Source organism: Rhineura floridana, chromosome 4 (assembly GCF_030035675.1).
Source record: "Rhineura floridana isolate rRhiFlo1 chromosome 4, rRhiFlo1.hap2, whole genome shotgun sequence".
Lineage (NCBI taxonomy): Eukaryota > Metazoa > Chordata > Lepidosauria > Squamata > Rhineuridae > Rhineura > Rhineura floridana.
Window position 1 is genome coordinate 10,604,441 of NC_084483.1, and position 130,755 is coordinate 10,735,195.

Sequence of the window (130,755 nt, forward strand, 5' to 3'; positions counted from 1 at the left end):
CATGGGGAGGAAACCTGGTGAGAACCCTCCTATGGTGCTGAAAGAATTAAGACTGAGCATATTTCATATTTGTATGCGCTTATCGTTTATTTTATGAAGATTTTATGTACAGCGCTTTGCGATTTTTCTTCTTGATTTAGTGGTATAGAAATGTATGTATAAACTAGGGGCTCTGCCCTGTGTGCATCACACACCAACCCCAGGTCACCAAGGCAACTTTCCTCTCCCTCTCCCGCAGGTTGCCAAGACAATTCTCCCCCTCCCCAGGTTTCTAAGAGACCTCCCCCTCGACCTTCTCCCTTGGTGCAAAGTAAGCAGCAAAGTAAGACTCTTGCTGTGGAGCTGGTCTGGCATGTTGCTCTGTGGTTCACCCAGACTTGCTCACTCAGTTGGTCTCTTGCTCTATGCCCAGTGTCACCTCCTTGTCTGCCCATCCTCCCTCCTTCTCCCCCCCCCCCGCCACATGGCCTGGAGGAAAGGGAAGTCTCACAATAGAGACACCAAGGCCTCCTGGAGCTGCCCCAAACTGTTGTTCTGAGGCTCTCCCAGGCTGCCGCCCACTGCTACCCACTCACTCACTTGCTCTCCTGATCTCCAACTGCTTGCTTTATCACTTCCACTTTGTCTGGTGACGCCTCCTCGCTTGCCCTCCCTCCCTCCTTCCTCTCCATCATCACCACCACCACATGGCTTGGAGCAAAGGAAGGCCTTGCAGCAGCAACACCAAGGCTTCCCAGACCTGGCCTTGCATTCGACAGCTTGCCCAGGTTGCTGCCCACTCACTCGATCTCTGCCATGGGATGCCAGATCATCATGATGTAGTTTCCAGTGCCACTTCTCTGTGGCCAGGCAAACTCCAGTGTGACACTCTCAATGCTTTCAAAAATATTATATAGTTAGAGCAATACTCTGTGTTTAGTTTTTAGGTACCAGCTTGAAAGGTTTCTCTTTACTCAGGCTTCCCTTGCCACTTTACCCAGTTTTATGTTCTTCACATTATTGCTTTTAAGGTGTTTATCTTTGATTTTATGTACACCACTTGAGATTTCTCTCCCCCCCCCCCGATTTAGCAGCATAGAAATGTCTGTCTGTAGAAATAAATAAATTTGTTTTGAAATATTGTAATGGACTATTGCCACATGTGTTGTATCAATATTCATATTATTTGGAACTATCATTGTGTGAATTGTTTTATACATAGAAATTAATAAAACATAGTTATCACAATCTTCATTATTTCCAAAGACATTATTAGCTATCCTGCCCTTTCAGTCACCTTAGTGGTTGAAACTGTGCTTGCTCTGCAAAACAGCTCAGCTCCTCCAGATACGTTTAAATTAATTCATTTGCCATTTTTGTCAAATAATTTGTTGGAAACAGAAGGGGTTGTCATGTCTTATGTGACCAGCTCCAGCTGTTTAACTCTGTCTTCAAGGGCACTAATTTATCCTTGAAGTCTTTTCTCTAACTTGTAAGGCTGCTGTTGTTTTGCCATGCTGGAGATCCCTTTACACTCTGCTCACAGAGACACTCTTCTTAACATACCAAGCAATGAACCCATGTTGAACTACACTCAACCCTTGCCTATCCTTGAAAGCTCCTCCTATCTTTTCCTCACGTCCTGTGGCAAAAGGAGCCCCTTCCGGCCTTACATATGGGATTCTTCAGAGCCACTTTTTCTAGTCATGCATGGCAGAGGCGGGGAAGCTTTGGGCCACGTTCCTTTGTGAGCAACTTTTCGGGGGTCCCATGCCAGTGGTGGGTGGGATCAGAAGCAGCATAGATACAGCCATGGATTTGACTCTCAACCTTTGTTCAGGACGCTGCATTCCTGCCATGTAAGTTAGGACTTTCTACACTCTCTCTCTCCCCCCCCTCCCACCCCCATTCGGGCAAGCAAGAAGCACTATTAAAGTTCAAGGACACTTTCCTTTATTAGAGAGATTGTGTGTAATAGTTCAGGATGGATGGGTGAATGTTTCCTTAATGGGAGCTACAGGCTGGAGATATATAGAGACAACTGGGACCTGCAAGAATATGTTGCGGTTTGGAGTGCTCCTCTCCAGCTAACCCTGCCCTTTTCCAAGATACTCCATTCCATTCACCTTCCTCCCCCAAGTTTTCTATTTCTTCTGTTCCAACACTCATTCTTCACCCACTGAGCATGCTCAATTATCTTTGGGCTATTTTGGGGGTCCACCCCCTCATGGTTCTCCCAAGCCGGCTGATATTTCCCACTTATGCACAGGTGGTGCTATTGTGGCTACATAAGGATTTATGCCTGCAGAATGAGTGTGCTGTATTTCTGCAGGGATTGCATGTAATTGTCTAGGATGGCAAGGGGGATGTTTCCTAAATAGGAACTCATGGTTGGGAGATATACAAAACTAATCCCTGGAATTGCTGGAATGTGGAATCCATCTGTTTTGAAAAGGTCACACACACAAAGTACTGAGAAGAGGAGTTGATGGTCTGTGCATACCTGTGGAGACAGTGGAAAGCAATTTTGGGTTAGAAAATGTTATGTTATCCTGTTTTAAATGTTAACTTTTATCACCATCTTTAAATGAAATCACCTTTCCTCCAGTGAGCGCAAGGTGGGTTATGTGGTTCTCTCCCTCCCCATTTTATCCTCAGAATAACCCTGTAGAATAGAATAGGCTCACGGTCACCAGTGAGCTTCATGGCTGAGTGGGGATTTGAACCATGGTCTCCCAGGTCCTAGTCTAACTCTCTAACCACTACACCACAGTGTATTTTAGATTGTCCTTTGTAAACCACTTGGAGATCTTCTGTTGAGTAAGCAGTATATACTTTTTTAAAAAAAATAGAAGCAGAGAAAGCAAGACAGTGAGTTAGCTGCAGGCTGAAAGCATACTGGGGTGCAAGGCCTTCCTCTCTGAAGATTCCATGTGAATCAGAAGAACTACTGCCTAGCTAGAGCGTGTATACTGCTTGCTTCCATGCATACTCTACTTCAGGGAAAGCCAATGTGGTGCCCTCCAGATGTTTTGGACTACAACTCCCATCATCCTTGTCTATTGGCCATGATGGCCAGGATTGATGAGAGTTGTAGTCCACAGCATCTGGAGGGCACCAGGTTGCCTATGCCTGCTTGGCTCTTACAAAAGTGGCATAAGTCTCCAGTGATCTCTCCTCCAAAAGGAAGCCCAATTCAAGTAGCACTGCCCCCAGCATGTCTCACCCCTACTCAGGAAAGTGGAGAGTTGTGCAACTGTGGGTATATCTTCTAGGGATGGGCGAGAAATTCAATTCAGTTTGCATTTCAAGCCAAATCTATCAAATGTGCAGTTTCCAAAACAATACAAGAACTGAAACACAGCCATCCTTTGAAATTTGCACTTATCCAAATTTGGTAATGCAGTTTGCCAATCAAACAAGGTTCACAAAATGCATATGTTAGGGGAAAGTGTGCATAAAAAGTGAAAATCACATACAAACCATGCATTATAGGACAAGAAACTGCCAACAAAGATGTCTTTACTATGAGAAATTCACACTAGAATGGTGGAGAATTTTCATGAGGATTTTTTTTTTAAAAAAACTTTGCAAATTGCTGCAGAAATGTGGAGAACTGAATTTAAGATTGGAAAAATAAGAAACTGGGCAAATTGAAATTGACAGAACTTTCCATCCCCATTGTCCTCCTGGTATTTATATCTGCCAGCACACCTCAGATGACTTCAATATGAACCATTCAAACTACAAAAATTAACTTACCAACAAAATCAGCAGCAGAATAATCCCTCCACTGAAATAACAGACAATTAAGCAATCAATAAAAGGCTAAAAAGTTTAATAAGTTGGAACGAGTAAAACGATTATTTCAAAAAACCATCCTGACATAATAAACAGGCAAAAAAATAAATAAATGAAAGGCTGCAGCATAATCAACCACAACAGTATGAGCAATAAACTAGCACAGCAGGACCATAAAATATTAGGGATTTTACTAGGGCTTGGTTGGAAATGGGAAATAGGCAGCTATTGTCATCTTTCTAAAGATGTCCCCAGATATCATGGTTTGGAGTCCAAGTGTCTCGATGCATTGCATGCAGGGTTCAGAGGAGGGCCTTTTCCATTGTGGCACCCCCTTTGTAGGATGAGCTCCCTGCGGAGATAAGGCGAGCGCCAATGAGAGGGTGATTTCACAGACAGCTGAAGATCTTCCTGGTTACGCTGGCATTTCCTTACCTTTGATACAGAGGGCTTTTTCCCAGTTCTGGCTGCTGCAGTTGCTGAAATGATGTATTATGACTACGTGGATGTTTTCATTGTTATACTTTATTTCTTATCATGGCTTTTATGTATATTATGAACCACTTTGAGATTTATAAATGAAAAGCAGTATATAAGTTGGGTTTTTTTTAAGGGGGAGGGAGAATATATAAATAAATAAAATAACTGTAGAGTACTTCCTTTTCCTTCCTTTCACCGCTTTGGACAATGCAACCAGAATGCCTCTCAGTGTCGACCTCTCTCACCTAAGAGTGGCTGCTTTTTGTCTTTAGAGGAAGATTTTTGCTTTCCAGTTTTAAGCACCCCAGTTAGCGGGAGAGGGTTGTGTGTTTGGTGAGCGCTTGTTCTAGCTTTGCATGTTTTGCTATTGTCATGTGTTCTGTCAACGCAATTGCTCTGACCACTGTTTTCTGCTTCGGTTCTGTTTGCCTTCACCAGGGACCAAGCCTTTGGTGTGGCAGGCCCTGCGCAGTGGAACTCCCTACCAAAGAGGTTTGGTAGAAACCATCTCTCTCTTTTTTCAGACATCTTTTGAAAATTATATTGGTTGGATAGGCCTTTGCAATCGGAATTTTCTCTTCGTAACCAATCTGTATTTATTGATGTTTGACTGAAGCTTTTAAATGTTGCTTTTATGCCTGTTTTATTGATTTTTATTTTTATATGTTGTGTTGCACCTCGATATATTCTTATGAAAGTGCGGATTACAAATATGAAATAAATAAATACTTCTGTTCTTAAAGTTCCAAACTTTTATCCTTAAAGCGATAGTCCTTTCTGCTGAGCTTGTATATTTGGGGCTGAATGTTGGTGTTGCACAAAGAAGGTCTTCCGTTCTGAAAGGTTAATACTTTCTGCACAATTTTTTTTTGTCAAAAAAGATTCTTGCACAGATGCCAATAATTCTCTTTTGCCTCCTGTAACTGCTGTCCTACGGGTCCTCCAGGAAATTGTGCATTCATCCTGATTTGCTTACGTAAAAGTGATATGTCTTCCTTTCAGTTAGGAATGGAGGAGAAATTTGATTCAGTTTGCATTTACAGCTGATTCTATCACATTCACACTTTCCAAAACGATATGAGAACCAGAACAGAGACATCCTTCAAAATTTGCACTTCTCCAAATTTTGTCATGCAGTACTCCAACCAATGTTTGCAAAAATGCATACATTAGCCGGAAATGTGCATAAAAATGAATATATCAGCAAAAGTAACTTACAAAAATGTATTACATTAGAAGCTGCTTGCAAAATGTCTACATTAGTCAAAACTGCATAAAAATGCGTTTATTAGGAGAAATTTGCACTAAAATGCTGAAGAATTTTCATGAGGATTTTTTTTTTTTTTAAAGCAAATTGAGGTAGAAATGTGGAAAACTGAATTTAAGACTGGAGAAATGAGAAATGAAGAGAACTGAAATTGTCAATCAGTTATTTATCCCATACTTTTTAGTGTATTTCCCTGTCCCTTCCTTAACGGCAAGAAGCCCGTTGTTTTTTAAAGTGGTTTGTTCTGCCAGACCACTTTAATCCACTTTAATTGCACACACCTAAATTTCTGGCAGGTGATTGAATCCCTCCTGCAAACACTAACAGTCTGCAATTGACCCCATTCATTCTATTTGAGGAAGACCATCTGGTACTTTTCCATCCCCTAGTCAACATCCTTCCAAATTCTGTCATCTCCCTGGAGAACATTGGTAATTGCACACTGACATTGTACTCCTGTGTTCCTCAGATCTCCTGTACCATTTGTCCCTCACTGTTATGAAAACATAACCTGCTCAGTGCGATGAAAGAGAGGATGCCAGACCATTGGATTTGGTCTAGAGATGCAAGTTTTGGCATTAATGACTTGCATTCGCGTGGATCTGCCCTGCAGCCTTGTACAAGGCAAACACTTTTAAAACAGCCCAAAGGAATATGTTGACTTTCAGTGGAAGATAAAATCCATAAACTGTCAGTCCCTTTTAAAGTTAAACTCCTTCTGCTTCCTTCATCTCTTGCACAATCCCTGAAAGTGTGCCATGATATCATTTTAGTCACTGTGCAATATCCTTACTGGTGACTTGTCACAGTAACGACATCCCTTCTGCACATGACAGATGGAGAACAGTCTGGGCAGTGGGAATATCTAGCTGCTGTTTTCTCCAGAGAGAGAGAGAGAGTACACGTACGTAGTTGTTTGGACCCATCAATTCCTGCATAGCAACAGTGCAGCTGGAGAGAAATCAGCCCCCAGAAAATTAAACAAATAAAACCAAACTGTATTATTGGCATCAGTATACATGGCACAGGTCTCTGACTCCATGGAGCATACACTCTCAGAAAGTGGTGCAAACAAAGAGTGAAGGGAAGTGTGGTCCTTGTCAGTATTTGTGTCATTTATTTAAAATACCTATACAGTTTTTCAAGGTAGAGCTTGACCTTTTGTAAGTCACTTACTAGTCTGTACTACTAAGTCACATAGATGAATAATAATTGCCCATTTCATGAGGCCACTGAGGCTATTATGCAATTAGCACTGGATCAGAGTTAATACTCATACAGCACTTTTAATCAAAGCAAATTAACACCTAGATAATTTTCTTTTTTCACGGGCCATTTGGATGGCCATGTGACCTATTCCACAGAGAACAGTACTCTCACTCTGAAGGCATCTGGTGACTTTCTCCTAACATTCAGTTCACTGCAGGGTGAGAGCCTGTGCTGTGAACTGAATGATGGGAGAAAGCCACCAGATGCCTTCAAAGTGAGTTTGTAACTGGCAGAAGGCTGGCCCTCCCTGGGTGTGAGATGGGGGGCCAGATGTGCCCCATGTAAAATATATTGAGTGGGTCTAACTGTTCCCAATTTTCACAGAAGCCTATTGGGATACCTGGTTCTGGTAGGTTTTGTTGGTGGGCTCTTTTTGGGTCCATATCAGGTGTTTAGGAGGAGTCTTAGTAAGGAGGAACATGGGTGATGCCACCCCAATTTCAGTGATCATGGGTAGAGGGATGTATAGCCAGGGCCGGATTAAGCTGAGGAGGGCCCCTAGGCTGATTGGTGTTTGGGGGCCCCTTCTGCTCTTAGCAGGGCCGGCTCCAGGCAAGACGGGGCCCTTGGGCACCAGTGTGCCCTGGGCCCCTCTGATCCCTTTCGGTGATCCGTGGAAACAGCCACAGGAGGGATCGCAGGACAGGAGATTCTGAGCCGCCCGCCGTCCCGTCCCATCCCATCCCCCCTGCTTCACCTACCTTTCCGCTTTTTTTGCGGCTGCGTGCACTGCACGCGCAGGTTTGCCATCAATCAAGATGGCAGCCAAGGTTTCCCTAAGGAGCTGAAGCCTCTGCCGCCATCTTGGTTGATGGCAGCAATGCGCGCGTGTAGCACGCATGCGTGCAATCAACCAAGATGGTGGCAGAGGCTTCAGCCCCTTAGGGAAACCTCGGCTGCCATCTTAACTGATGGCAAACCACAAAAAACAGCAGAGAAAAAGGTAAGTGAAGTGAGGGATGGCTGGCGGTTCGGAAGCTCTTGTCCCACGATCCGTGGCTCCTGTCCTGCTTCCGCAGATCGCAGAGGGAGAGCAGAGGGCCCCTTATGCACGGGCCCCCAAGAGCTCCGGGCCCCTAGGCTTCAGCCTACTAAACCTAATGGATAATCCGGCCCTGATTAGCCATGGTGAGGAGGTAAACTATCACAGAAGACAAGGGCAAGGCTATCTACACTTTGTTCCTCACTCCCACTCCTCTCATGGATGGGTTCCTCGTTGCTCGTCTGCTGTGCCCACTGGCCTGTGTGTGTTGTTTAACGCCAGATTAGTACACAATAAGACCACAGTCATCCATGATCAAATTTGTGCCAATTGTGCCAAAAGGTGCCAATTTGGTGTGCATTACTGAGACCTGGGTGGATGAGCTGGGAGGAGTTAATCTGACCAAGTTTTGGCCACCTGGATACTCAGTGCAACACCAGCACAGGCTGCAGGGACAAGGGGGCGGAGTTGCTGTGGTCTACAGAACTTCCATCTCTGTCATCAGGAAACCACTCTGTCTTGGAGCTAGCTGTGAGGGCCTGCACCTGGTGTCGGGCTGAGGAAACAGTAAACTAGGGTTGCTGCTGGTGTACTGTCCCCCCTGCTACCCAGCAGCGTATCTGACTGAGCTGGCAGAGGCCATCTTGGCTGTGGTATTGGAGAAGCTCAGAATGATAGCCCTGGGTGATTTCAAAGTCCATGCTGAGGCTGCCTCTAGTGTTCTGGCTTGGGACTTCATGGCCTCCATGACAACCATGGGGCTATCTCAAGTTGTCACCAGCCCAATACATAGGGCAGGGCACACCCTCGACTTGGTTTTAGCTCAAGATGGAGGAAGGGGTGGTCTGGAGATGGGGGGTGGATCTTACCCCATTGTCATGGTCAGACCACTTCCTGGTAAAGTTTAGACTTATGGCTCTGATCCTTCCCTACAGGTGGGGTGGACAGATTAAGATGGTCAGCCCCCAGAGACTAATGAAATGCACTGGATTCCTGAATGCCCTGCAGGAGTTCCCAGTAGATAGAACAGATGACCCTGTTGAAGCCCTTGTCACGCTGTGGAACAGCGAGGTGCGTCAGGCTCTTGACAAGGTTGCCCCTGAGCGCTCTCTCCGGCATTGTAGAGCCTGGTTTCCACCTTGGTACACCATTGAGCTAAGGGCAATGAAACAGGCTGGATGACGGCTAGAGCGCAAGTGGTGAAAGACATTCTGTGAGGCTGAGCAGGCACGAGTAAAACATCATAACCATGCCTATTGTGTGGCCCACTTCTCTGCCACCATCGCATCCCCAAGTAGCCATCCAGTGGAGCTTTTCCGTATTGGCCAGGGTCTGTTGACATCATCTCCAGGAAATGGAGTTTCAGACCCTTCGGAGGCCCACTGTAAATTGTTTGCAAGGCACTTTGAGGGTAAAGTTGCTCGCCTCTGTAGCAATCTTGATGCCCCATCCACATCTACTGTAGTCCCCAGTAGGGATGAGGGAGAATATCCGACAAAATGGACCTTGGTACTGGATCCCACCTGAATTTGCTAGTTCACTATCCCTTCGGAGCGGCACTGATCTCTTGCTGTGGGCCGCAGCTGTAATCAGCATGGATTTGGTGGCTGCAACTGCAATTGGCAAGAATTCCCCCCCAATCCTCCCCCTATATTGCTATTCTTTTTCCCGTAATTAAGGTGTTGTGTCAGCCACAGGATTTCCATTTGTCCATCATATATTGCGGGAAAAAAATCATTGTCATCTCAATATAGTGCAAAAAAAAAATTGGCTATATATGTCTTCAATGTTAATTGTCAAATCACCCTGACATGTTTTTCAAACAAGATATCTCAGAGTATTCTGAATCTCTTGCATGTGAAACATTACTATGATGAGACTGACTGCCTCGCCCTGCCCCCGCCCCTCTTTTGTTGCTGCTGTCCTGAGCTAAAGAAGGGGTATCTCTTGCCCTTACTCTCTCTGTGCTAAATGTGTGTGTGTGTGTCACTGTCTGACTGACAGTGACAGACAGTGTCTGTGCGGTGCGGAGAGGCACCACCATCATCTGCCTGCCTGTGACTCTCCCACACTCTCTGACTTGTGTTTTTTAACTTTCTACTGCCACCACTTGCGAGACCATTGTTGATGTTCAGTCATTGGTGCTGTTCCTGGTGCCCTGTCTAAGTGTGAGAGTTAAACGATTTAGATAAACCGGAAATTCATTGCTTAAACCACATCGTAAAGCAACCTGAACATTACGCAATGTTTTTCTCTGCCACCAAAAAACTACATGGAATGCTGTCATTTGCATAAGTATCTATGAAAGCAATTATGTACTTTTTGCAACCCGAAAAAAAAAACCATCTGCGGAATCGGCAAGTGCCAGAGAAACAGAAACAGAAAAAGGACAGACTGGTAAAGAAACAACGGACTATCGAACTGCACGCAGATCGGCACTGTGCAATGAACCCCATCCCTGGTCCCCGGTGAGGTGTCCAGTGCAAGGTCTGCTGCAACTTCTTAGGAATGGTTTCCGTTGACGTGGCCTGATAACGTCGACAAGGTGCTTGCAACAATGCAGCCAGCAACGTGTCCTTTCAACCCTTGCCCTTCTTGGCTTTTTAAAGCTTGCTGAGGGGGTTTGACCAAGTGGATCCAGGGTGTGGTCAACACATCATTGTGGGAGAGAGTGGTTCCAGCTGCCCTGAAAGAGGCGGTGATCCGACAGCTCCTGAAAAAGCCAACCCTGGACCCACTGATTTGCAACAATTACCAACTGGTCGCAAATATCCCCTCTTAGGGAAGATGATTGAGAGGGTTGTGGTGCAGCAATTGCAAGTACTCTTGGATGAAACAGATTATCTGGACCCGTTCTAGTCTGGGTTCAGGCCTGGTTATGGGACTGAATCGGCCTTGGTCGCCCTGATGGATGACCTGTATCGGGAGAAGGACAGGGGGAGTGCAACCCTGTTACTCTTACTTGATCTTTTGGTGGCTTTTGATACCATTCACCATGGTATCCTTCTGGATCAACTTGGTGAGATGGATATTGGAGGCACTCTTTTACAGTGGCTCCAATCCCATCTGCAAGGTCATTTTCAGAGAATAGCATTGGGTGATTATCTTTCGGCCTCCTGGCAGTTGTCCATGCACTGGTAACCCCCAGGCTGGATTGCTGTAATGTGTTCGATGTGGGGCTGCCCTTAAGGTTAGTCCGGAAGCTGCAGCTGGTACAATATGTGGCAGTGAGACTACTCACTGGGGCAGGGTATTGGTAACATGTCACCCTGTTGCTGAAAGAATTGCACTGGCTGCCCATGTGCTACCAGGCCAAGTTCACAGTTCTAGTTTTGATGTATAAAGCCCTATACAGCTCAGGACCAGGATACTTGAAAGACCGTCTTATCCCTTATATACCCAGTCGATCACTGCACTCTTCAAGTGAGGGCCTCCTGCAGCTGCAGATATCATCTTATCAGGAGGTCCATTCCGCACAACATAGGAAACGGACCTTTAGTGTGGTGGCACCTACCCTGTGGAATTCCCCTTAAATATTAGCCAGGCGCCATCTCTGTTATCTTTTTGGTGCCTGCTGAAGACCTTCCTCTTTCAACAAGCTTTTTAAGTAGAGACCTTATCCCACTCTGCATCTGTGTTGGGATTGCTTTTTAAGATGTTTTTAAACCTTTTCTTTAAAAATATGTTTTTAAAGCTTTTTTGAAAAAAATATGTTTTTAAAGCTTTTAAAAATGTTTTTAAAGATGTTTTGTTTTAATATATTCTTAAGTCTGTATTTATGATGTTTGCAAGTGGTTTTTTTTGTGCTTTTGTTTGCTGCCCTGTGCTCCTACTGGGAGGAAGGGCGGGATATAAATCAAATAATTAATAAATAAATAATATTTGAAAGGCTGTCTGGTCCAAGCCCATTTTAAAGGTGAAGAACCATAAGAAAGGGAGAGAAAGGTCCTTGACCTTGCCCATCAGCAGTTCACTTTTGAGCAGCAGACTGAGGAATTGCACAGGTCACCTGGTCACAGTCTTCTTAACTAGGGTGAGATGTATTGTATTTCCATTTACATTACAGAAATTCTTTCTAAATGTGCATCCGTGCACATTGAATAGCTTATGCAAATTTTATATAAATCAGTGTCCTCTTTTAGTGATGCATTTACCTTTTTTGGTGATGTGTAAGTAGTAACCTTTTGGGACATGAGCAACTTTCCTGATAACTGGTAAAATGGCTTTAAAAGAAGATTAGACAAATTCATGGAGGACAGGGCTATCAATGGCTACTAGCCGTGATGGCTGTGCTCTGCCACCCTAGTCAGAGGCAGCATGCTTCTGAAAAACAGTTGCCGGAAGCCTCAGGAGGGGAGAGTGTTCTTGCACTCGGGTCCTGCTTGCGGGCTTCCCCCAGGCACCTGGTTGGCCACTGTGAGAACAGGATGCTGGACTAGATGGGCCACTGGCCTGATCCAGCAGGCTCTTCTTATGTTCTCATGTTAAAATGTTTTCTGGGGCAAGAATTAGGCCTGGAAAACATGTGTGTGTGTGTGTGTGTGTGTGTGTGTGTGTGTGTGTGTGTGTGTGTGTGTGAGAGAGAGAGAGAGAGAGAGAGAGAGAGAGAGAGAGAGAGATGTGATTTATTCTCTATTCAACCATGACTAGGGCTTGTCACTTGCCATGATAAAAAAATGTACATTTATGTAGAAGTACAATAAAAACATTACATTTGATTAGGAGAAGAATGCAATAAATTCTGTATCAAAGCTTTGAGTAGCCAAAGATGAAACGGTGATGCTTAAAAAGCAAGCAAACAAATTACCCTCCTCCCCTCCCCCAAACAATCCACTGGCTGGAAATCAGGCTTTCAACCCTGGCAATATCTCAGGCACCTCTTTCATATTGTGATGAGACTGCATTGGAACATTTAAATGATCTGTAAAGGGTAAACTGGAAAGCTCATTTGTCAGTGTCTTCAGTATCAGCATCAAGGGCTGATCTTCCATTTATTCCATTGTGTGGTGGAAAGGGGAGAAGAGCAACCAACCAAAATGTGGAGGACAAACAACGCTAGCTCAGGCCTGTTCCGACTCTTGCAGCTCATTTCCATAATGATACTAAAGAAACCATGCAAATGAGCTGCTTATTCTTGTCAGAGATGGCTTGGCATAGAGCTCCCATCAAGCTAGCTTACCCCCCCTCCCCTCAGAGCTTCGTCAAAATTACAGTTTACCCTATAAATGTAAACAATTCCTGTGATTTATCAGCAGCTTCCTAGCTCGTTCAGTATACATAGCACAAGGTTTCCAGAGTGCTGCTAAGAATGCTTTGCTTCATCTGACTTTTTGTCTTTATAGCCTGACCACTATAGTCCATGCACTGGTAACCTCGAGGCTCAATAACTACAATGTGCGCTCTGTGGGGCTGCTCTTGGCCTGGTCTGGACATCCCAGAATGTGATGGCTATACTGCCGATGGGGGAACAGAGTAACAGCACTGTTAAAACATCTGCACTGGCTGCCCATCTACTACCGAGCCAGGTTCAAGGTCCTTGTATTAATTTACAAGGCCCTGAACAACTTAAGCCCAGGGTACTTGTTCCCTTCTGCATTTAAGCACACTGTTTTTCCTATGCTCAAAAAGCCTCCCCTTGACTCGTCCTCCCTCTCTAATTATCGCCCTGTTTCTTTGTTGCCCTTTGCCTCAAATGTCTTGGACCTTGCTGATTATTCAACTTTTTCTCTCGTACCTCTGTTCTGGATCCCTTTTGATCTGGATTCCATCCTTTGCATTCCACTGAGACGGCCCTGACACAGATCACAAATGATCGTATTGCCAAGTTACAAGGTCTTTATTCATTTCTTATTCTTCTTGATCTTCTGTGGCCTTTGACATGGTTGACCATGATCTTCTGCTGCACTCCCTTCGTGATCTGGGGTTTGCTAACTCTGTCTTTGGTTTACTTCTTATCTGTTGGTTCATTCATTTAATGTGTTGGCTGGAGGTTGTGCATCATCTTCTTTTCACCTCTCAGTTGGGGTTCCACAAGGCTCAGGCTGGACCCGTTGTTGCTTTCCCTGTATATACTACCCTTGAGTAATCTCATTTGATCTCATGGCCTTCACTATCATCTGTATGCTGATGAATTACAGTTTTATCTCTCAACCCCAGAAATTTCCTCTATCTAATGTCCAATATCACATTATGGTATGTCTCTTGAACATCTTAGCATGGGTGTTTCATCGTTGCCTGAAATGTAATATGGTGAAGACAGAGCTACTCATCTTCCCTCCCAAGCCCTCGTCCCAATATATATTTTCTATTACTGTTAATAATGTCCCTCTCCATCCCATTGAGGAAGCACGCAGTCTTGGTTTCCTTTTCAACTCTTCTCTCTCTTTTGTTTCTCATATCGCGTCTGTAGCAAAGTCATGTTGTTTTTCCTTCATAATCTTGCCAGAATCAGCTCTTTCTTGTCTATTTCTTCTGCAAAGACTCTAGTTCATTCTTTCTCACTTTCCCTATTGCAATCTCCTTTTTGACTGGTCTTCCACTAACTCGTATTAGTTCCCTAGTTTCTATTCAGCATAGAAACTGCTAAAACTTTAGGACTTCCCAGGAGGATCCCTCCGCCTGTGCAGCCTCTGAGACGGCTCCCGTCTTGGATGAAACTTTTTCAGTTTTAAATCCAGTCAGAAGGGTCTTTTTTGACTGGGGATAATTTCTTCCGGATAACGAAGAAACGTGAGATTTTCCACACAGCTTTGTTGTGATTGTTGGAGACTGGAATTCGTCAGAATTGTCTGTGAAAGAAGGTCTTCCAGCAGCTCGGACGGAGTGAGGATTTATAGCTAGCTCAGCTGAAAAAGTGACCCTTTTTTTTTTTAAAGAAAACGGTTTAACAGGCAAGTATCCTCCTGTCTACGCTTATTACTTTCTTATCTACACAGCTAAAGGGATTTGTCAAAGAATCAGCAATTAAGAAAACCTGGGTGAGCCAAAACTTTCCTTCTCTTTTACTCACGGAACTAAGGGGGAAGAAAATAAAAATAGCCTATCTTTTTTTTATCGCAAAAAGCTGACATGGAAAATAGCATTATAAAGATTACAACGGATGAGGGTTTTCTTTTTGACTTATAAGACTTTGGTGTAATATATGTCTGGGACTATTTTCTCTGATCTACTTTTTTTTTTTGACGAATCTGCTCATTTTTTCTGCTACTAGTTTTTTGGACGCTGTGAACTAAAGCTGTTTTTGCACTTCTGGGCATATAAGAGATACGGGCTGTCTAGAGTGTGACGCCAGTTGGTTTGAAAGATTAACTCCTTTGTAACTGGATAAAGAAATAAACTGCTCTTTGCTTGGGACATTGAAAATTGAAGGAGTTTTGTTCCTTTGGCTTTAAGAATGACAATTAAGAAGATCATGGATGTACAAGAAGGGACTTTATCTTTAGACATGTTTCAGAAAATAATGAATGGGATTAACTCAATAAAACAAGAACTGAGAAATAATAGTCAAGCGTGGAGAATTGAATTTGACAAAATGAGACAGGAGCTGAAAGAAATTCAGGATTCTATGAGAAAGGAGAATAAAGATGGATCTGGAAAACCAAAAAAGGCTGAAAGAGAAATTAAAGGCAAGGTTCAAACTATGGAGATTGGATTAAATATGGATATGGAAAAAGATTTGGATTTCCTGGTTGTGATGGATTCTGGAGACAAATATTACGGTTTGGAACTCAGCGCTGTCACTGAAGGAATTGAAGAGATTGGAGATAAAGATATTATCGGTTCAAAAAAATTCCTGGACTGGAAGGATTTGATGGAACTTGAAATGGAGAAAGCTAACAGAATTAATCCCTGTTTTGTGTCAATGGAAAAATTTTCAAGAGATGTGCTAGTGTATCATATAAAAAAGAGGAACAGAGATGCGGCTTTGCAACAATACTTCAGTGATATGTTCGGAACTGATGGCAAGAAAATATCTGTGAAAAAGGAAATTCCTATCAGACTCTTATTATATGACTATGACAGCAAGATTATTGGGCGCGTAAAGATGGAAGATGGAAGATGGAACCAATACGGATAATGGAAGGAGCGATTTGAAATTACTGGACTTAGTAGACTTGATGAGTTGGATTAATTGACATGTTTATCTAAAAAAAAGTGATGGACATATATCTTAAGGATTGGAAACTTCTCTTTGACTTTTTGTGGAAGAATAAAATGATATGATGTTAATGAGATTTGTAACCAAGTAAGATAACCGCTGGAGGAAGGTGATTTTATAATCTATAAGTTACAGGCTTGTTATATATTATAGACCTATAGCTGAACTATGACAAATCGGAAGTCAATTTTTTAATATGTTTTTTCTTTTTATTGTATTAGTTATGGATTTGTGTTTTTTCTTTTTGTATTGTTTTGGTTTTGAAAATTTGAATAAAAATTAATTGGAAAAAAAAAGAAACTGCTAAAACTTTATTCTGCTGCTAAAATCATTTATTTGGCCCATCCCTTTGATCACGTTTTGAAGTCCCTCTATTAGCTCCCTATTCATTTTAGGATTCAGTATAAACCTTTTGTTCTAACTTTTAAAACTCTGCAAGATCTGGGTCCCCCTTATCTCTCAGACCTTATTTCTCATTATAACTTTGCTTGGGAGCTTCGTTCATCAAATTTTACGCTTCTTACCTGTCCTAGGGTTTTGTTCACAGTTCTGCATATCCTGAGTATGTGTACCTGAAGTGTTTGTCTTGCTCCTTACCTGTTCTAGTCCCTTTCTTCCCTCTGGGTTCCCTTTTATTTTTAGTTCAATTGTACGCCTTTGTGATAGGGATGTGTTTTTATTCCTTTATTTTTTTTCCTGTAGGGTGCCATGTGCATTGATGACACTATATAAACAAGCAACAAGAACAGCAATACCTTAGGGACCGCCCAAGTCCTTATATCCCAGCTCAGTCACTGTGTTTATCTGTAAGAGTGTTGCTGGTTTCCTCCAAGTTGGTGAAGCTCATTTGATATCAATATGAAACTGAGCCTTCAGTGTGAATGGCCCAATCTTGTGGAATGCTCTTCCAATAAAGATTTAGCAGGCGCCTTCTGTATTAACTTGAAAGTGCTTGCTGAAAATGTTTGTTTGCTGCCAGGCTTATGTAGCTGATTAAGAAAAATATTTTCTGTAACAGTCAGCTAGTGATCTGTTTTAATTTTTGTGTGTGTGGTTTTTATTGTAATATAACTTTTGTAATTTTGTGTGGCTTTTATTATAATTGCTGTAAATCACTTTGATATTTTTTATGAAACTGCAGTACACAAATATTTTTATAAGTAAAAAACAAAATCAGGATCAGAATGTCTCTGAACACCAGTTGCTGATCCTGGCTATGCCCAGGGCTGACCAAAGACAGGGATCACCAACAATGCACCTGTGGGTGCCAGTGTGCCCACCAGTACTTCCTATAGCGCCTATGAAATATCCCTTCAAAACCTCACAGTTCCTGAGAGACTGTTTCCTCTTCCTGCTCAGCTTGTCCCCACCTATATTAAATATGTCCCGTTAAACATGTCCCCATTTCATTGGATGCCAGGATTGGACATCCACCCTCCCTCCCATTCTGAACAGAGGCGAGGTGGAAGGAGACTGTCTTTCCAATGAGACTTTCCTACCCCTACATCATAAACAGTTGAGCAGCAAGGGAAACTTTTTCAAGCTGAGAGCTTCTGTAGTCTAGTACGGGGCAATACACAGTTCTGTGATATCACTTGCATGTTTGCAGTCCATCCACCTGATTCTCCATGGTCTTCCCACTGAGAATACAATAAAGAGTCCAAGACCCTTGATATAATACAATTTTTGTGACCCACTCTTGTGATGAGATGGCCCATGGCTTTTCGTACAACCTGTGGCATCCAGACTGTCATCAAGTGCATCTCTGAGTGTTGTGTGTTACAGCAGTCTAGCCTTGAGGTTAATGAAGCTATGGATGCCAGGAACTGACAGGGTAGGAAAGGCTGTGGCCTGATAGCACGAGATGGCCCCTTCATTAGCTCTGTCTTGTGAGGCTTGATGAACCTCTGATCTCTTGCAGCAGGACTGGCCTGTACCATGTTGCCATTTCCTATCTGAAATGGCACAGGAGGTTCCTTTACAACCAGTGGGTCATCAAGCCCAACCCTTACATTTGTCGAGATGGTCCTCCACTAATCAGCACCCCATAAACACAGCAACTCAAATATCTATAGTGTATCATAAGAGGAAAACAAAAGCAAAATGCATCTGACCACACATTTCCTTACTTGATGTCTAAAATGTCCAGATAGATTTGGGGCTTTTTGTGCTACCTTGAAGTTCTTCTAAAAGGGCAGGCAGAAATCTTTTTTAAAAAATTATATATATTCATCTACAGCTTTCCAGAATGTTTTATTTCAGTTTCTCAAAACCCAGTGAGCCTCTTCACTTCCAAATGCTTAAGCTTTCCTCACTGCCTCTGAAACAGCAGCTTTCTGCCTTAAATGCCACATTAAAATTACTTCTGTGACTTCAGATGTCTATTTTATTTCCTGGCTTAGAGAAGTTTGAAAGTTTCGGATGTTACAAATTCAGATGTCTTTCAAAATTGTTCATTTGTGGAAACCAGTCTTCTTATAAAGTAATAAACGGAGAACTTATGAGGGAGAGGAGAGAAAGGAACCAGAACAGAAGGACGGTTAAAAGCTTTATCAAAGTGTCACAGATGGGCAAATATAAACTCAGACAAAGGAGAGAACGAAATGAATTTTTGGTGATACAAAATTAAGGTAGGGAGGAAGAGCAGGCTTCTGCTTTAGAAAAAGAGTTTCTAGACAAATGAAGGCAATGGGAGATGTGATTCCTATGTCTTCATATCTGCCTCCATTACTATATCACTACATAGTTAACTTTACAGCCCATTTCTATGTGTTTACTGGAAAGGTAAAGACCCACTGAGCTCAATAAAACTTATTGCCAAGTAAACATGAGTAGGATGGTGGTGTCAGTTAGCGCCCATGTGATTCCTGGAGGACACTGTTATGATTCCTCCAAATTCACAAGAACTGGATGAGCCTTCTCAAATTACCATTTTACATAAAATTCTAATATCTAAGGAAAGCCTGCTACATATCTGAGCCAGAGGCTGCCTTGCTTTATTCGTAGAGTACTAAGCCTGGTTGAACAATACATTTAATTTATAACTTCTACAGTAACCAAGAACTTACGTCTTGCTTTTCAGCCTACCTAGATTAGGTCAGTCCAAGAACAGGCATTTTTAAAAAATAATTTCTAAATGCATGAATCTTATGCTTTGTCTAGCTTTCCTTGGATATGTATGTTGATTTAGTTAAGCACCTCTTCAAGTTCTGCCTGGGTCATTCTTTAAAAAAGCATTTTTTTATTGATTTAAAAAGAACAGAAATAAACAATTATTTGGATCAGATCTGCAAGTAGAACATACAGTTTATGTCCACATCAGTTTAAAACAGCCAAGACAAAAACAGAAATTATTTTCAAATTATGTAAGTACCAGAAAGAGTACTGGAAAGTCATGGAATGCATTGCACTGCCTGGGTCATTCTGGACCATTCTGACTACAAGATTGTTGATTACCCCTAAAGTTTTATCATTTGGGTTACATTTAAGCTACAGGAGTGGGGTGAGTATTTTACAAGAAGGAATGGATGAATCTCAGTTTTGGTTTCTCTCTTGTTTTTCTACTCTTAAGTTCAGCTCTCCACATTTCCACATCAGTTTGCGATATATATGTCATCACGAAAATTCATCAGCATTGTAGTGGACATTTCTCCCAATATACCCATATTTGTATAAAATTTGGCCCAAAATACACATTTTAATGCATATTTTACCTTAGTATATACATTTTTGTACACATTATTTGGCTGGAGAACTGCATTGCAAAATTTGGAGAAGTGCACATTTTGAAGGATGACTGAGTTTCAGTTTGTGTTACTGTTTTGGAAAGTGCTAATTAGGTAGGTTTGCCTTTAAACGTGAACGGAATCAAATTTCTCCACCATTCCTACTCATGAGTAAGTATACTCAGAACAGGAGTGGAATGATTATTTTATGCTTAGGAATGAGCCTCAGGAGTTGAAGGACTTTCATACACTTTGAAATACTCTTTGAATAGAATAGTTCAGGAGCAAATCTTTATCATCATTAATTTGTTTACTGCTTCAAACGGAAGTATCTAAGCAGTTTACACATATACAACATGTGATAATATCCAGTTAGGGTAGAACTTTGAGGTCGCCACTCAGAAGCATGGGGAGGGGCCCCAAACCTAGTGGGGCTGCTTTACTACATTTTAAAATTAAGGGCTCCTCCAAATGACCTTCTTAGTGCACATTCATCCTTATTCGCTTGCACAAAGCTTACGCAGTGGTTAAACTGGGTCTGGTCTTTATTGAGCATTTGTTCCGATTTGTTTCTGGGGCAGTTATATGGCAATGAGCATTCATCCCAATTTGCTTGTGGAGTGTTTACACATCTTCCTATTTAATCATTCATTCAACCCACACTTTTCAGTGCATTTTCCTGTCACTTTCCAAACCACAAAAAAAAGTCCTTTTAAATATAATAATAAATGGATTTGTTGTGCCGGAGTGACAGAGTGGTTTAATCTACTTTAAATGCACAAATCTAAAGTCCTGAGGTGCACTTGAATCCTCCTGCAAAATACTGATAGACTGGAGGCACCCAAAGTGATATAACACGTTATCTTATGGTGTGTGTGTGTGCTCCATAAGACAATTATGTTGAAAGTCTAAAATTACTTAATTATTCCACTGCTCATCATCATAGTTTCATGCTTTAAAAAAAAACAAGATTGTGCCCCCTCATTCAAAAATAAATGTATGTTCTAAGAAACAATTTTTGGCTGAGTGAAACACTAAAATGAGAACAGTGATTGATTCCTTTTATCTCTTCTTACCTTGGAACTAATACTATTCATTCTGAACTGAAGTATTTCATGTCTGTTATTTAGTTTAAAATAGCTGCAGTGGATGCTTTATATTCTACCCCAAAGTGTTAAAAATGTTAAACCCATTTTGCTGACATTTCTGCACTTTTTATCACGGCACTGATCTATGTTTATCATTTCGAAGAGCAAATAAAGGATGGGATACATTATAAATCTATTAAATATGGTTGCAGAATAATTTCTTCAATTACTTTCATATTTTTCTGTTTACAGTGTGTAATTTCCTTGTGTTGACACATTCAGAAACACTCATGAGTCACAATCATTTTCTAACAGCTTCTTGGAAGTGTTTGAAATTCAATATTGGACATTTCCAGCTGTTTTGATTATTATTTTTGTTTTCTGAATGAAGCTGCTGGCACTAATGCACCCATTCAGAGGCAAGTGCCTGTACATATTTACCCAATATGAATTTGGAATATATTGGAGGCCTGTTTTTTCCCCATTTAAAATAATAGTAGTAATCCTGAAAACAATTTCTTCTTCATCAGTACTGCCTGTCACTCTGATGCAACCCTAAGCATGTTTTTAGTGGTATTTATGCATGACTAACTGCTTGCACCAGAAAGGAGTTGGAAAGGCACACAAATAGTAGTGTATTGGCAAATTCAGAAGTGCTCGGTCCCTTCATGGGTAGTCACAGCCACACCCCTCACCCTTTTTCTTCTTTTGCTGCTTGGTTGAGAATGGCATCCTTCTTAATGCCTTCTTTCACAAAAACAGATGTCCCTAGGAGCCAATCAGCACGGCTGTCTCACCGCCTTTCACTCTGAATCAGCAGGAAAGAACAAGCAAGTCATAAGACTTGTCTCGATGGGTAGTTACTGTAAACCGCCCAGAGAGCTTCAGCTATGGGGCGGTATATAAGTACAATCAATCAATCAGTAACAGACTCCCATTTCATGCTGATTGGCTCATAGGATGCTGAAGACATAGGGACCCTGCTCCCCAAAAAGGAAGCAATCTAAGACCTCCTGGGACCCTGGGCAACTACACCCCTGCACAGGAATATGGGAAGCTGTCTTATACTGAATTGGTACTACAATAAGAACAATAAAGACCCTTAATGTACAAAAGGATCTGTATTGAATTCAGTAATAATAATATAAAGATAAAAAGTGCAATGAAGTCCAAAAAAAGAAATAAAAGTCTATAAAGTGGTAATGAATAACAGTTGTACACTAGTAGATATAAATCCATTTCGACTAGATCTCTTCCTCAGATCTTGTTAAAAATGTACTGTCCTTGGCAGGAGGGACAATAAGTTCTTTTAGATGTGTAGAATTCCTCTTTTGGTTGATATATACAGCTGCTCCCATATGATGATTTGTTTTTGCAAATGTTAAATCCCTGTAACAATCAATGTACGAGGCTGCTTCCAACAGACTGTTTCTGGATGTAAATACAAGTTACTACATTACTGAAACATTCTTACATCAAAGTTGTAACAATATCAATTAAAACTTACCCAATAAAGAATTTTCGGCAAGAGTATCTTTCAAACACTCTTCCAAGAAAAACGCACCCATGAACAACTGTAGAATTGGACACAGGTGTTATAAATACAAAGACAATCATATTTCTCATTCAAACCATGAGGACAAACTGAATTTAAATGCCCCCAAAGCTTCACGTTTACATAATAGCAAATGTGGATCCTCTCCTTTATTTTTATTTATCTATTTATTTATTTGATTTATATCTTGCCCTTCCTCCCAGCAGGAGCTCTTTATAACAAAACATATTCATCTGCTCTGTAGCAAAAAGTCATAATTCTTCTGGAGACTGTTTATATTCAACAAAATGTGCAATAAGTGGAGCTTCCATAGTAGATGTGTGAATATTGCTCTTATGTTCATTAGCATGAATTCTTAATGGTCTACTTGTTTGTCCTATGTATAATGTAAGTAAACATGGGCACAATGAAATAATAATGTTTAAACTACATTAGAGGATTGACAATAAGTAAAATTATTTAATATGAATTTCCTCCCATCGTGTGGATAAATTTTTTGTTTGTATTGCTTGAGGGCAACATGAACATTTACCACATTTAAAATAACCTGTAGTACCCAAGGATCTAATCCTGTAATTACTTAAATCAGAATGTACTACCTTATCTTTAATATTAGATGTTCTCTTAAAGCCTGTAATTGGTGGATCCTGACTTCCAGGAATGTCTTGTATTAAATGGCAATGGCATTTTATTGTATTCTTTGTTTTTTAATAAATCATTCCCATGGCATCTGTCTGCTTTATATATAGCTTTTCTGATGACATCTTGAGGAAATCCTCATTGTTTTAGTTGTTGAGCGTATCTATCTTCCTGCTGAATATATGTATTTCTATAAGTACAATTCCTTTTTAATCTTAAAAACTGTTTCTCAGATGAGCAGGATGATGACTATTATAATGCAAAATCTTGGTTTTTATCTGTAGGTTTTACATAATTTCTACAGATAAAACCTACTGAGCTATGGCTGTTCCCCAGTATACACAGTCCACTGGAACCAGCATAACATAGATACATGACATCAGCACTTGAATGTATATCTGATCGGATATATGCCTGTGGTTGCCTCCCATTTACACACACCGTACACAACCCAGCCAACCAGATTGATTTCTGGGCCAAATGTGAACCAACAAGTGGGGCTTCTAGATGGCCTTGCTAGAATCTGGATACAAAAGTACAGGACACTTGTGGAGATACGACCTGTGGCAGCTGCATCACTTGCTGTTGCTCCTTAGAACAGGGGTAGCCAACATGGTACCCCCCAGATGTTGTTGGACTACAACTCTCATCATCCTTCACCCATTGGTCATCCTGGCTGGGGCTGATGGGTGTTGGTGTCCAAATACATATGGAGGACAGCACACTGGCACCCCCTGCCTTAGAACAATGGCAATTCAAGCAGGGACCAAAATCCTCTTGAAGCCATGAAAACTTTAATTAACGTCATGATATATAAAGTATGTCAAAAAATAAGACCTTCAACATCACCTGCCTCGAGATTTATTGAGATACACGTCACATTAGCAGAGCATTACAAGGTTCATTTTATCGCAAATTTACTGACTTTATATGCATTTGGTAATGTATTTTCCTGATGGGATTTGGAGACTAGAAAGGAGGGAGCAGTAAAGTCATTAGTTACAGATTCTTCCCCAGGTCAGAGGCGCTGCTCAAGAGGAAAGAGAGCTAGAGAGATGGGGGAATCCTTAATGAAAATGCGTATTTGTATAAACAATCAGCAAGCATCATGTTTGTGTATTAAGCAAGCACCTTGAAATTGATCTGCTTTAGAGGTCCAGGCGCTTGGTGTCTATTTTGGCATGAATGATTTATGACACTCATGAACCTGGCAACTACTTCAGTTTTTTCTCTCTCTCCAGAAGCTAGCATCCAACACCACCTGCATATTAAGTGAAGATTTATGATATATGAAAAACTGCACACACTTCACATTATGCAGAGGTGCATGAATTGTATTCTGCATTCAGTATATATAAGGCCGTGGGCATCTTAAAAGGCAGCAGTGTCACAAGATTTAAGCATTATTCACCACCACCCCAAAAAAAGTTTGCAAAGGAGAAATATATATAGACTGGGGGAGACCAACACGGTGCCCTCACAGATGTTGCTGCACTACATCTCCCAACATCCCTGATCATTAGCCATGGTGGTGGAGCTGATGGGAATGGTAGTCTAACAGCATCTGGTGGGCACCATGTTGCCTATCCTGATACTGACAATATACCTAGTTCTTTGTAAGAAATGACCTATTTCTTCAACTCCCAATATGTCATGAATCCAGCTGTGAACAGCTGGGAAAAGGGAGGCACTGATCGGATCCAGGTCACTTATCCTGTGTGCAGAGGTGCAGGACCCGTGCACTAACTGAATCTGGAACCAGAAGCCTCTGGAATCCAAACCAGGGCTCTCAGGGACCATTCCTCCTTAGCCAAACTTCTCTGAGGGACTGATCCTCATCACACCAGGCACCTTCCACTCCCCCACAGAGATGGGGGGGGGATAGGTTTCATTGGGATTTTAATACACTCCTTCTTAATTTGCACTTTCCAAAACCATACGTGAACTGGAAGACAGCTGTCCTTCAAAGTTCTCATGTCTCAAAATTTTGTGATGCAATGGTCAAACAATGGATACAAATGTGTACATTATGGGAAATGGTGCAGAAAAATGCATATATTAGTAAAAATAAAATACATAAAATGCATTATATTAGGGAAAACTGGGTGCCAAAATGTGTATATGGAGAACTGAACTTGAGACTGGAAAAATTAGAAAGTGAGAGAAACCAGAACTGACAGATCCATTCATCCCTGCTTCCCAGTGCTTGTTCACCAGCAAAGGAGCACACCAGGCACTGTGATGATTCAGGGTCCAGATGTGAAGAATAAAGTTGTCTCAAGCCATTCCTCATTCTTCTAGTCTTGTCTGTGGACCTAGAATCATGACAGGCAAGAAGAAATGGTGAGCCGATGAAGTGTTTGGCTTGCAGACCCAAGGGCTGACCCTTTAAGGACCGTCACTTCTCAGCGAGGTGGGGGGAGCCTGGAAAGAGTGGTAGCTGGGAATAGGAGAGAGATAATGGTTCATTTAGAGCTAGGATTCTATAGGATCCAGTAGCAAGTTGTTGGTGATCTGTTTGAGTTTCTGGTAAGCCTTTCTGTGACTATAATTTCAGCTCCACATGCAAGATTTGAATCTATATTCTGTCCCCTAAGATGTCCACTAGACTTCTTTTTCAGTTTTCCAGTGTGGTGTAGTGGTTAGAGTGTCAGACTAGGATCTCGGAGACCAGGGCAGTGGTGTACCTAGCTTATTTGACACCCAGAGTGGATCATTTTCTTTTATTGAAGTTTGGCAGAGATTAATAAAAATCCCATTTCACAATAAATTCCAGAAATTGCAATACTGTCCATGTCTTTGCTTCTTCGGGATCAATTCTAGCGGCTTTCAAATGTTTCCACCAAAATATCTTCACCAGAAAATTCATCATAAATTTCTGTTATATTTGGTAAAAACCAAAGTTTTTCTTCTTCTGCAAAAATCAGAGAAAATGGCTGAATGATAGCGAACATTGACCTTATTTGATCCATTGCTTTAGAACGAGTGTCCAGTTCTTGGTGAAAACGATCGAGGCATTCAAACATGGCCCTTTTGATTTCTTCTGGCAATGTAAAACCAGCATCTTTTGTCATCTCTCCTGGCATTCTTCTTCGAAATTTGATTCTTTTTTCTATGTAAATGTCCACTTCCTTACATTTTGTTGTTGCATAGTTAATGGCTTTGTCCACGATTTTGGTGTGCTGATCTTCAAGGAACAATTTTAAAGCTTGGAGTTTCACTGTACATTGTTCAAGGCTGATTCCGGCTGTTTGCAAATATTTTTGTGTCTGATTAACCTCATCTAAAACACCAGAGAAAAAGATAACACAGAAAGGAAATATCGCATACAGCAGAGAGCAAAATCTGAGCTGATCCTCTTGTGTCCACATTTTCTTTTGGATCGCACAGTACTTCAAAGGTTGAGATTAACTTTTCAAAATTTGTCTTTACTGCACGCACAGCTTCATAATGAGCACTCCATCTTGTCTGAGAAAGTCTTTTCATTGTTATACCTACATTCTGCAGCATTTTCCATCAATGAGGTGAGACTGAAAAGAATAATTTTTTTCCAAAGTTCCAAAAAACGTCACACATGAAGAAACGTTTCCAAAACAGTGAACTTCGCAAAGGTTCAGAGAATGATTTGCACAAGGCACAAATAAGGACTTGGGATTCATTTATTTGATTTTTGCCTTAACACCACAGTGAATACCGGCCATAGTTGCACCGTTGTCATATCCTTGACCACGACAGAGAGGTTTATGTGCAGTCCATCACTATCCAGTTGTTTCAAGATCTCTTCTGTGAGTTCAGCAGCAGTCTTCCCGGAAACAGGAAAGAAGCCCAAGAATGATTCCTTTATTTCAACTTAACCATCTTCAAGAAAAGTTCTCAACAGTTTTTCGCCGTTTGGTAAAGATTTATAAAACCATGAAGTTGTCAAGTGTTGACTGCCTCCTTTGCTCTTTTCTCCTTTTTGTTGAAATGCAGAGAAATATCCTTCTTTATTCTAAAGAGATTCACTTCCCCTCTTAACCAGATTAACTCTCAAGTCGCCTGGAACCGGTATTGGCCAAGCAGCGATATCAGAATAAATTAAAATATCATTCATTGTCTCTTCTTCATCAAAATCTTGGTCTTGGTCTTTACTAGCATCTCTTTCTTCTCCATTTTTTTATCCTGTTGGTGTTGACTCTTGCTAACATTTCCTTTCACTTCCTCATTGTCAGTGCTTATAGAAGATGATTCATTGTCGTCTTTCAGCCCTGTGTCATCTGAATCTTGTGTTGTTTCTAGTATAGGTGCTTTGGATGCGCCAGCTTGCATTTCTTCAGAATTTTTGTTAACTATATGCGATGTTGGAGGCATTACATATTTCAAAATAAATCGAGACATTGCTTCAATCACCTCTTTTGGTTTTTTAATTTTTCTTGTTGAGCTCCACTGGGTCGATGTAGTTTCATGTTGGTATGGGTACCCCACTTCAAATTTCTTTATGAAATTCAGAACAATTATGAACCAGTTGCTGGTTTCACAACAATACTGCATATATAAATATAAATAAATAGTTATTATTATTATTGTTATTATTACAGGCATACCCCGCTTAAAGTCGCTTCACTTAAAGCCGCCTGGCTATAAAGTACATGCGCCATGCTCCACCATACCCCACTGTAATGTACGCGCTTCACAATAACGGACACTTAATGGCATGACGCTGCTGCCATCTAGTGGCGATTGCAGTGCAGTACATGCATAGATTGCTTCACTTTAAGTACATTTTCACTTTACATACACGCTCCGGTCCCACTGCGTATGTTAAAGCAGGGTATGCCTGTATTATTGCTTTTTTATTTAAAAAATGAGGTGCTTTGATAAATGTTTTGTGAGTGCCAGCACAAAATGGTTACCATGAGCAGAAAGAGAGAGAGAAGGAAAGGAAAGAGCTGCCTGTACTCGGTACTGGTGAATTCCATCACAAAAAAGCGCTCATTATCAACAACATCAACTGTGGACTTCCCGGAAGGAGTGCTGGCTGGTGGTTGTCTCTGAGGAAGCTCTGCCTCAGAGGAAGCTTTTTTCAGGTTAAAAGCCAGCCAAGAGGAATCTTGGACTGGCTTAAATGTTCTCCAAGGTATAGGAGAACCGATCAGATTTTCCACAAGACTTCGTTGAGCTGTCGGCGGCTGGAATTGATCAGGAAATTCCTGAGATAAGAAGGCATGCCGATCGGCTGAAGACGGAGTCAGGATTTCCACGCAAGCTGTACTGGGAAAAAGCGAAGCGTTCTTTTTTTTCTTCTTAAAAAAAACGTTCTTAACCAGCGAGCCTACTTCTGTCTAAATCTTATCATTTGGCTTAAATTACTACAATAAAAGGGATTTGTTTACGAATCAGCAACTGAGAAACCTGGGTGAGTCATACTTTTTCTCTTTTAAATATAATTAAGGAAGAAAGAAAATGTAAACAACTTGTATACTTTTTTTACGACAAAAAGCTGGCCTGAATTTGGAGTTTTAAAGTTTAAAAACGGATGAGAGGTAATTATTATATTTTGGACTATTTTTCTCTTTGGACTATTTCTTTTTGGACGAATCTGCTGCTCGTATATGTTACTAATTGTTTGGTGTTGGCAACCAGAATTGTTTTGCATTCTTGGATGTAGATAAGAACTGTGCTGTGCTGGCTGGACTTCAATAACAGGCCTGGAATATTAACTTTTTTGTTGGTGGAGGAAAAAAAAAGAAATAGACTGCCTCTAGGTTTTGGAACAGTGATTAATATCAGAAATTAAAGGCTTTTCTTGAAAATGACAACTAAAAAAGCAACTAAGACCCAGGAGCGAAGAAGAAGTTCTACTGATCCACAGGAAGGGGTTATACCCCCAGATATGTTTCAAAAAATAATGGAAGGGATTAATGATATAAAACAGGAAATGAAAACTGAATTGACAGATATAAAAGACTATATTAAAACACAAGTGGATGAGATTAAAGGGACAATTGGGCAAATAAAGGAGGATGCAAAAAACACTAAAGAAAAGGTACAAATCTTGGAGAATAGAACAGATATATTAAATCTGGAATTAGAAAAAAACTTGGACTATATGGCTGTGACTGAAATGAAAAATAAAGAACATTGTTTGAGATTCCGTGCAATTCCTGAGGAAACAGGTGAAGACATCAGAGATAAAATTGTTAATGCTCTAGTAAAATTTCTGGATTTGAATGAAGATCGGATGGAATTTGAAATAGATAAAGTGTATAGAATTAATTCCAGATATGCAACAATGAATAAAATTCCAAGAGATGTGCTTGTTCATTTTATAAAGAAGACGACCAGAGATATGGTATTACAGCAACACTTTAAAAATACCTTTAAAATTGATGGTAAGGAAATACTGGTGATGAAAGAAATTCCTATTAGACTTTTACGTAAGAGAAAAGAATATGCTTTCTTTACAGAGAAACTTAAGCAACGCAAAATTCAATTTAGATGGGATGTTCCAGAAGGAGTGATCTTTACATTCAGACAACAGAAATATAGATTGAATACTGTTCAAAAAGCAAGGGACTTCTTGAGAAAAGCTTCAAAAGATATGGATGAAGATAAACTCAAAGATATGGATATAATTCCTGGGGAACAAAGTCAACAAAATATGCAGAGGAAGGGAAGGAAGATGATGGACTAAAAGGAGCATCAGGCACATTTTAAAATACACTCTTAAAGATGGATTACAAATATCTAACTTGGAATATAAATGGAGCCAATACGGCGCAGAAGAGAAAGAAAGTGTTTCATTATTTGAAAAAATTAAAATTGGATATAATTTGTTTACAAGAAACTCATATTAAGAAGAAAGATTCCAAATATTTGATTTGTAAAAATTTGGGTGAAGAATTTATTTCGGCTGGACCAAAAAAAAAAAAATGGAGTTGTTCTCTACATTAACCCACAATTGCTTCCTAAATTGGTATTACTGGATGATAGTGGTAGATTTGTGGGGGTCGAAATTACTCTACAGGGTACAAACATTTTGATAGTGGGTATCTATGCCCCCAATGAAGATAAAACAAGGTTTTACACAGGACTTATGGAAAAATTGTCAGAGTTTTCATATGACCATTGGTGCGTTATGGGTGATTGGAATGGGGTAATCTCACCAAAAATTGATAGGCTTTCTGAAAAAAATATCAAAGAGACACAGGGTAAATTACCGAAGATTTGCTTTGAACTGATGGAACATTTAGAATTGGTGGATACCTGGAGATATATAAATGATAACGCAAAGGAATTTACTTATTTTTCAGAAAGACACAAAACATTCTCGAGGATTGATATGATTTGGATGTCTAAAATTTTAGCGAAGGACACTTTTAAAATGGATATATTACCAAAAACTTTTTCGGATCATAACCCTGTGATATTAACTTTAAAAAAGAAAAATCTTGGATTTAGATGGAGACTAAATGAATCTTTATTACAGAATGACAAAGTAGTACAAGAATGTAAGAAGAAATTAAAAGAGTTTTTTGAACATAATTTACATAAAGGAACAAGTGAAAATATCGTTTGGGATACAAGTAAGGCATTTATGAGGGGATATCTTATTAAATGTAACTCTGAATTAAAAAAAAAGAAACAACAGAAAATGCAATTAATCTTGGAAGAAATAAAACAAAAAGAGGAAGAATTGAAAAAGAATCCAACTAAAGTTTCTATTGTAAATCAAATCAAAATGTTACAGAAGCAAGTATCAATGCTGACAGTTAGAGAAATTGAAAGAAAACTAAATTTTGCTAAACAAAGGACTTTTGAATTTGCAAATAAACCTGGGAAATGGTTAGCATATAAATTAAGAAAAGAACGCCAAAAAAATATCATTTTAAAGATACAAGAAGGAGATGAGACGTTGACAGATAATGTAAAAATTAAAAAGATTTTTCATCAATATTATTCAACATTGTACAAATGTCAGGAAATTCCATCTGAAAAAATAGAAGAGTATATATCTAAACAGAATTTGCCTAGAATTACAGACTTTCAGAGACAAGCTATTAATGGTCCTATTACGTCAAGAGAGATATCTGAAGCTATAAACAAAATTAAATTAGGAAAGGCACCAGGACCAGATGGGTTATCTGCAATGTATTATAAATGTTTGGAGGAAGAACTCTTACTACCTTTACAGTCTACAATGAATCTTATTCTGCAAGAGGGAAAGATACCGGATAGTTGGAAAAATGCTAATATAACATTAATACCTAAAGAGGAGCAAGATTTAACTAAAACAAAAAATTATCGACCAATATCTCTATTGAATAATGACTATAAAATTTTTACAATGATCTTGGCAGAAAGATTGAAAATAATATTGCAACAATTTATTCAGGAAGATCAATCAGGGTTTTTACCTAAAAGACAATTACGTGACCACGTCAGGAATGTCTTGAATGTCTTGGAATATTTAGAACAACGAAATGATAAACAAGCAGCTTTGATTTTTTTAGATGCTGAAAAAGCATTTGATAATTTGAATTGGAAATTTATGTTTCAGGTTTTGGAGCAAATGGATTTTGGAGACAATTTTATAAAATGGATTAGATCGATTTATACATCTCAGAAGGCTCAGATAATTGTTAACGGAGATTTAACGGATTCATGTGAAATACAAAAGGGTACAAGACAAGGATGTCCTTTATCTCCCCTTTTATTTATTTTGGTCTCAGAAGTGCTGCTTAGAGATATAAGGCAAGATAAAAGAATTTCGGGATTAAAGATAAAAAAAGAAGAATATAAATTGAGAGCATTTGCTGATGATTTGATAATTGTACTAGAAAATCCTTTGGAAGGAATTAATGTATTGATGGACAAATTAAAAGAATTTGGACCGTTAGCAGGATTTAAGATCAACAATCAAAAAACAAAGATGTTGGTGAAAAATTTAACTTTAAGGGAACAGAAAGAGTTAATGGACAAGACAGATTTTACAATAGAGAAAAAGTTGAAATATTTAGGTATCATTATGACAAATAAAAATTCAAAGTTGTTTCATAATAATTATGAAAAATTATGGACAGAGATTAAGAAAGATTTGCTAAGATGGGATAAACTACAATTGTCATTAATGGGTAGAATATCTGTGATAAAAATGAATGTATTACCGAGAATGATGTTTTTGTTTCAAACAATACCTGTAATATCCTCTGATTTACCTTTTAAACAATGGCAAAAAGATATCTCTAAATTTGTATGGCAAGGAAAAAAACCAAGAGTTAAATTTAAACTACTACAAGATGCCAAAGAAAGAGGAGGACTGGGATTACCAAATCTGAGACTTTATTTTGCTGCCTGCTGTCTAGTCTGGATAAAGGAATGGATTTTATTGAGGAATAAAAGACTATTGGATTTGGAGGGCCATAATTTGAAGTGGGGATGGCATGGATATCTATGGTATGACAAAGTAAAAGTAAATGTAGACTTTAACAATCATTTCATAAGACGTCCTCTGTTGAAAATATGGAATAGATATAAACCAAGGTTTTATTCGAAAATACCATTATGTGTCTCAAGTCAAGAAGCGTTTTATAGAAGAGAAATGGCTGGAAAAGAGAAATGGTTAACTTATCAAGAACTATTAGAAAATGTACATGGAGAATATACAATGAAAGAGAGAGAACAACTGACAAAGGAAGGATATAGTTTTCAATGGTTTGCCTATTTACAATTGTTAGAAAGATATAAAATGGACAAGAAAATGTATGGGTTTGAAATAAGTAAATCTGATTTTGAAATAGGATTGTGTACAAATGATGAAAATATAATTGCGAAAATGTATAAACTCTTATTGAAAATGGATATGGAGGAAGAACAAGTAAAAGAGTGTATGGTAAAGTGGGCAAAAAACTTTGGTCATAACATACAAATGGATCAATGGGAAAATATGTGGAAAAAAGGTTTGAAATTTACACTATGCTATAATCTTAAAGAAAATTTCTATAAAATGATGTACCATTGGTACATGACTCCAGAAAAGTTGTCAAAAATGTATAGTAATGTTTCTAATGTTTGTTGGAAATGTAAACAACAAGAAGGATCATTTTATCATATGTGGTGGTTATGTAAAAAGGCAAAATCATTTTGGGCACAGATAGGTAGGAAGATGCAAAAAATTCTAAAGATAAATATTCAGTCAAAACCAGAATTTTTTTTATTGGGTTTTATGGATAAACAAATAGAAAAGAAATATGGAAGAATAATATTATATATGATTACGGCAGCAAGATTATTATATGCACAAAAGTGGAAAATGGAATCAACACCAACAATGGAAGAATGGTTATTGAAATTAATGGACTTAGTAGAAATGGATAAATTGACATGTTTACTTAGAGAAAAATCGACAGATACATTTCTTAAGGAATGGAAACCTCTCTTAGACTTTTTGTTGAAAGATCAAAATAAAATGATGATACTGGGATTTGACGATTAATTAAGACAGCCTATGGAGAAAAGGGACTCTATATGTATACATTAAGGGACAGGTTTCATGTATATTATATACTTATAGCTGATCTGCGACAAATCGGAAGTCAACTATTTTATTTTCATTTTTTGTTGATGTATTGTTATGTCTTTTTGACTTTGTTTTGTTTGTTTTTGGAAAAATTTGAATAAAAATTATTAAAAAAAACAACAACAACATCAACTGTGAAGGCTTATTGTTTTTGCTCCAAGGGCTAATTCTGCTACCCCTTTGGAAAAAAATGTATAAAACGTTTTCAAGTTCAAAGATATAAAAAGCACTGCATCTTAAGATCAAACAAAATCTAAACTAAGTGTTTTAAGAGTGCCTGCCTCCTAAGACAGGAGAGGGGTCCAAACCTTTATGGAGGCCTCCTTTTCTTACTAACTGCCCCCGGGCTCCCCCTGTAGGTTGCTGGGACAATTTCACGGCAGGGGAGAAAGTGGAGGACAGAGAGCAACCGGGCTCCCCCTAAGGGAAAAGAGAGAGAAAAGGCGGCGTTTTCCTAGAGAATGGGTGATGAGAGTGGCTGCCTGTGAGGGGAGCGACTTACTTTTCTCTCCTCTTTCGCTTCCCTACTCCATGCGTGGTGGTGGCAGCTGCGGCTAAAGCACAGCAGCAATGACAGCAGGTTGCAGTCAGGAGCCAATGCCTTGCCTGCGTTGTGGATTAAGACACGACTCTCATGCACCCCCTTATTGCCTGCAACCGGGACGAATCGCTCCCACCACTCTGCCCTTGGCACGCCACTGGACCAGGGTTTAACTCCCCACTCAGCCACGAAGCTCACAGGGTGGTCGTGAGGCCAGTCTAGCCTATGGCACAGGGTTGTGTTGAGGACAAAATGGAGAGGGGGAGTACCACATACTCTACCTTGAACTCCCTGGAGAAAAGGTGGGATATAAATGTAATAGTAATCATCTGAACGTTATAACACTGGACCTGTTGGTTCTGATTCACACTGCACTAGCTGACTTAGACTGCTGACTGGACCTCCTGGGTCCCTGGCTGGCTGTGAGCTCTGCCTTCCCCAAAGCAGGACAAAATGCTGGAATAGCGGAAACAAAATAATTACAAGCAGACGGGAACAGTCTGCCACGGTTAACTCAGCAAACAGCAAAAGAGCTACCCAAGGTTAACTCGGCAAATAAAAGGACACCAGAGTCAGTCCCTGTTTACAAAAGTCTCTGAACTGACAGCATCTTAAGTGACTTCTCAGAAATAGTAAGAACCATGTCAGTTTATATTTCTCATTTCCCACTAAGGTTAGTTTCCCCTCTGTGCGTATCATAGGTCACAGAACTCGTGCCTGGGATGTAAAGGACCTTTATATAATCTTTTCAATGAAGCTCTGAAGGTTAACGTCTAAAAAGGTTAACTTCCCTGGTCAAGGGCAGCCTTACCATTAGGTAGTGAGGCAACTGCCTCAGGTGGCAGATGGAGGAGAGAAGCAACAGCGCCCCAGCCATTTCCCCTGAGTCCCCTTGTCATTCCCCTCTGATGGAGATCAGAGTTCTGTGTGGCACACACTGTCATTTAGCCACTAAACCAGCCTGCTGCCTTCAAGCGCACAGGAGGATGCTATCCCATTGCAATTCTTGAAGATTCAACAGTCACTTCAGTCAGCATCTGCATGTGGAATGGGTGGGTGGGTGGCATCTTGCCCTTTGCCTCAGGCAGCAAAATGCCCTCAACTCTCCCTGTCGCATGTGTTTTCCCCAAACCTAAATCAAGACATGAAAAGGAACTGTTATACTTAATTCAGTTGTGGAGGTGCCATAGCTTGGAGACAGAGCACTTGCTTTGCACACAAAAGATCCCAGGTTTGATTCTGGGTTAAAAGGATCAGCTGACAGGTGAGAACAATCTCCACCAGAAACCTTCTAGAGCAGTGGGTTCTTAACATAGGCTTCAGGGGGTCTGTGAACTGGGTGCAAATTTTTTTAATTAATTTCCAATGCTATAAAATAAATTGTATTTATTTCTATATGGGGGTCCACAGCTTCCATCAGATTCACAAAGGTGTCTGTGGTTGTTTTACAGCTATTGCCAATCTGAGCAGACCGTGCTGAGCTAAAGACAGACAAATGACGTGACCTAGTAACTTATCATTGCTGTTGTGGCAAGTCCAATGAAGGAGCTATGTCCTTACCTATATTTTCTGGCAGAATGGCAATACACTGGAATCTGCCTGGGGACATCCCATCCATTCTGGGTTCTGCTATCAAAGGTTCCATGGCAAAGCTGATTCTCTCTACACCAGGAGCAGGGAACCAGCAGCCCCCCAATTTGGCCAGCAAGACAGTTTTCACCAAACCACACACCTGCCATACATGACGTCAGGTGTGGAGCAAGTAGAGATGTGGCTGGATCAGCTGTGTGACTAAGTTCCTCACGGGGAACTCAATTGCACAGCTGATCCCTACAAAAAGCAGCTTTGCCAGCCAACTGTTCGGCACTCAGGAAGTGCTGCACAATGGACTTCGACAGGTGGGTAGGGCAACCCACCTATCAATTATGTCAGCCTAAATGATTTCAAGTGATTGACAGATGAGTTGGTCCACTGCGGTGGGGACTGTGACGTCCTTCCCTGGCTCTCCCTGTCAGGTTCCTACCTGCGCGTGGCTACTGCCTGTCACTAGGCACCACCAGGGACTCCACCAGTCCGGACTGTCCTTTATTTTATTTTTTCTCTCCCCGCTCTAGCACAGATCTCAACAGATCCCCCTGCTAGGCAACCACCAGTCACGTCCTAATACTAGTATTCCCAGAGACTCTGAATACTGGTATTGTTATTCTCTTCACCGCTGCCACCGTTTGTTACAGTTCCCCTTCAGCCTTGGTCATTACCTTCCCTTCCCTTCTGGTCTGTGAAACCCCAGCCAAGGATCAGGCCTTTGGTAAACCAAATTAAGTATTTATTAAAGATAACAAAGCTAACAAGATTAACAAGATTTCTTCTTAAGGCACATAAGCATATGGTTTTACTCAATACTAATCCGAACTCCACCCCCCTCCTTCTCCACTCTCTCCTGGCAAACAACTCTCTCAAACCCCACCAAGCAACCCACTCTTTCTCTTCTCCCCCCCAGATTCCACTCTCACTCTTCCTTTTATACGTTCAGCCATTTTAAACACTCAGCCAATCATCTAGCATTCTACTGCCCATTCACTCCCCCTCTTTCACTCCACTTACCATGTATCTTCTAAAACAACAACACTTACCATATATACATTAATATAGGAACATCACAGGGACCAATAAGGATCTCTCCTGCTGGGCCAAAAAGGTTCCCCACCCCTCTACACTATCAACTGTTGACTCTACACTGTCAACATTATGGCTTGTTTGATCTCCCTCTTATCCCTCTACCCATATCCACTTTTTCTCCTTCTCCATGCGCCGTGAAGTAATGCGGCATACAAATATAGATTTATGGATGTCGGAAAGGCACTGACCAGGATGTGAAGGTTGTAATGGCATAGCTAGACAGTTGGCCGCTTTCCCCCTGACTTTTGAAGAATCCTGCGAATTCTCGAATGTTTAGAATGGAATGTTTCCTTCTCATCATTCCACAGTACACTTTTGCTCCAAATCAGAAGGTGAGTTCAGATTTCTTGCATTGGCTATAGGCGGAGTGTTATTGCTCCTAACTTTAGATAGATTTTGTTAACTACATTTTCAACTAGAAGTCCATCTACAATTTGTGTTTATCCTGTTGCTGCTTCTCCTCATCCGTGCGGCTTTTGAAAGTTAAGTCTGTTGTACGTGTTTCTTTTTTTTTTAACGCTCTCACATTTTATCTAAATTTATTTTTTTCTCTTTGAATTCTGCTGGGAGAAGGGCTTGATACAAATTAAATAATAAATAATATAAATAAATAAAGAAATTATACATGTATCTGTCACTGGGTGATTCTCTCGGTAAAATGCTGTAATTATTTGTAGAAATTGTTTACCCTCTGGACTCAATATGTCATTCACAGCTGACTCAATATATCATACAGGGTCTCCAGACAGTGGTCAGCAAAGTGCAATTCATTAGAAGCACCCTGTGCTAGGAGGCTGGCGGGGCAGATTATTTTACGTTGGAGTATGCCCCAGATTTTAAGAAAAACAACAATATGAGTTGAACCAAAATGGCATTTTCATATGGACTCAAAATTCATGCTGAAAAAAGGGCTTTAGGAGCCACCCCGACTTCTGTACCGTTCCACGGTTGCATGTGCAAACATATGACTGCCCCTCACCAAGTATAAATGTAAAAAACAATTATTATAAGGTAGCACATAGAATTTAGAAGTAAACAATACATTTGAAATAGGAAAATGTTTTTTTTCTGAAGGCTTTTTTTGTTTTTTCCAAAAAGTTGGAAAAATTGAAAAAAAAATGAAGAAAAAATGGAGTATGGAATGTTTTATTTTAGCATGATGAATAAAATGTTTCACTGAATCTTGTTCCCCCCCTTTTTTTCCTCAGTTCTTTTTATGGGAATGGATGCTTTATGTCTGCTTGACACTGTGGAGGACTAGCAGAGACATAAATAATTTTGTTATTAATGTTGATGGTTTCTTCTGTTTTTAAATTGTTTTTTGCCTGCTCCTCATAAACTAGCAAAATGAAAGAGGTTCCTTACAGTTCAGGATCTTGTAGATCCATTTGTTACCAAAAAAAGTAAAAATTTTAAAAAGTAAATTCAGTTTGTAGTAATTGTTTGAATAAAATGTACTTTTAATATACCAAATGTGATAATGTTATGTCAAACCAACTTGTACATAATTGCATTTGATGTTCCTGAAGTAACAAAGTGACTTTCAATCTGTTGTTGTTGTTGTTACGTGCCTTCAAGTCGATTACGACTTATGGCGACCCTATGAATCAGCGACATCCAAGAGCATCTGTCATGAACCACCCTGCTCAGATCTTGTAAGTTCAGGTCTGTGGCTTCCTTTATGGAATCAATCCATCTCTTGTTTGGCCTTCCTCTTTTTCTACTCCCTGCTGTTTTTCCCAGCATTATTGTCTTTTCTAGTGAATCAGGTCTTCTCCTGATGTGTCCAAAGTATGATAACCTCAGTTTCATCATTTTAGCTTCTAGTGACAGTTCTGGTTTAATTTGTTCTAACACCCAATTATTTGTCTTTTTCACAGTTCATGGTATGCGCAAAGCTCTCCTCCAGCACCACATTTCAAATGAGTTGATTTTTCTCTTATCCACCTTTTTCACTGTCCAACTTTCACATCCATACATAGAGATCGGGAATACCATGGTCTGAATGATCCTGACTTTGGTGTTCAGTGATACATCTTTGCATGTGAGGACCTTTTCTAGTTCTCTCACAGCTGCCCTACCCAGTCCTAGCCTTCTTCTGATTTCTTGACTACTGTCTCCATTTTGGTTAATGACAGTGCCGAGGTATTGATAATCCTTGACAAGTTCAATGTCCTCATTGTCAACTCTAAAGTTGCATAAATCTTCTGTTGTTATTACTTTAGTCTTCTTGATGTTCAGCTGTAGTCCTGCTTTTGTGCTTTCCTCTTTAACTTTCATCAGCATTCGTTTTAAGTTATTACTGGTTTCTGCTAGTAGTATGGTATCGTCTGCATATCTTAAATTATTGATGTTTCTCCCTCCAATTTTCACACCTCCTTCATCTTGGTCCAATCCCGCTTTCCGTATGATATGTTCTGTGTACAGATTAAACAAATAGGGTAATAAAATACAACCCTGTCTCACACCTTTTCCGATGGGGAACCAATCAGTTTTTCCATATTCTGTCCTTACAGTAGCCTCTTGTCCAGAGTATAGGTTGTGCATCAGGACAATCAGATGCTGTGGCACCCCCCATTTCTTTTACAGCATTCCATAGTTTTTCATGATCTACACAGTAAAAGGCTTTGCTGTAATCTATAAAGCACAGGGTGATTTTCTTCTGAAATTCTTTGCTCTGTTCCATTATCCAACGTATGTTTGCGATATGGTCTCTGGTGCCTCTTCCCTTTCTAAATCCAGCTTGGACGTCTGGCATTTCTCGCTCCATATATGGTAAGAGCCTTTGTTGTAGAATCTTGAGCATTACTTTGTTTGCATGGGATATTAAGGCAATAGTTCGGTAATTACTGTATTCTCTGGGATACCCTTTCTTTGGAAGTGGGATATATATTGAATGCTTCCAGTCTGTGGGCCATTGTTTAGTTTTCCATATTTCTTGACACATTTTTGTCAAAATTTGGACAGATTAAGTCTCAGTATCTTGTAGCAACTCTGTTGGTATGCTGTCTATTCCTGGTGATTTGTTTCTTCCAAGAATTTTAAGAGCAGCTTTCACCTCACATTCTAAAATTTCTGGTTCTTCATCATATGGCTCCTCCGTGAATGAATTTGTCATCCTGTCATCTCTTTTATAGAGTTCTTCAGTGTATTGCTTCCATCTTCCTTTTATTTCATCTCGGTCAGTCAGTGTGTTCCCCTGTTGATTATTCAACTTCCCTACTCTTGGCTTAAATTTCCCTTTCATTTCTCTAATCTTTTGGAATAGGGCTCTGGTTCTTCCCATTTAGTTGTCCTTTTCTATTTCTATACAATAACTATTGTAATAGTTTCCTTTGTCCCTACGTACTAGTCGTTGTATAGTTGCATTTAGGGTTCTGACTGTGTTTCTATCTCCTTTTGCTTTTGCTTTCCTTCGCTCTTTAACCATTTTAAGAGTTTCTTCAGTCATCCATTGAGGTCTTTCTCTCTTTTTAACAAGAGGTATTGTCTTTTTGCATTCCTCCCTGATAATGTCCTTGACTTCAGTCCATAGTTCTTCTGGTTCTCTGTCAACTAAGTTTAAAGCCTCAAATCTGTTCCTTATTTGATCTTTATATTCTTCTGGGATGTTATTTAAATTGTATTTTGGCATTATGATTGCTTAGTTGTTCTTCTTTAGCTTTACTCTGATTTTCGATACAATCAGTTCATGATCTGTACCACAGTCTGCTCCTGGTCTTGTTTTTGCAGAAAGTATGGAACTTCTCCGTCTTCTGTTTCCAATTATATAATCAATTTGATTCCTATATTGACCATCTGGTGATGTCCACGTGTACAGTTGTCTTTTTGGTTGCTCAAAAAATGTGTTGGCAAGAAACAAATCATTGGCTTCACAGAATTCAATAAGTCTTTCTCCTGCTTCATTTCTATCTCCTAAGCCTCATTTCCCTACAATTTCTAGTTCTTCTCTGTTCCCTACTTTTGCATTCCAGTCCCCCATGATTATCATCATATCTTGTTTTGGTGTGTGATCAATTTCCTCCTGTACTTCTGCGTAAAATCTCTCCAATTCTTCTTCTTCGGCATTTGATGTTGGAGCGTAGACTTGGATGATGGTTATGTTAATAGGTTTCCCGTTGAATCTCATTGATATCACTCACTCAGACCTTGCATTGTAGCTCCTAATTGCTTTTGCTACATCACTTCTCACTATTAAAGCAACCCCGTTTCTTCTTGATTTCTCATTTCCTGCATAAAATATTTTGTAGTTGCCTGATTGGAAATGTCCCATTCCACTCCATTTTAATTCACTCACGCCAAGTATTGTAATGTTGATACGCTCCATTTCTTGCTTGACAATTTCTAACTTTCCCTGGTTCATGCTTCTCACATTCCATGTTCCTATTGTGTGCATCGTACAACTCCGGACTCTCCTTTCGCATCTTTTATTTTTTTTAATTTATTTTTATTTATTAAATTTATTAGTCACCCATCTGGCTGGTTGTCCAGCCACTCTGGGCGACGTACAAGATAAAACAATACATTAAAACATTAAAATTTAAAACCATAACAGTAAAAAACCTCACCCACCCCAAAAGCCTGCCTGAAGAGCCAGGTCTTCAAGGCCCGGCGGAAGCTTATCATAGAAGGGGCATGGCGGAGATCATTTGGGAGAGAGTTCCACAGGGTGGGGGCCACTATTGAAAAAGCCCTCTCTCTAGTCCTCACCAGTCTAGCTGTTTTAACCGGTGGAATCAAGAGAAGGTCTTCTGAGGCTGATCTTGTTGAGCGGCATCCCTGACGATGCTGGAGGCGCTCCTTCAGATAGACTGGGCTAAAACTGTATAGGGTTTTAAAGGTCAAAACCAACACCTTGAATTGGGCCCGGTAAACAACCAGTAGCCAGTGCAACTCCTTCAGCACTGGAGTGATGTGATCTTGCCGGTTGGCTGCCTTTAATCAGACGAGCCGCCGCATTCTGTACCAGTTGCAGCTTCCGGACCGTTTTCAAGGGTAACCCCACATAGAGCGCATTACAGTAGTCTAGGCGAGAGGTGACCAGGGCATGTACTATCGGTGGGAGCAGATGGTTGGAAAGGTAGGGGCGCAGCCACCGTATCAGATGGAGTTGATACAGTGCTGCCCGGCTTACAGCCGAGACTTGAGCCTCCATGGTCAGCTGGGAGTCAAGAATGACCCCTAGGCTGAGGACCTGGTCTTTCAGGGGCAATCGTACCCCATTGAGCACCAGGTCCACATCCCCCAGCCTTCCCTTGTCTCCCACAAACAGTACCTCGGTTTTGTCAGGGTTCAGCTTCAGCTTATTCCTTCCCATCCAGCCACTCACCGACTCCAGGCACTTGGACAGGGTTTCTGCAGCCAACCTTGGTGAAGATTTAAATGAGAGATAGAGCTGCGTGTCACCCGCATACTGATGACATTGCAGCCCAAATCTCCTGATGATTGCCCCCAGCGGCTTTATATAGATGTTGAACAGCATCGGGGAGAGGATGGAACCCTGTGGCACCCCACAAGTGAGAGACCAAGGATCCGAAACCTCATCCTCCAATGCCACTCTTTGGTACCTACCAGAGAGGAAGGAATGGAACCACTGCAATACAGTGCCCCCCATGCCTAACCTCTTCAGGTGGTCCAGGAGGATAACGTGGGCTTCCTTTCAGCTTTGACCCAGCTGCGTCATTAGTCACAGCACTACTCGTACCTGTCCATTGTTCTTCCCCAGTAGCTCGGTGAGTGCTTTCTGACCTGGGGGTCTCATCTTCCAGCACTATCCCGTGTTGCATTTTGGATACCTGTTCATAGGGTTTTCGTGGTAAGAGGTATTCAGAGGTGGTTTACCATTGCCTTTCTCTGAGTTTGGATGCATCTTAGTGTGGTGTCTCAGCTTTGACCATTCTGCCATGGGTGCCCCTGCTAGGAGTCTAGCCTCTTGGTCTAGACTCCTGACGGCATTGCTCTCAGCTTCTTCAACACTCTCAAACCCCCTCACCACGTTAAGGTGTGCATCCTAAAGGGGGTTCAATCTGTAAAAAGTGCTAGTATTGCATTCTTTCAATTTTTCTGAAAATTTCCATTTTTTTTCTGGAAAAAAAAACATGGGTTTTCCCCATGGCTTCAGAATTTCCAGAAATTGTACTTCTCTAGATGGCACTATAAGTAATGTGTGTGTGAGTGTCTGGAGGGGGGGGGGAGAGGTTAAGACAAACAGGCGCAGCTACAATACGTTCCCATAGGTTTTTCATTATAGATGTGCCCTGAAAGTGTGCTCCTTTGATAAATAATAGAATAGCGATAGCAGCCAAGAATGACAGCAGTCTGGCCCTCTGAACCAGAAATGGGGAATCGGTGGCCCTCCAGCTATTTAACAAAACTATTTATGTTTATTTATTACTAAATTACTAAGTGCACAAGCTTATTTGGTTGCTTTAAAATAGCACTGTACGTTTAAATTGATTATACAATTTGTTAACGCATGACTGTCACTTTAAATACCAACAGCTTATATTGAACTGTTAATATTACACTGAGACAACTTTAAGGAAGCACTTACCCTATTAAAACCCTTTAGCCAAGTTGCCCTTTGATTCTCTCTACCCCAGTTAAGCCTCACTGATGCTATACGTGAGGACTCTGCTGGAAGCCTCTTTTTCCAACCCTTTACGGCTCTACTGAAGGGTAGGTTTGTCTTGCTGTACTGCCCTGGAAATTGTCTCCCTGGTACTCCTACTAGTCACCAGACAGCAGCATTCCAAGCTGTTTCTCACTCCTCCCCTCAGTGTCACAAACAGGTTCTCTCCTGGTCCCTTCAGCCTAAACCAAGTCCTAATAGCAAGTCTTTGGCCATCAAGACACTCCACTTGTCTCTCAGGCCTTCTTTCTTTTCCCCCAATTCTCTTCCTCTGCTATCATCATCGTCCTCTGGCTGTCTTCACCAGCATCAACTCCAGTTCTCCATCCAGCTCCCCAATCAACCACCTCACTGCTGACCAGCACTGTGGCAAAATATACATTTCTTTTGGTCCCTCTAGTCCTACCCCAGCCAATCACACTGTCTAACTGAAAATTTTAAACCTGCACCCACCAACTGGAATTGTCACACCTTCTATCCTTCTTTTGCATACTGGGAATTCTAGTCCAACCCTTCCTCACAGCTCAGTTACAGCCCCAAGCAACACTTAAAACTCTCACTGGATCAGAGAGAAAATGTATTTATTTATTTATTAAATTCATAACTTGCCCTTCCTCCCAAAAGGAGCCCAGGGCAGCAAATGATAAAATAATAAAAACATCTTAAAAACAAAACATTTACTTAAAAGGAAAGAGGAAAGTTTTTAGTAGGTGCTGAATTGACGGAGACGACACCTGTCTAATATTTAAGGAAAGTGAATGTCCTGCCCCAACTTGAAGAACTCAGACTCAGCTGTAGTTTCTTTTATTGAAGAGAAAGTTTCAGTTCAGTGCACTTCATGAATCTACCTACAACTTACTCAGAACTCTGCATCCCTCTCTAGCTAACTAGGCACAACTTGGCAGCAATAAGATATTTACTCAGCAACTATCCCTTCCCCCTTGCCCAGCTTAAGTAGGGCTGGCTGGGCTCCCTGCTTGCGTGTACCCTGAGTCACTGTAGAGTGTGAATGCATAATTGCAGACAGGGCTGGCCCCAGGCATGCCAGGGCCCTTGGGCACCAGCCTGCCCTGGGCTCTGGCACCCGCACGCACGCCCCACCTACCGAGAAAGCAGAGCAGGTCGGGCGAGCGAGCGAGCGGGACAGCGGGTGAGCGAGCAGGGGGGCGGGGAAGGGCAAGCTTGCGGAGGGAGAGGGCAAGCGGAGCTGGCCAAGGGAGCAGGGGATGAGTGAGGGAGCGAGAGCAGGCTGGTGAGCAGCTCCCTCCCTGTGATCTGTTGCAGGAAGTCTGCCACAGAAGGTGAGCGCTGCTCCCCCACCATAATCAGGGGCCCCTGTGGGCTGCAGGGCCCTCAGCCAGGGCCCCACCTGGCCGCTCTTTGGAGCTGGCCCTGAGTGCAGAATCCTTCTGAGCTAGGATTGTTGAATCTCCTGCCGCATTCATCTCCTGCACTGGGGCGAAGGTGGGGCCTGGGTCTCTGTCCCTGTCCTCTCCCTCTGTGGGGAGAGGGCTGTCTGGTGGTGCGGACACTGGGAGAGGCACCTCATCAGGCAGAAGAGTGACAGGTGGGTCTGGTGGTCTCTCCAGGGGGGTGTCTGGGATTGCTGGAGGTGACCTGTCAACGTCCAGAGCAGAAGCAACTTCATTGTCCCTCCCCTTGCTGGGTCCTTCCCTGACTGGAACTTCCCAGTCCAAGTCCTCCTCGCCCCCCTTCTGCTTGCTGGTCCACGCCCTGCTAGCATGGCTCACAACAGTGAATTTGTTCATCCTTCATTTTTCAGTGCATTTCCCTGTCATTTTCCTAAAAGTCAGTTTCTTTTTTCTAAGTCAATTTGTTGTGCTAGGGTTAGAGTGCTTTAATCCACTTTAATTGTCGAAACCTAAATTTCCTTGTATGCGCTTGAATCCCTCTCACAAAAAAACCTGGGGTGCCCATAGTTTTTGCAGCAAAGACTATATTAGCTACCCCTCTGGAATGTGCCTTTTTCTGACATCAGGATATTAAGCAAAATGATCACAAGGATAGCTTGACATTTGGGATTCAGCCCTAAGTAGAGCTATTTGGAGAAGGGGGGGGGATCAACCATATTTTCTTTCTTTTTCTTTTTGCACTACAGCCTCTCTCAGGAGCATGGAAATGGATTTCCCCCTGCTGCTCTGTTGACAGCAATCTTTGCTGTTAGTGTGACTGAGCCAAGAATTAAAGCCTCGTTTTCCGAAAGATTTGACATCCATTCTTTCTAGCATTGACTCTGTAAGTGGAATGACAACAAAGGGGAGTTGTTATAAACAAAGCTTTGGGATAGCTTCCCCCCTGAGCATGCTTTTGCTTTAATTACAGTCTGCCAATACAGGCATGCCATTTGTCAGTGGTTTGAATTGAGCTGTCTTTCTTGCCTTGCTCATTATTCACAAGAGCGGCCTGAAAGAAAAAAACCCAGAATGGCTCGCTGCTGCCACTCTCTGGTGCAAGAGACCCAGTGCCTGCAGGAAGAAGGGGACTGCCTGCTTGCTTGCTGCTGCTTGGCTACCACCACCACCCTCTCCCTGTTGGACTTCTGTGCTGCAGGTTGCCACGCCTTGCAGGACCAGGCCCTCAGGTACTCAGCCAGCTGTTGCTGATTTTATCCACCTGCTGGCTGAGGTGGCTCCTGCTTTGTAGATTCCCTGGCTTTTTGTGGGACTTAAGGGTCTTGAGTTATGTGCCTGGAAGAGAGGACTCAGAGCCAACCAGGGAGAGGCCCCCAGTTAGTGTAGTGATGGGTAGAGGGAGATATGGCGTTGTGAGGAGGACTTGCCAAGGGGAATGCGGCCCAGGCAGTTAACGACTGTGCCTTGTTCCGGTCCTCCCCACACCTGCAGGTTTGTTGGTTGCCCTATCTGCCAGCTCTCAGGCCTCCGGATGCTGCTCCTAAACGCCAGATTGGTGCATAATAAGATCTCCCTCATTCATGATTTAATTGTGGATGAGGCAGCCAATCTGGCATGTATAACGGAGACCTGGGTGGGTGAGCAGGGAGGAGTCAGTCTCTCCCAGCTATGCCCACCAGGGTACCTGGTCCAGCATCAGGGTAGACCTGAGGGTCGGGGAAGGGGGGTTGCTGAGGTCTATAGGAGCTCCATCTCCCTCTGCAAGCACCCTGTCCATGTGACTACTGGTCTGGAGTGTTTGCACCTTGTGTTGGGACAGACTGGGGATTCTGTTGGTGTACCGCCCACCCCGTTGCCCAACAGACTCCTGAGCTGACGGAGGTGGTCTCGGGTGTACTGTTGAGATCCTTCAGATTGTTGGTTCTGGGGGACGTCAACATCCATGCCGAGGCCACCTTATCCGGGGCGGCTCAGGATTTCATGGTTCCCATGACAATCATGGGACTGTCTCAACATGCCATTGGCCCAACACATGTAGCAGGGCATACTCTAGACTTGGTTTTTGCAACTGGACATGGAGATGGTGATCTGAATGTGGGGGGCCTTACATCAGTCCCTCTGTCATGGACAGATCACTGCTTGCTGAAGTGTAGACTTACAGCGGCTTTTCCCCTCTGCAAGGGTGGGGGACCTATTAAGTTGGTCCGCCCCCAGAGACTAATGGATCTGGATAGTTTCCAAAGGGCTCTGGGGAGTTTTCCGGCTGATAGGGCTGGCGCTCCTGTCGAAACCCTGGTTGAACTGTGGAATACAGAAATGACATGGGCGGTTGACATGATTGCTCCTGAGCGCCCTCCCCTGTGTAGAGCTCATACGGCTCCATGGCATACCCCAGAACTGAGAGTGATGAAACAATATAGGAGACAGCTTGAGTGCAGATGGAGACGAAGTCCTAGTGGATGCAATTATACATTGGTAAGTGCCTATGGTAAGCTGTATTTAGGGGCAGTGAGGGCAGCAACCCCCCCCAATATTTTGCTGCCACTATCAATTTGCCGCCCAGCGGAGCTCTTCAGAATTGTCCGGGGGCTATTACACGCTGGCCTCAAGGACATGGTAGAACCATCTGAGGCCTGCTGTAATGAATTTGCTAGGCACTTCCAGGATAAAATCTTTAGCATCCTCCAGGACTTAGACTCCAGTGTTATAGCAGGTGAATCTAGCGGGGTATCCAGAGCACAGCCTTGTCCCGATTTCTTGGATGAGTTTCAGTTGGTGCAGCTTGAGGACGTTGACAAGGTGCTTGGACATGTTTGTGCAACCACTTCTGTGCTGGATCCTTGCCCTTCTTGGCTAATAAAAGCTAGCAGGGATGGAACAGCTGGCTGGGCCAGGGAAGTGATTAATGCCTCTCTGTGAGAGGGGGTGGTCCCTGGTTGCCTGAAAGAGGCAGTAGTGAGACCACTCCTGAAGAGGCCCTCCCTGGACCCAGAAAATCTTAATAACTATAGGCCGGTAGCAAATGTTCCATTCCTGGGCAAGGTCCTGGAACGAGGGTTGCAGGCCAGCTCCAGACACTCTTGGATGAGACCGATTATCTGGATCCATTTCAGTCAGGTTTCAGGCCTGGTTTTGGCACAGAAACAGCCTTGGTCGCCCTGTATGATGACCTTTGTCGGGAGAGAGACAGGGCGAGTGTGACTCTGTTGATTCTCCTTGATCTCTCAGCGGCTTTCGATACCATCGACCATGGTATCCTTCTGGGAAGACTGGCTGAGTTGGGAGTGAGAGGTACTGCATTGCAGTGGTTCCACTCCTACTTGGCAGGTTGCCTCCAGAAGGTGGTGCTTGGGGAACATTACTCAGCACCCTGGACTCTCCAGTATGGGGTTCTGCAGGGGTCAGTTCTGTTCCCCATGCTGTTCAACATCTTCATGAAACCGTTGGGTGCAGTAATCTGGAGCTTTGGAGTGCGTTGCCATCAGTATGCTGATGACACGCAGCTCTATTTCTCCTTTTCATCTTCTTCAGGTGAGGCTGTCAATGTGCTGAACCAGTGCCTGCCTGCGACATGAACTGGATGAGGGTTAATAAACTGAGGTTCAATCCAGACAAGACTGAGATGCTACTAGTGGGTGGTTCTTCTGACTGGATGGTGGATGTTCAACCTGTCCTGGATGGGGTTGCACTCCCCCTGAAGGAGCAGGTTCGTAGCTTGGGGGTTCTCCTAGAACCATCTCTGTCACTTGAGGCTCAGGTAGCCTCAGTGGCACGGAGTGCCTTCTACCAACTTCAGTTGGTGGCCCATCTACGCCCCTATCTGGACAGGGATAACCTGGCTTCGGTTGTCCATGCTCTGGTAACCTTCAAGTTAGATTACTGCAATGCGCTCTACATGGGCTGCCTTTGAAGATGGTTCGGAAGCTTCAGCTTGTGCAAAATGCAGTGGCTAGATTGGTAATAGGAACCAGACGGTTCGAACATATAAAACTGATTCTGTCCCGCTTGCATTGGCTGCCTGTATGTTTCCGAGCTCAATTCAAGGTGCTGGTTTTAACCTATAAAGCCTTACATGTCTTTGGACCACAATATCTGATGGAATGCCTCTCCTGACATGAACCCACCCGTACTCTACGCTCAACATCCAAGGCCCTCCTCCAGATGCCTACTAGGAGGGAAGCTGGGAGTCTGGCAACAAGGGAGAGGGCCTTCTCAGTGGTAGCCCCCAAATTATGGAATGATCTCCCTGATGAGATGCGCCTGGTGTCCTGTTATCTTTTCGGCGCCAGGTCAAGACTTTCCTCTTCTCCTAAGGATTGCTCCTGCGCGCCCTCTCCTTTGCAGAGCTCATTCAGCTCCTTGGTATACTCCAGAGTTGAGGGCGATGAAGCAAGATAGGAGGCGGCTTGAGCGGAGATGGAGACGAACTCCTGATGAATGCAGCTATACGCTGGTTTGTGCTTTCACCAAGCGGTATATAGGAGCGGTGAGGGTGGCGAAAAAACAATATTTCGCCGCCACTATTAAGGCATCTCTCTCCCGCCCAGCGGAGCTTTTTAGAGTTGTCCAAGGGCTACTCCATCTAGGCCTTCAGGACACTGTAGATACTTCGGTGGCCCGCTGCAATGAGTTTGCTGAGCACTTCCAGCATAAGATCTTACGCATTCGTCGGGACCTAGACTCTCATTTTATAGCAGTTAACCCTAGTGAGGTGTCTGGTGCACAGTCTTATCATGTTTTGTTGGATGAGTTTCAGTCGGTTCAGTTCGAGGACGTGGACAAGGTGCTTGGACAGGTACGTGCAACCACTTCGGTACTAGATCCTTGCCCCTCTTGGCTAATAAAAACTGGCAAGGAGGGAACAGTTGGCTGGGCCAGGGAAGTGATAAATGCCTCCTTGCGAGAGGGAGTGGTCCCTGGCTGTCTGAAGGAGGCAGCAGTGAGACCACTCCTGAAAAAGCCTTCCCTGGACCCAGAGGATTTCAGCAGCTACAGACCAGTGGCAAATGTTCCATATCTCGGCAAGATCTTGGAACGAGTGGTTGCTGACTAGCTCCAGGCGCTATTGGATGAAACTGATTATCTAGATCCATTTCAATTGGGTTTCAGGCCCGGTTTCGGCACTGAGACGGCCTTGGTCGCCCTGTTTGATGATCTATGTCGGGAGAGAGACAGAGGGAGTGTAACTCTGTTGATTCTCCTTGACCTCTCAGCGGCTTTTGATACCATCGACCATGGTATACTTCTGGAGAGGCTTGCGGAGTTGGGAGTTGGAGGCACTGCTTGGCAGTGGTTCCGCTCCTACTTGGCGCGCCGTCTCCAGAAGAGAGTGCTTGGGGAACATTGCTCGACACCATGGGTACTCCAATGTGGGGTCCCGCAGGGTTCGGTTTTGTCTCCCATGCTTTTTAACATCTATATGAAGCCGTTGGGTGCGGTCATCAGGAGTTTTGGAGTGCGTTGTCACCAGTACGCTGATGACACGCAGCTCTACTTCTCCTTTTCATCTTCCTCAGGTGAGGCGGTCAATGTGCTGAACCGTTGCCTGGATGCGATAATGGACTGGATGAGAACTAACAAACTGAGACTCAATCCTGATAAGACTGAGATGCTGTTGGTGGATGGTTTTTCCAATCAGATGGTGGATACATATCCTGTCCTGGATGGGGTTACACTCCCCCTAAAGGAACAGGTTCGTAGTCTGGGAGTCGTTCTAGACTCTTCCCTGTCACTTGAGGCTCATGTAGCCTCGGTGGCACAGAATGCGTTCTACCAACTTCGATTGGTAGCCCAGCTACGTCCCTACCTGAGTAAGGAGGATCTTACATCAGTAGTACATGCTCTGGTAACCTCACGTTTGGATTACTGTAATGCGCTCTACGTAGGGCTACCTCTGAAGACAGTTCGGAAGCTACAGCTGGTGCAAAATGCGGCGGCCAGACTGCTAACAAGAACGAAGCGGTCTGACCATATAACACCTGTTTTGGCCCGCTTGCACTGGCTTCCAATACGCTTCCGGGCCAAATTCAAAGTGTTGGTATTAACCTATAAAGCCTTATATGGCGCGGGACCTCAATATCTGTCAGAACGCCTCTCCCGCTATGAACCAGCTCGTACACTACGGTCTGCTACAAAGGCCCTCCTCCGGGTCCCGACTCATAGGGAGGCCCGGAGGGCAGTGACAAGATCAAGGGCCTTCTTAGTGGTGGCCCCCGAACTATGGAATAGTCTCCCCGAGGAGGTTCGCCTGGCGCCGACACTATCATCCTTTCGGCGCCAGGTTAAAACCTTTCTCTACTCCGAGGCATTTTAATTTTTTGTTAATGATTGTAATGTTTGTAATTTGATTTTAGCCTTTGCTGTTTTTAGACTGTGAAATTTGATTTTAGACTAATGTTTTGTATTATATTGTATTTTATTGTATCTATGTTCCCCGCCCAGAGAGCTATTGCTAGTCGGGCGGTATATAAGTTTTAAAAATAAATAAAATAAAATAAAAAAATTTTAGCATGTGTTTTAAAATTTATTTTTTTTAAAAAAAAATTGTGTCTTTAAATTGTTGTGTTTTAAAATTTGTATATTTGTTTTTAATGTTTTTAATTGCTGTAAACCGCCCAGAGAGCTTCGGCTATGGGGCAGTATGTAAATGTAATAAATAAATAAATAAATAAGAGTATTTTGGTTATCATGTCCATCCATATGAGAATACATCGCATCTGTGCATTGAATTGAGGAATGAAGGTCATGTGGCCATCTAGATGTTATTGGACTTCACCTCCCACCATCCTTGACCATGTTGGCTTGAGATGGTGGGAGCTGGAATCCCAACATCTGAAGGGCCGCAGGTTTCCTATTCCTAATTTAACTGTATTTATGCCTTTTCTCCTGAGGTATGTAACGTGTGAGGAAGCAACTCAGAAGCAGCTATTATCAGCATGTGAAGGTATGCACGAGATTGCCTATGGCAGGGGCATATGGTAGTTGCCTAAGTTGGTAGCGCACTCTTTTCTTTTCTTTTTTGTGCTCCTGTCCTCCCTGCTCACGGGTTGCCCTCCCTCCCACTCTGCCCATGCTTACCACATTTGAAGGAGGCCACTGGGGGACAAATTTTAACCTATTAATGAATTAAAATACTTTCAATATTACAAGCTATCAGGTACTGGAAGCCTTCTTACCATTGAAGGTTCTCACGATCATTCACTTCACTCTTAATCTACGCTATAGTTTACAACACATTCAACCAACATGGTTGTTGAGTTATCTTCTAGCATTTTTGTCTCTTCCTGTTCAATAGCCATATACTAAAACTGGGCAACCGTTCCTGGTTCATTGTGCTCCTAAGCCATGTTTTCATTCTTCTTAAGCAGGAGAAAATTCTGCAGAACAAGTGGAATTGCCAAACACAGTTGAAATAGCTCACCTACTTTATGGAGGGTATCTTTATTCATACTGAGGACACAGTTCAAGTTGGAAGCGACCCTTTCTCCCCGGAATTTCCCTTGGTTAGTTCATCATTGAAAACTGTCAGCTCTGCTGCTAACTTGTCAGCATTCAAGCCTCCAGGACGTGTCAAGTACATTCCTAACAATTTCTTGATCAAGAACATTATCAGGAGGGTCCATGTCCCCAGTAGCATGTCCTGTTTTCTTAGATTCAGTCTTTTCTCAGTGTCTGCTGTAAGTCGATCAATTAAATCAAAGTACTGCTTCCTGAGATGGTCTTTTGCTGATAAAAGAAAATGATATACATCTTCTGATATACAACTATCATACTTTTTACATGGCTTGTATCTTCTTGGAAGCTGTGGTTGGGTATGTTCTACCTGTTCAGATTTTTTTTGTTTCCTGCCAGAAGTCATCAAATCTTTCTCCTCATACTTTTTAATGCATTAATTGTACTCTGGACAAAAGAGTTAATGACATAAATCAATTTTTCTTTTTGACTGCAGGTATCTTGACAAAACCTCTGTGATTTTGAAAACTTCATTTAGCATGGATTGCCACAGATGAAATTCAACGGTTGCAACAGAAGTTAAGACACATTCTGCATCTGATCCATTGTGAATATCTCTTTTAGACAATGTAGCTAATGCATCCACAATTGAATTGAATGATGAAGCTGCAACTTCAAATGCATCAGTATTACTAGTCCAGCATATCTTACACAGGCGCTTCGATCTCTTTATTGCTTCATTATTTTCTGTTTGAATTTCATGAAATACTACTCTAGACTTTACAGATGACTCCAGAAACCTATGCATATTGTCCACAGTACTCATCATGTTTTGCACTTCTTTCACAGCCTTTGCCAAATCCACTAAAACCAAATTTAACCTATGAGTGAATATAGACTGCCCGTTGTTCCTCTTGTGAGATGCAAGTTGGTAGTCCTGAGTGGCACCCACTCATATTTGAAGCCCCATCATAACACTGCCCTCGCAAATTAGTCAGAGATAATCCAGTTTTGAGAAAATACCTTTGACAGAATGATAGTCTCACTGTCCATTTTTCGCAAAGACCAAAATCTAAGAACTCCCCCTTTCACAAAAAAAGTTTGGTGAAACATAACAAACACAAAATGACAGCTGTTCAGTGTCATTTTGACTCGCACATTATTGCAAACCACATCCCTTGTTTTACTTCATTAACAATGTTTTCAACTCTTTTTTCTGAAATCATGCTGCACTTCAGTCTGAGTATTTGGACTTGTACATGTGGTTGTGCCCCTTAGATGTTTAGCAACCTATGGGCATTCTTTATTGAATTAATGCAACAGTTCAAGAAAATTGCCTTGATTTTTGGAGTCTTGCTTCTCATCACGTCCTCTAAATGACATGCCCAATCTTGCTAATACTGGGATAAGATTTATAATTCTTTTTAGATTTATTTGGATTTTTTTCAATGTTCTGCTTTGCTGCAGGGCTGAGGATACTTGCCACATTTTTGGGCACCGTACTGCATGCCTGCCATTCTCTTCAGACTCAGACTTATGAGGAAAGGTTGCAGCATTTGGGGCTTTTTAGTTTAGAGAAAAGGCGGGTCAGAGGAGACATGATAGAAGTGTATAAAATTATGCATGGCATTGAGAAAGTGGATAGAGAAAAGTTTTTCTCCCTCTCTCATAATACTAGAACTCGTGGACATTCAAAGAAGCTGAATGTTGGAAGATTCAGGACAGACAAAAGGAAGTACTTCTTTACTCAGCGCATCGTTAAACTATGGAATTTGCTCCCACAAGATGCAGTAATGGCCACCAGCTTGGATGGCTTTAAAAGAAGATTAGACAAATTCATGGAAGACAGGGCTATCAATGGCTACTAGCCATGATGGCTGTGCTCTGCCACCCTAGTCAGAGGCAGCATGCTTCTGAAAACCAGTTGCCGGAAGCCTCAGGAGGGGAGAGTGTTCTTGCACTCGGGTCCTGCTTGCGGGCTTCCCCCAGGCACCTGGTTGGCCACTGTGAGAACAGGATGCTGGACTAGATGGGCCACTGGCCTGATCCAGCAGGCTCTTCTTATGTTCTTATGTTCTAAGGTTCCTATTCTGATGGTGCATAATTCTCAATATCACTTATTTTCCTTCTCTTATTGCAAAATTAAAAATTAAAAAACAAAAAAACCCCAAAACCAGGCTTTGCTATTTTTGAAGCCATTTATAGGCTTTGTTGTCCTTTCCTGCTTTGTTTGACTCTGCTCTTACCTATGCAGACCCTCCAATACAAAAAATACACAAAAATGCTTTTTATTATAGTGTGCACCTATTCGATTCCCATGGGAGTCAGCAGAATCGCAGGCATGTTTCCTCATAAGTAAGCCCTTCTGGGTTCAATGGGCTTTACTCCCAGGTGTGTTTAGAACTGCAGCCAAAATAATCTTGACAAACTGCAGCGTGCAGAGAGGGTTAAATCAAGCACCCATGTATTAAAATATGCAATTATTCTTGTTGGCATTGCAGCCTCACTTTTTCAGGGGAAGGAGAGCTAAACCTCTCACTTTTTGATGCAGGGGTTTACCAGCAAATATAATTTCTGTATGATGTCCTCCACTTCTCTCTCTCTTTAGAGTACACCAGTGTGGCTAGGGGAAAGAGGGAAAGCACTGGTTTAAAAAAGCAGTTTTTCCTTCCCCCCTTTTCCAAAACACAATGTTCCCCTGTATTTTCTTTATAACAAGCAATAGCTTTTCCTCATTAAACTATAAATTATGTTATGCTCAAGAGGACTGCCCTTGTTCCTGCAGGATCTTTTCTCCAAAGATTTAGGATTGTATCCAGTAAGGTTTGGTATTTCTTTAGAATGAAGGACACTGCTGTGTGTTTTGTCATATATAGGTTTTTTACCCTTATACACAGATTGAGCATATTGGAGCAAAAAATCTTAATTTCACATATAAGCTCATGGGGTCTGAACTGGCGGTGACCGACCAGGAGAAAGACCTCGGGATTGTAGCGGACAGCATGATGAAAATGTCGACCCAGTGTGCGGCAGCTGTGAAAAAGGCAAATTCCATGCTAGCAATAATTAGGAAAGGTATTGAAAATAAAACAGCCGATATCATAATGCCGTTGTATAAATCTATGGTGCGGCCGCATTTGGAATACTGTGTACAGTTCTGGTCGCCTCATCTCAAAAAGGATATTATCGAGTTGGAAAAGGTTCAGAAGAGGGCAACCAGAATGATCGAGGGGATGGAGCGACTCCCTTACGAGGAAAGGTTGCAGCATTTGGGGCTTTTAAGTTTAGAGAAAAGGTGGGTCAAAGGAGACATGATAGAAGTGTATAAAATTATGCATGGCATTGAGAAAGTGGATAGAGAAAAGTTCTTCTCCCTCTCTCACAATACTAGAACTCGTGGACATTCAAAGAAGCTGAATGTTGGAAGATTCAGGACAGACAAAAGGAAGTACTTCTTTACTCAGCGCATAGTTAAACTATGGAATTTGCTCCCACAAGATGCAGTAATGGCCACCAGCTTGGATGGCTTTAAAAGAAGATTAGACAAATTCATGGAAGACAGGGCTATCAATGGCTACTAGCCATGATGGCTGTGCTCTGCCACCCTAGTCAGAGGCAGCATGTTTCTGAAAACCAGTTGCCGGAAGCCTCAGGAGGGGAGAGTGTTCTTGCACTCGGGTCCTGCTTGCGGGCTTCCCCCAGGCACCTGGTTGGCCACTGTGAGAACAGGATGCTGGACTAGATGGGCCACTGGCCTGATCCAGCAGGCTCTTCTTATGTTCTTACGATGGAAGGGCTCACAGCATTAACACTCCAACAGGTTTTTAGGGGGATTCCCACTGGATCCCCACAGAGAGCAAAATAAGTTCTCTATATAAGTCCCCTTGCAATCAATGAAGCTTACCTCCTTGTTAGGATTTTACCCTTACACCAGTAAATATTTTTAATCTAATTTTTAATTTGCAAATTTAACAATTAAAGGAAGAAAAATAAAATAAAAAGCCAGTAAGGATTAACCACCAGCACCTTAGGGTGCCCATGTGTCCTCTTTGCCAAGAGGACTGATCTGTTTGAAGGGCTGTGAAAGGAAAGTCCTCTGTTTGAAGGGCTCTCTGATTTGAGTCCAGTTTAAAGATTACTAAAAACACTAAGAAAGGGAGAGGAGGAGCCTTGAGGTTGCCCATCAACACTTATCACCTGGACAGCAGAGTGAGCAGGCAAACCAGTCATCTGGTCCTAGTCTTTCCCACTATTTAAATTATAGTAAATATTTCTAGATTCATATCTAGACATATATGCTAGCACTTGCACATATTTCTGCAAATATGGGTCCCCTTGTTTGATGATATGACAGCCAGTGTGCTGTAGTGCTTAAGGTGTTGGACTACGACCTGGGAGACCAGGGTTCGAATCCCCACACAGCCACAAAGCTGGGTGACCTTGGGCCAGTCACTGCCTCTCAGCCTCAGAGGACGGCAATGGTAAGCCCCCTCTGAATATCGCTTACCATGAAAACCCTATTCGTAGGGTCGCCGTAAGTCGGGATCAACTTGAACCAGTCCATTTCCATTTTGTTTGATGATGCATGCCCTCTTTTTTGGTGATGTGTAAGTGACTATCCTACAGCATCATGAATTGTGCCAAGCCAACAGCCACTAAAATTGAAAAGCAATGAATGACTATCCTCTTACCTGTCCAGTCCCCGAGGAAGACTCTCCCTCCCATATTCTGTACCAAATGCAGCTTCTACACATTTTTCAAAGCAACTACATGAGGACTGCACTGCAATAGTCCCTGACAGTACAAAGAAATACATAGCACTTGCCAGTCTTTTCCTCTTTAGATGAGCCTGTGATGTTCCTGTAAGTTAGCATCTGTAAATATGGTAAGTGCGGGTCTATTAGGTGATGTATGGTAATTGACTGAGAGAGAAAGGGGGAGTACATGGGTGAGAAGCTGAAGTATGCTGGATGATGGCTGGCTGGCTGAAGGTATAAATGGAGGTTTGTGAGTGATGAGAGGAGGTTGGGGTCCGTTGGAAGGTGGGAGAGAGAGTCGGTTAGAGAGAGGTTGTTGAGTTGGTTGGCAGAGTTCTGAGGGAAGTTTGGATTGGATTTGGTTGATATTTAAAGAGGATATATATGAACAGAAACATAAAGAGTAACCATATATGAAACCATACGCTTGTGAAACATTCCTAAAGTAATCTTGTTATTTCTTGTTATTAGTAAATAAATACTTCTTTGGTTTACCAAAGGCCTGATCCTTGGCTGGGGAATATACAGACCAGAAGGGAGGGCAAGGTAATTACCAAGGCTGAACAGAAGCAGTATCTAATGATGGCAGCGGTGAAGGGAGAAATAGTAACAAGTCAAGTATCCAGAGCAACCCAGAGTTGTATGCTTTATATATAAAGATACAAGGGGGTTGGGAACAGCATAAGCACTCAGTCACAAAAGTAACCAGCTAGAGAGAGACTCAGGCAAAGTCTCTGGGAGTATTGGTTACAGGACGTGACTGGTGGTGTTGCCTAGCAGTGGGATCTAGTGAGATCTGTGCTAGAGCGGAGTGCGAAACCATATAAAGGACGGTACGGACTGGTGGTGTCCCTGGTGGTGCCTAGTGAAAGGCAGTAGCCACAAGCAGGTAGGAACCTGACAGGGAGAACCAGGGAAGGGCGTCACTGAGGCCATTTATGGTCATTTGACTCATTGGTCTTCATTTTGCCCAACTGTATGTGTATGAAGAATATGCTAACAAAACTGTTCCATGCAAAAGATTGGGCAACTAAATTCTTCAAGTTGTCTAACAACAATGGTTTAGTTGCAGCTAGATAAAGGATATAAATTCTCTCTATAAAAAAAGCAAATCTTTTGAAAGTCTGTAACCATCCATAGGATAAAATTGAGAACTATCTTTGGGGGTACTATACAATAGCCAGTATGAAATATTATGGGCAGTATCCTCAAATGGGCCTTGTTGGCATAACACAGAAATGTCAATTTTTGGCATGATACCAGGGATGTGTGATACAAACATATTTTGCAAACTGCCTGATAATGCACAACTGGCAGCCTTTATGCTGTGGCAGTGTTCACTATAACAGATTCCTTCCACGATGGAAATAAATTATCTTATTTATCATTAAGAACTTTTTAATGTTATAGTTATTTTATATCACTTTTGCCATTTCGATTTTTTTTAGTTATGCTAATCGATCTATCTAGTGTCTTGTTCAAACAAACGACATCTTGGGATATAAAGCCACTACCAACGCATGGAGGATTCCATCAGTTCTTACACTCTCGACGTCACAGTAGCGAATTCTCTTACAGATCTGTCCTATCTATGCACTTTTATTACGTCCCAGTGTGCGTTCAACGAGCCTTACAGCCAAGCGCAACGTATTGCTGCGCGTTTCATCAGACGCTTGCGAAGAGCGCACGCCTGGAAACTTCTAAAAACTTCGCCACCAATTGCAAAACGTGGGTCTTAGTGAGCCTACGAAAAGGGAACTTCCTGTCCCGCCTCCTTGTGATGCCATCAATCAATCAACCTTCACTCTTTGACCTTGGAGCGTGCGGCTGTCTCCCAAAGACCAATAAAGCTGTTCGAGGAAAGTGCCTGTTGTACAAGAACCATTTTCGTGTTTCTTCTTAAAGACAAGTAGGGGGAAAAAATCCAGAAACCAATCTACAACAAACATTTCGTGTGTTTAATACGATACTGGGGAGTATTTTTTCCGAGGCGCTTCTGACTGCGTCATTCTGACAGGCGCTTTGCTGCGACAGGCATAGAAAATTGGAGGACCCCACCGCTCACGCCCCCTCTCCTTACCCACGTGGGCTAGAGACTTCCAGAAAGGAGTAGTAGCAGCCTCGCGCGTCTCCTTTCCTCGCAGGCTCCTTGTGCGGCCTTATTCTTCCTACACCATGTTGAGCGCCGCCCGCTTGCTGGTTCTGCGCCGCGGAGGGAGCGTCCCCGGGCCTGCTCAGGTGAGACATTCTGGACGAAACGGCGGGAGGGGGGAGACGAAGGCAGGCTGGACGGATGGACTGACCACAGCGGTTGGTTCCTTCCCGGACAGGAGGAAACAAGCATGTGCAGATGGCCCCGCTGATGCCCTTCAGTATTTGGTGCCCGGGAGTCACCTACTACCTTTGGTGGATAATTTGCTGATAGACATGCGTGCCATGAGTGTATTTAATAAGATCTGGCGGGTATTTTCTTTGGCTTGTAATGCCCGAGAACGGATTTGGGTTGGGGGCGGTAGGTCTGAATAATTTAGTTACCTTTACTGTCAGTGGTTTTTCCCCTGTGTAATGTTTGGAGCCAGACAGATTCTTGTCTGAGTTGGGGCATCAGCCATCTCTAGTGACCGCAGAACCCTGTACTGCTAAACGTTGCGTGAGAACACGTGAACCTTTGCCGGTTTTCAATTTAATTGCCTTTACTTCTGTGTAAAGCTACCAATTTGGCATGTAGGTGAAATCATGGTGATAATTCAGCCAGGTAGGATTTCTCTTTTGATCTTCGTTAATGTTATGTACGGAATAATTTCAGTAAAGCTCGCACGTTGTTTTGTGGTATTTTGAGTGGTCTGATAAAAGTATTGCCGTAACATGGATTTTGGAATTTTTATGGGCCAAAACAGGCACCTTTGGCTTTTAAAGAATATATTTATTTATTTATTAAACTTGTATACCGCCCCATAGCCGAAGGTCTCTGGGCGGTTTACAACAACTAAAAACAAATACAATTTAAAATACATCTTTTAAAAACAACTTAAAACACAATTTAAAAATTTAAAACAATATAGAACCTTAGTAAGTGCAGCATTTAATCATCCAAAGAGATAAAAATCTGAAGAGGTATATATAAAAATTCCACACTTTTCAGAAAGTGGGAATGGTAAAAACAGCCAGCAAAATTAGTCTACACACTCATTTTGGGGCCTACATGCTGTATGACCAAACTGGCTTCTGTTGAAATAGTAATTGTAAGATGGGAAATGCTTAGAAATGAAAAGTAGTATCCCTGAAATTAGTACTGTTTGTAAGAAATTGTCCCTAGAAAGCAGAATTGCCTGGGGTGTTCTCTTAAGGCTAAGGCTGAATTTTTGTGTAAGGTAATTGGGACTTGTTTCCGAATAAACATCGTAGGACCAGGATGTAAATCTATTGTAGCAGATAGGGCAATCAAAACTAGAAAAGTCAGGAGGTTTACCAAAATGAAGCATTCATCAGGCTTTCAATTGATAGAATCTGTGTAGGAGAGCATGCTTTTTGAGTTTTAAGAACACTAAGAATGGTGGTAGAAGAGGGCACATTTTCATTGTAGTAGCTCTTTACAAATGTGTTTTATCAGCTTCATTTGTCTTACAGGTTTTCTGGAATGGTGTAAGTCAAGATCTCCTCAGAGCTGTAACAAGCAGGAAATACGCGTAAGTAACGTAGCTGAACAGATTAGTATTTATCTTGTTGAAATGGCAGTGTGTATTGACAGTGCAGAGCAGATCCCTATTTTGACATTAAGAGTTTCATAAAGATGGCAATTTGTTCTTCAGGTGTAATCATTTAAGGATGCCCTGTTTAAAAACTTCTGGCTTTGGAAAAGTTATTGTGATGTCCAGGGCCCCATGTGTGGTATGAAGCCCATACATTTGTTGAGAATTCTGAAAGAATCTCTTGCACCACAAGTAGAGAGGTGACCACATATAAAAGGAAATTGGGGTGAGGGGGCTGAGAATTGGAAATGTTGGGAGATGTTGACAGTTACGTTGGGAAAGCATACAAAACAAATATTTCTGTACTAGCCTCTCTTTCTGGTGTCATTTGAAAGGGAAAAAAGTCAGTGTTGGGAAATATATATTCTTACTCAAGAAAAAATTTAATCCCTTTTCTGGGCGTGGATTGTGGTTGGACAAAAACTTGAAAGATCCTTGCTTTTTCTTGAAAGATTCTAGTATTTTCCCTTTTTTATTATTTTTATAGAACTATCTATATGCATGGTGCTTTACAGTGTACAAAACGACATGTCTGAGCCCTAAGGGGTTTATACTGTATAGTTCATTAACTGAAGAAAATGGAATTGGAGGCAGAAATAAACAGGAGACTTATAATTTATTTACACTAGGGCAGGTATGGGAAACTTTTTGTCCTCCAGATGTTGCTGAACTACAACTCTTTCAAGTTTTTGTCTAATTACCATCCATATCCCAGCAAGCAAGGCCAGTGGCCAGGGATGATAGGAGTTGGAGTTCAGTGGCAACTGGAGGGCAAGGCACGAATTAAAAAGGTGGTCTTTGAGAAAGACTGTATGAGAGAGGTGGCATCGTGCAGGCATTCTGGGAGGCAATTCTATGCATAAGGAGCAGCAGGGAGGAAAGAGCAGAATTGTTTGAGCAGGAGGCTACTGGGGGTAGGTGCAACTGGACAGAAAGGTCATAGATAGCGGAAGTATTGGGATAAGAACAGAAAGGTGGAGGGGGCAAGGCCATGTTGAACATTGGAAGGCAAGAAGTTTGTACTATATTTGAGAGCAAATGGGAAACCATTATAAGGATTTAAGGGGGGGCTGCATAGTTGGATCAATGGGTGAGATGAATTATTTTGGCAACAAAGCGCTGCATAGAGTTGAGAAATCTCAACTCCCCCATCGCCTCGGGTGCTTGTTCCTTCATGTGTGCGTATGCTGTTTTCTAAGATACTCCATGGTGTTCACCTCCCCTCTGTTTTTCTCCAACAGCTAGCCAGTATTCTGTGTCTGTGGAACATGCTGATCCCCATTGGGTTGTATTGGGGGTGGTTCTTCCTTTTGGTTTTTTCCCCTAAAGATTTGTTGGCCTTTGCACATCTTGGGGTCCTCCTGAGACTTGCTTGTGTGTAAGAGGTGCTGTTTTGGCTATGTAAGAACCCACATTTAGCTATCGGGTTACTGGCCGTTGATAAAACGCCCTCCCCCAATGATTGGCTGCCTTTGTTCTAAAATCTCTTCAGGCAGTATTGCTCGAGAGAGGGGTTTAAATTAGTTTTACTGTGTACATCTTTGAAGAGCACCTCTTCCCTCCCAGAAGATGGGAGCAGATCTGTAGCTCTTCACAGTAGGCTCTACCCGTGTGCTGTTTGGGTGGAGGGCACTGCTGCAAGGGACCTAGGTCACTCCTAGATTCTCTCTGGCTAGTGTAGAAGAAGACTGGCTCCTTTCGAGCTCTACCTCATATATTATGTGACACGGCAATAGCAGCAACGGATATGTACTATAGTGTGAATCCCCATGTGTGGTATTGTATGGCCACTCTGCTCTCAACGCCCCCCCCTTGATGACCTAAACCCTAGCTTTGCCTATGAAATGCTAGAACCAGTGTAAGTGTAGATAACGTTTGTACTTTATGTGCGTGCATTAAATGTTTATGCTGAATTGATTCCTTGGTATAAATTAGAAAGTAGAATAAAAAATACCATTTTATTCTAATTTTTGTTGTATTACAGTTCAATCAGTTTTCTAGGTATAGTTGGAATTAAGTGTTTATGATACAGTTGGAAGATCGTGCTTGATTATAGTAGGCTTATTGCTTTTATGGCTTGGGAGAAAGTAAAAAAAATCCTTGTTCAATTGCCTGTTCGTGCATGCATTATATTGCTTAAAAACTTTGGAGACACAAAAATTATGCTACTTGTTGAGTAAGTAAGGATAGTCACTGACATGAATACCAGAATCATTTTAAAGCTTGTTGTTTAAAAATCCAACTTAAATTTACCTTTTAGCTCAGAAGCAATCAAAGGAGCTGTCATTGGCATTGATCTTGGCACAACCAACTCTTGCGTGGCAGTCATGGAAGGAAAGCAAGCAAAAGTGAGTTAGAAATAATTGTTTATCCAGCTTACTGCCTTTTAAATACTGCCTTTTAAAAATACGTACCCTGTTTTTAAACAAACTTTCCCCACAAACCAGCTTACAATTTCAAAGAAAAATCATCAGCTCCTGGTGATAAAATATAATAATACAATTATGGTTTCAGCTAGAGTAACTCTTAAACATTGGTTTTTTATCTTGTGTAGGTGCTAGAAAACTCAGAAGGTGCCAGAACGACTCCTTCTGTTGTAGCATTTTCAAATGATGGTGAGCGATTGGTTGGCATGCCAGCTAAACGACAAGCTGTCACTAATCCCCACAATACCTTCTATGCAACCAAACGGCTAATTGGGCGGCGATATGATGATTCGGAAGTGCAGAAAGATATGTAAGGAAACTTACCTTTTGAAATAATAACATTATACTAATGTGTGCTACAAACCTAAATGCATTTCCATTTGTAGAGCTGTTCCAATTGTAGTTGTATAATTCCAGCGATTGCCTAAATAATACCTACATGAAATATGTGAGGGCTGGTCTGTATGCTAATGTGTCGATATAACTGTGACAGTATAGCTTCTGTAGGTGTTGCTAGCGGGAGGTGTGGAGAGTTATGATGGCTTTGTTATTAAATCACATGCTTGGTTTTCTGGGGTAAATAAAAAAAGAAGGAATTCAGGTGAGATGGTGTTTGTGTATACGACTATCATAACTTTTGAGTCTGTGAGCGCTCTCATCTTCCTTTTGAGAAGGGGCAGGGAACAGAAAAATAGTCTTATATTCTGCCTGCAAAACTGTTAAACAGGGCACCATTCCTAAGCCTGCATTGGAGAGCCATACCTTTCCTCTCCAACTTTAGAATGAAAAGTTCTCTAGATGGAGGGGAACAGAGACTAAGCTACCATTAGCACTACACCATGGAAACATTGTGGAATGCTGTAATAGCAGGGATTGGGAACCTGTGGCCCTTCTAAATATTGTTGGACTCCAACTCCCATCAGCATAAGCCACCATGGCAGGTAGTCTGGGATGATGGCAGTTGCAGTCCATCAACATCTGAATAGTTGCAGGTTCCACATCCCTGCTGTAATTAATCACCGAACCTTATTAATGGAATAGTTTGATAAAAAGCAGAGATAGGGAACCGTGTTTTTGGTTCTGCATGCCAGATCCTCTGGCCCTACCTCCATGGACTGTCAGGCACTTGCAAGGGGCTGTGGGAAGGGCTTGAGCATAGGGCTGGCAAAGCACTCTGCAGTGGCTCCCACCCAACAGCCACTGCCTGTCAGGTGTTTGGGAACTCTTGTGCAAAGCTAACTGTCTGGCACTTGGAACCCACCCTGCACCCCAAGTGGGCAAGATTACCCTCCCCCTGCCCATCAGCTGATGTCACCTGCCCATTGGAGTGATGTCAACTGATGAGACTGGTTTCAGCAAAATGGCCTCCCAGGCCAAATTGGAACCCCTAGAGGCAGGGCTGTGGAGTTGGTACGCCAAACCTTCGACTCCGACTCCTCTATTTTTCTGCTGTCCGACTCTGACTCCACCCAAAATTGCTTCCAACTCCACAGCCCTGGAAAGGGCTGTAAATGTCTTTTTAAATTGGAGGCTCTCATTTTTATCGCTGCCTGAATATGCGCTGATCTTGGCATCACAGCATTTGTCTTCATCTGGGTCCTGTGTCACACACTGACACACAAAATGTTTTCCATCTTGAGTTACGGTGAAATGCTCAACTACAGCTGACTTCATGGGAAGCTTCTTTGACATTTTGAATTTGTATTTTAAAAAATTTGTCAATCAAAATTTATTTTGAAGTCAGTGTCGGTACATTTCTTCTGACTCCACCCAAAATTGCTTCTGACTCCACAACCCTAGAGGGCCAAGATTGGCTGATGGACTGGAGGTTCCCCACTCCTCATATAAGAGTTTAGGGATGGTTTTATAGTGAACCATCCTCATACTTTAAAAATTCTGCTTCTGCCAACTTTGATATTTCATTAAAGAGCAATACCAATGAAGTGATTGCAATGATAGCTGATTAATCTGTTGCTATAGACACTAACCTTTTGAAAATACTTACACTTTCAGCAAAAATGTTTCTTTTAAAATTGTCCGTGCTTCTAATGGTGATGCCTGGGTAGAATCTCATGGAAAGCTGTATTCTCCAAGCCAGATTGGTGCTTTCATATTAATGAAGATGAAAGAAACTGCAGGTTTGTACAGAAGAACGTTTGAGGTGGACTGTGTGAAGGAGAGGGACCGAGCATCCCAGGTCTAACCCTGTAGGGCACACTGCGGGCAGCAGGTCTTCTGTCTCATTGCTCTTACCACACTCACTCCGATCAGCCTACATCAGGGTGATTTAGGTGTCTTACAAATTATTTACCTGGAAAAAGGGAGGCTGCCAGCTAAGTTTCCACGCTGGTCCAACATCAGCCCATCTTCCCTTCTTGCTAATTTGAAGCCTTACACTTGACTTGAGTGCTGTGAGCAGCAGGGAAGGAGTTCTGTCTTTTGGGTGATATGGATTCCAGTCAAGCCCCAAGTTCAAATTAAGTTTATTAAATATTATAATGGAAAGAAGAGAGAGAGGCAGTGAGTATACACAATAAAAGGAAGTAAAATAGTTCACTGAGCTTCCTAAACCTGTACTGAGCAGCCTTGGGTAGCGGGCATGCTTATAGAGAGAGATGGCTACTTTGGCATTCTGTGGAGCCTCTTGATGGCTAGGAAGTGATAAAGCATAGGAGAAAATATTCCTTGTTTTATACTGTCTAATCAAGAGGGTCTTGGGTGACAGCTCAGGACTGATCCACCAAAGAGATGAGTTGATTGGGGTGGGTGGAAGCCGCCTGGAAGCAAGTAATGTCTGAGGAAAAAGGCGAACAATGCTGGGAATGACCTTGGGAAATTGAGAAATAGAAGGGATATTGATCAGTCTTTCCCTGCCAGAGACATACGTGGATTTAAAAGAGGTTACGAGAAAACAGAAGCTTTCAAGAGGTAGTGTCTAGTTGTTCCAGTTGTGGGTATGAGGATCTTAAAGTGACAAGTCTTCTGGGTTCAGATCTCTGCCACAGACTAGGATTAAGAAATGCAGATAATATTGGCACTCTGGGTTTTGAATTGCATGCTGAACAGCTGCTGTTAGACATGTTACTGGATCAATCTTGATAGATGTAATAACTGATCCAGCATAATTAAGAAACTAGTCTAGAAGGGGACTCCCTCACAAAGCGGGGCTATCAGACTTGAAATCTTGTGTATGTGTAGCTTGCCAGGTAAGGCCTGTTCTCTTGGTTGTTTAAAAAGCTCTAAGATGTCTGTATAAATGTCAGAGCCAACAAGCTGTGAAATCTACATGGTGATACTGCACTTGATGCCCCACTTTTTTGAAATGCTGGAACCGCTTCATCTACTTTTAGAGCATCAGCCCCTGTCCATGCATTCATCCACTCATTGCATCCATCATGTTCCCATATTGCACACATGCTATGAAGCGATTGTGCAGAATGGCCATTGTTTAGAAATGCCTCTGAATTTAATACTACTGGGGGAGACAGGCAATTTAAATTTTTAATAAACTTGTGGTGAAATCTTGCCATAAGTGTCATGTTAAAATAAAACTACTTAACTTGCAGTTAAGATCCTCCGTGGCGCAGAGTGGTAAACTGCGGTAACGCAGGCGAAGCTCTGCTCACGGCCAGAGTTCGATTCCAACGGAAGGAGGAAGTCGAATCTCCGGTAAGGGGTTGAGGTCCACTCAGCCTTCCATCCATCCGTGGTTGGTAAAATGAGTAGCCAGCATATGCTGGGGGGTAAAGAAAGGCTGGGGACGGAACTGGCAATCCCACCCCATATATACGGTCTGCCTAGTAAACGTCACAAGACGTCACCCTCGCACTACAAGTGCGGGGACACCTTTACCTTTTAACTTGCAGTTACTGCTTTTAAGTTCGTAAGTTTTTAAATGAAAAAACCAAAACAGCGTGTTCTAACAAAGTTGTGGCACTGTGTCTTAAGAGATTTGTTAGTGTCAGTTTGTAACAAAGGGGAGCTAGATTCAAATTTTGCTCAGATATGAAGCTCACTGATAGCGACCTTGGGCCAGTCACAGTCACCCAAAGGTGGCGAATGGGGCAGTTTCTTATATGCCACCCTGAACTCTTTGAGGGAAAGCAAAATACAAGTCGTTCAAAAAGAAATTTGCTCCCATTGTTTAGTCTAAAGTGTTGCTACATATATTTCGGTAGCCAGAAGCCTCCTGGATTAGAACCTCTGGTTTGAAGGCGTCTTAATAGAGGCTTATTTTAATTGATGCTTTCTACTTCCTAGAAAATTATCTGGGGCATCCGGCAAAAAATGCTGTCATCACAGTCCCTGCTTATTTCAACGATTCTCAGAGGCAGGTAAGGTTACGGAGATCTGAATTTCCTTTGTCTGTATGGCTGCTTCCAATGTCTGGTATTCTGCAGCGGTAGTATGTATGGGTTACTTTCCCACATATATTCCTCCGTGGGCATGTTAATGCCAGAACTCCAAAATCCATGTGACTCCATTAGGAACATAGGAAGCTGCCTTACACTGTGAATCAGACTATTGGCCCACCTAGCTCCGTATTAGCCACACTGACTGGCAGGGACTCTGTAGGGTTCCTGAAGAGAGGCAGTCTCAGTCCTGCTTGGTATTAAACCTGAGGCCTTCTACTTGCAAAGCAGATGTTCTGCTAGGGCCCTTCCCCGCTATAGTTGTTTCACAAGAGTTACCTAAAAAGCAGTTCTGCAGTGGAAAAACTGGCCTTTTAGTGTGCACAAATGATGTTTTAATATGCTATTCTTTCATTCCAAGGCAACTAAAGATGCCGGGCAGATTGCTGGGTTGAATGTATTGAGAGTGATAAATGAGCCCACAGCTGCAGCACTAGCCTATGGCTTGGACAAGGCTGAAGACAAAGTGTAAGTATATAGTAATCTCATACAGTTTCTAAAACTCCTTCCTATCTTCTGGAAGCTTGAGCTCTATTATTTTCTTGTTTCTTAGTAGGTCAAATCAGTGTATTGGCTCTTCTAGTTGGTGGCTTCTGGGCATAGCTGAGTAGTGAGATTGGTTTTTGACAGCATGGCTGCTTCCTGCAATTTTGAGGCAAGCAGTGGAATTTGAAGATTTTCTAGCATACTTTCAAATGAAGTCCTCTTTGCTCAACATAGCAAAATATAATCTGCTTTTTAACAGGTGTAGGGCAAAAGCTGAAATTGGTGGCATTTCCGCTTCTATTCAGCTACTAAGAGTCCAGAAGCCTTAATGCCAAATAGTTAGCTGTCCTTGTTAGAAATGAACCCATTCCTGGTACTTGCCTTACATGAAATGGCTTTTGCTTGGCATTACTTATCAAATTAAGATTAAATAGATAATGCTGTAATAACTGACATGCTCTGAAGTGCTAAGATTTCAAGTAGCTGAGTGAGGCAGCTACCACAGCCTTACTCCTTGAAGATGTTCGTCTCTTATTTATCAGAGGAAATAGAGGCCCTTCATCATAGTTGGACTGAAGGCACTGATGTGCATTCTTTTTCCTCTAGTATTGCAGTCTATGACTTGGGTGGTGGCACTTTCGATATTTCTGTTTTGGAAATTCAGAAGGGAGTCTTTGAGGTCAAATCCACCAATGGTGACACTTTCTTGGGTGGCGAAGACTTCGACCAGGCCTTGTTGCAGCATATTGTAAAAGAGTTCAAAAGAGAGGTAAGCAGTTTGTATTTCATAGTCTGGAGTTGAAGCAACCTCCCAGGAGTGCTTTCAAACGTAAGTTTAAACTACCTTGAAAAAGATGAGACCTGCACAAATCTGTTAGCACTGTGTTTGAGAAATAGCTGAAACCGCAGAGTGGTTTCTGAGACAAAGGGGTGTCCGCTCTGCTCTCTTGCCGCAACCCTAGATGACTTTTCTGTGAAGTATGTCTTCATCTTGTGAGTGTAGCAGGGAGATGGAAGTATATGATGTTGTGTTTACTAGAATGTAATTATCTCAGGGCCAGTGCACATTTTACAGCGGTGGGCATGTTTGCTGCATTTGTCTCACAAAGTGTGAAGGGAAGATGCATGTCTCTGAATACTTGGGCACATGGTGAGTCTGTGCTGAAGTGCTGTGTTTGGCCATGGCACCCTGCCACTCGTTGCCTGCATGTTCAAGAGCCGTGGATCTCCTTCATGCACTATGGTTGCAGCTGCGCTTTCCATCCTTGCACAGGTATTATTATTATTTATTTATTTAATTTGTATCCCGCCCTTCCTCCCAGCAGGAGCCTACATTGAGGCTACAGTGGAGATAGAAGAAAAGGCAAATGGCTGAGCACACTGTTCATGTATGCAAAGCAGTCCGCAGAAATAGCTGCCTCCCTTTATGCATACAGCTAGAATTCATTGAACTGTCAGTCCCAGTTTTGCTAGTCACATCCGAGAAAGTTTCGTGAAAAGCCGAATCCTGATTCATCAGAGTTGCTTGATGAGACAATAAATGTAAAGACTTGGGAGATCACTGGATGTGTGATGAGTGGATTCCTTGGTGCTGCCTGTATGTTAACATTAACAGTCACTTAACAGCACTTTCACCATGTGCCAAAGTATTTGGAGACATGCATCTCCCCTTCACTCTCTCTCTCACTCATTCACACATAATGTATATTGTAGCAGTAGAAAGTTTTTCCTGTCAATGCAATTGAAATAGGAATAGAGGTAGGTCAGGAGTGATATTTTGAGAACCAGATTGCAACTTGGATGGGACTGGAAATGATTGCCTGGGAACCAGGGCTGTGGAGTCGGTACGCCAAACCTTCGACTCCTCTATTTTTCTTCTGTCCAACTTCAACTCCCCTATTTTTCTACTGTCTGACTCCGACTCCACCCAAAATTGCTTCTTGTCAATCAGAATTTATTTGGAAATCAGAGTCAGTACATTTCTACTGACTCCAACTCCACCCAAAATTGCTTCTGACTCCATGACTCCAACTCCACAGCCCTGCTGGGAACGCTTGAGAGCAGACTCATGTACCAAGATAGAGCTACGGTCTGATATTAGTAGCTGGAGTGAAGCATAAAATTAATGTTCTTCAAATGGGAATTTAAATTCAAATGGGAATTAAAAAAATAAATTCCCAGCCTTGCTTATTCAAGATCTTCTATTGAAAATTAGAAAATTGGCTCAAATCAGGTAATTTTCTGTATTGCACCTCAAAGTGCTTTAAGTTGTTGATAGTGCTTTATGTGGTCACGTGTGCAAATTAATGTTGTCAGTGCTATTGCGTAGAGCAGTCTGATCTTGAAAGGCCAGTTTGAATATTGAATGTGCAAGAGACTGGATCTTTTCATTTTAAGTCTTTGCCCCAATGATATACGACTATGAATATGCACGCTTGTCATTTTCTCTTTCAGACAGGTGTTGATCTGACTAAAGACAACATGGCTCTACAGAGAGTGAGGGAAGCCTCAGAAAAAGCAAAGTGTGAACTCTCTTCTTCAGTCCAGGTGAGTATATGAATTATACAACTTGCATGTGTTACTGCTGGTCCAGACTCGTGCATTTTATTTTTTAATTGGGGAGAACCAATGCAAAACTGTAGTTTAGTATAATTTTAGTGCTTAGAAAAGCAAAGTTAAACTCCTACATCATTATCATGGGACAATTAGGTTAGGCTTATAATGACAGTGACAAGTGCTGCTTGTGATAAAGAAATACCAGTGAAATTCAGCAGCTGGGATTATCAATGGGGGTTGTTCAGATTACCAGGGGCAAGGAGGAGACTTGTCCTCCACTGAAATAGAGCAGAATTAATCCATCCACTTGTATGGATGAAGGCTACCATTAATGTGTCTAAACAGAGGCCAAAATGCAGAACATGTACAATACAGTGATTAGAAAGACTCCAAATGTTGATGACTGCCATGCCTGCCTTTTTCACAGAGAACTAGCTATTACTGAAGGGAAAAAACAATGGTGATTTTTGGGTGGATATTCTGCCCAGGAAAAAACATGTGAGGTATCATATAATTGGAGCTCATGATGACTAGAGAACACTTGTTCTTGTGCTCTTAATTGTATGGAAGTATACAGTAGGGCCCTGCTTTTCAGCATTCCGCTAATACGGCGGCTTTCAGTTAGAGTAAGGCCCCACTCATACGGCTCTTGTTCCACTTTTATGGCGTTTTTTGGGCATCGGCGCCATTTTATTGACAGAGTTCCGCTTTTCAGCGGGTTTCGCCTTTAGGCGGGGGTCTGGAACGTAACCCGCCATATGAGTGGGGCCCTACTGTACTTTTCAGTCAAGCATTGCTGTATCATGAGTAAGAGGCCTTTATTCTGGACTTTCTTTCTGTATTACGGGTCTGTGACTGTAAGTTTTAAAATAAATAAGTAAGAGGCCTTTGCTGTTTGACCAGTGAACTTCTCTGTGACTACGAAGGAAGATTTCTATAGGCTTTAACAATAATAATACATTGTGACTTTCTTCAAACCAAGCCAAACTTTGTAACATGCAAAGTCCATCTTGACTCTTGCCTGGATGGAATAAATTGAATAGTAATTTGGTTACGTTTAAAGACTCCGGGGGGGAGAAAGGGTCCAGTGGCATTCAAATCAGAATGGGTGCTGTTGTTCTTGTCTTCTCTCTAATGGTTGATATTCTTTGTATTGCAGACGGACATTAACTTGCCATACCTTACTATGGATGCTTCGGGACCAAAGCATTTGAATATGAAGCTGACTCGCTCTCAGTTTGAAGGGATTGTAGCTGATCTAATTAGGAGGACAGTAGCGCCTTGCCAGAAAGCCATGCAGGATGCTGAAGTCAGCAAGAGTGACATTGGCGAAGTTATCTTAGTTGGTGGCATGACCAGAATGCCTAAGGTATAGTAGCTTCCCTGTGACTTAATATACCTGGGCCCCTCAAAGCCCCCCCTCTTCTTCTTGGAACCTGTGAAGTGCCCTTTGGATCTTGCTTAGATCTTAATAAAGCAAAAGTGACTGGAATGTGAGGGTTGGTATAAAATGAAATATTACCCTTGACACACATTCTTCTGCTGCCTTTGCCACTCACTTCTTCGCCTGTTAAACTTTTACTAAGTCTAGAGAGCTTGGATTTACGATATGTTTAGCAGTTCTTTGAGGTCTTAAGTGTGGAATGAGAGAACGTGCCCAGAGGCTTGGGCGTGATTGTTTGAAGGTTCTAGAAATAGCTTCATTTAGCACTGAAGTGCTGGGAGGGTTCTTCAGCTTGAAGGGTGGGGGAGAAGAGCTGTGACATTTTGGCATGAAATCAGTCCCTCGTTTCAAAGTGTGATGATTATGTAAAGGATGCTGTCAGGCCAATGGGCAAATGTTTCATAATTTTTCTCCCTCTCTATATGGGATGGAGATATAAAGGGGAAGGGAAAAATGTTTTTTTTCCCCATTTTCCCCCAAAGGCTTTTTATTTTGTTTTTCTGGAAAATTTGAGAAATTGAAAAAAGTGGGGCTATGACTTGTAAAGAGGCGTAGAAGCTTGTTTCAATCTGGGCAAGCCTTCATTTATTAGATATCCATGATAAATATGATACCAGTATGATAGGGATAGCTCTTCTTTTTTTCTGGAAATGAACACAGAGTCTGCTTGACTCTGTGGAGGACTGGAAGAAACATAATAATTTTCAGAATATATAATAACTGTCTTTTTATACTACAGTACTGATGGCCTCTCGTGTTTTTACTGGTTTTTGCCTGCTCATAAACTGGCAAGATAAAAAATAACACTAGGTTCCTTACAGTTTAGCAGCTTGTAACACCAGTTGTAACAAAATAAAAAAGTAAATTTAATTTTTAACTGTTGCCTGAATAAATGGTATTTTGAATGTACCAAACATGACAATTTAATAGCAAACAGTTACGCATAATACATTTTATGTTCCTAAAGTAACAAAATGATGTTTCAGTCTGTAAAGGGCTCTTTCAAAAGTATCCTATATTTTCACATTTCCACATTTTTTGGAAAACAACACAAAGCTTTCACATTTCTAGAAATTTTACATTTCATGGGATTGGATATGTTTGTCCTCCTGTAACAGAGAGTGGCGTTTTTTTCAATAATGTGTATCTGTGGTTCCTAAACTTCCTCCCCATAGGCCGCTTGAAAATTGCTGAAGGTCTTGGCGGACCACTGTGTTGTATGATTTTTAATTGTATTTTTATTGCTTCTTTTTAATTGTATTACAGTTTGTATTCTGCTAAATTTAAATTGCAACACAATACCAGGGCTGTGGAGTCAGAGTTGTGGAGTCGGAAGCAATTTTGGGTGGAGTCAGAGTCAGTAGAAATGTACTGACTCTGACTTCAAAATAAAATCAATATTTTAATATTAATTAATATTAATTTATGAAGGAGTCAGAGTTGGAGTCAGACAGTAGAAAAATTAATATACATTTGCCATTTATGATGGAGTCGGAGTCGGACAGTAGAAAAATAGACGAGTCGGAGTCGAAGGTTTGACATACTGACTCCTCAGCCCTGCACAATACAATAAAATATAAGAAATAAAAGAAGGAATTAAAATGCAATTAAAAATAAATATGAATATATAATGCAGACATGCTGTGGACCAGTTGAAAAAAGCTTTCCACAGTTTGGGAACCGCTGGTGTATATGAATTTCAAAGGTGCTGCTCCTTATTAGGACTAGACAGCAATGCAGAGTGTATAGAGGTGTTATGTGTCCAGAGGTTTCATGTCCAGGAAGTGGGGAGTTGGCTTGTTCTGGATTGGGCTGTACTCCCCTGGAAGCAGCAGGTCTGCAGCTTGGGGGGTACTCCTGGATCCAACATTGTCACTATAGGCTCAGGTGGCCTCAGTGGTTAGGAGTGTCTTTCCCCAGCTCTGTTTGGTTCACCAGCTGCGGCCCCTTTTGGACAGAGATGATTTGGCCACAGTACTCCATGCTGTGGTAACTTCCAGATTGGATTATTGCAGTGCGCTCTACGTGGGGCTGCCCTTGAAGACGACTCAGAAACATCAACTGGTCCAAAATGTAGCAGCCGGATTACTGGCTGGGGTTGACTTTCGACTTCATATGTGACCCCTGTTTTAAAACAGCTGCATTGGTTGCCAGTTTGTTTCTGAGCTTAGTGAAAGGTGCTCACACTAGTGTTTAAAGCTCTTAAATGACTTAAATCCCCAATATCTGAAAGACTGCCTCCTTCCCTACAGACCCTCTCAGATGTTGAGATCAGCAAAGGGGGCCCTTCTGGTTCCGCCACCCTCAGAAGCTCAGGGTGGTGGTGGCTTGGGAGAGGGCCTTCTCTGTGGCAGCCCCTAGGTTTTGGGGCTCCCTCCCCACTGAGGTGCATCTGGCAACTTCACTCTATAATTGTAGGCAAATATTGAAGACATACCTCTTTACCCTGACCTTTGATACCCAAGTCATTTACTTTTAGGACCCACCCTATTTTGGGATTTTAGGTTGTTTTTAAAGTGTTTTAATGTCATATTTTAAAATTGTTGTAACCTGTTCTGGGACCCTTGGGTGAAGGAGGTGTAACAAATAATGATGATGATATTGTTGCTAGAATTGGAAAGCTCTGGCAATGAGTCTAATGTACAGTGAATTGCAGCTGCAGTGTCAAGTGCTGTGACCTTTCCCAAAAATATTAACTGACGTGCATGTGTGTCCATTCAGGTGCAGCAGACTGTCCAGGACATGTTTGGCCGTGCTCCTAGCAAAGCAGTTAATCCTGATGAAGCTGTTGCTATTGGTGCTGCCATCCAAGGAGGCGTGCTGGCTGGTGATGTTACTGATGTGCTGCTGCTGGATGTGACTCCTCTTTCCCTGGGTATTGAGACTCTAGGAGGAGTTTTCACTAAGCTCATTAACAGGAATACTACTATTCCAACAAAAAAGAGCCAGGTGTGTGTAAGAGAGAGTCTGTTCTAAATCTTGTCCTGTGAAATAGTCCTGTTTTGTACCATGGTTTGTGCTGTTTCCCCCACCCACCCAAAACCCACCTTCCTGTTCCTCTTGGCCTATTAAGAGAGCGTCATCTTCCTGTTGTTTGTGCTCAGAATTCAGAATAGTGTGAAAGAACTGAGGATTTTTTTAAATTTGCAGGCTATAGGACTAAGCCGCTGCTGCACTATGGCAGTGGTTGTGATTGATTGATTGATTTCTTAAAGATATAATTGGTGTCTGCTGGCTAGCCATATAAGAGAACCTTACATAAGCCACGGATATACTTTTGGGGGGGGATGGGGAGGAGTTGAAGATCCATTGGGAACACTGACATGTCTTATAACTCTATCATATAAAGTACTTTTTCCAGAATTTTAATGGTGTGCTAGTATGGATTTTGCTTTCCAGCAGCTAATACAGCAGAGGCTGTGATAGGTGCAGTACTATTTGGAAGAAACCGCTTTGTCACCTCTTGGTTTGGCTACCTTACTTTTATTTTGTCTTTTCCCCTGGCTGATATTTCATTACATAACACTCCTGTATAATACTGCCAACATCAAATGTGCTTCATTTCAACAGGTGTTTTCTACAGCTGCTGATGGACAGACTCAGGTGGAGATCAAAGTCCATCAGGGTGAGAGGGAAATGGCTACTGACAATAAGCTACTTGGCCAGTTCACTTTGGTATGTTAGATATTTTTGTCTACAGTAATAGTATGAAAGTTATATAATGTCATTGAATTCTGCCTGTTAGCTTTGAAGGACATTACTGCATGAAAATACAAACTTTTCCTACAACAGAAAACAGAATAGCTTCTCATTTTTATGCCTACCTAAATTAATAGCATCTTCTCTTAACAACAGTTAATTTTCAAGTATTGTTAAAGAATGCAGATAGTTAACACTGCTCTAAAAGGGATTTATTTCATCCATATTCCCACTGTAGATTTTCTGTACAGGATCTACCTACTGAGGGTGATCACCAACTAAGTCATACTTGGAGTAGATCCATTGAAATGAATGGGTCAACTGGGAGTACAACTGACATTGGATATTGCTCTAAGTGTGTAGTCATAGCCCAGAAGAGTAGCACAAGAACACAGGAAACTGCTATTGGTTCATCTAGCTTCAGTGTTGTCTGCACTGGGTGCAACTCACTTAGAGTTGCAGGCATGAGTCTTTCTGCCCTGCTTATGGATGCCAGGGATTGAACTTTGGAGCTTTTGTGTGCAAAGCATGTGCTATGTCACTGAGTGACAGTCCCAACTCAGCAGTAATCTATAAATTGTTGGGATCTGCTTGTGGTACTTGCATCAGCAGCCCAAAGTTGTTGGGAAGGTATCTCTCAAATAAAACCTGTCTGACTCTAAATGAGTTAGTCTTGTGGAAACGTTTAGTAGTAGGTGATAGTACTTTTTGTGTGATGCTGCTTCAGTAAATAAGTAGTTGAATCAGAAGTTGATCTCTGTGATGTTTGTTATTAATTGCACAATGTGGTAAAGCTTGCAATAATTGTGCCCTCTGAGTTATGAGCAGCACTTTTTTAATTCCAGGTTGGGATTCCGCCAGCTCCACGGGGAGTTCCCCAAATTGAGGTCACTTTTGACATTGATGCCAATGGAATTGTTCATGTTTCTGCAAAAGATAAAGGCACAGGACGGGAACAACAGAGTGAGTGGCCTCGGTGTTTCTTTAAAGAGAAGGGAAATCTGGATGAACAAAGTTGCTGCAGTCTGTGGTGGGCAGATGTAGTAAAGGGAAATACTATAATAAACGCCTGGGTAGAAAAGAAAATCTAGATAAAAAGGTGACACTAGCATATAATTTCTGTCAAGCTAAAACTTGGCAAACATTTAGGGTGTATTCCATTTGAGCTTTTAACTGTTTTGGAAGCTTTTGATAAGAGCTCTGAGCTTTGGTAGAACCAGGCATTGTGTGCTGTGATGCTGTTATCAACACATCATTCTGAAAACTTGTGTTGAAAATTTCCGACTGAGCACTTACACAACTGAAAAACTGGCTTTGAGATCTATTAGGAGACATAGTGGTGTATCCAGTGCTTTGTGAGCAGTATTGCGCTGGTGCAACTGGACTTTCCCTTTCTCTCATCTCCCTGGATGCCCCAAAAATCTGCTCCAGAGAATCCCCCAACCCTTGGGAGCAGATTTGAGGGACTGCTGCAGGGGTAAAGAGCAGGTGGTTCTGTTGGGCAAGTGGAAGTGTGTTGCAAGAGCAGAAAGGCAGTATTTGATGCAATTCATAGGCTTTTGTTCCTGAAGATGGCAACAATGGATGAGGGCCAGTGAACTGAGTCTGAATCCTAGCAAGATGGAGGCGCTGTGGGTTGGTGGTTCCTGAGTTTGGATAATTTGGATGGGGTCGTACACCCTCTGAAAGACCAGGTCCATAGTCTGGGGATGCTCCTGGATCCATCTTTGTCGCTAGATGCCCAGGTGACCTCCATGGCTAGGAGTGCCTTTACCAGCTTCGGCTGGTAAGACAGCTGTGGCTGTTTCTGGACCGGGATAGCCTGACCGCTCTTGTCCATGCACTGGTAACCTCCAGGCTGGATTACTGTAATGTACTCTATGTGGGGTTGCCCTTGAGGTTGGTCCGGAAGTTGCAGCTGGTGCAAAATGCTCCGGCGAGACTACTCACTGGGGCAGGGTATCGTCAACATGTTGCCCCGCTGCTGAAAGAATGGAAAAGGCTGTCTTATCCCTTATATACCCAGTAAATCACTGCGCTCTGCAGGTGAGGGCCTCCTGCAGATACCATCTTATCAGGAGGTCCATTCTGCACAATATAGGAAACGGACCTTTAGTGTGGCAGCACCTACCCTGTGGAATTCCCTCCCCTTAAATATTAGACAGGTGCCATCTCTGTTATCTTTTCGGTGCCTGTTGAAGATCTTTCTGCTTCAACAAGCCTTTTAAGTTGAGACCTATTCCAGTCTGCGTCTGTGTTGGAATTTCTTTTTAATATGTTCTTAAACCTTCTTTTTATAAGTGTTTTTAATCTTAGACAAAGCTGTTTTTAAGAAACATTTTTGAAGATGTTTTGTTTTAATGTGTTTAAAGTTTGTTTTTATGATGTTTTAAAGTTTTTAGTGCTTTTGTTTGCTGCCTTGGGCTCCTGCTGGAAGGGTGGGATATAAATCAAATAATTAATAAATAAACAATGCATCAGATAGTGGAAAATGCTGAATTATGTAAGAGGCCTGTAGCTCTTTAAAGAATGATGATGAAACAAATTTTAAGATATGGAGAAAAAAAATATTTTTGACAACTTTTTTAGAATTTAAATTTAAATTAAGTAACTTAAATGAGAGCACATATGTTGATTTGTTAATCTAGAATAAACCATAAAAGGAGGGGCAAAATCTGTATGATCTTTCACATGTAAAACATATTTCTAGCCCTAAATGGCCCTGTGTGTGTATCTATCCCTGCCGTACATGTGCCAGGTTGGTTTACAGGTGACATTCTCTAAACACAATTATCTTTTTGTATTTATGTAGTTGTGATCCAGTCTTCTGGTGGTCTTAGCAAAGATGATATTGAAAACATGGTGAAAAATGCAGAGAAATATGCAGAAGAAGACAGGCGAAGAAAGGTAACTTTATAGTGACTCTTTCTACCTTCCTCAGTCTGAAATCTTGGTTCCCAATGCAAACATGTCTTGAGAGAACTTTTGAGCTGACATCTAGGTTGCCAAGCTAAAATGGGTATTATGCTCACTTGTCAAAATTTGTGAATTCGTAGAAATGAAGCATTTCTTCGCTGTAAGAGTTGAGCATCCTGAGAGCCAGTTGGGGAGAATGTCTTCCTGATGCCTAGTTCTATGTGAGTTTTGGAGTCCTGGATGATATGGGCACAAATGGGGTATTAACATACTAAGTTGTTGCTTTACTCAGGAACGTGTTGAAGCTGTAAACATGGCAGAAGGAATCATCCATGATACAGAGTCCAAAATGGAAGAGTTCAAAGATCAGCTGCCTGCTGATGAGGTAGGTGTTCTGCCTGGTGGTGAAGGAATTGCTGTCCTCTGTCTCAATCTAAAATTAATGAATGTTGATTTGACACACTGCCTGGGCATGTACTGAATTCTTTTGTTCAGAACACTCAAAATTCTTTCTAAACTGTGTAATCCTCTGTATAGTAATTTCCTAGTTGTGCTAATTTGTCACTGAAGATACTGAGCAGCATATGATAATGAAAGAGACTTTGAAACAACTCGTGATCTTTTATTTTCATCCCAGAAAGACTTTAGTAGAGATTATCAATACAGACTAAAAAAGAAAAACTTGTAAGCTTTGGGGTATGGGGCTAGTATCCCCTGTGTGCAGAAAGGTTGCTGGAAACCCATAAAGGGGGGCTGATCAACTGGGGGTGGAGGTAATCCTAAGTATCCAATGCTGTTCTCTCAATAACTGCTGATGTTGCTGAAATTCATGATCCTTTCTTGAAGTAACAAACTTTGGTGATTTGTAGCATTCACCTCATATATGAAGCAAGTGGTACAGCTCCTGCTTCTCTCCAATCTCCTTCTGGCTGTTTCCCCCCCTGCTCCTCTGTCAGTGCAGGAAGGGGGAGAGGATTTTATCCCCTCCTCCTGTGCCTGACGCTGATTTTTATGGCAAGACTGGTACATTGGGAACGTAGTTTTTCCAGTGCACCTGAGTTGCCGTTGTTGCATGAGGCAGGAGAGAGACGTCCCCGCTGCCAGCAGGGCATTAGCAAGATAAGCAGGTAAAAGAAGGGATCGGACAAAGTTGCACTCCTAATAATGCTGTTGTGGGCTTGATTTGGGATTGCGGGGAAAAGCATTTTCGCTTAGCCCGACTGCAGATTGAGCTGGGTTGGATTCACTGATTGTTTGTTGTCATTTAGTTAAACTGACTGGATAAAAATAATACACTCTTACTTAGCAGCTAAGCAGTGTTGTTTGAAATGTTGCTGCTTGTTACAGCGTTAGAGCTTCAGCTCTCCAAACACCCATAAAAGCCACAATTCAGATCTTTGTCTATTTTTAGTAACTGTATGCTGAACTATATATATTTTTGGGGAGTCCTCACCTCTCCCCGGTTTTCTCCCCAAAGAACTCAAAGCAACTGACACACAGTCCCCAGGCGGGCTCCCTCCCATCCTGCCATTGCCAAGGATCAGATCTGCTTAGCATTAACAGTAACTGAGGCAGTCAGTCTGCCAGAGTTGTGCTGCACCTGTGACGGGTCTCACATGATTGAATGCAGTTCCAGAACAGACACACTTGCAGCACGTTGAAAACTAGCATTTCAGGGAGATGCATTCTAGCCTAGCTTTCTTCTTGGAATGCTTGTTTGGTGCGTGCAGGCAATATGGAGAAGCATTTGATCGTAACCTCATGTAGAGCACAGCCTAGGCACAGGATGACCACCTAAATGGGAACTAGGCCAATGCCATGCCCTTCCTGGGCTTGATACTTGGTGAGGTTGGGAAGAAGATACTCTTGCAGCCCTCACCACCCAAGAGCTGAGAGAGCAGACAGTAGAATCTGTGGGTAGCAGGAGAAGTCCTGCTGGTTCAGATGAGGCAGCTACGCAGTGATGACATGCCTCGGCAGTCCACTCCTACTCTTCAAAGCATGACATCAAGGCTTCTTGTAACACTGTACTTGCTTCAGTACAGTTAATCGCCCACCTTCTTAGAGTTACAAAGACACCTCTGTTACAATAGTCTCTATGCCTATATAGTCCCTTCTCAGTGCCAAAATTGGGAATGGGATGGGGGATATTGACTAATGGTACAGAGGCTGATGCAGAACCATAATGTTATTTTTATCTCTGCTCTCCCAACCAACAGCAGGGATTTTGGAATAACTACAGGGCAGCACAACTTTAAACTTCAGTCATCAGCAGCAGGACCTAGATTAAAAGCAACGTATTGCAAGGCTTGTGATTTGTTATTAGCTGATGCACTGGAGTGCAGTAAGGCAGCTTGGTTTCCATCTCCCCTGCCTCCCGGTGAAGATACCAATAAGACTTGCTCACGTGAGCAGTGCAGTAGCGTCTTAATTTCTGCATCTCCCCCAATGAGAGCTGACTGTACCTTGCTAATCACGGCAGGCAGTGTGGCTTTACTGTGGTTAAGAGCAACTTTGACAAATGCTGAAAGGGTTACTGATGGTTTTTTTCTTCTGCAATTGCTTTATAGTGCAACAGACTGAAAGAAGAAATTGCAAAAATGCGAGAGCTGCTGGCTCGTAAAGATAGTGAAACAGGCGAGAACATCAAGCAAGCAGCATCCACCCTTCAGCAAGCATCCCTGAAACTGTTTGAAATGGCCTACAAAAAGGTAGGAGGAGGGCAGCATGATGGGGAAGAGGGGGGCAGGTTTGAAATCCCTGAAATATGTGCGCTCCTGAGCTTGACAAGAAATGGCCAGTTGAGTAAAGGAAACTAAGCCAAGCCAGTGGGTCAGACTGTGAGCGCTATTGCTGGATGCTGCTGATCATAGCTGAAAATGTTGTTTACTTCAATGTTTTCTTTTGTAGTCATCAATTTTGGATTTCTGGTTAACTAACCACCTATATACAGAACAGTAGTTGGTTTGGATGTTTATCCTCTGCAAAATACCCCGAGTTATAAAGGGATGCATGTTGAGTTCTGGTGAGCAGAGTAGGAAATTCCAGGCCCCTCAGCTGAGTGCAGTAGCAGTACTCCCTCAGCTGTATTACATCCACCTTCTGCGTAGAGCTATCCTGTGGAGCTAGTGAGTTCATAGTCTCTTGGCTCCTGCGCGTATAGCATCACAGGACTGCTATGACTTGCAGATTAAATTGCTCACAACTGCACAAACTTGCTTTTCAAACAATCAGCTGTGAGAGAGTGCTCCCATGGGTGGGGGTGATTAGTGACTCTCTTTGGGAGAGTTGTTTGCCATTAGTAAAAGGTAGTGGCTTGCCCCTTCTGGGGGAAAAATTGAGGCATTTAAGTGGTGTAAATTGGTGAGGGTCAGTCAAAATTTCTTTTCAGTCAACTCCCTTCCTTGTCCCCTCACACTTCAAATGTGTGTGTGGTTTGCTCCTTTCATATTCAGAGATTTTCTGTTAGGGATGTGTCACTGCCGTTATGAGAGTAACATGACCTCTTGATTCAAGAGTCTTCAAAGAAGTTAAGAGGATCACAGTTAAAATTGTGGTTTTCAGAAGACAGTAACCGGAGGGAGGGTACTCTTGACACAAGGAGTAAAAACTCGTTTAGTCCCAACCAGCTCACTAGAGTAAAAGGAATTTCATGCAACTGTGCCTTGCTGAGCGCTAACACTGCACTTTCCCCTTCTCTTCAGATGGCATCAGAGCGGGAGAGTTCTGGAAGTTCTGAGAGTTCTGGGAGCTCTGGGGATCAGAAGGAGGAAAAACAATAACTCATGTCTTGCATAGACTGGAGCAGGAAGAGGACAATGTTCCAAAGCTTGGGAGCCAAGGGACCTTCCTGAGCAGCTGTGGGCAGATTTATGTCTTACTGTGTTTTTGCAGTATTCTATACATAATTTACTGAATGTATAAATTTAGTGAAGGTGTCCTACTAGTGAAATTATCACCTGATAAAAACTTATGCAAGACAAACACACACACACCCCAAGGTCAGTGACATTTTTCAACTGCATCCTGAGGATTCATGGAGCTCTTGTTGAGGAGCAGTAGTAAGCATAGCAGTATTTTCTGAAGGTTTAGAAACAGTGTCTCACAAATTGAGGCAACGAGTCCTGATGCCTGAATAGTGCAAATTCCACCCTTAATAATGGATCCTCCTTTTGGGAACAGATTTCTGCTTTAGTGTGAAGGGATTGTAATGGGGCCTGGGTTAAGCAGAGACAGGGCTATCTGCTTTGGTAAAGAATATGCGGATCTGCACCTTAGCTTAGTATCCTTGTCTGAAAGAAAGTGGATTGTTTTAATGTAGCTGTAGCTATATCAGTAAGGCTACTCCGAAGTTCTACGCACAGCTTGTCTAGGCGTTCTGCTCTGCCCAGTGTCTCTCCTTGCAGGAAAAACGGCTTCCCTATTAATAAAATGTTCTTTCTTGATCAATCCTGTGTGTTTAAAAATAAAAGCACGTTAGTATCTCAGACACCCCCAACATGCTCTTGCTACCTGTCTTTACCCATATGAGATTACATACATACAAGAGATTTCAAATGAATGTTTTGAAAGATCCCATCGCAGGAGTACAGTTTGTACACTTCCCTTTTCCTTTTGTTCAGTGCACCACTTTATACAGGTTGCTCCTGAGGAAGCCAGGAACCATTCAGAGATTTACACCTTCAAGTATGTGTGGACATTTCTGGTATGGGTGTACTGGAGTTTCACAGAAGTGATTTGCCATGTGGATCTGGCCCTGCATAATTTGACCTCAGCTGCAGCTATGTCATTCTGAGTAATGTATTTAGTGAGCCAAATAAAAATATATAATGATTAAATCATCGTTAGAGTGGGCTCTATTAACAATAAGTCTGATCGCTGCCATAAATGGCATCCACAGCTTACCATCAAGTTAGAAGCAATGTCCCACACTGCAGCTAATGCTGCCTCACTAGCCCATCCCTATTACAGGAGAATTCTAACACACAATTAAATTTTAGCAGATTAATTGCTTATTGTGTGATACATGTATTTTTTAAAGTGCTTTTTTATTTTGAATTGTTCTCCTTACGCAAATGTAGGCAGCCTTGATCAAAACATATTGGTTTAAGATTTTAATTGTGACAGCCATAACATTCAAATCATATAGTACTAGAGCAAAAGAAGATGTCAGATGCAAGGGATTTCTTGTCCCTCTTAAAGAAATTACTCAAGATTTGGAGCAGTTGGATCTTGCTCTTAATCTCCCCTCAGGCTAAATTTCAAAGTAGTGGTAGAAAGGACAGGACTAAGGGGGGGAACAGCTACAAATAGAATTGTTTTCCTATCAAGGAAGTGGGCAACTAAATACAATGTGTCTACCACAGCTAGAGAACATATTCTAGCCATGCACACTCGTGGGAGGCAATCCTATGCCTATCTACTGGACTGTAAATAACATGACTCGGCTTTGTTTTGGAAATGGTGAGGCATAAAATATGCTTGGTTGGATGGAGATAATTCAGATGATACAACAGTAAAGACCTCCAGCAGCATTTTATTGGCTAAAGGGGGAAAAAAACCTCCTGTTTCTGGTTGCAAATGCATAGGGTTGTAAACACAAAATTGTCAGGAGTGTGATTAGCAGTCCCCTCTGCTATTTTCAAGGAGCTCAAAGCACCATTTCAGCTGCACACTCGCAGAGTAGAAGATGGAGATGGTTTGACCAAGGCTAACCAAAGAGCTTATAGTTGGAAGTCAAGTCTAAATTTTCTGCATCCATTTCCCACACTCTACTTGCTGTACTGTACTGGTTTATAAGCAGCAATTGCTGCTCCAGTGTCTTGCAAAAGTACTCAGACCCCTGACCAATGCTCTCATGGAAAAATGGGAAATGGACTGCCTTCAAGTTGATCCCAACTTACAGCTACCCTGTGAATAGGGTTTTCATGGTAAGCGGTATTCAGAGGGGGGTTACCATTGCCTCCCTCAGGCTAGTCCTCCCCAGCTGGCTAGGGCCTGCTCAGCTTGCCATAGCTGCACAAGCCAGCCCCTTCCTTGTCTGCAACTGCCAGCTGGGGGGGCAACTGGGCTCCTTGGGACTATGCAGCTTGCCCACAGGTGGCAGTGTGTGTGGGGGGTGATCTTTAGCTAGCCCTTTACACCCAGGAGACATGAGTGAGGAAGAATTACAAATGGTACATTGTAATTTTATTCTGTATGATAATTTATTTTGAAACACTGAAATCACAATTATTGTATGGTGACATTGGTTTTATGTTGGGAAATGCTTATATATAAACCAGGGAAGGGAAACTTATGGCCCTCTAGATGTTGCTGGGTTACAACTCCTTCATCCTATGCTGCCTGGGAGCTGAGTCGAACAGCTGGAGGGCTATAGGTTGCCCATCTGTGGTGTAAACTATTTGACGTCGTGAAAGTCAACACAGTGGAAAACTAGATTTATTAAACCATTTTTTTTTATATTTGCTCCCGCAGATGAAGATTCGGCACACTGAAAAATTGGCACTGTAGGTGCTTCTTTTCCCTGGGTTTATCCTGTGGCACTACTGCAGCATTAAAGACATAAAGTAATGCATAGATTTAATATCTGGGTGAGCTGGTGCATATTGTATATTTTTATGGGGCCTGTGTAGCCTGTTACCAATAGCAACCATGTGGGGTCTTGGGATGCCAGTTCTCTGGAAAACATCCATGCAGTCAGCTGCATTTGTGTGGTAGCCTTTGTAAACTTTGCAGGAGCCCTGCAGGATGAACTCAGAGAAAAATGCCCCAATAGGCTACCTAGGTCAATTTGGAATACAGTTCTAAATGCATTCTAAAGGTGGATTATGCCAAATGAACTGGTGGATTAGACAAATACATAACTTACAAAAAGCCCTGCCAGATCAGGCCCAAGGCAACCTGTTCTCACGTTAGCCAACAAGATACCCTTGGGAAGCCCTCAAACAAGACACTAGTAGAATAGCTTTCCTTGGTATATAGGCAGCATACTGCAGGTAGTACACAGCCATGATGAATGCTAGGCTTCCACAAATTGGTCTAGTCTCCTTTTAACGGGTTATCCAAATTATTTATTGTATTGATATACCACTTTGTCCAAGGCACCCAAATTGGCAGCCGTTGTTTGCACACTCTATTTCCATGTGTGGAGACATAACTGTCACGTGTGTGGAATTTCCATGTATGGAGACAGTATAACTGAATATGTATCCAGGGAACAAACAATAAAAGAAGGCTGTTATCTTCATGTCCCACTTGTGTGCTTCTTGGAAACATCTGGATTATCACTGTTGGAAACAGGATGCTGGACAAGATGGACTTTTAGTCTGATCCAGCAGGGCTGTTATTTTCTTATGAAGGCTTCTATAAATTCATGGCACATAAATCTGTCTGCCTCTATTAGGCTTAAGAGCTAGATGGAAACTGGATAGATTATGTTGGGTCTACTCCAGGCATTCCTAGATGACATGGACTGTCTGGGCCCATTTTGGCCTGGCTTTGAGGCTGAAACAGCATTGATCATTCTAGCTGATGACCTATACCAGAAGACAGAGGGAATGCAATCTTGTTGCTTCTCCTATGATTTCTCAATAGCTTTTGATACCATATGGCACGATAACCTGGATTCCTTGTCTAGAATGAAAATTGGATGCCTCACTTTTGCTGTGCTCCGTGGCACATGTTATGGAGTACTGCGGGACTCTTACATTGTTTACCATGCTAGATTAGATCCATATGAAACAGCCAGGTGAGGTTGTTTGGGGATATGTGTGTGTAAACTGTTGCTTTAATGTGCCTTGATATGTGGTTCTGCATTAACTGTACACTGTAATGTAAGCTGGTTTGAAAAATTTAAGGTAGTAAGATGTTTTGAACAAAGAACAACACACAATCTTCCATGGTCTCAATCTGTATCTCAGTACCAGATGTGGGGGACCAACTCAAAGGTTGGCGCTCTCCATGTTATCCCGCTTGGAAGCTTCCTAGAAGCAACTGGCTGAACTAGATGGGCACTTGGCCTGATCTAGCAAAGTGATTCTTCTATCCGTGGTAGGTACGAACGGAATCTCCGTCTACATCTCTTAGCATCAGACGTTGCAGACAAGGGGCAGCAGCAGGATACTATCGCCATGTTATCCCGTTAGTGACCTTTCTAAAAGCAACCGACTGGCCGTGGTTCCGAAATAGGATCCCAGACTAGATGGATCTGTGTGTCTGATCTAGCGGGGCTCTTCTTTGGACCGAAGCATCTTCAAACAACATGATACGGGGAATTCGCCCTCAGTGAGTTGGGAGGTAAGGAGCAAGCAGTAGGCTAACAGTGCGATCCTAACTAAGCATTCTAATCCTAACTCAGAAGCCAGCTCTATCGGACTCAATGGGAGCTACTCAAAGGGTATAGGATTGCAGCCTAGCCTACTAATGTTTAATCAGCGATAGTGATTATTATTGATTGGAGGTCCTTGGGTTTGGCAACAGAAACTTTGGAAAGTGCCTTATTCCAGCTCCGTGCGTAAGCTGACACCGAATTTTGATATCTGCAAATGCCCAATGCCAGCAGCCTGCCCCTCCCGGCTTGTCGGTGGCACCCCACCCCGTCAAAGGAATTCTTTGACGCGACTCCACACATTCCCAAAAAAGGTGTGCGTGTCCCCTTTAAAGAATACGCACCCTGACGCAAATAACGTTGCTGAGACAGAGAACGCGAGAGCCTTACAACCGCCCCGGGTGGCTACTAGAAGAAACTACCCTTCCCGGCATGCAACGCGCCGTGAAATGCGCAGGGGCTCTCGGTGGAGCCATCCAATGGGGAGAAAGCTACGAAGAGTCCGTAACCAATGAGAGAAGGAGAAGTGGCGGAAAGCTTAATCCTCCGCCTCATACGCACGCGTTTCCTTCCTTTTCCAATTTTTTGGTGGGGGACCGGAAGTGATATCAGAAGCCCCATGTGAGGCGATTGCAACACATGCAGCGCGGAGGAGAAGAAAGAGGGAGGGGGAAAGAGCAAGAGAGGCGGAAAGGAAAGGAAGGAAGAAGCCGGTTAACGACATCACAAGCGCCGTCGCGAGGAACCTTTCGCTGCAGTCCGGAGAAGGAAGGAAAGGGAGAAGGAGGCGGCGGCGAAGCCTGAGGTAAGCGGGCGCGCGCGCGCGCACACACACGCCAGCCACAGAGTCAGCCAGCCAGCCAGTGAGTGAGTGAAAGCGCGGAGGGAGGGTGGCCTTGTTGGTGGTGGTCACATTCCCGGGGTGAGGGAAACCGGACGGGCCTGGCTTGGCAGGGATTAACGGGTTTTATTTTCTTTTTCCTCTTCTGTGAGATCTCGCCTTAAATCATTCTTTTCTCTCCCCCTCCCTTTCTCCGTGTGGCGGCCTCTGGTTGACTAACAGCCGCAGGAGGGGCGGTGGAGGAGGAGGAGGAGGAGGAGGGAGAAGATGGCGGACGATCCCAGCGCTGCCGACAGGAACGTGGAGATCTGGAAGATCAAGAAGCTGATCAAGAGCCTCGAGGCGGCGCGCGGGTGAGGAATGCCTCCAGGAGGAGGCGGAGGCGGTGGCAGGCCTGGTTCTCACGGGGTGGTGGAGCAAGCTACCTTCTATCTTGGGATACAAAGGAGTGGCGGGGTGGAGGAGGGAGGGAAGAGGAATTGTTACATTTCTCCCTCCTTGTGATTGTGCATGTGTAGAAAACTTAAAATGTCAGGAGGTCAGGCTAAAATCCTCCTCCCCAGCTCGCTTAGTTTTTCTTGTATGGAGGAGTATTCAGCCATGTGGACCTAACGTGTGTCTGCCTCCCCCCCACACACATCTAAAATATTATAAAGGGATGCTTCCTATCAATCTAGACATAAAGATGGGCCTTTTCAGAGAGAGCTATGACTTTTTTCCTGTTGAGTTCTTGTTGGGAGATAGAGATAGGTATGGAGCCACAGGTGCATAGAAAACAAGCATGGCAAAGAGAAGGGTTCTAGCCTACTTTTTTGTTCCATGTCTCTTATTTATTTGTATGGCAGAGTGTTCTATGTTATGGTCTTCCACCTGCTGATTGGACACATAAGAAGATGAAGCTATTGTTTTAAGTGTGGTGGAAGTTTCAACCACCCGTTCTCCCTAAACTTGGGAGTGCAGGCTATGCAGGTTCAGACCACTTCTACCCCACTTAAAATGGCATATTATCTTTGTCTCTTGATATCTAGTTCTCCTCATCCCTCCCCTGTTCTTTGTATTTGATTATATGAAGTGGGCTTTTTCTGCTGCTGTTGTGTCGCCATAAAATTTTCCATTCTTAGTAAAGCAACATACTGCAGAATGAATAGGTGGGGCAGCCCTCCTTGATTCTTTGCCTTGTAGTGTCTCTGACTAGGTTGTTCCACCTTCACTGAATGACATGATATGGGTTGCTTGGCAGTTACTCTCATCTGTGAAAGGAGAGTGACTTAAGTAAAAGTAGCTTTTTTTGTTTATTTAGAGGTGAATTCTGGGCAAAAATACAGCCTTCTTTTTTTCCGTTTTCTGTGTACATAGAGGACTATTTTTTGTGCTTAACGTATCTTGGGAAAGAAACAACAGTGGCAGGGAATGATGGTCTTTGAAGCAACCACCTATATCTGTTTCCCCAGTGCCTCTCCCTTACACGTGCCCGGGTTCTCCAAGCATTGAAAAGAGCGGGGAGTCTCACTTCGTGCTGGCTGAGAGAGCCAGGCCATAGTCTTTCTTCCTCTATACATACCGAGACTTTTTCAAAAGGGAGGGATAAGTTTTCTCATTTTGGTCCATGTTTTAGTGACATATAGAACCAGCAAGTGTCTCTGAAGCCTCTCGTGAAGTAAGAGTGACCCCATTATTCTTCTGAGTACTCTCTGTGCCAGGGAACAAGGAGGACACATGAATTTGATTGGGATCACAAATAATGGCTCACTATAAAAGCCAGTCAGAATTTGTGGACCCTTGGCAGTAAGGGAACCTACTTAACCATGAATGCTGCAGCTGCCGTAGATAGGTTGGTGACACACCAGTGTTTCTCATGGTGTTGTGTCTTACGTAATGAAAGGTGGTACAAATGTTAGTTCCTTGTAGGTTTTACATACTGAGCTGAAAGCATTTAATATGGTAGACAGTCTGGGCTTGGAAAAAGGCACACGGCATCCACACTTGCATAAGTTAGTTGCGTTAAACTCTTTTTCTCTTATTTTAGGGCCAACTGAAGAGAGTGTTTGCTATGTGGCTGGGCAAGCTGATACACATCTAACTTCAGGACTGACTGACTCTAGTAGAACCCTTAACAAATTATGTCTGTATATCATTAACATTTGTCTTCATGTCCTATTTAGTGCATGCCCAGCCTCATGGCTTCTGAGATTCAGTGGAATATTTGCTAAGGGATCTGGTCAGTCTTTCTCCATTATGGATTTTTTGTGACTTGTCTGAAGTCTATAGCTAAGTTGTGGTGGTATGTATATATGATTTGGTAGTCTGCTTCACTCGGACTTGCTTATGCTTAATGAAAAGATACCTGATTCCTTTCAACACAGTAGCATTTATCCTTCACACAGGAAATAAGAACATTAATTTTATAGGAAACCTGGTCTATATTCCATGTTGAAGGGCAGTGTGAAACTTGGAATCCACATGCAGGAGAAATGCGTTCCTGATTTATGCCGGCACTTAATGTGCTGCCACTGAAAAGATCTATTTACTATTGAACATATGTCAGCGAAGCAAGGAATGTGAATTGCTTAAAAGCTTTAGGTTTCTTTACCACTCTGAGAGTTGAGGTGGAGATTCTGTTCGACTGCTGTGGACAGGGTCAGGATGTGAAGAGCTGTAAACAGAATTGTGCTTGAGGAAGCTCCCTCCTCCTGGTAAGCCTTTCCAAAGGTTGAAGTGCTTTGTGCATATATATTGGGCTGTCCGGTTCTCACCCGTTTTGTTGAATTTCTGTTAATGAGAATTTCTGCGTTGGCAATTGATTGGATACTCTTTCCAGATAGTAAACCTCGATAACAGTCAAAAAGCAACATGAGAAGATCTGCTTATCATTGCTAATGGTTGTACAGTATTTTCAGCTGCTGGCTTCAAACTGACATTTCTGGAATGTGGTCTTAATAAACAATCTCACAAGCAAATAATGTTAGGGCTGTAGAGATGTGTCTGTACTTTCAAAATAACAATCTAAGTGTGAAAAGTGGTAGGTCAAGAAGTAATGATTAGGTGTGTTGGAGCACTGAGACTTCAGAAATGATTGTGGCATATCTGAAGTAGGAGCAGCTTCTAAAATGCCATGTGAAGCATTTTGTGTGGGAATCCCATTCCTTTTGTTTGTGGCATTGCTAACTCAGTACGGCCTAGTTGCCACGTGTCAAGATTTTCATAAATGCCACATTCCAGTAATATGCCAGGCTAGATTTTGGTGCTAATTTAGGGAATAGACTACAAGACAATTTTTGAGTTTGAGGCCCTGAGTTTTGAGATGTACTTTGGTACTTCCATGTCTGCTGCTGTTCTCTTACAAACAATATGAAAAGCTGTTCCAACACAGGAAATAATATGGTTGGACATCCCTTACAACTATGCTCTCACCTTGTGGATTGTTGTAAAAGCACAGTTGAACTTGCTCAAATTTTGGGCAAACTTAAAAAGAGTAGCATCTAAACAATAACCCTTTAATCTGTGGTATTACACGTAAGCTTTTTCTTTTTTAAGCTATGTTCCTACACCCACTTTAGATTAGATGTTTACTTTTATAACGCTGTTTAAAAGATATGTGTATGGAGGTGAGGATCGTCACACATCCTTTGTCGTGCCAGGTGTGAGTCCTGTTCTGAGATCTACTCTGAGTTTGAGGAGCTGGATTTATTACTTACGCCACACTTGGTAAACTTTTACCTGACTGTTCCTAGTAAATGCATGTTAGGACTAAGAGCATTGTTGAATTTGCTGTGTCTTTTAGGGAAAGCCTTTCTCTTGTCTCTTTAACTTACACTTTTCTAATGCCTAGCAACTGGTGTTAGGGTACAGATTACTGTAAAAGCAAAACGTTCTCTCAGCTTACTGCTTTCCTGAATGTGGAGGTTTAGATTAAATAGCAAACTTAGAACTTGTTAGGCAAGTAGAGATTCTTGCGAATCAGCTTTATGAAGTCATCCATGCCAGGCAGTCCAAAGCAGTACTCAGCATCGCCAGGCTGTTTGTACAGCATTGGATAATTATACCATACTAATATGTTGGCTTCTGTCAGCTCAAGTTGTTGGCTTAGCAGCATAGCATTTCACATTTTTATGAAATGCGTCTATATTGACAAAACAGGACCATAAATTGGAGACAAAAGCTTGTGCAAAAATAGAGAAACAAGCCTGACAAGGAGAAATGTATGGTTTTTCACTCTCCCTTTCCTGGGGGGAGCATGTTTTGTTTTTGAGGGCCAATGTGGAAAAATTAAAGAGAATTCATGAGTTTAGGATTGAAAGGTTATTAAAGCAGTTGGCTCTTGTGTTGTTTTCTGGAATGTAAAAGGTTGGATTTGATCATCCTAAATGAACTGGAATTTTAGTAAGTTTGGAATATGTTTTATTTGAGTTTTAGTTGCCTCCCCTTCTCCTGTCCTTTCCCCGCCATTTACAAATGAACAGTGTGGTGTGAGAGACAAGACATATTTAATATATATGGGCGGAATCCAACTTTAAATCATACTCTTGAGTAGAAATCAATGGACTTAAGTTAGTCATGTCTATTGATTTCATTGGGAGTATAGCTTAGTGGGATATGACCCTACATTTACTGCAGATAGTCACTGGGGGGAAAAAGCAAATCACAACTTTGAAATTACCCAGTGTCATCAATATCTATAACTTTTGATGTCTTATAAAACAACACATTTTTAGAAATGAAAGAAATCCCATTTTGGAAAACTTTCCATTGCTCATCATTGCTTCAGGTTTTAGGAACGAGAAAAACGAGGTAGAGGTCATTGTTATCAGTATATGTTACTCAATCTTGGCTTTAGGGCCCCATTCAGTAACCAAGGCAACTTGCCTATCTAGAAGCAATAGAGGTTGGTTTTGTGGCTGCCCAGCATTGCATGCCTAATTATGCTTGCTTCTCCTTTCTTTTGAATCAAAAGTTAACCATTTTAAGGCCCAACTACAGTGCAGGTAGTCTAACTTGCCATTTATCCATTAACACTTAATTTAAAATGGTAGCAGAAGAGTGAACACACTTTCTGAAGCCAGTTGGCAGCCTTTCATTGGCTAGATTCTACAGGCCACCAGTTGCTAGTCCTAAATGTTGATGTTACTGTGGATATGCCAGTCTTACCTGCTTGCATGTGGGAGAAATAGTCAACGCTCCATGGCTTAGTGTTGCATTTGAACAAAGGGTTATACAGTAGGACCCGCTCATACAGCGGGTTACGTTCCAGACCCCCGCTGTAAAGCGAAAACCGCTGTAAAGCGGATCCCATTGACTTACATTGACCAAAATGGCGCCCGGCAGCAAAAAAACCGCCTTAAAAGCGGAACAAGCGCTGTAAAGCGGGGCCTTTCTACAATTATCTGAAGGAGCGCCTCCAGCATCATCAACTGTGCCGCCTGACAAGATCAGCCACACAAGGCCTCCTCTCGGTCCCACCAGTCAAAATTGCTAGACTGGTGCGGACCAGAGAGAGGGCATTTTCGATTGTGGCACCTGCCCTCTGGAATTCCCTTCCTTCCGATCTTCGCCATGCCCCCTCCCTGATGGGGTTCCATCAAGCCTTGAAGACCTGGCTATTCAGGCAGGCCTATAGGATCTCTGGGGTGGGCTAACTTTTATGCTGTTATTAACTGGACGGGTGGTTTTTAGCTTAATTTGTTATTATGGTATTTTGATATTGTATTTTACTGTGTACTGTATGTCGCCTAGAGTGGCCGTTAACTCGGCCAGATAGGCGACTTATAAATAATAATAATAATAATTATTATTATTATTATTCACAACCGCTGTATTAGTGGAACGCTGTAAAGCAAAGTGCTCTAAAGCGGGGCCCTACTGTAGTTTGTCACTCCAAACAGACTGCAAGCTATAACCAAGATTTTTGTTGGTTTACTGATCACGGATTTTTCTAATGAAACAAACCACAATAATGTATTTGGACATAAGGCTAAGCCAGGGATCTTGGCATGCTCTCCCGCATGCTAGATGGAAGAAGCAAAGCTGGTGAGATCAGCAAAGTCCTCACCTATGTTTAGGATCAAACAGTAATCGTATACTAAAATCCAGTTATTGTACACACAGGATTGTATTCCGTTCAGTCCTACTCAAAGTAGACCCATTGCAATTAATAAACTTAAGTTAGTCATGTCTAGTGATTTCAGTGGGTCTACTTTGAGTAGGGCTAGCATTGAATACCACCCATATATTAGATAGGCCATATATTGCAGCTAGCTTAATATAATTATTACATTCATCATTAAAAATATTACTACAAAAGCTAGAACTAAACAATATTTACTGCTTGGATTTAACAATACAGTAGTTTCAAATCTCATCAAATCCTGTTTCATTAAATTGTTCAGTAAACTTCCTCAGGAATACAAATATTGACCTGTTTGGAATTGAACAGTGTGAAGAAGCTCCAACAATGACCGATCTGTAATCCACATATAAAGCGTTGGTGGCCTATTCCTTTATGTTTGCATAAGTCATTTAAACTTGCTGAAGTGCCACCTTCAATACATTATTGTGTATTAAGAAATCACATGGAAAATGTATTGGCTAGCCTGCTGAATTTGCAGTTGAGCTATGGTAGACAGAGAAGGATAGGAAGCTGTATAAGGCACTGTAGTTCTGATTCCTTTGGTCTTTGGTCCTTTTCCACACACACTCATGTATTTAAAGTATAGGGAATGAATGTTTTAAAATATATGAAACACTGATACTTAAGGCAGAAGTAAAATGTTTTGTGTCTTGTTGGCTGCTGCCTGACTGCAGCAGTTGCACTCTTATTTCCCAGATGACTTCAGAGGATGATCTTGGGAGTTATCCTGTGGGGAAGTGCGCATTTCCATATTGGCTTCTATGTTCAATAACTATATAAAGCTGCTGGGAAAGACCGTCTGGAGGTTTCGAGTGTGGTGTTATCTGTATACTAATGACACCCAGCCCCATTCTCCTGTGATCCAGGAGCAGCAGTGGTATGTCTAACAAGGGTAAATAAACGTAAGCTGAATCCAGACAAGACCCGGGCCTTGTTACATGGGAGCTTTGGAGGGTGGTTGTATTCTGAGTGAAACTACATTCTTCCAGAAGCACCAGGTACTGTTCAGACCCAGGTTTACTTCTGGATGCCCAGGTTGCATCTGGACATGGTGCCTTTTCCCAATAAAGACAGGTGTATGAACTGTGCTCATGCCTGGCGAAGAAAGATTGAGCAAGTGTAATTCTGCTTGATTAGCACAATGGTGCTTCATGTGGAATTGCTTCCAAAAACTGTTTGGAAGATATCATGAATACAAAATAGGCTCCTGGGCTTTTCACTAGGGTTAGTTATCGAGGGCATATGCTCAAGAAGCTCCTCTAGTTGCTGAGTCACTGCAGGAAACAACTCAAGATGATGGTCTTAATGTGAGGAGAACAGCAGCATTTTTTTTCTCATTTTTCTGGGGTTAATCTTTGGTACCCTTGAGTGATGGTGTAGTAGGGATAGCTGGAGGCAGCCTGGGAAGTATACAGGAGGGGAAAGGAGGTGAGACAGTGTTGTCTGAAACAATGGCTGTCTGCTGAGCCTAGTAATAGTTTGTGGAGCTTTGTACGTTGACATTTAGGCTATCTAGCATATTAACATTTTGCACATTACCAGAAATGACAGAAGAGAAACTTAATGGACATGTCTTACTCTATGATACCAAGCACTGGGCATATTAAAAAGCCTGTGGCTTTCAATCAGCCATGTGACTGCTTGGAGTTTGCAGGTTGCTGGAACAAGCTGGGTGTGCCTATTTGGGCAGAAATCACTTCAGGGTCTATCAGTATAATTAGTGGGTTAGAGCTTTGAACTCTTGTAAGGAGATGGGGAGCATACAGTCAAAGTATTTAGAAGAGAGTCATAAAGATGGGGAGACACGCAGATAATGGGTTTGTCTCAAGCAGCCTTGACCAACTTGGTGCCTTGCAGATGTTTTGGACTATAACTCTCATCAGCCTCAGCATGGCTGTGCTGGCTGGAGCTGATGGGAGTTGTATTCCAAAATATCGGGAGTTCACCAAGTTGGCTAAGCAGGGCTGTGGAGTCGATATGTCAAACCTTCAACTCTGACTCCGACTCCTCTATTTTTCTACTGTCCGACTCCTTCATAAATGGCAAGTGTATATTAATTTTTCTACTGTCTGACTCCGACTCTGACTCCTTCATAAATGGCAAATGTATTTTAATGTATTAATATTAATAAATTAATATTGATATTAAAATATTAATTTTATTTTGAAGTTGGAGTCAGTACATTTCTTCTGACTCCACCCAAAATTGCTTCCGACTCCACCCAAAATTGCTTCCGACTCTGACGTCCTGTGGCTAAGGCAGGTCTAAAGCATGGCCTGTCACATGCAGCCTGGCTTGGAGAGGAATTTTCTCTTCCCCGTGAAGTGCCACTTCTTGTATTTAGGAGTGCTGCAGATTGCTCTTTTTTCTTCCTTCTGAGAGTCTGATCTCGGCATCTGATGTAGTTGCTTCCTTACTCTTCCAAAGAGGAGCTGCGTTACCTAATGTTTTTTCCTGTCACTGCTGATAGATTCCTGCCATCTAACATCACGCTAGCAACTTTTTCAGAATGCAGTTTTTAAAGTCACCCTTCTCAACCAATTTCCTAACCATTCTTATTTGTTTATTTAAAATATGTATGAATCACCAGTAATGTACCTCCAAGTGAATGCATGTTTAGTTCCATTCTTGGATGTGCTCCTTAAAAATGCTTTCTTTTACACAAGTAATACCTTGACTACAAAACCAAAAATCTTTTGCCTTTGGTATTAATGTATTTAATTTGTGCATATTGGGGTGGTGGGAAAGTGGGCCTTATTTTTGTGGGGCATTTAATGGGAAAGCTTCTCCGTGTATTTCTGTCTTTAATTAGCAATTTCCATTTGTGCCTTAGCGATTTTGTAAATAAAATGTTCTACCTTAGTCTGTGTTTCTCAGAGGTTTTTAGCCAGCGACTTCTGTTTATATCATATTTTAGGGCTGTATCCAACATAGGCATCCTTTAAATGCAAGGACTTCCACCAGCGCAATGGGACTTCCTCCCCCTCCCTCTGCATTTCCCACCCCAGTGCTTCAGACATTTAGGGGAACCCAGAACAATTGGGGGGGGCAAGGTGAGGGAGAGAAAGTTCTGTTGCACAGGTGGCCATTGGATACAACCCTTGGTTTTGCACTCAGAATTGTACTCTTGGAATTGGAAGTTCTTATGTTGCTTTAACTTTTCGTGATAATATTGCTCCACGTTTTACAACAAAGCATCTTTCCACATCCCTTCCTTCATGTATTTGCAGTGCACACCTTTCTGTGTTTATGTTGTACGTGCTTGAGAAGCTTTAGTGTGCTGTCCTTTGGGTTCAGGTCAGGCTGCCCTTATGGATTGCAGGATTGTATGTGCCTAAGGTGGAGATTTAAAATATATTAAATAAAAATATGTTGCATGTAAAGTAGTGGGTTGTTTAGAATTTTGCTGGCATACTAGGTCTCTATTGCCTTGGAACAGGAAAACCACAACCATAAGGAACAGTGGCATGGTAGTTGAATGATGGGAGCGTTTTCCATGAAATGGGTGAGGGACAGAGACTTGCAGGAATGCTCCCAGCCCAATAGAACTTTTCTTTGGCCTGCGCAGCTCTGAGTTCCCACCTTGCTTCTGTAAGCTGATGTGTGCCGCGCTGTCCACCATGACCCCCCCAATATGTTTTCAATCCAAACCACTTGCATGAGTCTAGGATATTTTCGTATACATATTTGTAAGTAATGCTGTGCTTCAGCGTGTGCATAACACTTCTGTGAAGCCCTGGCTGCTGATTATTTATACTTAACACTTTAAACGTACCTAAAATAAGCACTATACACATTAGCAAATAAGACAGTTCCTGCCTACAGGCTCAAGATCTAGTAGACAATACACTAAAGGGGGAAAAGGGGTGGGGGAGGATGGGGGAGGAAAGTAAGCATTGGAACAGTTGCACGTTCTGGCAGACACTAACTAGTTTGTGTGGCCAAATATGCTACCTGCCCCCAAAGCACTTTTTGGACAGCAGAATAGTTCCAAAGAGAACTTCTTGCCATTTGTCCCTGATGTAGACTTGTTCCTTAGCACCTACAACACACCTTACCCAAGGTGGAGTTTTGAATGCCTGGGTGTGTTTTGTGTAGCTGGGCAACTGCTATAAGTGGCCTGGTAACCAAAGTGGATGGGGGTGTTGCCATATCTGCTTTTTGTCCAAGCTTCCTGTTTGGCTAGTAAATTGGCACTCGTTCTGACTCTCTAATGATAATCCATAACCAGGTTGTATAAGTTATGAAAGCAGTCATTTGGCCTAGTGACTGTTCTGCTCTTGTGTGCATGAGAACTCCTGAATGTATGGACTTTATTGAAATAGTATCCATGTGCACCAGTGAATGTGTTGAACTTGAATGCGGGTAGCATAGGTTTAAATTGCCATCATGAAATTCCTTGGGTGAAAATAGAGAAGTCCTCATTTGTGGAATAGTATGAAGGGTAGTTTTGTACTATAAAGTGCTTCATAGCCGCATCTTGATAATCCATATAATAATCTCATGAGATATTACTTACTTGTTTAATAATCTAATTATTAAATAATAAGCAGTAATAATTACATTTGTATGCCTGCCCAAGTGTTCTCAGAAATATTAAACATAAAATTATTAAATGTTAAAAAATACAGTACCAAACAAAAGCATACATTTTTTTGCAGAGAAAGTAGTAAAACAATAACACAAACATCCAATAAAACATGAATTGGGATGCCCAGATCATAAAAGCACAAGCTGTTTAAAAGACCTGGGGTGACAGTGAAAAGGTCTTCACCTGGCACCAAAAAGACTGTAAGATCGGCACCAGGCAAGTTTCTCCTGGCAGCCTGTTCCAAAAGCAAGTACATATCCCTGTGTGTGTTTTTTATATGAAATACATAAAAAATTTAAGTAATTAACAGTAATTTGCAAACCGACAGACTTTCTGCCTAAAATATTTTTATATTTGCTCCATATTATTCACATGGCTATAAAGTGGAAATTGTTATGCTTATAAAAAATAAATAAAAGAACATAAACAAATTTAGTCCAACAGATTTCTTAGTGGTAGTTCCTAAAGATGTTTTGTCATTAGTCAGTATTGTGATCGCACATGTCTTCCACTATTTTAGCATTATAATATGCAGATATCCTGATCTCTAGTTAACACATAGTGTTTGATTACTGAAACGAACTGATGCTTCCAAATCTTCTGAATAATTGACAGTATTCAGAGATCAGTTTCAAGAGCACTGAAACTACAGAATGCTGAAAGTTAATCTGAATCTTGATTGAGACAGTACAGATGTGTTATAGTCCATGGGCCATTATGATTGTTTGAAAGGTGTGTGTCTCTGGATTGTATTGTCATGTGATGCCCATTCTGACTGGTTGCTTAAGATTTTTATTATGTCATCAAGATGTCTGAAGCCATCTTTTTCTAACTTTTCTTATTTAAGCTATAATGTGTCAATGGTATCCAATTTTAAAATTTAAAACTGCATTGGAATACTAATGAATTCTCTTACAAATAACTAATTGCAATAATGACATCTGTTACCCTTTATAAAGAAAAAAGTCAATTCTTTAGGGCCAGCTTCTTGGCAGGAATTTGGAGAGGCAGTTTAGAAAACCAGCCACATGCATCTTGCCCAAAAGATTAGGATGTGCGACAGAGATGGCAATCTTGTCATTGACTGGATGCATGAGCCACCAGCAACAATTGCAGTTTTGAAGTTGTTGTCACGCAAGTGTGTGCATTCCTGTCAACTGCCAAACTGCTCATGCCTACCCAGTGGACTTACATGTACTGCTGTGTGCAAAATACAATCATGTAGCAACCAGAATAAAACAGATGTAGACTTTGCAGTTGAATCTGAGGACTCAGAAGATAACTGCAGTGGTGATGAACATTAAAATTAAATTTAATAAAAGATTAAATGTTAGCAGTTGTGAAATAACATTGTAGCATTTGTAAATTAAAATTGTGCGTATAGAACAGTTGCTGAACTCGCAAAACTACTAGCTGCTTCTTTGCAATAACATTAAGTTACTTGCTATCCATACATTGGGTTAAATTACATAAAATATGGATATACTCAAATGTTTCTAACCATGGCATATCAAAATTAATTTCTTCATGCAGTGGCTTGTTGGAAAGGTAAAATAGTACCCTATAATTTTCTAACATACTTTATGTGCCTATCTGGATCAGGTAAAGTGTAGTATACAGTAATCTATAAAAATGAGAAAAAAACTTTTGCCACAAAAACAGTAATGGATAAGGTTATTATTGCAATTAGTTATTTGTAAGAGAATTCATTAGCTTTCCAACACAGTTTTAACATTTTTAATCAGACACTGTTCACATATTATAGCTTAAATTAAACACTTATCTTTTCAGTGCCAGGTCAAGTCTTTCTTCTTCCAGGCATTTTAGCATGTGTTTCTAAATTTGTATATTTGTTTTTAGTGTTTTTAATTGTTGTAAACTGCCCAGAGAGCTTCGGCTATAGGGTGTTATACAAATGTAATAAATAATAATAATAAATAAATAATTAAATTAGAAAAGTTAGGGGAAAATGGCTTTGGTCATCTTGATGACATCATAAAATGCTTAAGCATTCAGAATGGGCTATCACATAAAAATACAATCCAGAGACATATATCATTCAAAAAATCATAATGAAGTTTTGCCACCTTACATGAGACCAATTTTGGATCTGTCCTATGGACTGTTACCTTGACTGCAGTTTCTCCTGAAAAGACTGCTTGTATATTTCTCCAGCAGGGGGCAGCAGTGTGCTCTACAAGATGACAGTAGGTATCTTTTTTTAAACGACAAGGAAGTGAATAGACTGTCTTCTGCTATTGATGTGATTTTTTTCATTGCATCCTTGAGTAGTGGAAATGGGGTTACATGTACAGTAGCTGTAACTTGATGAAGCTACTAAGGGATACTATATTTGAGTGGGAATTGGGGTTATATACAGGATTTTTCTATTGAACTATACTGGTAGATTTGGAAATTTTGATAAGTTAAACAAGCTGAGCCCAAATGTAACCTAAAGTAAAACAAATATTTTAAATGGCTGTTCTGACAATTGTATCCCCAAAAGGCCCGGAAGTCTCTTTTGAGGGGAGAGGGGAGTCTGATCTAATTAGTACTAGTGATAAACTATAACTTAGTTTTTAATGCAATCTCTACATCGTTGAAACTGCGATTTAGCATATACCAATATCAAACTGCAGACATGTCTTAGCTTACTGCATTTTACCCCAGGTATGTGTATAGGCAGCAACCTCTTATTTGAATAAGTTGTCATAAATCGTACTTGCCTCTTGGCTCTGTTTTTTTCTTTCAAGTCATATGACTGGATGCAGCTAAATTTACTAGTATCACAGTATTATAAGTGTTGCGAAGTGCACTACAGTTGATAGAGCCCATCTCAAATGCCTGTTTAGCGTAGGGGTGGGGAACCTCAGGCTTTGGGACCAAGTGTGGCCCTTCAGGCATCTTTATTTGGCCCTTTGGATTCTCCCTAAACCATGCCCCATCCTTTGGTCATGCCCCCTCTCCACAGGCCATGCCCCTCACTGGCCCACTTCTGCCCCCGTCTTTGAATACTTTTGCCTGGGTGGACTGTGCCCTTGAACTGTGATAATGCCTCTTGCTTGCCTGGATGGAGAGGGGTGTGTATGTAGAAACCTCTGATCTGCATAGCTACAATTTTGCTTACTGTAGAAAGGTAAAAGCTACATCCTTTGGTCTGCCTGCTTCTGTCTTTGGTGGCCCAGGCCATCATTGGGTTTCTTAGAATGGAATGTGTCCCTCAAGCTGAGAGAGGTTCCCCACCCTTGTTTTAAACCATTTCAAATTCTATGTTTTAAAATGCATCCAATGATTTTTGAGCATCCCGTTAAACGTGGTCTCTGTAGTAATGAAAAAAATTAACCAGGAATGCTCACATGGAATGATGGAGTAGATCAGCTTTTCAAATAAGTTCTTAAAACCACACGCACTGTCTGCCATGTTTGTTTCCTCTCCAGATACCCCATCATGTTGCCAGCAAGAGTGCTGGGGTATTATTGCAGCTGCTTCTCTCAGCAGTTATGGACCAGGGGAAGCAGCTGCATTTGTGTGGAGGTAGTCAATCCTTGGGGATAACGTCCTGGCAGAACCTCTATTGTGGCTGCTTTTCCTGTCTAGGAAGGAATGTTGTGGTAACGCCTTGATAGCCTGGGAATGAGTGATATGGTGCTGATATGGCTGCATGTGTTGCTTTTCTGAGCTCTTATTAAAGCGTTGAGGGAGACGGTATATGCAACTCCAGTGGTACTGCATGGGGTTTCCTTTAGGCTTGAAAGTATTATGTACTGCACTTCTCAGATACAGCAGATGGTGCTCCCACTTGCTTTGGGTTCATTGTTGCTTGCCATAGGTGACAGGCTAACTGCTACACTGGAATAATGGGCAGTGATATTGACAAGGGTAATATAAAATATCATCTCTAGTGATGGAAGGAGTCCTTTCCCCATTTGGGGAGGCACAGCATTATAGACGTAGCCCCTAGTGAGTTTCTATCAAGACGTGTTTCTACAACCCTAGTCTTCTATAATAGTAAAAAAAGGTAAAGGTGTCCCCGCACTTATAGTGCGAGTCGTTTCTGACTCTTGGGGTGACGTCTTGCGACGTTTACTAGGCAGATCGTATATATGGGGTGGGATTGCCAGTTCTTCCCCAGCCTTTCTTTACCCCCCAGCACATGCCGGGTACTCATTTTACTGACCACGGATGGATGGAAGGCTGAGTGGACCTCGACCCCTTTTACCGGAGATTCGACTTCCTCCTTCCGTTGGAATCAAACTCTGGCCGTGAGCAGAGCTTCGGCTGCATTACCGCCGCTTACCACTCTGCGCCACGGGATATATAGTAGAGAGGATTATTAGGAGGACAGGAAAAATGCTGATGTTTGGTCTCCTGGGCACTTAAAAACTTTAATGTTGGCATAGGGAATTCAAAGCATGTGCAAAGAGCATGCTGCTAGAAATAACTGCATCGGAAACTTAAGTAGGGATGAGGAGGTGTAATTCTCCTCAGGTGTAATTCTGTTCTAATATTGAGTGCTTTGTTTTTGATAGTAACAATAGTCGGTTGCATCCAATGCTTTCGTTCTACTTGCACAATGGAACTTCTCTCCCTCTTTACCCCTGCAACTCGCTGTGCACCCTCAATCTGTGCTCCAGAGGGTTGGGGGAACCCTGTGGAGCAGCTTTTGAAGTTGCATGGAGAGGAGATTGCTGCACAGTGTGGTATACGATCTAGTGCTTTTATGCTAAAAGTGAAAGTGCACCCTCCTGGATCTAGAGGAGCAGGCCTGACCATTTCCTCTGTCCCTCGTAACAGTGATAGGTGGGAGAATAAAGATGTAAGGGAAAAGAGCTCTTTGTTATCTTCCATTACATGCTCTGTATGATGGCGGGAGGATGCTAGGAACTGACAAAATAAATGTTTGCCTTTGGGCAACATGGATATGTTCTTGGCTACTAGAAATTTCCCCTTCCCAAAAAGGAGGGTTAGTAAAATCCATCTGATCTGTGAGTAGGTTGACAAGCAGGAGGGTGGAGATATTGGGAGTGGAGTGGCGGTTGTTCTTGTTATAGTTTAAACAATTCAGTAAGCTAAAAAATAAAAATGAGAATTACTAAAGCATGTGGAGGACTTGTCCCATTGTTAGAATTGCATTCCTGACTGGCATTGCAAGTCTTCCCCACCTGAGGTTTTTCAAATGTGTCAGTATGGAATTTCCATATGCCAGAGCACTCTATCCTGTGTGGGTTTGCTCTGTCATTGAGTACTGGCTGCTGTTATGAGTCAGACATCATATTTATATGTTAATACATCGAGAAAAGTGATTTCTAACAAGTCCTTATGCATGGTGAATTTAATATTAGAATCGACAGAATTCATCTATGAGAAAAAATCATCCTCTGGACAATATAGATGAGTAACAATGTAGATGTCGTCTGTGTACCTCCCATAATATAATAGCTGTTTTAAAAAGGGATTGCTGCTTAAATTTGGGGATGGCAAGTTTCATTCCACAGCTTGATTCTAGGACAGCAGATCAGGCGAGTTTGGCTCAGAAGACACGCCTGCTGCCTCACTGAATGTAGAACATTACCAATTTGATGAGCGTGTACTGATTTGTGGTAGACCTGTGGTCCATAAAGGCCAGAGGTATGCATGAAAGGCCTTCTTTCCAAAGGGATGTTGCAAATGATGGAAAGCAAATGAGAAGTGTGTAGGAAAGTCCTGGACTCCTGGGATTGATTTTGGGCGTGTTCTCTTCCATACTTGAAGCCATACAGATTGTGTTAATTTGTTTGTCTGAACCTAGTTTCTTTTCCTTCTCTTCCAGGAATGGCACCAGCATGATATCATTGATCATTCCTCCCAAAGACCAGATTTCACGAGTGGCAAAAATGTTAGCTGATGAATTTGGTACAGCATCAAACATTAAATCTCGAGTGAATCGCCTTTCAGTCCTCGGCGCCATTACATCTGTACAGCAACGACTAAAACTTTATAACAAAGGTAAGAGGTTCTTCCGCTTGCATTGTGAATATTTGTGCCTGCTTTGGCATCATCTAAGGTCGTACTATGTGCTTTTTACAGTACCTCCGAATGGTCTTGTTGTTTACTGTGGAACAATTGTGACAGAAGAAGGAAAAGAGAAGAAAGTGAACATTGATTTTGAACCTTTCAAACCAATAAATACATCGTTGTATTTGTGTGACAATAAATTCCATACAGAGGTAAGAGGCATTCTGCCTTTCTAGCCAAATTATGAGTTTGGCATATGATACATAGCTTATTTAGTCACTTTATGTTATGCTAGTGATTAGGTTTTGGCTGCATTGTGGAGGTAACTAGACATTAATTATTTAGACATACACCTGTGTATTTTTATTTCAAAATGTGGATTCCTATTTCTGTTCACGTACAAAGATACTGAGCAAGGCCATTTACTTGCACACTAAGTGTCCAGAACTTTCCAGAAGCAAGGCTGATAGTCATCACAAATGTTGGGATACAAAGATTCATTTTGTCTGAGAGGTTATAAGCACAACCTTATAAACTTAATTTGTGAACTGAACAAATTGCAGGCTTTTACAGAGTATAAAATGCAAGACCATCTAAGTAATTTCAGTGGTCTGTCCCAATGAGATAAAATAAAGTATTTTCTGGAGCCAGACATTAATGGTTTGCTAGTCCTTACCTTCAAGTTCAAATTCATAATTATAAATAAAATGTGAGAAAGCTGTTGGGTCATTACATTAGGCCAGAAATTTTATTTTTATTTATTTATTATTTGATTTATATCCTACCCTTCCTCCCAGCAGGAGGCCAGGGCGGCAAACAGAAACGCTAAAAACACTTTAAAACATCATAAAAACAGACCTTAAAATACATTAAAACAAAACATTAAAAACATTTTTCAAAAAAGCTTTAAAAACATCTTTTTTAAAAGGGTTAAAAACATATTATTTTTAAAAAATCATATTAACAGCCATTCTAACACAGTTGCAGACTGGGAGAGGTCTCAAAAGGCTTGTTGAAAGAGGAAAGTCTTCAAAAGGCGCCGAAAAGATAGCAAAGATGGCACCTGCCTAATATTTAAGGGGAGGGAATTCCACAGGGTAGATGCCGCCACACTAAAGGTCTGTTTCCTATGTTGTGCAGAACTGACCTCCTGATAAGATGGTATCTGCAGCTGCAGGAGGCCCTCACCTGTAGAGTGCAGTGATCGACTGGGTATATAAGGAGTAAGACTTTCTTTCAGGTATCCTGGTCCCAAGCTGTATAGGGCTTTGTACACCAAAACTAGAACCTTGAACTTGGCCCGGTAGCAAATGGGCAGCCAGTGCAATTCTTTCAGCAGCAGGTTGACATGTTGGCGATACCTTGCCCCAATGAGCAGTCTCACCACCTCATTTTGCACCAGCTGCAGCTTCCAGACCAATCTCAAGGGCAGCCCCACATAGAGCACATTACAGTAATCCAGTCTGGAGGTTACCAATGCATGGGCAACAGTGGTCAGGCTGTCCCAGTCCAGAAACGGCTGCAGCTGTCCTACCAGCCGAAGCTGGTAAAAGGCACTCCTAGCCACTGAGGTCACCTGGGCCTCTAGCGTCAAAGATGGATCCAGGACCACCCCCAGACTACAGACCTGCTCTTTCAGAGGGAGTATGACCCCATCCAAAGCAAAGCAACTGACCAATTACCTGAACTTTGGAACCACCAACCCACAGTGCCTTCGTCTCTCTATGGTTCAGACTCAGTTTATTGGCCCTCATCCAGCCCACCACCGAGTCCAGGCAGCAGTCCAGGGCTTGCACGGCATCTCCTGATTCAGATGTTACGGAGAAATACAGCTGGGTATCATCAGCATACTGCTGACACCTCACCCCAAATCTCTTGATGACTGCTCCCAAGGGCTTCATATACATGTTAAACAGCATGGGGAACAAGATGGCACAGTAGATGAGCAACAAGGAACCCATCCATGAGAGGAGTGGCAGCAAGGAACAAGGCGCAGATAGCTTTGCTCTCGTCTTCTATGGTAGATTAGTTTAAAAGAAAACAAATTAAAAAGAAAAAAGAAGGTAATAGAAGGGGGGTAGTTCCCTCGCCCACAGGACTCCCTAAGGGACTCCCCAAGGAGAAATCCGCTTTGGTGTTGCCCCTTCAGTGGCAACCCTGCCACCCAAGGGCAGCTGGGCTTTTATGTCTCCTGCCCCAGCCAGCAGCTGATGCAAGAGGCTGCAAGATTAACTGCAGCCTCTCTCTGGAGCCAGGGTCAGGCAGGGGGCCCAGTGCTTGCAGCACTTACTAGGGACTTTAGCTGTCTCGAGGGACAGCAACAGTCAGTGCAGACTGATATACTGCATTACTGATTCCATTAGCAATTTACTTCGACTTACCAGGCTGGGTTCTTGCTTATCTAGAAGAAATGCTGCATTAGCAGTTTTTTTTAAAAAAAAGCTATTTAACAAAATTTATATACGACTTGATTATATTATTATTATTATTTATTTATTTATTTATATCCCGCCTTCTGGCCAAAGGCCCTCAAGGCGGCTTACAAGAAAAATAAACACAGGTATAAAAACACAATAATATACAATATAAACAATACAAGAATTAAATTAAACAGAAACAACATTATCATTATCGGCACCGCCAAGGAAGAGGAGGTGGTGTTAGTGGGGGCGGCAGTTCTCGAGAGGCAGAAGGGCGACAGGCATTTATTACAGCGAAGCTGTTTGCTGGTTCAGTATTGTCTTCCTCTCCATGTCCTCGGGCTCGCTCAGCTGCTGCTCCCCGGGCTGCTGCTGCTGATGGCAGTTCATGTTGGAGGGCAGCTGTGGGAGCTCGGGCTTGGGGATTTGGGCCCTGCCTGGAGCAGGAGAGGGAGAAGGACGTGGAGGCGGTGGCTGTTGTCAAGCAGGAGGCCCCGTGCCGGGAAGAGGCCCCGGGCTAGGCTGTTGTTGGGTAGGAGGCACCAGGCTGTTCTGGAGCAGGAGACCCCCACGCCAGGAGGCCCCGTGCAGAAGGCCCCGCACCGAGCTGTTGTTGAAGCGGTGGCAAGGACCTGGGTCCCGCTTAGAGCAGGAGGAGGAGAAGAATGCGATTGTAGAAAACCTCTTAAGCGGTTGTGGGCAAGATGTGCACACACACAAAAGTTCCCATTGTAGCTGAACATCTTGGTTCTAAGGTGTGCAGTGAATATTGTCAGTCAGCTTGGTGTTCGTGTAACACCAATTCAGATTGAAAGAGATGGTCTTGCTTTTTCTACAATGATATAAATAAAATAGAAATGCATGCTTATGTTCCCTTTATTAATACACATTTCTGGCAGGTTAGTATAGCCACCTGCAACTCAGAATTGTTTGCAGTTTGCAATTCCTGCATTTTGTGTAGCATGCCAGTGAGTGGTATTGTGAAAGGCTTGTAATTACTTAGGTTGTCACACACCCTAGTACTGTTTCTAGCATGACAACCTAAGTTGGCCACCCTGGGGTGGCAAATGCAGCCCAATCATGTTGCACCTGTTTGTGTGTTGCTGTCCTGTTTCTTAAGCTTTGATATACCAGGATGCTACTCACTTAAACCGTTGCTTGCCTTAGGCGAGTAGTTAATTGCAAGGGTGGCACAAAATGCAAGCTTCAGACTTTAGTTATATTACTGATGAATTCTCCCATCAAGCACTAATTTGAACTTTGCCTCTTTTGGTGCTTACCTCTCCTTTCCTTTTCACAAAATAATGTGTGCTTTTTATTAGTGCATCGATTGAGCTTTGAAGTGTTTTTAATTGGGTTGTCCATTTGCTACTTCCACAAGCTGGCTTCTTATGTTTTCCTTTACCTAGTCATCGTCATAATCTGAGCTAACTTGGTGACAGTTCTCTCTAGCAAACTTAAAGGGATACTGCAGTTTGATGTTAGGTAATAACCCATCAAAAGCGTGAGCAGAGGTAGCAATTCAGAAAGGCCCTAGATTAGCCTAATTAACCTATCTTTTTAATGAGTTTTAAGTGAGTCAGAATAGTTGCTTGGAGTCTAAAATGGGAGAACACATTCCTTCAGGAGAACGTTCCTTCAGCATGTTTTGCCGTATAGATACAGACGTTCTATAAGTATTGAATGCTGTGGGTTTAACACAAACTTCTACATTGACTTTCAGGCCCTTACAGCACTACTGTCAGATGACAGCAAGTTTGGTTTTATTGTAATAGATGGTAGTGGTGCACTCTTCGGAACTCTTCAAGGAAACACCAGAGAAGTGCTGCACAAGTTCACAGTGGATCTCCCAAAGAAGCATGGTAACGTGTAAAAAATAACTCAAGAATTGTAAATAGATGAAGGGACAAATTGGTGTTTTATCAAGAAAGGAGAAGCTGGGGAGGGGGGTCATTTGTAAGCACTTGTGTCATTTGGAGGAAGGGAGGCTACAGTGCTGTGAAAAAGTATTTTTCTGTCTGATTTTCTGCATTGTTGTATATTTTTGGCACTGAATGTTGTCAGATCTTGAACCAAAACCAAATACTAGAGAAAAGGGAACCTGAGTGAACAAACAACTCAAAATGTTGATACTTATTTCATTTATTAAAGAAAGCTAAGCAACACCCAGTGCCCCCATATGAAAAAGTAATTGTCCCCTTAGACTCAAAACTTGGTTACGCCACCTTTAGCAGCAGTGACTGCAACCAAATGCTTCCTGCAGTTCTTGATCAGTCTCTCACAGCGCTGTGGTGAAATTTTGGCCCACTCCTCTATGCAGAACTGCTTTCACTCAGTGACATTTGTGGGTTTTCAAGCATGAACTGCTCCTTTCAGGTCCTGCCACAACATCTCAGTGGGACTTAGGCCATTCCAAACTGTACATTTCTTGTTCCTCAACCAATTCTGATGTAGACTTGCTTGTGTGTTTCTGATCATTGTCTTGCTACATGACCCAGCTATGCTTCAGCTGATGGACAGATGGCCTGACATTCTCCTGTAGAATTCTCTGATACAAGGCAGAATTCATGGTTCCTTCAATGATGGCAAGTTGTCCAGGTCCTGATGCAGTAAAGCATTCCCAAACCATGACTCTGCTATCACCATGCTTGACCATTGGTATGAGGTTCTTCATGTGGAATGCAGTTTTTGGTTTTTGGCAGACATAACAGGGCCCAAAAAGTTCCATCTTTGACTCATCTGTCCATAGAACATGGTTCCAGAACTCTTGAGGATCATCCAGGTGCTTTTTGGCAAACTCTAGACGAGTGTTCATGTTCTTAGTGAGCAGTGGTTTCTGCCTTGGCTACTCGGCCATGAATCCCATGTTTGCACAGTGTCTTTCTGATGGTGGAGTCATGAACTGAACTTAGCTGAGGTGAGAGAGGCCTGCATATCCCTGGATGTTGTTGTGGGTTCCTTCATGACTTCCTGGATGATTATACGCCTTGCTCTTGGAGGGATTTTGGCAGGACGGCCATTCCCAGGAAGATTCACTACTGTCCCAAACCTCCATTTGGTCAATATGGCTCTAACTGTGGTTCGGTGGAGCCCCAGAGCCTTAGAAATGGCTTTGTAACCCTTTCCATACAGATATGCATCAGAACTATTATCCGGAGGTATTCAGGAATTTCTTTTGATCATGGCATGATGTAGCTTTGGAACCTGTGTGGTGGCAACTTCAATCTGATGGCAAGGGACAAAGTTAGTCAGATTTATATTGGGCAGGGCTGGTCCAAATCAGGCCTGATTGTTTACCAAGGTATTCAAACACCTGGGCCTAATAATCCCTTTTATTGGGTTGAGTTAATAGGGGGGCAATTACTTTTTCACACGGGGGCACTGGGTGTTGTGTAACTTTCTTTAATAAATAAACGAAATAAGTATCAAAATTTTGTGTCATTTGTTCACTCATGTTCCCTTTTCTCTAATATTAGGTTTTGGTTCAAGATCTGATAACATTCAGTGCCAAAAATATACAACAACACAGAAAATCAGACAGGGGGCAAATACTTTTTCACAGCACTGTATGCACCTAAATTACCTTTTTCTTGAATATGCCATCTGGGTAACTTGAATGTAGCAATATTGAAGGTAGGTACAGACCAATATCTCATTGTTTAAAGGCTTTGCCTCCCAAAATACGTGTTTCCCCCAAGAGTACAAATCAATGCTCTTGCATTCTAGCTTGAAGCACTGTTGCTTTTGTAGATTAAATTGAAATCAGTGGGCTAGCCATCCTTAACTCTGCATTAATTCTGGACTTTCAGTGGATGTAGCAGTGTGATTCTGAAGGATGCTGCCCATTGCATTAATCAAGCAGTTAATTAAATTGACCATTTAATAGTGCTTTGGGCAGTTAATAACATCGCTAAATAGGGTTGGGTTCATGTGGTGAGCACTATCCATGATATCCTCACACAGCACAGTGCAGTTGTAGTAGTTGCAGATGTGTCATAAATCATACTAGTCTGCCTTGAAGTGAGTGTCTGAATTTTAATACAGAAGTTCCTTTTGTGTGAGCTTGGTTGGGGTTTGACAGAATTGTGGTCCAGGCACTTAAAGTACAGGAAAAAATACCAAAATATTCACTTTTAAGGGAGGGTGATGAAAATACTTGAGGTTGAAAACAGCGTTCATTATTGCTACATTTTTACCTCTGTCTCTCAAAGGAAGAGGAGGTCAGTCTGCCTTGCGTTTTGCTCGTTTGAGAATGGAGAAGCGCCACAACTACGTAAGGAAAGTAGCGGAAACGGCTGTACAGCTGTTCATTTCTGGCGACAAGGTGAACGTGGCTGGTCTTGTCTTAGCTGGGTCAGCTGACTTCAAAACTGAACTAAGTCAGTCAGACATGTTTGATCAGGTAAATGGGAGTGGTGTTTTTGTGGTTACATAATGGTTGAGCGTCTAATGCTTCTGCACTGGCCAGTTGGTGCTGGTGCTGCAGTCCATAGTTGTTAGTGTTAGGGTTACAATGAGTCATTGTAGATTATTATAATGCGCTCTATGTAATTATCCTTGAAGACTGTTCAGAAGCTGCATCTTGTGCAGAATGCAGCTGCCAGAGTGCTGAGTGGCATGGTTCACGGTAACCCCGTAATACCAGTTCGATGAGAGTTGCACTGATTGCCTGTGTGCTCTCGAGCCCAAAGTCCTGAATGACTTGGGACCAAATACTTGAAGGAGCTTTACAGTTTTAATAATTTTATATGTGAAATCTTCCTTGAGGTTATGACAAAGAGCGGTTTAGACATTTATTTGATGAATAAATAAAAGGCGAGAGGAGCAATAACTCAGTGGTGGGAAAAAATGAAGGAGCTGTGTATAGTTCCATGGTCATTGGACTCATTTAGATGATTCTGTCTAGATCTAGATGTTGGGAAAATTCTGCTTCCCAAACGCTGCCCGTGTATTTGCACCATCCAAGGGGGCTTGAAACTTTAATCTTGGAATAATAAGAGTTATTAGTTACCCTTGTTTGGAAGTGGGAAGGAAAAAGCCAGGGATTAATTACCCAGATTCTCCTGAATTTGGTATTAGTAAAGTATGGAGGAACGCCACTTGTATCCAGAGGTTTCATTTACTCTACAGTATAAAATTGTATAGGCTTCTAATCTAGTTTGTCTATATAATATGGTGGGCAACCTGCAGCCCTTGGCCTAATTTCAAAAACCCTCTGCAAGCTGTTAGTTCAGACCTCTGGCAAGAGCAATTTGTGCCTCCCTCCCTCCTGTAGTCCACCGAGTGGGGGGGTTGCAGAGCGGAGGGGGGATAGGGTGTTCACATTCGTTTTTGGCTGTGGCCACACCTGCCAGCATGTGGGCTCCAGCATATTATCTCCCCCTGCCAAATGCAGCCTTCAACAGACAAAACAGTTGCTTGTGCCTGATATAATGTCTCTTCTGACATCGCGTCTTTGTATTTATAGCGATTGCAATCCAAAGTACTAAAGCTAGTTGACATCTCATATGGTGGCGAAAATGGATTCAATCAAGCAATTGAATTGTCCACTGAGGTCCTATCTAATGTGAAATTCATTCAAGAAAAGAAACTAATAGGTATGAATAAAATACCCGATCGTCTTAATTATAACTGACCAATTATATAACTATCACTCAAGATATTCATTATGCACTGCATTTTGGGATGGAGTGGGTACCAGTTTTCCAGCTGGCAAACTTGTTTGAAATTAGTTACATGTAAAAAGTCTTGCTGAAAAGATACTTAAGCAACTCAATACTAGATTAGTCTGCGTCTGTGTTGGAATTACTTTTTTAGATGTTTTTAAAGGTGTTTTGTTTTAATATGTTAACGTTTTGTTTTCAAGATATTTCAGTGTTTTTGGTGTTTTTGTTTGCTGTCCTAGACTCCTTTTAGGGAGAAGGACAAGATACAAATTTAATAAATAAATAAACTGGAGGGAATATTTCTACTGCATTTGCACGCTGGTATAAACTTTAAGAAACGTTATTGGCTTACTCTGTTAATTGTTACATGTTTGTCCCTTGTGATACCTTGAGCATATCTTTAGAAAGAGGTCTATCCCTTCTGTTTTGGTTTAAGCTTTCTCTATATCTGTTTAGCAGGAAAGAAATTGCTGTAATCTAGTGCAGCGGCGGTTAACCTGTGGCCCTCCAGATGTCGTTGCTGGACTCCAGCTGCAGTCATCCCTGACCATTTGTAATGCTGGTCAGGTCTGATGGGAGTTGTTGCCCAGTATCTGGAGGGCCACAGGTTATCCAGCCCTGATCTAGTGGATGATTTGGGGTTATATTTGTAGAGGAACTGAGTAATTGTGAATCAGTTGCTAGGAAGTGATGAGTCTTCCAAAACCACCAAATAAACACACAGGCTGAAAGGACATGGAAAACGTGTCACCTTTCTAACTTCCTCCTTCAGCTCTATGCAGTTTTCAAGTGAGAAAGGGGTAAGCACCTTTGCCACGACATGACCAAGGGTGCAGTGAGCGGCTGAGGGGAGGAGTCAGGCTTCATGGGTACCATTGTGCCCATGGGTGCCATTTTGGTCACCCCTGGTTTCTCCTGCCAGGAATAAGCCTAGATGAGCCTCTGGCTCATGTGTTCCTCCGTCATCTGATGTCACTGCACGGAGATAGAAAGCTTTTGCTTCTAATTTTAATTAACCATGGTTAAGTGTAATGTCCACACCCTAAACTGTGGTTAATCTTAACTTAGATTTGTTTGAAACATGTCAGTTTCATAAGCCACAATTTGAAGTTGGTTTATTTCAAATAAACTGTAGTTTGGACGACCCAACAAGATAATGTTAAGAAAAAATGGAACTCTTTTTAACTCCTCCTCGCAACCATGGTGAATAGGGTGGAGGAGCAAGTGCGCCTGAGCCTTGCCTAGGCCTGTTCTTGTCATGCTAAGCTATGGTTTAGTGTGACATCTGAACCAGACCATAGTGTATAGAATTTGATCACTATGGAAGTGTCTGTACAACTGAGTCAACTGACCATGTACCACCAAGGTAATTAACCTCCATCTTCCTGAACATAATCAACTATGTCTCCTCCATGTCACAATAATATAATGATCTTGGCTAAATTAAATTGCTTTTATATTCCAAACTGCATTGATTTAAAATATCTATGGCATGTTCATTTCCATTTTTCCTTGTTTTACATTAAATGTAGGCCGATACTTTGATGAGATCAGTCAGGACACGGGAAAGTATTGTTTTGGTGTTGAAGACACTCTAAAGGCCTTAGAAATGGGAGCAGTAGAGATCCTGATAGTTTATGAAAACCTGGATATAATGAGATACGTTCTCCATTGCCAAGGCACAGAAGGTATGTAGCTCCTTCTGCCCAGATATTGGGATCTAAGGGGTTAATTTGTATGGGTTGATGTAGATCCAGGGCTGTGGAGTCGGAGTCGTGGAGTCAGAGTCGGAAGCAATTTTGGGTGGAGTCGGAGTCAGTAGAAATGTACCGACTCCGACTTCAAAATAAATTTTGATTGACAAATTTTTTAAAATATAAATTCAAAATGTCAAAGAAGCTTCCCATGAAGTCAGCTGTAGTTGAGCATTTCACCATAACTCAAGATGGAAAACATTTTGTGTGTCAGTGTATGACCCAGGACCCAGATGAAGACAAATGCTGTGATGCCAAGATCAGCACATGTTCAGGCAGCGATAAAAATGCTTCTACGAGAGCTTCCCATTTAAAAAGACATTTACAGCCCTTTCCAGGGCTGTGGAGTCGGAAGCAATTTTGGGTGGAGTCAGAGTCGGACAGTAGAAAAATAGAGGAGTCGGAGTCGAAGGTTTGGCGTACTGACTCCACAGCCCTGTATAGATCACTCTGTAAAACAGTTTCTATCTTAGATACGCTCTCACCAGTGGCATTTAAGGGAATCCTGTACACGCAGACACCAAAGCCATCTTCTAACATTAGGATTTATCGGCATGAATGAAAAAGAATCAGTGTTTTGAGAAGCACACAATTTTCACTAATGAATTGGTGTCACGTATGCCTGTGTTTGCCTCATAGGTGCATGTTTAGGAAACACTTAACCATTTTTAAGTGATACTTTTAAGTACTTGAATTTAGTTGTATCTATACTTATAAAATGTGATGTCTGTAAGTAGCCCTAATTTTCCAGAGATGGGTTCAAAAGCTGTGACCTAACTGTAGGGGGTAAATGCCTATACTCTCCTACAATCTTGGCTGAGCAGTCTTCAAGGATGTAGCTGTCATGTTGCTTCTATGTAAATGTAAACTTGTCGTAAAAAGGATCAAGGATAATTTTTTGAAAGGATCATTAATATATACAGGATTGTCAAGACAGAAGGGTTACTGTCAGGAAGGTAGAAGAAAAGGGAGCAATTCACATGTTTCCTTTCTTAGGAAAGAAACACACTTGTCTCTTTATACCCGTATTGAGATCTGAATGGGAACGGGCTCTCTATGAGTAGGAGCCATGGCAGTTGGCAGAAGGGGATCTGCCAGACCGAGCTACTCCTCACTTTGACCTGTGTTCCCAGTAAGGAGAGATGAGCTACTCCTATCTTACACTCAGTCATACTGGGCAGCAGCGGCTTTCCCCTGAGTAGGCAAAAAGGAAGAGAAATCTGCCAGCAACTCTCTTCCTTTTTTAAAACAATAATTTGCAGCTGCAAGTCTTTCCAGCCGCCGTCTGTACTGGGCGTTGGCGGAAACGATTCTGGTCTTTCCTAGTTTCCGAAACGGGTGAAGGGGAAGATAACACGTGTGTTCCCTCCTTAAATGGATGCTGGTCCAGATTTAACTGTGCTTGTATTTAGCCTGTAGCTTTCTCACGCATCTCCCACTATTGTTTGGTGCAGGTGATATTGTAGCTGCCCTTAAATTATCATGACTGGGCTAAAATTCATACCTCTCCACAAAAATGGATGTTCTAATTCTCTGTGCTAATAACATACAGCTTTGCACTCATTGGGTACATATGCAATGTGATTGCCTTGGGGAATTTGTACTGATTTGTCATGTGCTTTTCTCTCTCTCTCTTTCCCTGCCCCCCTCCCCTGCAGAGGAGAAGATTCTCTATCTTACACCAGAACAAGAAAAAGATAAATCTCACTTCACAGATAAAGAGGTATTTATGCAAAGCCACATCTTTTTCTTGTGCTAGCTGTGATGCAACTTAAGTACCCTGGAGAAAGTTGCTGTCTACAACTTTCCTCACAGGATCATTTCTAGCAGAAAATGGGGTGATTCATGTTTGTTACCTTGAGCACTTTGGAGGAAGCAATGGAATGAAGCAGGAAGGAAGCCTCTGTTCCTCCATTGTCTTCAGTAAGCAAGAGCAAAGGACTTTGAGCAACTTGGTGGAATCAGTTGCTTAGGAAAACAGTTGCTAGCAGAGAGAGGACCAGCCTAGCAGTTCTGACATTCCTTTCATCACTGTTCTGTGCCCTCAGGAAATTCAGTGATCTAGGCTGCTGTTAGAGACTTTGCTTCTTGACAAAGCTTGCAATGGTGGAATTGAACTAAGCTGCTCCCGAGGGGCTTCTGAATACCCATCTTGCCCTGAAGGGAGAAGCAGCAACTAGAGCTTCTTCAATTATGGTTCTCCCCACCATATTGTTTTGTATGGATGTTTATTTTATGTAGAACGTTTTGTCTGGTGTGCCTGAAAAGTTATATATAAATCCATCAGATAAATACAGAGTTTTCAGGATACCAAAGAAAAATCGGAGGGCCTGATACGGACCCTAGATTCTTCCCCCTAAACAAGCAGAATAGCTAGCAAGTCAACTAGAAAGAAACTTGGAATTATGGTATTAGAGAATGGCAAGTGGCTTGCATTCTTAATGAAAGGTGAGATTTTCATGATTCTCAGTGAATACTAAACTGCAAAGGCAACTAACAGTGTACAACTTAGAAATAAAATATTGTAGAAAAATATTAAGAAATCAAAAATACAAAAAAAGCAACGTAAAGCACAAATCAGAAACAGCAAGAAAGTCATGCAGCAGTAGGAAAACATACACATTAATATACAGATCAGGGAAGACAACTGACCAGTGCTGTGAATACTGGTGTAAGGTAATTTTTTTGACATTTGGAATAAGACGAGGGTTACAAAAGCATCCCACAAGGGAGGAATTTCACAGTCTGGGTGTTGTAACCAAGAAGGACCTGATTTGCATCTCCACCAACTGTACCCCTGAGAGGGGTGGGACACAAAATAGGGCTTCCCCCAATGGCTTCAATAGGTAGGTAGGGTTCATATGGAAGGATTTTTTGAAATAGCATAGTCCAGCACTCTGAATTGGGTTGTGGAACACATACAGTGATGAATTAAATGAGCACAGGAGACTTGTTAAAACTTCATCTCGATAAGATGCTGCCAGTTTCACAAACTGCAGAGGGTGAAAAATATGCTGGTCGCTTCAAGTACATGACTATTTTTATTGACAACAGGTTACGCTAAACCAGGTGGAATGAAGAAAAAGTTGGCATATTAGCTCTTGATTAAAGTACAGAAAATAGACTTGCTTACAGTTTCTCCTCAATTTCCATCTTCTTTAGACTGGACAGGAACACGAGCTGATAGAAAGCATGCCTCTGCTTGAGTGGTTTGCTAACAACTACAAAAAATTTGGAGCCACATTGGAAATTGTGACAGATAAGTCACAGGAAGGATCCCAGTTTGTGAAAGGATTTGGAGGAATTGGAGGTAAATGGAAAGGGGAAATGGCAGGGTGTTATTGCTGCTTCATGCCCTTCATCTGGTGTGGTGCCAGAAGAGAGGAAGTCATGTCTATAATGAGAGGAATAATTTTATAGTGTTATGTCTTGTGGTGGGGAGGACCACAATTCTGCAATGTGGTCATTTGTGGACACACACCCCTCGCTTCTCTGAAATGATATATTCTATAACTCACATTTGTTCCATGTACCAAGCCCTGGTGACAACACAAATGTTTCACACTACTGAAAGGAACAACTTAAGTGTTTTTCATACTGTGCAGGAGTTCTCTGTTTAGAAGTGATTTCTACTCATGCTGGAGTTAATATATTTAATATTCAGTATCATCTGCCATATAAATAACACAGCAGCACCTATTAAATACCATCTAAGTGTCCATTTATAAAGGTTTTCCTGTATGTTTGAAGTGATAGTGGTCCATGCTTCATCGTTGTCATAATTTCATTTGTGAATTGCTTCCTGTGAAGCATCTCAGTGGTTTCACAATACAATAAAAACCAGGTATAAAACAATGCACATATAAAGACAATTTCAAATGCAATACAGATACTGACTGTGTCAGTATGTCCACATTCTCTAGTAGATACTTTCCATAGTCCTGTGTTTCTTTCCCAAGTGTGCTAACATGCTTCAAGCTTTTCAGGAGATTCTTGGAGGAATTGCTGCTCACAAATAAGTTTGTATGCACAGAGAGAAGAAAGGAGTTGCATGTGACCATCTGGTGCGATTTGAGTGACAACCCCCAATTATTTATTGATTTATTTTGGTGAGGAGGGGGCCTCTGAGGTGGCAGTACAAAGAAGTCCCCTGTAAACAATGCAAGGAGAAGCTCTTAAAAAGAAGGTAGTTATCAAAACAGACAGCTAGCTGTGTTTGTTCCATATTCATTAATTTCCCTAGTATTTCTATCAGATAATCCAGGTTTACTCAGGACCTTACATTTGGAGCAGAGGGGAAAGTAGGTTCTACTGAGATCAATTAGCCTTGCTTCCAAGTAAATATGGTTGCATATAGGAGTGCTAGTTGGCAATGTACAGATTGTATATTCTCCATATTCCCATTGGAGAAAGCTTCATTTGTAGTCAATGACTTCCACGTTGTCAAATGTTTAAGATATGCTTGATCAGTGTGCTCTTAAAGAGATCAAGCTTATCAAATTGACAGTATGAAGAGGATGAAGTGCAGGGTTGTATATGTCCCCTACAATTGCAACATTGTAACCTGGAAGGGAGTATGGCTTATCTTTGAGCGGCACATGCTCCATCTAGAGCAGAAACCACACAATCTACGGAACAAAGGGTGTTGCAGGTAACATGTGAGAAGAGGGGAAAGGGTTACAAACAACCCATCTTGCAGAGAGAAACCCCCAAAGTGCATGCATGGACACATCTCTTAATATTTTGTAAGTAAGGGACGGGAACTTCCTGTGATAATTTCATAGCACTCTTGTCGACAGCTGGTCAAGATGACAGGAATTTAATGGATGTTTTGAGAAATTTCCTTCTCTTTAGGGGGCTTCTTTGTTTGCATAAGTTGGCTGCTTCATATTGCTGCCTTTCTTACCCTAGATATGTGCCTTTTTCTTCTCTTCAGAACAGAACCCAGAATAGCAACTTCAGCTGCATTGGACTGTGACAGTTTGCTTGCTTGTTCAGGCTGGGATAATTATTTATCATCTTTCCTGACTTTAGTTTTGTCTTGTCAGTTAATGCCTCAATTTCTTGAAGAATCCACCTGCCAGTTTATGCATGTGCCTGTTCCTACCTTGCAGCTTTTACACAAGTCTTTTCCAGAAGTAGAATCAAAGCTACTAAATAAAAGTGGGCAGGAAATGCATACAGTCTGGTTCAGCATAGGGGTACTAAGTGTGTGTAACATCTTCCTTCTAACATTTGTTTCCAAAGGTATCTTGCGGTACCGAGTGGACTTCCAGGGAATGGAATACCAAGGAGGAGACGATGAATTTTTTGACCTTGATGACTACTAGGTAGTCGACCTGGGTTTGGCAAAATGTGCCTCACCCCTCCAGCATCCAACCCAAGGAGAAAGCTTGCGATGGAATACAAAACAGATCCCTGCCTTAGAATTGGAGTTTTTCCAGAACTTTATCCAGAACACCAGGTTAAAAATAAGAAGAAAGAAGCAAACCCTACTGATTTGTCATAGTGTCAGTACAGCAGCAATCTACTAAGTTTCTATAATGCCATTTTGGACTAATTTAAAAAAAAAATCCCAGTTTTTACTTTTACTTAATGGTGAAATTGGTTGCTCTTGTATTTTATGAAAAATGATTTTTTTAACCTTCATGCTACATTAACTGCTGTAAACCTTCATTTGAAAAATTAATAGATTATACTGGTTTGTTTCTTATTTTGATTGGAGACAATTAATTGCTGCGTTTTGCAGTGACATGACCCATTTACATGGCGTTCTTGGCTTAGACTGCAGAAGAAGAACCTTAGGGAGATGTTCCCATTGTTCTCAGTCTACAATGGTGGAAGTAACAGGAATTGAACTCTCTGGCATGCCAGCTTGAAAAGTGTGATTTGCACATTCAGACAGCCTAGGAAGTCCACCCGTTTTATTCTTAGACTGCAAAAGCGCTGCTTGTATGAATCAGGAAGTGTGTTTCATATATGGCAATTGAAATGCCAGTTTCTCGGCAGGCTTGATTGGGATGATGAGTTGTGTGGCCTTCACTCTTGTCAGTCAATAAACAGTTTCCACAAGCAAGCTAATGCTTCTTATGCTTGGTTCTATTCTTTATTAGGGTTTGGGTTTTTTTTAGTTTTGCTTTGGGACTGCATAAGCTGCCTTGGTGGGTCAACATCCAAAATTCACAAACTGCTTTTAAATGCAAGCAGCTAGAAAAATGTGACTGATGTCAACCTTGGCACTGGTGGCTGGGAAGCATCTGTAGAAATTAACAGGTTTTTTTAGAAGCTTGGCGCCAAAGGTTCACTTTTCAACACTGTGGCATTGCTCATGCAAGGCAAATAGCTCACTTTCCTGCATTCTCCTGGGACTGGCTGGTTTTCTAAAGGATACTCTGATATTTTAGTGCCTAGCTGTTCACATTTTCCTCTTGTCACTCATGTATTAGTCAAACTCCTCAGCTGGCAAACTTTACATATTGTTCCAATAATCCTGTCTCACTTGAACTGGAGGGAGATTCTATCTTAACGAAACCTTCTCCTCTCAGTATGTACTTAAAGAAGTCCAAAACGACTTACTGTCAGTGTGAGCAATAGAATTTGTATCTTTTTATAACTCAGCAAGCAGGCAGTACATGCGAATGTCCACAAGAAGTGTTCACATGGGATGAAGTCTCTTCCAGAAGCCCTTTGTGAGTCTAGGTATGCAACTTGATTTGCAGAATGCCTGATCACAAGCATCCGTGCGCTCTTTGAAGCAGTACACTTTGATTTTGCCATTGTAAATGGGTCCGCTGTGACATGACAAGAGCGGAAAAAATGGGTGTAAATTTACATTTTTGAATATACTGCTTGTTTCACATTTAGGGTATGCAGCTCCTTTTTTTGTAGTTTTATTTTTACTATTTAAGTTTGGAAATGATGCCAAATTTTTGTATCTCTTTAATCAATGTGTTATATTTGGTGATATATATTGCATTATATATTGATGTGTATATCAATATATACTGATATGTATTACACTTACACAAACACATTAAAAGGGTGAGAATTCTAGCCTTTTGCATACTACATAGCCTCTTCAGAGAGCTCCCAAGCAGTGATATCTTGGTGTTGTGATGTACAGAAATGGAGAAGAGTATTAAACCATATTTAAGAATATACCCTGGATTCCTGATTTTATTTTACTGGGGTGAGGTGGGGGTGGGGGTGATTTGCAGCACTGAATTTTTCTGAACAGAACACTTACAGATTTTCTGACAGTTGACTGACTCCTGATACTAAACAATTGCACCAGCTTATCTGCCAATAGGTCAGTGGTGCCTTTAACCGCACCACCATATGGCTTGCTACCAAATTCACCACCGCTAAAAGCTGCATTTTAATTTCAGCAACAAAAGCTTCCTAACATATGCTTTGGTTGTTTAGTCCTCCCAACTAAATAATAGTCTTAAGTATACGTCTGACATAATGAGCTGTGATCTACAAATCTTATACCACAATAAATTTGTTAGCCTTTAAGGCTGCAACTGCCTGAAAGCGATCTCTTTTGGAATTGGTCTCAAATATGGGACCTACAGCCTTCAATTCTTCCCAATAGCTCCTCTAGTCATTACTGTGCTGTCGTCTTTGTCATGTTGACACATCCCTCTGATGCCTTGCTTGATAGTAGTTTGGTGCAGAATTGTTACAGTATTAGTCCACGAGTAAGAATTAAAATAAGTAATTTGATTTGAAATGCAAGCACAATTCATCTCAACTATTACATGTAGCTGCTATCGTATACATAAGCATGCCATCACCAAGTCCTGTTTTTTGAAATATTTGTGATTGCAGATCTCTGTTGCTAGTTAAACAAAGGCTTTCCTTCTGGCCCTTTCTTTTCTCTAGGTTCCTGCAGTAGGAGGGATTATGCTTTGGCAGCAATGGTGGAGAGCAGAGAGATGGGCTGCTAGGTAGGCCTGGATGTCAAGGATTAGAAAGTATGGGTAGAAGATAGCCCAGGAAAGAAGGGTCAAAGCAACATGGGCCTGGAAACAGGAGCCTGAGGGAAGGGGTTGGTAGGTGAATCAGACTTAAGGGAAGGCTGTGGGGGGAGTTGTGAAAAGTGGTTCCACACAGTCCTATGTTCAGATCTTTCCAAAGATCCAAGGTGGAGTTGTCTGCGTAGCTAACAATGACTTACTGCTATATGCTGACACTGGGACACATGAAGGAAGATCTTGCATCACCAGGCTTGCCTTTCCTTCCTGACAGTAATCCTTATGTCTTGACAATCAGCATGAGTTCCTGTATATATTAATGATCCTTTAAAAAAATTATCCTTGATCCTTTTTATGACAAGTTCTAAGCTGTGAACCACAGGCGGAGATTTGTACAGTGCCTGGCATAAATGTATTACTTTTAACAATTACGATAATCTAGTTTCCCTATAGTTTTTAAATCCTTCAGAATCTAGTGTGTCATGGCTTACAGTTAGGCAGCCTTAACTCTTTGAGAACCCAGCAAAGAAGAGGAAGGAGAAATACAGAACAGGCTAATCTGGCTCTCAAGATGCTAGACTCCAGCTCCTACCATCCCTGATCATTGGCCCATGCATGCTGTGCCTGATGAGAGTTGTCCAGCAACATCTGAAGAGCCACAGGTTAGTCACTCCTGATAGAGAAGATCTCTCCTTGAGATGCAGCCAGCTATTAACTGGCAGAAGAAGCTGAGTAAGGCACAAGACCAGTTGGAATCAAGGGACGGACTGCAAGCTCATAAGCCTGTCTCCTAAAAGATGGCCTGCGCTCTTACAAGCTGAAGCTTAACAAAGCCACTAGGTGGCACAAGTAGATGAGGTTAAACCCAAGCCACATAGTACAGGGTAATTTGGAAACTTTGCCTTGGATCCTAATTTCTGTTCCATGAACAAACCATTCCTGAGTCCATTAAGCTTCAGCACCCTGCCCACTCCAATCTGTGGTTTGGGAGGGACTCAGGATTGGTCTGGGCTAAGGTATGGAAGGGGAGTTGGCAAAAAGCTCTGCCCTTTTCTCATGAACAGAAGAGCAACCAGATCCAAGATCTTATAGCCATCAGAGCAGCCTCTTGAAACTAGTGTTCTCAAACCTTTTAACTAGTCCTTCCTGATAAGCTGAAAACCCACCACATCACATCCTGTGATCAGTGTCCTGTGGTCATGGCACTGGGGTCAAACAAGTTTGCTGTTTTCTTCCACTTCTGTCATCCCCCTCAATTTAGGCCAATTGGAAGAATATTCAAGTTTTTGAATTTCACAGAACAGAACTTCAGATGGAATGGGAGGAAGCCACCTCTTGGGCATGCAAAGCTCAACTGACTGACGAAAGAGTTCACTGCTGATAATGGCCTATTTGTTGTGTATGCAGTGGATAGGTGTTACATCCTAGGCTGGTCTGGGCCATGGGAAAAGCGTCACTCACGTACCTGTGCCCACAAGCTTTGCCAGCTGCAGGTTCTGAAAGGGTAACTGGATTGCAATTTATTTATTTATTTATTTATTTTATTTTATTACATTTTTAGACCGCCCTATACCAACAAGCTCTCAGGGCGGTGTACAACAGGGTAAAAACAGATTAAAATACATGTGGGTATGAGTACAATACAATAGAAAACATTTTTAAAAACAAAATTAAGACAAAAGATTAAAATTAAAATAAATGAAAATTAAATTTAAAATGCCTGGGCAAAGAGGTAGGTCTTTACCTGGCGCCGAAAAGATAACAAAGAAGGCGCCAGGCGTATCTCATCAGGGAGGGCGTTCCATAATTCGGGGGCCACCACTGAGAAGGCCCTAGCTCTAGTTATTGCTCTCCGGGCCTCCCTATGCGTTGGAACCCAGAGAAGGGCCTTCAACGTCGAGCGCAGTGACCGGATAGGTACATAGCGGGAGAGGCGTTCTGCCAGGTATTGCGGTCCGATGCCGTTAAGGGCTTTATAGGTAAGAACCAACACTTTAAATCTTAAATTTAGTGCCTCAGTGTTCATGTGTGTGTGTGTGCGTGCATTCTTATATATGTGCACCAAAGTAAGAATGCATCTGTCCCCAATTTAAAACCAAGACATGAATGATGCAGACTGATTGCATGCGTACACATGGACACCAAAAATAAATCTCTTGTCATTTGCAGTGCGAGGTGATTGTTCTGGCAATCTATAAGAAGGAAGGGTTGGGGAACTTAAAGGTTGGTTGACAACTTGATGTTTGTCTAGCCTCTCATCTATCCCTTCCAGAGCTTGGAAGTAACTAGCTACAAGTAACGAATTACTTTCATTACTTTTTTCAGTAACGAGTGGGTAATTCCTTTACATTTTGATTGTAATAGAACTAGGGGTAATTTTACTACTTTTGTGGAGTAATTGTAACGTTTCCAGAGTTACTTTTGGGCATTACTTGGGGGAGAGCAGGGGAAGTCTTCTGCTCCTCTGATTTGTGGATGAAAATCATGTGCCTCAAACTGGGCTTCTGTGCAGTGTCGCTCTTTCCTCATGTTCTGTGGATGAGTAGGAGGTGACAAGGGAGGAGGTGGAGAATGAGACGGGGTGGAGTGGAGAAAACAATTATTTAAAGTCAAAGGTGTACTAAAGAACGATAAGGTGATTGCAGAGAAGCTAAATGAATTCTTTGCATCTGTCTTCACAGTGGAAGATATAGGGCGGATCCCTGAACCTGAACTAACATTTGCAGGAAGGGATTCTGAGGAACTGAGACAAATAGAGGTAACGAGAGAGGAAGTTCTAAGCTTAATGGACAATATAAAAACTGACAAATCACCGGGCCCGGATGGCATCCACCCGAGAGTTCTCAAAGAACTCAAAGGTGAAATTGCTGATCTGCTAACTAAAATATGTAACTTGTCCCTTGGGTCCTCCTCCGTGCCTGAGGACTGGAAAGTGGCAAATGTAACGCCAATCTTCAAAAAGGGATCCAGAGGGGATCCCGGAAATTACAGGCCAGTTAGCTTAACTTCTGTCCCTGGAAAACTGGTAGAAAGTATTATTAAAGCTAGATTAACTAAGCACATAGAAGAACAAGCCTTGCTGAAGCAGAGCCAGCATGGCTTCTGCAAGGGAAAGTCCTGTCTCAGTAACCTATTAGAATTCTTTGAGAGTGTCAACAAGCATATAGATAGAGGTGATCCAGTGGACATAGTGTACTTAGACTTTCAAAAAGCGTTTGACAAGGTACCTCACCAAAGTCTTCTGAGGAAGCTTAGCAGTCATGGAATAAGAGGAGAGGTCCTCTTGTGGATAAGGAATTGGTTAAGAAGCAGAAAGCAGAGAGTAGGAATAAACGGACAGTTCTCCCAATGGAGGGCTGTAGAAAGTGGAGTCCCTCAAGGATCGGTATTGGGACCTGTACTTTTCAACTTGTTCATTAATGACCTAGAATTAGGAGTGAGCAGTGAAGTGGCCAAGTTTGCTGACGACACTAAATTGTTCAGGGTTGTTAAAACAAAAAGGGATTGCGAAGAGCTCCAAAAAGACCTCTCCAAACTGAGTGAATGGGCGGAAAAATGGCAAATGCAATTCAATATAAACAAGTGTAAAATTATGCATATTGGAGCAAAAAATCTTAATTTCACATATACGCTCATGGGGTCTGAACTGGCGGTGACCGACCAGGAGAGAGACCTCGGGGTTGTAGTGGACAGCACGATGAAAATGTCGACCCAGTGTGCGGCAGCTGTGAAAAAGGCAAATTCCATGCTAGCGATAATTAGGAAAGGTATTGAAAATAAAACAGCCGATATCATAATGCCGTTGTATAAATCTATGGTGCGGCCGCATTTGGAATACTGTGTACAGTTCTGGTCGCCTCATCTCAAAAAGGATATGATAGAGTTGGAAAAGGTTCAGAAGAGGGCAACCAGAATGATCAAGGGGATGGAGCGACTCCCTTACGAGGAAAGGTTGCAGCATTTGGGGCTTTTTAGTTGAGAGAAAAGGCGGGTCAGAGGAGACATGATAGAAGTGTATAAAATTATGCATGGCCTTGAGAAAGTGGATAGAGAAAAGTTCTTCTCCCTCTCTCATAATACTCGAACTCGTGGACATTCAAAGAAGATGAATGTTGGAAGATTCAGGACAGACAAAAGGAAGTACTTCTTTACTCAGCGCATAGTTAAACTATGGAATTTGCTCCCACAAGATGCAGTAATGGCCACCAGCTTGGATGGCTTTAAAAGAAGATTAGACAAATTCATGGAGGACAGGGCTATCAATGGCTACTAGCCATGATGGCTGTGCTCTGCCACCCTAGTCAGAGGCAGCATGCTTCTGAAAACCAGTTGCCGGAAGTCTCAGGAGGGGAGAGTGTTCTTGCACTCGGGTCCTGCTTGCGGGCTTCCCCCAGGCACCTGGTTGGCCACTGTGAGAACAGGATGCTGGACTAGATGGGCCACTGGCCTGATCCAGCAGGCTCTTCTTATGTTCTTATGTTCTTAAAAAAATGGGTAGTGGTGGTGAAGGATGGAGTGGTGTGAAAAAGGATCTGGAGGTCAAGAACATGGATAAAGGAGGAGAAGGAGGCAGCAGCAGAATGGAGATAAAGAACTGTGGAGGTGAAAGATGACTCTGTGTGTGTGTGCGTGTGTGTCTGTGTGAATACTGTGTTTGCACTTGGCACACAAAGTGGCCTCCACCACCCTCTCTGGCTACTGGGCTGCATTTGTAGTATTTTAACTTTTTTGCATCTCAAGGGAAAATGTTTGCTTGAGTGAGTGTCCCTTAGTTGGTGGCAGGGCAGGGTCTGGGAGGTGGTTCAGTGAGAGAGATCATGCTTCCTGGCTGAGGGAGGGGGTTGCACTTGGTTTGGCGTGCAAAGATCTGAGTAGTGGCCTCGGCCTCCCTCCCCACCACCCTTACCAGTGGAGAGACCACCATTGCTATCTTATGAATACAAATAATTGTTCTGCTACCTCTGTATGTGTTTGTTTATTTTTAATGTTGTTTTAGGCAGCAGCCAAGGCCAGCACCTTGTAGGCTTTTTTTTAAAGTAACTGAAATGTAATTGTAGTGATTACTTTGGAGGAAAAAGTAAAGTAATCAGTTACTTTCAGAGCAATTGTAATTGTAACAGTAATTACTACTTTTTTGGGCCATGTAACTGTAATTTATTACTTTTTTAAAGTAATCTTCCAAGCTCTGATCCCTTCTCTTCTGTAGCAGCTTAGAGAACATTTTAAAAGCAAAACTTGCCTCTAACTCTCTTCTTCCCCTCCAAGGACTTCACAATAAACTTAAGTACTGTGATGTCATAGTGGAAGGCTTATGATGGAAGGCAACCTCTCCTCTTGCTCAGTGATGCTGAGCGCTTTCTGAAGGAAGGAAGGCTGCTACCCTAAAGCTGGGTAGGTCTTTCTGGGATAAGGACTTGGTGGGTTGGATGTGGGTGGAGTCTGGATGTGTCTTCAAAAGGGCAAGTTTTGCCCTAGATTTCTAATGCTAGCCACCGTATCGAGTTCAGCAGACATAGAAGTTGTTTCCCCACATTCTGATGAGAGGATTGATAACTTCTTTAAAGCGAAATCTATTAGAAGACATGAGTTTGTTAGATTGAGGCCTTAAAATCCCTAGTGTACCAGAATCTTGATGGATTTCTCATCAGTACATTGTGCACTTTTCCAGCAAAGATCTTAACTTCAGGGTTATTAGTATTGTTTGTCTTTAGATGAATGTAGTTCCTTGGATATAATTCACAGTCCACAATATTGGCACTTTCTTAACTATTCTACCTGCTTGTACTTTATTTTCTATGGTAGTTTTGTAACTGGTCTGGCTGGTATTTCTGTTCTTATAACACTAAATAATGACCTGGAGAGAAGTAGGTACAAGTTGTGAAAAGTACAATAGAAAAAAGGGAATTGTATTGGATATGAAGAAGGAATCTCAGGAAGCCTCAGGAGGGGAGAGTGTTCTTGCACTCGGGTCCTGCTTGCAGGCTTCCCCCAGGCACCTGGTTGGCCACTGTGAGTACAGGATGCTGGACTAGATGGGCCACTGGCCTGATCCAGCAGGCTCTTCTTATGTTCTTACGTTCTTAATCTCGAATGGGGTATATAAGTGTGTGTGTGTGTGTAGATGTTGGACTTCAATTCCCATCAACTAATGGTAAGGGATTATGGGAGTTGGAGTTCAACAACATCTAGAGGGCACCAGGTGCCCTGTTCCCATTTATTTTACTGTTGTTTTTATGTTCTTATATTTATATCCCACCTTCTTTCTGTCATGCAACCCAGGACAATGTACATCTGGTTCACAGGTGGTCTCCCATTCAGGCACTGCCCAGACCCAGATGTGCTTAGCTTCAGCAGTGGTGGCCTCATGTGACTTCAGATCATATCTTTCTTAGTATACCAGTTTGTATCTTGCTTGCTGTCTAAGAACCTCCCTCAGTGCTAGTGAGGATATTTATTTTATTTTATGTTTATATCCTACCCTTCCTCCAAGGAGCTAAGACTGTCATACAGTAGGGCCCCGCTTTACAGCACTTTGCTAATACAGCGGTCTCAATTAGATTCAATTAGACTAAAGTCCCACTCACACGGCGCTTGTTCCGCTTTTACGGCGGTTTTCGGGCATCGCGCGCCATTCTATTCAATGGGTTCCGCTTTACAGCAGGGGTCCGGAACTTAACCCGCCGTATGAGTGGGGCCCTACTGTACATGGTTCCTCCTCACCCACGTTACTGTCACAACAACCCTGTGAGGTTGGGTAGGCTGAAAGATAGTGACTGGCCCACCCAGTGAGCTTTGTGGGTTGAATGAGGATGTCAATCCAGGCTGCCTCAATCCTAGTCTGACACTCTACAACAGGGGTAGCCAATATGGGGCCCTTCAGATGATGTTGGACAACTCTTATCCCTGACAGTTGGCCATGCTGTCTGGAGCTGATGGTAGTTCAACAATGTCTGGAGGGCACTGCATTGGCAACTCCCGCTCTACAGGAAGCTCTGAAACATCACCAACACCTTCCCTGCCTCCCCACAGTGATCTCCCTTAGACTTGGAATTGGTGGCATACTGTTATGGAAAATTGTTTGAGGTCTCTGTACATGCATAACTAGTAAACAATTTGCAACAGAGCAGCATTTATGTATTTTCTAAGGATACTTGCTAATGCATTGAATTACCTGAATTTAAAACTTTATTTTTGCAAGTTCAGTTTTCAGTGGCTGGAACTGATTAATTCAAAAGTTAACATGTAATTTTTTAAAATTACAACCAATATTATTTCAGATTAAAGATCAGGAAATTTGGTTGCAATCCTATTATCCACATATCTGGAAGTAAGCTGCATTGAACTAAATGGGACTCACATCAAAACAGACATGTGTAGGACTGCACTGCTAATTTTCTTGAAATTAGAGATGAAGGTGTATGCTGATGCTTCTTATGGCTGGTATAGCACAGTGGAAAGGAGAGCCTGGCTGGGAGTCCAGAGTCTGCGAGTTCAAATACCTGCTCATGTCTCCTGAGTGTCAAAGGCCAGCTAAAGATCACCCCCCAAGTGAGTGGCTCAGGGGTTATGTGCCCTGCCACCTGTGCAGCCGTGGGCAAGCTGCATAGACCCAAGGAGCCCAGTTGCCCCCCAGCTGGCAGTTGCGGACAAGGAAGGGGCTGGCTTGTGCAGCTGTGGCAAGCTGAGCAGGCCCTAGCCATCTGGGGAGGACTAGCCGCAGAGGGAGGCAATGATGAACCCTCTCTGAATACTGCTTACCATGAAATCCCTATTCATAGGGTTGCCGTAAGTCGGGATTGACTTGAAGGCAGTCCATTTCCACTGTACCAGACTTGGTTGGTGAGACTTCTTTATTGTTTGAGGTGGGCCCATTTCTCAGGCAAAACAGATGTCACAAAATAAAAGATGGTATAGGACAACTAAGCTCTTTTTTAGGACACAAAGTAAGTCTGACATTTTAGACAAATCTGCTAGAGGAAAGGGTAAAAGGACTCGAAGACTGGGCTTTGTATAGTTTTATTCTAGAGGTTATCACAGGAGCGTAGTATCAAAATATACTAGGCATGAACCACCAAGGCGCAACCAGGACATGGAAGCAACGGAAAGTTGTCGCAACAAAGCTCTCACCCCAAGACACTCCATATAAAAGAGAGGGGGTGGGCACTCTCCTTGAATGAAGTAAATCTAGCACTTTCCAGGTTTTGAAGCATGGTGGGGGCTTTTCCTGGGAAAAGAGGATAATTTCTCAAGTTATAACTATCTCTTCTCCCTTCTGCATGACCTTGGGGAAACAGAGAGATTCCCCCTCATCTCACTGGAATTGTCTAGCAGATTCGTTAATATCCGGCTACTGCACAAATAGGTCTCAGTTAGCTGACAAGGGGCTTCATGAAGTATTTCTTCCGTGGTCTCACCAGATCCTTCTCCAGTATCTG

General features: G+C 42.1%; 2 protein-coding genes, 1 long non-coding RNA gene and 1 other non-coding gene across 4 annotated transcripts; all 4 read left to right on the plus strand.

Moving 5' to 3' along the window:
* Window positions 1-43,322: 43,322 nt before the first annotated feature.
* On the plus strand, window positions 43,323-53,343 carry LOC133384252 (uncharacterized). Its single transcript, XR_009762470.1, has 4 exons — window positions 43,323-43,399; window positions 45,472-45,608; window positions 51,616-51,668; window positions 52,674-53,343. It is a non-coding gene; the product is annotated as an uncharacterized LOC133384252 (long non-coding RNA).
* A 5,666-nt stretch (window positions 53,344-59,009) lies between these two features.
* Window positions 59,010-83,460, plus strand: HSPA9 (heat shock protein family A (Hsp70) member 9). Its single transcript, XM_061622463.1, has 17 exons — window positions 59,010-59,172; window positions 60,562-60,620; window positions 62,944-63,031; window positions 63,238-63,419; window positions 65,123-65,247; window positions 67,370-67,443; window positions 67,883-67,989; window positions 68,614-68,776; window positions 70,462-70,554; window positions 71,723-71,932; window positions 74,729-74,956; window positions 75,578-75,682; window positions 76,552-76,669; window positions 78,519-78,613; window positions 78,915-79,007; window positions 81,193-81,333; window positions 82,327-83,460. Exons 1-17 carry the CDS (start codon window positions 59,110-59,112, stop codon window positions 82,402-82,404), a joined length of 2,022 nt encoding a protein of 673 aa, XP_061478447.1. The 5' UTR covers window positions 59,010-59,109; the 3' UTR covers window positions 82,405-83,460.
* Window positions 76,934-76,999, plus strand: LOC133384742 (small nucleolar RNA SNORD63). The gene has a single exon (XR_009762671.1). It is a non-coding gene; the product is annotated as a small nucleolar RNA SNORD63 (small nucleolar RNA).
* A 4,059-nt stretch (window positions 83,461-87,519) lies between the features above and the next one.
* On the plus strand, window positions 87,520-121,499 carry ETF1 (eukaryotic translation termination factor 1). The gene is made up of 11 exons (XM_061622465.1): window positions 87,520-87,756; window positions 88,015-88,145; window positions 104,317-104,492; window positions 104,574-104,713; window positions 108,645-108,783; window positions 111,133-111,323; window positions 112,389-112,518; window positions 114,120-114,275; window positions 116,000-116,064; window positions 117,504-117,651; window positions 119,589-121,499. The coding sequence occupies exons 2-11, from the start codon at window positions 88,060-88,062 to the stop codon at window positions 119,669-119,671; spliced, it is 1,314 nt and encodes a 437-aa protein (XP_061478449.1). The 5' UTR covers window positions 87,520-87,756; window positions 88,015-88,059; the 3' UTR covers window positions 119,672-121,499.
* Window positions 121,500-130,755: the final 9,256 nt, after the last annotated feature.

Bases quoted from the DNA above. Each gene is read 5' to 3' on its own strand.
- HSPA9 (XM_061622463.1), top strand. From the start codon at position 59,110: ATGTTGAGCGCCGCCCGCTTGCTGGTTCTGCGCCGCGGAGGGAGCGTC. The intron at 59,173-60,561 runs GTGAGACATTCT...TTTGTCTTACAG, and splicing joins GCGTCCCCGGGCCTGCTCAG to GTTTTCTGGAATGGTGTAAG. The intron at 74,957-75,577 runs GTGTGTGTAAGA...TCATTTCAACAG, and splicing joins TTCCAACAAAAAAGAGCCAG to GTGTTTTCTACAGCTGCTGA.
- ETF1 (XM_061622465.1), top strand. From the start codon at position 88,060: ATGGCGGACGATCCCAGCGCTGCCGACAGGAACGTGGAGATCTGGAAG. The intron at 104,714-108,644 runs GTAAGAGGCATT...ATTGACTTTCAG, and splicing joins ACAATAAATTCCATACAGAG to GCCCTTACAGCACTACTGTC. The intron at 117,652-119,588 runs GTAAATGGAAAG...TTGTTTCCAAAG, and splicing joins AGGATTTGGAGGAATTGGAG to GTATCTTGCGGTACCGAGTG.